At 59.3% G+C, this 136,720-nt stretch overlaps 6 protein-coding genes across 6 annotated transcripts; 5 read left to right on the forward strand and 1 right to left on the reverse strand.

Annotated features, from left to right (window-relative positions):
- The first annotated feature begins 10,539 nt into the window (after positions 1 to 10,539).
- USP43 (ubiquitin specific peptidase 43) lies at positions 10,540 to 22,131 on the forward strand. The gene is made up of 15 exons (XM_058039101.1): positions 10,540 to 10,908; positions 11,909 to 12,049; positions 13,909 to 14,009; positions 17,732 to 17,824; positions 17,993 to 18,128; positions 18,399 to 18,522; positions 18,995 to 19,157; positions 19,445 to 19,556; positions 19,709 to 19,812; positions 20,096 to 20,173; positions 20,249 to 20,378; positions 20,477 to 20,825; positions 21,081 to 21,221; positions 21,501 to 21,611; positions 21,683 to 22,131. The coding sequence occupies exons 1-15, from the start codon at positions 10,540 to 10,542 to the stop codon at positions 22,129 to 22,131; spliced, it is 2,601 nt and encodes an 866-aa protein (XP_057895084.1).
- Positions 22,132 to 22,558: 427 nt separating this feature from the next.
- ARHGAP44 (Rho GTPase activating protein 44) lies at positions 22,559 to 45,152 on the reverse strand. The gene is made up of 21 exons (XM_058038971.1): positions 45,036 to 45,152; positions 35,716 to 35,755; positions 35,053 to 35,157; positions 34,877 to 34,953; positions 34,684 to 34,795; positions 34,371 to 34,447; positions 33,586 to 33,703; positions 32,918 to 32,986; positions 32,757 to 32,838; positions 31,860 to 31,987; positions 31,137 to 31,248; positions 30,575 to 30,656; positions 30,180 to 30,260; positions 29,984 to 30,097; positions 29,501 to 29,592; positions 29,117 to 29,297; positions 28,357 to 28,374; positions 27,812 to 28,033; positions 25,622 to 25,689; positions 25,249 to 25,536; positions 22,559 to 23,911 (listed from the first exon to the last, which is right to left on the reverse strand). Exons 1-21 carry the CDS (start codon positions 45,086 to 45,088, stop codon positions 23,766 to 23,768), a joined length of 2,265 nt encoding a protein of 754 aa, XP_057894954.1. The 5' UTR covers positions 45,089 to 45,152; the 3' UTR covers positions 22,559 to 23,765.
- Positions 45,153 to 45,287: 135 nt separating this feature from the next.
- Positions 45,288 to 57,835, forward strand: LOC131092423 (cytochrome P450 2C5-like). Its single transcript, XM_058039102.1, has 11 exons — positions 45,288 to 45,772; positions 51,574 to 51,675; positions 52,308 to 52,497; positions 53,548 to 53,710; positions 54,041 to 54,190; positions 55,272 to 55,432; positions 55,665 to 55,841; positions 55,927 to 56,068; positions 56,449 to 56,636; positions 57,299 to 57,440; positions 57,642 to 57,835. The coding sequence occupies exons 1-11, from the start codon at positions 45,288 to 45,290 to the stop codon at positions 57,833 to 57,835; spliced, it is 2,094 nt and encodes a 697-aa protein (XP_057895085.1).
- Positions 57,836 to 60,934: 3,099 nt separating this feature from the next.
- On the forward strand, positions 60,935 to 69,093 carry LOC131092425 (F-box/WD repeat-containing protein 10-like). Its single transcript, XM_058039103.1, has 11 exons — positions 60,935 to 61,028; positions 61,120 to 61,247; positions 62,124 to 62,252; positions 62,702 to 62,814; positions 63,200 to 63,397; positions 63,958 to 64,079; positions 64,684 to 64,832; positions 65,172 to 65,314; positions 66,111 to 66,269; positions 67,147 to 67,355; positions 68,249 to 69,093. The coding sequence occupies exons 1-11, from the start codon at positions 60,935 to 60,937 to the stop codon at positions 69,091 to 69,093; spliced, it is 2,289 nt and encodes a 762-aa protein (XP_057895086.1).
- Positions 69,094 to 71,100: 2,007 nt separating this feature from the next.
- Positions 71,101 to 76,472, forward strand: TVP23C (trans-golgi network vesicle protein 23 homolog C). Its single transcript, XM_058038677.1, has 7 exons — positions 71,101 to 71,144; positions 72,772 to 72,854; positions 73,021 to 73,165; positions 73,592 to 73,681; positions 74,234 to 74,365; positions 74,446 to 74,574; positions 75,230 to 76,472. The coding sequence occupies exons 1-7, from the start codon at positions 71,142 to 71,144 to the stop codon at positions 75,260 to 75,262; spliced, it is 615 nt and encodes a 204-aa protein (XP_057894660.1). The 5' UTR covers positions 71,101 to 71,141; the 3' UTR covers positions 75,263 to 76,472.
- Positions 76,473 to 124,105: 47,633 nt separating this feature from the next.
- Positions 124,106 to 130,543, forward strand: TEKT3 (tektin 3). The gene is made up of 7 exons (XM_058038961.1): positions 124,106 to 124,681; positions 125,199 to 125,282; positions 126,476 to 126,546; positions 126,737 to 126,880; positions 128,209 to 128,431; positions 128,935 to 129,089; positions 130,312 to 130,543. The coding sequence occupies exons 1-7, from the start codon at positions 124,106 to 124,108 to the stop codon at positions 130,541 to 130,543; spliced, it is 1,485 nt and encodes a 494-aa protein (XP_057894944.1).
- The last annotated feature ends 6,177 nt before the right edge of the window (positions 130,544 to 136,720 follow it).

Here is a 136,720-nt window from a genome sequence, read left to right on the forward strand (position 1 = left end):
TGCAGCTTCCAGAGCCTTGAAACAGGAAATCCACAGGCCTTCCTGTCCTTGCAGCTGGGGGGAAGGTCCTGGTGTGTTTTTATCCCCCACCACTGTCAGATCCATTTGCATCCTTCCCATTTTCCTCTCCCAGCCCCATGCAGTGATTCCCCTCCCGTCCCACCCACCTGCTGCTCACACCAACAATTCCCTGTCGCTGCAGTGCCACCAGCTCCTTGTGAAACCACGTTTAATGTCCCAAGGCAGAAATTTCCAGCTGGAGCAGAGCCTTCAGTGCCACAGGAGGGGTTTTACAGATGTTTTCTTGCAGTCAAACCCACAGCATTTATCAAAACAAACATGTTCCCATCCCTGTTTCCACACAATTTAGTCCCTGGAATGGCTAACCCTGGGCCAAGGGCTGGTTTTGTTTCCCCCCTGCAGAGCTGGGTGATTCCTCAAGGCATCTCTGGACTTTTCCTTGGAAATGCAGCAGGTACTGGGAATGGAAAATCCCCCTGTGGTGCCTGCAGAGCAGAGCTGCCCTGGGCTCAGCGGGGTCTGGGGATGGACACTGCCCTCCCAAGGGGGAATTTCCCTCCCTGGAGGGCAGCTGGGCCTGCAGCCCCACCCAGGGACTGTCCCTCCCTCCCTGGGGGATTGTTTTCAGCACTTTGTTGTAATTTTTCTGAAAAATACAATCCCAGAATGGTTTGAGCTGGAGGGGACCTCAAAGCTTATCCAGTGCCACCCCTGCCATGGCAGGGACACCTTCTCTGTCCCAGGGACACCTTCCCTTGTCCCAGGCTGCTCCCAGCCCCAGTGTCCACCCTGCCAGGGATGGGGCATTCCATGATGCATTTTAGTGAGCAAACATCACCCTTTATCCCCAAAACCTTGTTCCCACTGGGAATTATGGGCCCCTGGCTCCCCACGAAACTCCAAACCTGGAATGCACAGTCCCCCACCCCACGGGGAGTTTATCTCTAAAGAAAGGGTTTAGATCTGCTGGGGGAGGGAAAGATGTTTATTGAAAATAAAGTCGGGTCAACCTTAAAGGAACTCTGCCTTCAGATAGAGGAGAACGTGTTTATTCCCTCGGGCTGATCTGAAGATTCCTTTGTTTGTGTTTTGAGAAGGAGCGGCAGAACCCTTCAGTGGGTGTTGATGATGCTCCTTGTTTTCCACCTACGTGGGATTATCTGTACGTGCATTTCTGTGAGCTCTATAAATGCTGGGATAAACAGCAGGATTGGTTTTGGTCCCCATTTCTGTGAGCTCTATAAATGCTGGGATAAACAGCAGGATTGGGTTTGGTCCCCATTTCTGTGAGCTCCATAAATACTGGGGTAAACAGCAGGATTGGTTTTGGCCACCATCACAGCTGAGCAGCTCTCAGGCTGCCGAGGCAAAGGGGGATGCAGCCCTGAAATGCATTTCCAGAAAGGGCTGGTTTGCACTCAAAGAAAATTCAGAGATGTATTTAAAGGAGGTGAGCTGGAAGGGTTCACAGGAGAGCAGAGCAGGACAAAGAGCAAATATTCCTGCAGGGGAAGGGTGGGCAGGCGGGGCTCCTGATGGTGTTTGTATTTATAATCACACTTCAAAGCAGCGGGTTCTTGCTGCAAGGAGTAAATAATGAATGGAGATATTTTTAACCTCCTACACAGCCTCTGGGTTTCATCCACGAGAGGATGGCAGCAGACAGAGCCCTGGTGGGGCTGCCTGGCTGCTGGGGACACCAGAGCCACCCAAAGGTCCCCGTTTGCTCCGGGGGACCCAGAGCACAGCCTGGGCAGGACAGAGGGACAATGATGGGGTTAAAGTGGAAATCAAACCCTGGGGAGCTTGGAGGAGAGCTGGGGGTGCTCACCTGGAGGAGAGAAGGTCCAGGGAGAGATCAGAGCCCCTGGAAGGGCCCGAAAGGGCTCCAGGAGGCACTTGGGAAACAGAGGGGACACAGGGGACAGAGGGGACACAGGGAATGGAGGGGACACAGGAAACACAGGGGACATGGAACACAGGGGACACAGGGAATGCAGGGAACAGAGGCAACAAAGGGGACAGAGGGGACACAAGGAATGCAGGGAACACGGGGTACACAGGGGACACAGGGATCACAGGAAACCATCTTCCCCCTGCCCTGCTCCCAGTTTAGTTCTGCTCTCCTGCACTCAGGGCTGTGTCCAGGTGCCTCCCCCAGAACCCTGGCAGGTTCCTCTGCAGCCAGCGCCGGGCTCTCGGGGTGCCTCTCGTGTGCCATCTCCTCGGGCTCCCATGTGCCACTCGTGTGCCATCTCATGTGCCACTCGTGTGCCATCTCATGTGCCACTCGTGTGCCATCTCCTCAGGAGCTCCCCAGGGAGCCGTGCCATCACCGTGGGCATTGCCTGCAGCTCACTCCATGGATTTGCTGTGTCTCTTTTCCTTACCCTGGGTTAGGGATGCTGGTTCAGAGCCCTTTGAAGGCCCTTTGTGCTCCTGGCCCAATTTCTGGGCACAGCTCCCCAGGAGCTGCTGCTGCAGGCCCTGAACTCTGCTGGGCACCGACTCTGCTTCAGCTGAAAAGGAGCAATTGTCCCAATTCCTGCAGTGATTGTCCCAATTCCTGCAGTGATTGTCCCACCTGCCGAAATCAAAGGGACATCTGAGTGCTCCCTGCCTGTGGGGAAAGCAGGAACAGGCTCAGGCAGAGCAGGGAAGGTTTAGATGAGAAATTAGGAGGAAATAGTTCACTCCAGGGCTGAGGAGGCCCCGCTACAGAGAGGCTGTGGACTGGACACCCCTGTGAATGTCCCAGGCCAGGCTGGACAGGGCTGGGAGCAGCCTGGGACACTGCAAGGTATCCCTGCCGTGGCAGGGGTGGCCCTGGGTGAGCTCTAAGGTAATTTCCAGCCCAAACCATTGTGGGATTCTCAGATTCCAGGTGCTGCCAGCCTGGTCTGGAATTCCCCAGGTTTGCACAAGCAGCTGGAGCAGGAGCTGTGGGGCTGCTGCTTCCTCAGCCTCTCAGGAGATCCTTTTCCTTACAGCTGAGGCAACTTTAAAGCACTTGTACAATTAGAGGAGAGTCCATTTTTGTACTTCCTGTCCTGCATTTACCAGATCCCCCCAAGAGCCCCACAGCACTGAACAAATGGGTCTGACTGCTTCAGGGGGAGCAGGGGCTTGTGTTCCTTTCAGATTGGTGTGAAGGGTTCCCTGCTTCTGAGAATCACCTTGGGACACAGGGAACACAGCTTGGCTGCTGTTCAACACTTCCCTGCTGTCACTGCCACCTTTCCCAGGGGCTCCTGGCACAGCCTGGCTGGGATCTGCTCCCTTTTGCAGGATCTGCTCCCTTTGGAGGCTCTGCTCCCTGCTTGAGGATCTGCTCCCTGTTTGAGGATCTGCTCCCTGTTTGAGGCTCTGCTCCCTTTTGGAGGCTCTGCTCCCTGTTTGAGGATCTGTTCCCTGTTTGAGGATCTGTTCTATTTTGCAGGATCTGTTCTATTTTGCAGGATCTGTTCTCTGTTTGAGGATCTGCTCCCTTTTGGAGGCTCTGCTCCCTGTTTGAGGATCTGCTCCCTTTTGGAGGGTCTGTTCTATTTTGCAGGATCTGCTCCCTGTTTCAGGACCTGCTCCCTTTTGGGGGATCTGCTCCTGTTGGATGATATCTCGCTTTCACTCCCTCTCTCTTCCACTCCCTCTCTTTTCCCTCCCCCCTCCTGCCCTGCCTTTAATGAATGACTTGTTGTGTAAATTCAGTCTTCTGTGTTTATTTTAATTTGTCTGCTCCTGATTAAGGAAAAAATTCAGCTCCAACTCCTGGCATTCACTGGGAAGCTCTTTCGAGCCAAGATTTTAACCCCACGTTCTCAAAGACACTCGGGGATGCTGGGGCTGTTCCTTTGCCGTGTCCAGTTTAAAGCTCTGTTCAGAGACCTTGTTCTAGGAGTGCAGCCACTGCTGAAATGCCTGGGTGTTTCCAGCCTGGCACGCTTGGCCTGATTCCTCAAACAGGCTCCAAATTTGCACAGCAGAAGTGCTTATTACTAACTCAGTATCGCATCTAGGATTAAAAGCAGCAGCTCTCGAGTGCTGTTTGTGTAAAGATCAGTGCCTGGGAAGTGATGCAAGGGAAGGATTTCTCTTGCAGGCATTGGAGACCTGGGAGAATTCTGTCATCAGCTAGAATGCAGCAGAACAGAACGCTGCAGCCCTTAATGCTGAGGATCTCAGATGTTTCAGTTAATGGAGATGATTTATCTCCAACCTGCACTGACAGCTCTGGAAGGCACTGGGGACTGGCATTTAGAGGTGTCATTGCTTGGTTTTCCTCACGTGTCACTGACAGCATTTCCTGCTCACAGCACAGCACAGGGGGATCCTCTCAGCCTGTGCCCCTCTGCTGTCCATCAAACCCTGAGCAAATCCTCTCCCTTCTGCCTGAAACCCCTGCTCTCACTAAGGGAGCCTCCAGCCCAGGAATCCAGTCAGAATCCTCTCCTCCTCTGGAGCCCCTGGTGCTGTGAGCCACAAACCCTCCAGCAGGTTCCACAGGCTCTGCAGCAGTGCTGGGGATCCGGGGCCAGCCCTGGAATGTGGGACAGGCTGGAAAACCTCTGTGCCTGTGTGGGGGAAAGAGCAGGGGCCTGTGAGCCACCCAGGGGTGCCAGGAGCTGTGGCACTGCAGCTCCCCTGGGGCAGAGTGTGGAGAAGGGTCAGGTGTGGAGATCAGGGCTCTGTTCTACCTCAGCAGCGCCAGGCTGTCCCCATGGGTCACCCAAACCTGTCACTGCAGCAGGGGGAGAACCACTGTAGAGCCAGAGTCCTGTGTTGGTGTGGCTGCTCCCAGAGCCACATTCCTACAGGAAACAGAGGCCATTCCCTCCCAGGCTGCTGCTCTGGGTGCCTCTGTCACCTTTCAGGCTTGTGCTCAGCTTGGCAGGACCTGTTCCCCTGTCCCTCCCATAATATCCCTGTTCCTCCCATCATATCCCTGTCCCATCTGGCACATCCCTGCGGGCACACCCCTGTCCCTCCTGGCACATCCCTGTGGGCACACCCCTGTCCCTCCCAGCACACCCCTGTCCCTCCTGGCACATCCCTGTCCCTGCGGGCACACCCCTGTCCCTCCTGGCACATCCCTGTCCCTCCTGCACACCCCTGTCCCTGCGGGCACACCCCTGTCCCTGCGGGCACACCCCTGTCCCTCCTGGCACATCCCTGTGGGCACACCCCTGTCCCTCCTGGCACACCCCTGTCCCTCCTGACACATCCCTGTCCCTCCTGGCACATCCCTGTCCCTCCTGACACATCCCTGTCCCTCCTGGCACATCCCTGTCCCTGTGGGCACATCCCTGTCCCTGCGGGCACACCCCTGTCCCTGCGGGCACATCCCTGTCCCTCCTGGCACATCCCTGTCCCTCCTGCACACCCCTGTCCCTCCTGGCACACCCCTGTCCCTGCGGGCACATCCCTGTGGGCACACCCCTGTCCCTCCCAGCACATCCCTGTGGGCACACCCCTGTCCCTCCTGGCACATCCCTGTCCCTGCGGGCACTCCCCTGTCCCTGAGGGCACATCCCTGTCCCTGCGGGCACACCCCTGTCCCTCCTGGCACATCCCTGTCCCTCCTGGCACACCCCTGTCCCTGTGGGCACACCCCTGTCCCTGAGGGCACACCCCTGTCCCTGAGGGCACACCCCTGTCCCTCCTGGCACACCCCTGTCCCTGTGGGCACACCCCTGTCCCTCCTGGCACACCCCTGTCCCTCCTGCACATCCCTGTCCCTGAGGGCACACCCCTGTCCCTGAGGGCACACCCCTGTCCCTGAGGGCACACCCCTGTCCCCCTGGCACATCCCTGTCCCTGTGGGCACACCCCTGTCCCTCCTGGCACAGCCCTGTCCCTGAGGGCACATCCCTGTCCCTGTGGGCACACCCCTGTCCCTGAGGGCACACCCCTGTCCCTCCCAGCACCCCTCCCACCGCTCTCACCTCCGCACGGTGCTCATTTACCCCTGGGACACCCCGGGTGAGGTTTCCGAGCTGCCCCAGCCCCGCTGAGCCCCACAGAGCCCGGGGCAGTGTCCAGGCACAGTCCCCGCTCGGTGCTGCTGGATCCCAGCTCGGCTCCTGCTGCGGGATCACAGTCCCGGCTCACACGGTAATGGGAGGAAAGAGCCTGGAGACACCTGCTCAGTGAAGCACCAGCGATGGAGCAGATGCACCAAAGCCGAGGGGAATCGCTGTGAACAAAGGGCAGGAGCTCCTGCAGCCCGGGGTGATGTGCTGCTTTCTTTGGGAACCGGCGGAGCGTGGCCAGCTCCATCCATCAGCCTGAGCCCCGCACAAGCGGCATCTCCCTGCCTCGGGGCCGTCCCTCCTCAGAGACTCCCAAAACAGGCAGGCCCCATGCATCTTTCATGGGGCACGAATAACTCACTCTGCTATCTATAATTCAGTCCCAGCTGCAGAGGCTGGGGAGGGAGGTGGTCCAGGGGGGAGATTTCTCTGCCTTGGCCCAAAACCAGCTGCAGGCAGGGAGGGGCAGGGAGGGGCAGGGATGGGGCAGGGAGGGGCAGGGATGGGCAGGGATGTGCAGGGATGGGCAGGGAGGGGCAGGGATGGGCTGGGATGGGAAGGGATGGGCAGGGAGGGGCAGGGATGGGAAGGGATGGGCAGGGAGGGGCAGGGATGGGAAGGGATGGGCAGGGAGGGGCGGGGAGGGGCAGGGATGGGGCAGGGAGGGGCAGGGATGGGCAGGGAGGGGCAGGGATGGGAAGGGAGGGGCAGGGATGGGAAGGGAGGGGAAGGGATGGGAAGGGATGGGAAGGGATGGGCAGGGAGGGGAAGGGATGGGCAGGGATGGGCAGGGATGGGCACGGAGGGGCAGGGATGGGCAGGGAGGGGCAGGGAGGGGCAGGGATGGGCAGGGATGGGCAGGGAGGGGCAGGGAGGGGCAGGGATGGGCAGGGAGGGGCAGGGAGGGGCAGGGAGGGGCAGGGATGGGAAGGGATGGGGCAGGGAGGGGCAGGGAGGGGCAGGGAGGGGCAGGGAGCGGCAGGGATGGGCAGGGATGGGCACGGAGGGGGCAGTGCCAGCCCGGGCCGCTCCCCCAGCCCCTCCCGGGCTCCCCCAGCTGCCCCCAGGCTCGGAGGGGACAGGGCTGTTGAAAGCACATTTCCACTCCACAGCACAGATGTTCCCAGCCCGTGCCAAGAGAGCGGGAGAGGCTCAAAGAAAGCAAACATTGTCCCAGGGCAGAGCACAGCGAGCAGGGAGGAAGATTTCTCTTTTTTTTTGTTGTTATTATTATCACAATGATTTGGCAGCATGGAAATGGATTTCTCTGGGGCCTGAGTCAATCCAGCTCACATCTATTCGGGATTTTATCCTGAAATCCAAGTGCCTCCCTGGCACAGGGACTCCTGTCCATGCCCAGGGCTGTCCTGTCCCCGTGTCTCCCTAATCCAACCCAACCCCTCCGTGTTTTCATACCCATCCTGGCTGTCTGCTGTCCCGGGCAGTTCATGCCATAACAACAAGGAATTTTCCAGCACAGGGACCAAGCGTTTCCATCCTTTCCTGGTGTTTGACACTCGGATTTTGCCCACCCCACATTTGCTCTGCAGCCGAAGCAGGAAATGGCAGCTTGAGAGGCAGGAGCTGGAGAGAGGCAGGAGATCCCAAAAAAGGCATTTTAGGGAGAAAGTGCTGACGCAACCCAGCAGGGCCGGATGCTGCAGCGTTGATAAATATTTGATTCAGCCTGAATAGGAAGGCATCACGTTCAGAATGACCTGAAAAAGAGGGAAGATGACAAGTACAGTGCCACTGAAAGACAGATTCACACGGTGAGCATTCCTGAGGCTCACTCCGGTGTGCAAACTGCTTTGAATTGGAATGCACTGGAGTTACCTGTGGGAAAGGCACCTCTGCCTGCTCCAGGCTGGGGGGGAGGCACTGACATGCAGGGGATGCCTCTGCCTGTGCTTGGAAAGGCCCTGATTCAGTTTTCAGTCGTTGGCTGACGTGTCCTGTCAGAATTCCTGCGCTGACATCACAGGTGGCAGCTGGGGGGGCTGAGAGGACCCCAGGAAAAATGCTTTCACTGCCCAAACTTCCTAATCCTGGCAGGACCGGGGTTTTGTGCATGACTGAGTTCACTCTCTCATTTTAAAGCCATTTCCCTTGGCTGTGCTTGTCAGCTCTCCCTTCCCATCCATCCCACCCTAACAAACACCAGGTTCTGACCCAGCCTGAGTTCAGCTCCTGCCTCTGGACTCTCCCCTCCCCTTGCTCTCCTTTAGGCTTTCCCTCACCTTCCTTGAGGAGTTGCTTTTTGTTTCTGGCTGCCTTGAGCTGGGCAGGAGCCCTGCCCGGGCTGCCTCTCCTCCCTGGCTCGCGTGGGATGCTCGGGGCTCCAGTGTGCAGCCAAAAGCGGCCAGAGAGAAACAACAAGTGCTTTTCTCCTCAGTGAGCCGGGAGCTGCTCTAGATAAACCCATTCTTCCCACGCTGCATGAGGCACAACCGGCCCTTGTTAGAGAATTCAGCCAGGAAAGGCCCCGCAGCCCCACACGAGTGCTCTGGCAGATCCCAGCTCCCATCTTCTGGGTCTCCAGTGGGGTTTGCACTGGGGCGTGCTGCAGCAGGGCCAGAAGCCTGCCAGGCGTCCCAGGGAACACTCTGTGTGTGGATTGACACCTTCGGATAGGAGCAGGGAGGAACATTTTATCCTTTGGCTTTGTAATGATGGATTTCACAGCTCTGGCCAGGAGGATGCTGAGAAATGAGCTCCAGCAGTGGATGCAGAGTCAGCCCAGGAGTCAAACCTTTGAGCCTGGGGGCTTCGTAGATGGAATTTCAGCTCAGCCCAGAGTGCGTGGGCCGGCGAGAGCCCCGGCAGTGCCAGCAGCTTTCCTCGGGCGGGCTGGGAGCCCCCACGGTGCTGCAGGGGCTGCGCTGAGCCCCTGCCCTGCATCCCCAGCCCAGAGCAGCTCCCCGGGCACAGGGACCACCCCCGGCAGGGCCCATCCATCCCCATTCCCATCTGCCCCGAGGAAAGGCTGAAAGGATGGCCCCGGGTGGGAGCCACAGTCCCCACAAGGCGGCTGCTCCCTCGGGGGGCTGTGAGGGGCAGCGCTGACCCCAGCCGGGCTGTGAGGGGCAGGGCTGACCCCAGCCGGGCTCTCAGATGGCAGGGCTGACCCCAGCCGGGCTCTCAGATGGCAGGGCTGATCCCAGCCGGGCTCTCAGGGGCAGGAGTGACCCCAGCCGGGCTCTCAGGGGCAGGGCTGACCCCAGCCGGGCTCTCAGGGACATCCCGTGCCAACCAGGGCTGGCTGCGGGCGGGAGGAAGCTCCGGCCGGACTCAATCCTCTCTCCTGTCTGGATCAGCAGCTCCTGAGCCCGGCGCCACTCGCGGCAGAGCCGTCCCTGGGGATCCACGCGCGGCTGATCCCGCTCCATCTGCTCAGCATCGGCAGCTGCATTTAGCCCGAGCTCACTCCAGGGCCAGCACACGGCCCTGTGCCCGATCCGTGTGCACCACACCGCTGCTGCCAGCCTGGCATGCCCCCGGGGAGGTCACTGTCCTGTCACCACCCCGAGCTCACAGCCCGGCCCAGGGACACTGCTCTGCGGGAGGAGGGACCGTGACACCCAGCAGCACCGCCTGACCCTTCCTCTGCTACCCTGCCGCACCTCCCGAACCCCAAACCGACACCAGGGTGTGGTGCCAGACAGTGAAGGGTGGCAGGAGGCGGCCAAAGGCTCTGGGCTCTGCCAGCCCTGGGTTGGAAACCCCCGTTTTGTGACTCCTCTGTGCACAGGAACTGTCGCTATGTCCCCAAGGCTCAGTGTGGAGGGTGCGGAGGTGACCATGGTGCCACTATCAGCTCAGAGCGCCCAGCGGGAGCAGAACTGGGGCATCCCCGAGCGCCGCTGTGACACCCGGAGGCGATGCTCAGGGCAGCAGGGACGGGACTGCCGGGAAAGGGGACAGAGGGACGGCTCACTCGGCTGGCACCGGGCTGTGCCGGGGTGACGCTGGGGACACCGGGGCGGGGGGGGCACGGCCGCCCGTGCCGCCGGCGGCACCTCCCCGCTCCCCCCGCCTCCGCTCCGCTCCCTCTTCCTCCTCCTCCTCCTCCTCCTCCTCCTCCTGCCGTCTCCCTCTCCCGAGCCAGCCCGGCCGGGGGAGGAGCCGGCCGCGCACAAAACCTCCCGCCCGGCCCCTCCGGGCCCCGCAGCGGCTCCGGCACCGGCGGCGCCCAGCGCCCAGCGCCCAGCGCCCAGCGCCCGCCCGGGGCCATGCGCGCCGCGGCGGGGCCGGGGCCGGCGGGGCCGGGGCAGGGGCAGGGGCAGGGGCAGGGCGGCCGCCCGGGGCCATGAGCGCGGCGGGGCCGGGGCCGGGGCCGGGGCCGGGGCAGGGCTGCGGCCCCGGGCGGCGGCGGCGGGCGGGGGGCGGCGGGGCGAGCCCGGCGGGGCGGCCGCGGGCGGGGGCCGGGCGGCGGCGGCGGGCGCTGCGCTCGCTGGGCTGCCTGGCGGGGCGGCTGCTCCGCACCTGGGCCATGCGCCTGGCCGGGGGCCGCGGGGGCCGCCGCGCCGCCCCCGAGGATGACGAGGGCGGGTTCCGGGGGGGCTCGCGGCGGCGGCTCGGCGGGGCGGCCCCGGCGGCGGCCCCGGGGGGCGAGGCGGGAGCGGGCGAGGCGGGAGCGGGCGGCGCGGAGCGGCCGCCGGGCGCGCAGGGGCTGCGGAACCACGGCAACACCTGCTTCATGAACGCCGTGGTGCAGTGCCTGAGCAACACGGCGCCGCTGGCCGAGCGCCTGGCGCTGGGCCGGTACCGCGCCCGCGGAGAGGTCACGCACCGGCTGGCGGCCCTGGTCCGGGCGCTCTGGACCCGCGAGTACACCCCGCAGCTCTCCGCCGAGTTCAAGGTACCGAGCAGCCCCCGCCCCGCGGCCCCGGCTCACCCCGGCCCCAGCGGCATCCCCAGCGGCACCGGCACGGCCGCTCACAGCACCGGCGCGGCCGCTCACTGCTTCCTCCAGCCCCCCGAATCCACTGACACCATTTCTAACCCCCTGAACCCCCTGACACCCTTTCCAGTCCCCCGAACCCACTGACACCCTTCCTAACCACCCCCCAAACCCCTGCCACCCCTCCCAGCTCACATCAGCTGCTCCCCCGCCTCACCCTCCCGCTGGACCCTGCCTTGCCGGACACCCCCGGCCCTGTTGCTGTCACCTCCCTCTGGCCTGGCCCCTGTCCCCGGAGCCTCCGGGGTGGGCGAGCTGCCAGCCCGGCCGTGCCCAGAGCCCTGAGGCTGAGCTGGAGCCGGCTGGGATCACGGGGAAGGCAGGATGTTGTCCTAGGAGCCAAATTCAGTGGCCTCGGGCTCTGTCCCTGGGTGTGTCACACCTCTGCCAGTGTGCCAGGGGACAGGGTGTCAGGGGCATCCAGGGGACAGGGTGCCACGGGCACCGCAGCCCGGCCAGCCTGGCATCACAGCTCCCCGCGCTCAGGGACACGTGTCCCCTGCCCGAGTGACATTTCCTCCGTGCTGCCAAGAAACTGAACTTTGCAAAGTGCCCGGGGGAGCTCCCGGGCAGCCGAGCCCCGCCCTGGCATGGGCTACTCGGGCTTGGTGCCATCGGAGCGCTCGTGGCAGGTGGGACCCGAGGGTCCCCATGGCTGGACCTGCCCATCTGGGCCTCATTGCGGTTTTCCCTGTGTCCCCTCCTGGCCGCTGGAAGCTGGGGCACCACAGAGCCTCTGTCTCTGTCCCCCCTACTCTGCTGGCCCCGGGGTGGCCGAGATGTCCCTGCAGAGACAGGACAGGGCAGCGGCTGTTGCGGGGATGGAGCAGGGGTGGTTTTGGGGTGGGTGCTGAGCATGGACCCGTTGACCAGCGCCCGCCCCACCCATGTCGTGCAGAACATCGTCTCCAAGCACAGCTCGCAGTTCCGGGGCAATGCTCAGCACGACGCGCTCGAGTTCCTGCTCTGGCTGCTGGACCGAATGCACGAGGACCTGGGCGCCGCCTCCCCGGCCCAGCAGAGCCGCGGCCCCGCGCAGGTGGGTGCCCCCGGCTCGGGAGGGGCGTTCTGGACCCTGGGGACACCGGGATGCGGTGCCAGGCGGCGGATGGAGCTGGGCCCCGCCCCGGAGGGGACAGGGATGCTGTGGTTCGAGGTGGGAGCCGAGACTGGCAGGGGTTGGAGTGCTGGGAGAATGGAGGATGTCGGCAGGAGCCATCCAGCTGAGCATCCCGGCTCTGGGAGCATCCTGGTCCTTGGATGAGGAGGAGATGCAGCCCCCCCGTCTCTCCCTGCCTCCAGCTAAGCCCGCTGTAATTACAGCTCGGCGGCTTTGCTGCTGGCAAAATGAGTAATTAAGTCTTCCTCAATCCATCTGCGCTCAGGCATTGCCCTGGCCCTGGCCCTGGCCCTCCCTGCCTCCTCCTGCCGCCTCCTTCCCACTCCTTCCCTGCTCCTTCCCAGCTCCTTCCCCGCCTGCTGCTGCCCGCCGGGCGCCGCCTGTTGCAGGAGATGGATTTGAGCTGTTGCTGTTTGACCCGTGAGCTCAGCCCAGCACTGAGCTCTCCCTGCTTTGGGGTGACACCTGGCCCAGCACTGAGCTGTCCCCACTCTGGGGGTGACACCCGGCCCAGCACTGAGCTCTCCCTGCTTTGGGGGTGACACCTGGCCCAGGACTGAGCTGCCCCTCCTCTGGGGGTGACCCCCAACCCAGCACTGAGCTGTCCCCACTTTGGGGTGACCCCCAACCCAGCACTGAGCTGTCCCCACTTTGGGGTGACCCCCAGCCCAGCACTGAGCTCTCCCTGCTTTGGGGTGACCCCCAGCCCAGCACTGAGCTGTCCCTGCTCTGGGGGTGACTCCTGGCCCAGCAGTGAGCTGTCCCTGCTTTGGGGTGACCCCCAGCCCAGCACTGAGCTGTCCCCACTTTGGGGTGACCCCCAGCCCAGCCTCCAGCCCAGCTCTGTAGCTCAGGGACAGCCTGGCTGTGGTGCCCATCTCCAGCGTCTCTGGAGAGCCTTCACTGCCTGGCCAGGGCCCTGCAACCATCCCTGCCCTGACCTGAGCTGCCCTCAGCCCTGCCACCTTCCCTGGCACATTTGGACACCTCAGGCTTTTTGGGAAAGCCTGGCAGCTCCCGTTAAATGTCAGGTGCCCACGTGTGCCATGAGCTGTGGTGTGACACCGGCTGTGCCACCTGGAGGCTGTGCCACCTGGAGGCTGTGCCACCTGGCTCTCGGGAGGGGACCCTTGGTGTGTCCCTCAGCACCTGTGGTTTTGCCTGCCATCCCCCAGTTTTGGCTCCTTTTGGTGATGCCAGCCGAGTGTCACCCACATGCCCCTGTCCTTGGGGAGGGATGCCTGGCAGGGGTGGGACCCCCAATAAGTGTCTGGGGTGAGGGGGGACCAAAGTGGGCACCAAGGCTTGGCTGCCAGGAAGGCAGGAGGAGGAGGCACCCCTTGGGTTTTTGGGGAATTCTGGGGGCCCTGTAGGGCACAGACACCATCCAGGTCCCCTCTCAGCCACACCAGATGGACCCCAGTGCCAGGCAGACCGTCAGGACACGTCAGCCTCAGCAGGACCTGATGCCAGCAGATGGCATTGAGGAAAATCCACCTCTCAGCCAAAATCCTCAGTGATTTTCAGTCTTACTCATTGAGACACCAGAAAGTCACTGTCTTACCCCAGAACAGCCCAGGGTTTTTACTGACACTGCCTGGAGGGTGCAGCAGTGCCAGGCAGGCAGGTGCCAGAGTCTCTTTGGCATCACCTTGAGCCCATCCTCGTGCCATAGGGACACCAAAGCTGGGCTTGGTTCCCTAGGACGTGTCCCTGAGCCCTGAAGGACATGCCCTCACCCTGTCACCTCACTCATCACTTGTCTCTTGCCCCTGCAGCCTGGCAAGGACGGAAGCAGTTGTGCCAGCAGGTCCCCCCCTGGCACCCAGCACCCCCGTGGGCAGAGCTTCGTGCAGAGCCACTTCCAGGCCCAGTACAGGTCAGTGGGGCACAGATCCTGCCACAGGAGGCTTTGCCCTTCTGTGAGCCCTGGGTGGGCACTGTGAGCCCAGGGAAGGCATGAAATGGGGAGGATCTCCATCCATCCATCCATCCATCCATCCATCCATCCATCCATCCATCCATCCATCCATCCCCATCCATCCATCCATCCATCCATCCATCCATCCAACATCCATCCATCCATCCATCCATCCATCCATCCATCCATCCATCCATCATCCATCATCCATCCATCCATCCATCCAACATCCATCCCTCCATCCATCCATCATCCATTCATCCATCCATCATCCATCCATCATCCATCCATCATCCATCCATCCATCCCCATCCATCCATCCATCCATCCATCCATCCAACATCCATCCATCCATCCATCCATCCATCCATCCATCCATCCATCATCCATCCATCCATCCATCCATCCATCCATCCAACATCCATCCATCCATCCATCCATCCATCCATCCATCCATCCATCCATCCATCCATCATCCATCATCCATCCATCCATCCATCCAACATCCATCCCTCCATCCATCCATCATCCATTCATCCATCCATCATCCATCCATCATCCATCCATCATCCATCCATCCATCCATCCATCCATCCATCCATCCATCCATCCCCCATCCATCCATCATCCATCCATCCATCCATCCATCCAACATCCATCCCTCCATCCATCCATCCATCCATCCATCCATCCATCCATCCATCATCCATCCATCCATCCATCCATCCATCCATCCATCCATCCATCATTCCATCATCCATCCATCCATCCATCCATCTTCCATCCATCCATCCATCCATCCATCCATCCATCCATCTTCCATCCATCATCCATCCATCCATCCATCATCCATCCATCCATCCATCCATCCATCCATCCATCCATCCATCCATCATCCATCCATCCATCCATCATCCATCCATCTTCCATCCATCCATCCATCCATCCATCCATCCATCCATCCATCCATCATCCATCCATCCATCCATCCATCCATCCATCCATCCGTCCATCCGTCCATCATCCATCCATCCATCCATCATCCATCCATCCATCCATCCATCCATCCATCCATCATCCATCCATCCATCCATCCATCCATCCATCCATCCATCCATCATTCCATCATCCATCCATCCATCCATCATCCATCCATCCATCCATCCATCATCCATCCATCATCCATCCATCCATCCATCATCCATCCATCATCCATCCATCCATCCATCCATCCATCCATCCATCCATCCATCCATCATCCATCCATCCATCCATCCATCCATCCATCCATCCGTCCATCCGTCCATCATCCATCCATCCATCCATCATCCATCCATCCATCCATCCATCCATCCATCCATCCATCCATCATCCATCCATCCATCATCCATCCATCCATCCATCCATCCATCCATCCATCCATCCATCCATCCATCTTCCATCCATCCATCCATCCATCCATCCATCCATCCATCCATCCATCATCCATCCATCATCCATCCATCCATCATCCATCCATCCATCCATCATTCCATCATCCATCCATCCATCCATCATCCATCCATCCATCCATCCATCATCCATCCATCATCCATCCATCCATCATCCATCCATCCATCCATCCATCCATCCATCCATCCATCCATCCATCCATCCATCCATCCATCCATCATCCATCCATCCATCCATCCATCCATCCATCCATCCATCCATCCATCCATCATCCATCCATCCATCCATCCATCCATCCATCCATCCATCCATCCATCCATCCATCATCCATCCATCCATCCATCCTTCCATCCCACCCACCCCAGCCAGGGCAGCTTCTTCCCCTACAAGCAGGTGAAAGTGTCCATGGCCATGTTGGACAGGGCTGGAGTGACCTGCTCCGATGGCAGTGTCGCTGCCCATGGTGCTGTCCCTGCCCATGGTGGTGTCCCTGCCCACAGCTGCGCCTCTGCCACAGGACTCGGGATTACCCCAGAGCCCCAGCACGAGGGTGCCCCGCTATGGGACACCCCACACCTTCACCAGCCTGGCACTCGTGGGATGCTCAGGCCACCCTGTCCCCAAGCCACGACACCGCAGGCAGCAGGGCACACATCTGGCATCACAAGCCCTCCTCCTCTCTCAATTAATCCCTCGTCCTATATATGCAAAAGGCACTTTAATTATCCCCGTTCCACGTGCCAGAGCCGTCTGTGCGCTAAAGGATTATTAATTCCTGTGGCTGTTTCCCAGGAGCTCAGTGGCTTTTCAAGGTGACAAATAAAGAGGACTTGGGATTTTGCTTTGGATTTTAATTCATTTTTCCCCTTTCTGTTGAACAAAAAGGCAGGGGGAAAAAAGAAATTAGAAACAAACAAACAAAACAACCCCCCCAAAAATAAAACCAAACCAAACAAAAAACAACAAAACAAACAAATTAAGAAGAATCAGTAGTAGGTGGTTGTTGGTACCAGGGATGATGGATGTGGTGTGTGGTACCTGGGATGATGGATTTGGGGTGTGGTTCCTGGGCTGGTGGATTTGGGCTGTGGTTGCTGGGCTGGTGGATTTGGGGTGTGGTTGCTGGGATGATGGATTTGGGGTGTGGTACCAGGGATGATGGATTTGGGGTGTGGTACCTGGGATGATGGATTTGGGCTGTGGTTCCTGGGATGATGGATTTGGGGTGTGGTACCTGGGATGGTGGATTTGGGGTGTGGTACCTGGGACGATGGATTTGGGGTGTGGTTGCTGGGATGGAGGATTTGGGGTGTGGTTCCTGGGCTGGTGGATTTGGGGTGTGGTACCAGGGATGATGGATTTGGGGTGTGGTACCTGGGATGGTGGATTTGGGGTGTGGTAGCTGGGATGATGGATTTGGGGTGTGGTTGCTGGGCTGGTGGATTTGGGCTGTGGTACCTGGGACGATGGATTTGGGGTGTGGTACCTGGGATGGTGGATTTGGGGTGTGGTACCAGGGATGGTGGATTTGGGGTGTGGTACCTGGGATGGTGGATTTGGGGTGTGGTTGCTGGGATGATGGATTTGGGGTGTGGTACCTGGGATGATGGATTTGGGGTGTGGTACCTGGGATGGTGGATTTGGGGTGTGGTTGCTGGGATGATGGATTTGGGGTGTGGTACCTGGGATGATGGATTTGGGGTGTGGTGCCTGGGATGGAGGATTTGAGGTGTGGTACCAGGGATGGTGGATTTGGGGTGTGGTACCTGGGATGGTGGATTTGGGGTGTGGTACCTGGGATGGTGGATTTGGGCTGTGGTACTTGGGCTGGTGGATTTGGGGTGTGGTACCTGGGATGATGGATTTGGGGTGTGGTACTTGGGCTGGTGGATTTGGGGTGTGGTACCTGAGATGGTGGATTTGGGTGTGGTACCAGGGATGGTGGATTTGGGGTGTGGTTGCTGGGATGGTGGATTTGGGGTGTGGTTGCTGGGATGATGGATTTGGGGTGTGGTGCCTGGGATGGAGGATTTGGGGTGTGGTACCAGGGATGGTGGATTTGGGGTGTGGTACCAGGGATGGTGGATTTGGGGTGTGGTACCTGATATGATGGATTTGGGGTGTGGTACCTGGGGTGGTGGATTTGGGCTGTGGTACCTGGGATCAGCCCCAGGGTGGGCTCTCGGGGGCCGTGCCCGCTGTGCTGACGCTGCCCATCCATCTGCCAGGTCCTCCCTGACGTGCCCTCACTGCCTGAAGCAGAGCAACACCTTCGACCCCTTCCTGTGCATCTCGCTGCCCATCCCGCTGCGCCAGACCAGGTGAGCCCGCAGGACGGCTGTTCCGAGCACAGCAATTTGCATTTTTGGGGGTAAATAACGAACGCGGAGGCGGCGGCAGCCCCGGGGCAGGCGGCAGCGGTGCCCGGTGGGTGTGTGCCATGCGGGGCTGCCAGGCGGTGCTGAGCCGTGTCCCCGCCGTGTCCCCAGGGCTCTGAACGTCACGCTGGTGCTGCAGTGCGAGCGCTGGCGCTTCGTGCGGGTGGGCCTGGCCGTGCCGCTGCTGGGCACCGTGGCCGACCTGCGGGAGATGGTGGCGCGGGAGGGCCGCGTCCCCGCCGAGCAGGTAACGGGCGGGGAGCGGGGTCCGGGGAGCGGAGCGGGGAACGGGGAGCGGAGCGGGGCGGGGAGGGGAGCGCGGAGCGGGGAGGGGAGCGGAGCGCGGGGAGCAGCGCGGGGAGCAGAGCGGGGAACGGGGAGCGGAGCGGAGCGGAGAGCGGAGCGGATCGGGGAGGAGGAAGCGGGGCGGGGAGCGCGGAGGCGGGGAGTGGGGAGGGGAGCGAGGAGCGGGGCTTGGGGCCGGCCCGGGCGGTGCTGCTGAACGCCCGTCCCGCAGGTGATCCTGGCCGAGGTGTCCCCGCGGGGCCTCCTGCGCTCGCTGTCCGACCCCGAGGCGCTGCGGGCGGCCGGCGAGGCCGCGCCCGTCTACGCCTTCCAGCCGCCGCCCGCCCGCCGCGCAGGTACCGCCGCGCGCTGCCATTGGCTGCGGCTGCCGGCCCGACCCGCGCCCATTGGCTGGGAGCTCCCGGGCTGTGCTAGGATTGGCGCTGGGCGGGGGGCGGGAACGACCCTGTGATTGGCGGGAGGCCGTGGATCCCTCACTGTGATTGGTGGGAGGGAGTGGATCCCTCACTGTGATTGGTGGGAGGGAGTGGATCCCTCACTGTGATTGGTGGGAGGTGATGGATCCCCTCATTGGCATTGGTGGGGCAGTGGATCCTCCCTGCTGTGATTGGTCAGAGGCAGCTGCGCCCCATCGGGAATAGGGGAGGCAGTTTCTGTCAGAATTAGTGGGAAATGGATCTCTTTGGCTGGGATTGGTGGGAGCTGTGTCCTCTCTGCTGGGATTGGTGTGAACGGCGGTGCTAGGCAGGGCTGTGGCAATAATTAACCCACTGCTAACAAGAGCCCCTCGTTTCCCTCATTCCGCAGGGTGTCCACGCAGCCTCCCCACGTCCCCCGCGGTGCCACGGCCGGAGGGGCCGCGCTTGCTGTCCAGCGCTGCCCGCTCCTCCGACTGCCTGCACCGCGCGCCCGGCGGCCGCATCCTGCTGCTGCTCTGCAACACAGCGGGCACGGGGCCACAGCTCGCCAGGTACCCCCACCTGCCTGCCACCCACCTGCCCCCTGCCTGCCACCTGCCTGCCACCCACCTGCCCCCTGCCTGCCACCTGCTTGTCACCCTGTCCTGCCACCTCCCTGCCACCTGCCTGCCACCCTGTCCTGCCACCTGCCTGCTACCCACCTGCCCCCTGCCTGCCACCTGCCTGCCACACTGTCCTGCCACCTGCCTGCTACCCACCTGTCACCCGCCTGCCACCCTGTCCCACCCCCTCCTCACCCATGTGACACCCAGCCCGTGTCCCTGCTGCCTGTGCCCAGGTTCGGGCCGCCGCTGGTGCTGCGGGAGGAGCGCGGCGTCTCCTGGGAGCAGCTGCAGCAGAACATCCTGGCCCAGCTGAGGGGGGTCCTGCGGGGAGATGTCCGGCCACAGGTGAGCCCAGGGAACAGCCCTGTGCCCTCAAAGCCATCCAAATTCGGGGGCTGTGTTTGCCCCGTGTGCCAAGGCCTGGCTTGGCCAGGTGCTGCTGCTGGGCAAGGGATCCCTGTCCCCTGGTGGCCCCACAGCCCCCTCTCCCCTCACAGGGCACAGGAGCCCTTTTCCGGATCCGCCTGGCCGGGGGCTCGGCCCCCTGCACCTACCTGTCCCCTCAGGATCCTCATCCTCTCTGCCACCCTGCCATCGACAGGTAAGGGGCGACAGGGACAGGACTGTCCCCAGGATGTCCCCTCAACCCCTGGGGGTGGTTAGTGGCATCACCATGAGTGGGCCATCAGAGGGTCCCTGTGCATGGCTGTGTTGTCACCATGGGTGCCCAGTGGTGACACTTTGGGTGGCCACAGTGTGGTCACTCTGCTGCCCCAGCACTGGGTCCCCAGCCCAGTGTTCCCAGTGTGGGAGGTGCTGGCTGTCCCTGCCTGCCACCATGGGGACAGGGGTTCTGGGGACATCTCACCCTGTCCTCCCCTCAGGGCCCTGCAGCTGTGCGGGGCCGGGGGCCCTCCCCACGTCAGGCTGACGGTGGAGTGGGACATGAGCACCAAAGAGCGGTAAGTCCCCTGTGCCCGGGCTGAGGGGACACCCTGGCATTGGAGTCACCCTCAGTGGTGACGTGTCCCCCCCAGGCTGTTTGGGAGCATCCAGGAGGAGGTGGTGCAGGATGCAGAGAGCGTGAGACGGCAGCAGCAGGTGCATGGGCAGCAGCACAGCTGCACCCTGGATGAATGCTTCCAGCTCTACACCAAGGAGGAGCAGGTACGGGCACCTCCAGCACAGGGGCTGCAGTGCTGGGGGTGGCTGTGGAGCTGCCGGGGGTGACAGGGAGGGAGGTGGCCATGACGTGGTGTCCCCAGCTGGCCCCGGACGATGCCTGGCGCTGCCCGCACTGCAAGGTGCCCCAGCAGGGCACGGTGAAGCTCAGCCTGTGGACGCTGCCCGACATCCTCATCATCCACCTGAAGCGCTTCCGGCAGGTGGCCGAGCAGCGGCACAAGCTCACCACGCTGGTGAGGTTCCCGCTGCGGGGGCTGGACATGGCCCCGCACGTGGCACAGCGGGGCCAGCCCGGGGGGCAGCTCCTGGGGCGCTGGGTGCCCTGGCAGCCCACCCTGTGCCTGCCCCCGGGCTGCCCCCGCGACCACCTGTACGACCTGTACGCCGTCTGCAACCACCATGGCAGCATGCAGGGCGGCCACTACACCGGTGAGCGGGGACGCGGGGACAGGGGTGTAATGGGGGTGCCATGGGGCAGGGCAGAGGGGAACCGGGGGGCAGGGGACATTCAGGATGGCATTCCAGCCACCTCATGGCACCGGCATGTGTCCCCCAGCATGGTGCATGGTCACCCTTGGTGTGTCCCTGCACCATAGGGCTCCTGGTCCCCTCTGCACCCTGGGGCTGGGGGCATCCAGGGACAGAGCCCCTGTCCCCGCTCACCCCGTGTCCCCTCGCCCCCAGCGTTCTGCTGCAACGCCCTGGACGGGCGCTGGTACAGCTACGACGACAGCCGGGTGGAGTGGGTGCGCGAGGCCGAGGTGAGCACCCGCAGCGCCTACATCCTGTTCTACCAGCGCCGCCGCGCCGCCGGCTCCGGCTCGGGTGAGCCCCAGATCCCTGCTCCCACACCCTGGCACTGCTGCGTGCTCACACACAGCCCCACGTGTGACCCACACCCGGGTGCACACGCCTGCCTCTGCCCCCTGCACACGTTTGCACACAGACCTGCTGCGCCATCCCTTCGCGTGTGAGCACCCTCAGCCCACCCTGTCCCATCCCCGGTTCACCCCCAGCCCATCCTGTGCTACCCCGGCCCACGCCCCGCTCCCCGCGCTGGGTCCCCCCGCTCGGTGCCCCCGGCCCACGCCCCGCTCCCCGCAGGCTCCGCCGCCGCCGCGGGGCACTGGGTGTTCCGCCTGGCCGCCTCCGAGCCCCGCGCCGACCCCCGCACCGACCCCGACCCTTCGGGCTCCGTCGCCGCCCCGGAGAACGGTGAGACTCAGGATGCCGGCCCCCGGTGCCCGCCGCGCCCCCCGCCCGCCCTGACCGTGCTTTCCCCGCAGGCGGGTTCGAGGCGCGGCCCTCGGTGCGGGGCCTGCAGGGGCTGCACGGTCGCAGCCTCAGCGTCCGGACCGTCCCCGCCGGACCCGCGGGACAGGGGGAGCCGGGCGCCCCCCGCGCCCCCCGCCGGCTCCGCCGGGCCGCCAGCGCCGAGGGGACCCCGCGCCGGCCGCCGCCGGGAGCCGGCAGCAGCCCCGGGGCCGCGGGGCCGCGGGGGGACGCGGCTGTGCCCCCGGGCCGCTGCCCCCCCGGCCCCTCGGCGCTGGGGCGGTCGCGGAGCTCGGCCAGCCTGCCCCCCCGGGCCGAGGGGGCGCTGCGCAGATCCGCCTCGCTGGGCAGGGCCGCGGCGGGGCCGCCCCTGGCCCGCGCTCCCCCCGGGGCCACCCTGCAGCGGGGCCGGCAGCCCCCTGGGCCCCTGCGGCCCTCGGCCGTGCCCGAGTCCAGCTTCTGAGCCAGGGATGGGAGCACCACCCCAGCAGATGTACAGCAGGTCCTGAACGGATCGGGGAGCTCCCCAACAGGGGTGTCTCACCACAAGGGTGCCTGAACCAGGGATCCAAAACCAGGAACGTCCTGACTGGGGTTGTCCCGACCTGGGGGCTCCCAGCCCAGGGACTTCTGAGCTGGGGGAAAACCAAACCAGGGTACCCTGACCCAGAGGTTCCCAAATGGAATCCTGACATGGGGGCTCCTGCCTGACCCAGGGCACCCCGGGTCCCGATCCAGAAGCATTCCAAACCAGGACCATCCCTAGCTGGGGGTTTCAGACCTGGGTTCATCCCCAAGTGGCGGCTCTGAACCCAGGGGTCTCCCAGCTCCGGGCCATCCCAAACAGGGCAGGCGGGTGCATGGTCCCCAGCTCTGCAGCACCAGAGTATTTATTGTACCAGGAGAGTTTTATTGAGAGACGCTTTTTGTTTTCTAAAAGGCGACTATTTGAGGGTGGGGGGTCCCCCACACCTCGGTCTATGCAATCCCCGATTCCTGCAGCCAGCTTTTGTACGGGGCTCTGCCCCACCGCCGGCGGTTTCTATTAAAGACACGTGAAACAAACCCAGTGTCCATCCCAGGGGAAAAGGGCTCTGAGTCCCTTAGGGCTGGTCCTGGTCCTGCAGTGGGGATCAGCCCGGGATCAGGGGTCACTCCGGCTGGACCCTGCCATGTGGGGTGGCTGTTTCTGGGGGAGGGGGACCCTGCCCCATCCCATGGCACCAGACCCGTAAAGTTCCCTATAAAACACCAAACCACCATTTTATCCCCCAAACGCTCTCCACCTCCCAGTCCTCCCCCAAGGCGGGGGCAGGAAGGAAGGGCCAGCGCCGCAGGGCGGTTCTCAGCGAGTGGCACACGGATTTATTGGATTTATTGATTGCTTTGGGGTGCTGGTGCCCCCCGGTGCCCACCTGGGGCGGGGGGCACGGCGCGAGCGGGGCGGGGGCGAAGCGCTGCCATTTCCATCCTCCCTCTCGCCCCGGCCGGGCGGGAATGGCTCCACATAAAACAAATCTCTCTATAGTTTCTCTCTCTCTATACAAATATAGAATATATATATATCTCTGCCGATATATATATACAGCTCTTCTCTCTCTGGAAAGGATAAAGGTTAATTTGTCTGTGCATGCACGACCAAAGCCACCAAGCCCCGGGGACAGCGGGTGCCGAGGGACATGCGCCTCCCCCGCCAGCACTCCGAGAGCCGGCGGGGCACATCCTGCATCCCCAGGTTATTGCTGGTCAGGTCCCATCCTGCTCCCAAACAAGCAGGGGGGGAAGAAGCCGAAGAAAGGAGATGCCACTGCAAAGCGCCGGCGAGCTCCTTGTCACCTGGCCAGCACCCAGTGGCACCCGCCTCGGGGCATGGGGGACGTGGTGGCACCGCCCCAGGGTCGTGGGTGCTGCGGGGCAGGGGGGCAGGCACCCGGTTCCAAGGCAAAGTCTGGATAAGGCGAACAAAAATGAAATAAAGAACGGCGGCCGCCCCCAAACCGGGCGCTTTGCCACCCAAAATGGCCCCGTGGCCCTGGGTGCCGGTGGCCGGGGCTGGCCCTGGGTGCCGCACGGATGAGCTCGGGGACGGGGACACTGTCATAGGGCTGTGCTCTCCGATTCCTCCTCCTCCTGCCGCGGGGTCACGCTCGGCCCCGAGAGTCTCTGAGCTGCCTCGGGCGGGTCCCGGCACAGGGCGGCGTCCGGGGACACGTGGAGGGAGGGGACCTCAAAACGGAGCAGACCTGCGGGAGGGCACAGAGATGGGGACACCCACCGGGCTGGCACCGTGTCACTGTCACCACCGGGGGTGGCACCACCGCCCTCTGCTCTGTGGATCCCACCCGAGTCAGGGCAGTGACACCGCTGTCCCCACACACTGCCCGTGTCCCGTGAAGCGCAGGTGACACCGCTGTCCCCACACACTGCCCGTGTCTCCTGAAGCCCTGTCCCACTGAGGGCAGGTGACACCAGCTGTCCCCACACACTGCCCATGTCGCACCGAGCGCAGGTGACACCTCTGTCCCCTCTCCCAGGTGACCCGCAGGGTGAGGCTGCACGTGTGAAGTGACAGGGTGACCATAGCCACAGCAGGCAGTGTCACCGTGTCCCTTGCTGAGAGCAGAGCAACCCCCTCAGACAGAAGAAGCACCTCTGCCACCCCTGCCCAGCTCAAGGACTTTGCTCAGGGACATTTCTCAGAGATGTTGCTCAGGGACATTGCCCAGGGACATTATACAAGGGACATTTCTTAGGGACATTGCCCAGGGACATTTTTCAGGGATATTTCTCAGGGATGTGGCTCAGGGATCTTGTCCCACAATGGCACAGGGGAGCTGCACCTGAGCCAGGGGTGATGCCAGGGGTGATGCCAGGTGTGATGTCAGGGCTGCATCCATGCCAGGGTGCCCTGCCAGGCCCACAGCAATGCGTTGGCAGAGCCACACCGGTGCCAGTGCCACCCAAAGGCAGGTGGCAGCCCCTGGGGACAGAGTGACCGCTCCCTCTCCGCCACTCGTGCCTGCCCACCCCTCACAGGCAGGGCAGGCACGCGGGGACAGAGCCCTGAGTCCTGCCAGACCCCACAGAAGGGACACTGGGACACTTCCCCGGCCTCTGTGTCCTCTGTAGTCCCCAATGCCACCTGCACTTCCCAAGCACGCCCCTGGCTGTCCCCCGCAGCAGCGCAGGGACCCCGGGGGGACACGGCACCACCAGGGCCCAGGGAGAGCAGTAGGGACAGCAGCACAGCTCCGGGGATGCCACATTCCTGGTGACGCTGCCACCTCCCAGGGGACACTGCCAGCTTCCCGATCCCTTGGCACCTCCCTGGGCTCATCACCACCGTCTTGGGGACAGTTCTGCCTTTCCAGGGACATTGTCACCTTCCTGGGGAACCCCGCCACCTTCCCGGGCACATTTCTGCCTTTCCAGTTCCACCTCTCCAGTTCCACCTCTGCGGGGAGGGCGCCACCTCCCAGGGGACACGCGCACCTTCCAGGGCACACCGCTGCCTCCTCAGGGCCACCGTCCCCGTGCCGGGGGTCTCCGCCCCCCTCCCGGGACCCTCCCCCGGGGTTACCTGTGACGGCGCCGTCCCCGGGCGCCGCGCTGTCCGTGCGGGGCGGCTCCGGGGGCTGGGGGGGCGCGGGGGCGGCCGGGGGCGGCTGCGGCGGGGGGGGCAGCGCGGGGCGCGGCCGCGCCTTGGGGGCGGCCCGGGCGCGGGGGGCGGCGGCGGCGGCGGGGGACGGCAGCAGCGGGGGCGGCCCCGCGCCCGGGGGGGCTCCGGGGGGGCCGTACGGGGACGGGGTGCTGGGGGGCGTCGGGGACAGGCTGGCCGGGGACGGGATGGGCGCCAGCTTCTTGGCCCCTGCGGGACAGACACGGCGACAGCGGCGGGTCAGGGCCGCGCCGCCGCGGGCACCCCCGCTCCCCCCGGCCCGCTCCGGTCCTACCTTTGCGCAGCGAGTGCGGGCTCTGCTCGGGGGGCGGCCCCGGGGACAGCTCCGGGGGCCTGAAAGTGCTGGGGCGGGCACGGGGCACGGAACGGGCACGGGGGAGAGACAGAACGGGAAAGAACGGCCAAAAGACAGATGGACAGAAAACGGGGGAAAAAACAGAGAAAAAAAAAAAAAACTCGCGAAATGGGAAAAAGGAAAGAGGGAAAGGGAAAGAAAAGGGGGGGGGGGGGAAAGAAATGGAAGGAAAAGGAAGAAAAAGGGGGGAAAAAACCTCAAAAAAGGAAGAAGGAAAGGAAAGGAAAGGAAAGGGAAGGGGAAGGGGAAGGGGAAGGGGAAGGGGAAGGGGAAGGGGAAGGGAAGGGAAGGGAAGGGAAGGGAAGGGAAGGGAAGGGAAGGGAAGGGAAGGGAAGGGAAGGGAAGGGAAGGGAAGGGAAGGGAAGGGAAGGGAAGGGAAGGGAAGGAAAGGAAAGGAAAGGAAAGGAAAGGAAAGGAAAGGAAAGGAAAGGAAAGGAAAGGAAAGGAAAGGAAAGGAAAGGAAAGGAAAGGAAAGGAAAGGAAAGGAAAGGAAAGGAAAGGAAAGGAAAGGAAAGGAAAGGAAAGGAAAGGAAAGGAAAGGAAAGGAAAGGAAAGGAAAGGAAAGGAAAGGAAAGGAAAGGAAAGGAAAGGAAAGGAAAGGAAAGGAAAGGTTTCAAGCAGATAAAGGCAAAGAATAAAAAGTAAAAGTAAAGTTGAAAAATTAAATAAAATAAAAATAAATGAAAAGTAGAATTAAAACAATGGAAAACAAAGATTAAACATTGGAAATAAAATTAAAACCAGAAAATACAAGAGAATTAAATTATAAAGTTAAGCAGGAAAATTAACAAAGTAAAGAAAACTCAAAAATCATGAAAATATTATTAAAAAATAAAAATAAAACAAAAATCAATGAAAGGAAAACGCAAAAGATGAGCCATACGAATAAAACAGAAAATTGAAAACAAACAGTGGAAGAACAAGAAGAAGAAGAAGAAGAAGAGGGAGAGCCATGAGCTCCTTCCCGCACCCAGCACTCCGCACCCGCTGTCCCCCTCCCGCCCCCCGGGTTCCTCAGCCCCCGGCGCTTGTGTCCCCTCCCCACCAGACCCAGGGTCCCCCCGGGCGGCGGCGACACCCCCAGCCCCCGCAGCCCCCCCAGGGCCCCACGGTTACCTCGGGGGGCCGGCTCCGGCGGCGGGGGCGGGCGGGCGGCTGCCCCGGGGCAGGGGGGGGCGCGGGGTGCGGGCAGAGCCGCGGGGCCGGGGTGGGACAGGGCCAGGGGGACAGGGGGGCACAGGGCCAGGGGGACAGCGGGGGACAGCGCAGGGAGCAGAGCGGGGCGGGCGCGGGGGGGCTGCGGCCACAGCCCGGCCCCAGCGGCGGCGCCCAGGGGGGACAGCGAGCCCGGGGGCTCGGGGAGTCCCCAAGCCGGGGGTCCCCGGGGCCGCCGCTGCGCCAGGCGGCCGCTGGGTCAGCCCTGCTGCAAAGGTACAGAAGCACCATAAAAACTGGCAGAAGTGACACCAAAGCGAGGGGAAATTCGTCAAAGAGCAGAAACCTTGGTGGGCGCGGGCAGCGGCGCGGGAGCCCTCGTGGTGCCGAGTCCCCCCGCTCGTCCCACGGCACGACCCTCCCGGGGCTGCCCCTCCCCAGGTGTGAGCACCCCGGCCCAGCTCTGCTTCACTTTTGGGGCAGAAAAGTGCGATTTAGGAGCTTTCTCCCATGTGGGCTGTGCAGATTGAACTCGGGCTCAGACCCTGGGCACACGAAGGTCTCAGAGGGCTCTGGGTTTCCCAAGGGCTTTCTCTGCACCTTCCTGCAGCAACTCCAGCCCGAAATCCACTAGAGCCCAGTGACACCCGGGCAAGGGGCCCTCAGGAATATCCCTGAAGGCAGCACGGTTCTCATGGGAGTGGCAGGGTGGAGTTGTGCTGGTGGCTGTGGGGATACTGAGCATCCCGTCCTGCTGCCTCGGGACTCTGTTCCTCACTGGGCATGCTGTGCTGTCCTGCTGTCCTGCTGCCCTGGGTCTCTGCTGCTCTCCGGGGATGCAGAGCACCCTCCCCTGCTGAGGTTGTTGCTTGCTGTTTCCTGCTGGCCTCACTCGTGGGGACGGTGCCCGGCTCGGGGACAGGAGGAGCTGCCGCTGTCCTCAGGTGTCCTTACCTTGTCCGCTCGGCTGCCGGGGGGAAGCCGAAGCTGGTGGGAGGTGGAGAGGGCACTGCTGAAATCTCCGGGGGCTGCTCGGGAATGGGCGAGTGGGGCGTGGGGGGCAGCTCGGCGGGCGGCGCCGGGGGCTGCGCGGCCGGGGGTGCCGAGCTCGCCTTGCGCCCCGCGGAGGTGCCGCGGCGAGCCACCCACGACGTGTCCATCACCCTGACGCCCATGCTGGGGACACAGACACGGGGGTCAGCACCTGCCTGGCGGGAGGGCACGGTCAGCACACCCCCGCCACTCCTTTGGGGTCCCTAAAAACACTTCTTCCACCGGGAAACTGCTGGGAATGAAACTACAGGGCAATGGGGCAGGGGAGGGCAGAGTGGGATGGGTTTGTGTCACCCCCAGCGACCTCTCCCTTCCCTGAGAATCAGCACCCACCAGCACCCTCCCAGCACCCTCCCAGCACTCATCCAGCACCCTCCCAGCACCCTCCCAGCACCCTCCCAGCTCCCTGCCAGCACCCTGCCAGCAGCCTGCAGAGGATATGGTACCTTTGGATTTTCCTAAGGCTGCATGGGCAGAAACAAACGATTATTATTGTGAAAACCCTCTAAAACTGCAGAGTGCACAGGGACTGAGGTCACTGCCGGGCAAAGGGGCTGTGAGAGAGGGGGGCTGAGCAGGGACCAGGCTGTGCCAGTGGTGGGACAGCTGGGGGTACCCCCTGGAAATGGAGACATTTTGGGATGGGCAGAGTCCTGGGGTGTTTTCTGGAGCCCACTCAACTCTTTGAGGTTCCTGTGAGGTGTGATGGAGGGGGGACATGCACAGGCTGGGAATGGGCAGCAAATGCTGCAGGCCTTGAGGACAGCAGGACACCTGTCTCTGCCATGGAACAGCCCCAGTGTCACCCCATGTGCCACCCCACTCCCATCTGCAGTGGGCTGGAGGCAGGCATGGAGCCCTGGGTTCACCTGAGCCCCCCCAAGAGCCTGGCATGGAAATCAGGGGCTTCCTGCACCCTGGGACCACCCAACCTCCACCAGCTCAGTGCCACCCACCCCAAAGTGATGCTGAGCATCCTCCCCTGCTGCCCCTGGGGTGGTGTCAGAGCTGCCCCATCCTGTCCCCAGTGCCCCTACCCATCCTTCTTGCACAACCCCAGTGTCCTGCTGTCTGTCCTACCCGTCCTCCCGGCAGAACCCCAGTGTCCTGCTGTCTGTCCTACCCGTCCTTCCTGCAGAGCCCCAGCGTCCTGCTGTCTGTCCTACCCATCCTTACAGAACCCCAGTGTCCTGCTGTCTGTCCTACCCGTCCTTCTTGCAGAACTCCAGCATCATGTTGTCCGTGGCCACGCTGAGCGGGCGCCGCGCTGTCTCGTGCTGCCGGCGCTCGCCGTGCTCCATGTCGGGCGAGGGCATGGAGCTGTAGTTGGCGTTGTGGTTCACGTGCAGGGGGCTGCCGTAGTTGCCCGTCACGTTGAACTCGATCTCTGGGGGGCACAGAGGATGATGGGAGGGGCATGCTTAGGGAGGGGAGGGACTGGGGGTGCTGCCACTGCAGGGATGGGCTCGGTGCTGTGCCAGAGCCCTGCCTGAGCTCCAGCAGCAGAGGGGGCTGGCAAACCAAACCTGGGGGCTCTGAGCCTCTCCCCTGGAGTGCCAGGAGGGCCAGCTGTGCCCAGGCACGCCCTACCTCCCGGGAAGAACCAGTCTGCGTGCTGGATGAGCGGCTCGATGATGCCCACGATCTGCAGCGACAGCGTCGTCATCATCTCCGTCATGTTCCTGGGGTGTGGGGCAGCAGCTCAGCAACTTCCCCAGGCCAGCAGTGTTCCCAGCAGTGTTCCCAGCAGGATCCCCAGCAGTTTTCCCAGTAGGATTCCCAGCGGGATCTGCCCCTCACCCCTTCCCCAGCAGTTTTCCCAGCAGGATTCCCAGCAGGATTCCCAGCAGGATTCCCAGCAGGATTCCCAGCAGGGTTCTCAGCAGGGCTCCCAGCAGGATTCCCAGCAGTTTTCCCATCAGGATTCTCAGCAGGATTCCCAGCAGTTTTCCCAGCAGGATTCCCAGCAGGATTCCCAGCAGGGCTCCCAGAAGGGCTCCCAGTGGGATTCCCAGCAGTTTTCCCAGCAGGATTCTCAGCAGGACTTGCCCCCATCCCTCCCCCAGCACTCACCCCTCGGCCTGTGGCCACAGCAGGTTGGGTCCCAGCACGATGGCCACGTTGCTCGGGGTCATTTTGTTGATATCCTGGTACTCGGTCAGCTTGGCCAGGAATTTAATCACGTACCTGGAGAGCAGATCCCAAAGGGATCAGTGCATGGGCCTCACCCCCTGTGTCCCCTCCGCGTGTCCTTCTGGCCCAGGCTCACCTGATGTTGTTGTAGTTGGCTTTGGGCAGCTTCTCGCAGGCGTTCCAGAGAGCCTGCAGCCGTTTCTCCTGCTCTGGGATGCTGCAGGGAGGGGAGAGGGTGTTATTCCCCATCCCCACCCTGCCCTGGGGCTGAGGACCCTGCCAGCCCCACCCCTGGCGACCCTGTGAGACCCTCAGGCTGCCACCAACATTATGGAAGTAAATAAAGTCCCAAAACCTGTCCCAAGGGGAAAGAATCCCTTTGGATTTCCTCTCAGCACTTCATGGCTCTCAGAGCCCAGAGGAAAGATCCCAAATGCTGTGAACTGTGCCAGGAAAAGCCCAGAGCATCCCTGGGGACTCAGACGGTCCCTGCCCATGCCACTGAGGAATGGGGGGACAGCCCAGACTCACTTGGAGGCCTGGATCCACTCCTCGTACAGCTCGAAGGTCATCAGGGGCTCGGGCAGCTCCCGCAGGTAGGACTTGAGGGCTCCTGTGGCACACAGGGGACACAGCATTGGCACTGCAGGTGGCACTGGCTGTTGGGCACCAAGTGGTTTTCCTCCTGGGCATTTGGACCCATGTCCCCCCAGCCTTCCCTCCACCACCCCCTGAGCACCCCCTGAGCACCCACTGGTGTCCCCATCTTGGAGCAGCCTGTGGCACCCCCAACCCAGTGCCCACCTTGGCACCCTGCAGCCCCTCTGAGCACCTTCCCTCTGCATGGCAGCACCTCTCTGGGGCAGCCACTGTCCTAGTTTGTGTCACCTGCCTGCTCGCTGAGCGGACACCCTGGCCCATTAGACAGGCCATTAATTAATGACAAGATTAATTGAACAAAATCAGAGCCAGCGTCAACCCCTGGACGGCACCACTGGTTCCTGGTCTCCAGCTGGACTTGGTGCCACCGATCCCCCACTGGGTGCCCTTGGGGGGGTGCCTGGAGGGGTCCCCCCACCCCGAGGAGCCCCACCTGCGATGGCGTGGGGGTCAGCTGAGTACTCCTGCACGTCCACCACGCAGCAGTCCAGGGCAGCCTTGAGCTTCTTCAGCTTGGAGGCCGAGGGAGCCACTCGGAAGAGACCCTGGCCAGAGGAGAGAGTTGGGGACACCTGGGACCCCATCCATCGTGCCCAGCAAGGGTTGGGCATGGGACCCACCTCCTCCTGCACCCCCCAATTCCATCAGGGACCCGTCTCCTCCTGCATCACCATCCCAGCAGCACCCACCTCCTCCTGCATGCCCATCCCAGCAGTGCCCACCTCCTCCTGCATGCCCATCCCAGCAGTGCCCACCTCCTCCTGCATGCCCATCCCAGCAGCACCCACCTCCTCCTGCCTCCCCATCCCAGCAGTGCCCACCTCCTCCTGCATGCCCATCCCAGCAGTGCCCACCTCCTCCTGCATCTCCATCCCAGCAGTGCCCACCTCCTCCTGCATCTCCATCCCAGCAGTGCCCACCTCCTCCTGCCTCCCCATCCCACAGGGACCCACCTCCTCCTGCATCTCCCAAACCCAGCAGCACCCACCTCCTCCTGCATGCCCATCCCAGCAGCGCCCACCTCCTCCTGCATCCCCATCCCACAGGGACCCACCTCCTCCTGCACCCCCCAATTCCATCAGGGACCCGTCTCCTCCTGCATCCCCATCCCACAGGAACCCACCTCCTCCTGCATGCCCATCCCAGCAGTGCCCACCTCCTCCTGCATGCCACATTCCAGCAGCATGGTGACACAGGCCTCCACGGGGAAGGCGATCTCCCTCCCGCTGACAGCCAGGTGCTCCTCCAGGGGCTTCCCAAAGGAGGGCTTCTCCACCCACGCCTCTGTGACGGGCAGAGGGGGCAGAGGAGAGGGAGGGTGGTGCCAGATCCAGCAGCCCCTCCCCAAAAGGCCCTTGGGGTGGGCTGGGATGGGATAATGGGATAATGGGATAATGGGATGGGATGGGATGGGATGGAATCCATGGGATGGGATGGGATGGGATGGGATAGGGAAGGGGATGGGGATGGGGATGGGGATGGGGATGGGGATGGGGAAGGGGATGGGATGGGGATGGGATGGGGATGGGATGGGATGGGATGGGGATGGGATGGGATGGGATGGGATGGGATGGGGAAGGGGATGGGATGGGAAGGGAAGGGGATGGGATGGGATGGGATGTGATGGGATAGGGAAGGGGATGGGGATGGGGATGGGGATGGGGATGGGGATGGGGATGGGGATGGGGATGGGGATGGGGATGGGGAAGGGGATGGGATGGGGATGGGATGGGATGGGGATGGGAGGGGATGGGATGGGATGGGATGGGATGGGATGGGATGAGATGGGATGGGATGGGATGGGATGGGATGGGATGGGATGGGATGGGATGGGATGGGATGGGATGGGATGGGATGGGATGGGGAAGGGGATGGGATGGGGATGGGGAAGGGAAGGGAAGGGAAGGGGATGGGATGGGATGGGATGGGATCCCCTCCCAGCTCTGGGGCAGGTGGGATGCAGGCAGGACAAGCAAAGGGAGGGTGCTCAGCTGTCCCTGTACAGTCACAGCCCCTCGGTGCCACAGGCAGGGACAGACCTGTGGGCACTCACCCTGCTGGGCTTTGATCTGTGGCAGGAAGTTCTGCAGGAGCGCCAGGGATTTGCGGTGGTACTCGGCCTGCACCTCGATCAGCTGTGGGGACACAGCACCAGGGTCACTGTACTGCTGGGACAGGAACAGGGACAGGGACAGCCCGGGGCTTGGCACTTACAGTTTGAAAATAGTTTGCATAGTCGACTTCTTTGGCCACAAAATTGTACATGTCAGCGGAGAGCTGGTCCTGCGGGGGCAGAGGTTATGTCACTGTCACTGTCCCTGCCCTGCAGCCCTGGTGCCACCAGCAGGGCCCTTCCCCAGCCACCAGCAGGGAGCAGCTCGGTCCAGTGGGAGCCAGGGTGGCACAGGGTTAAGGCTGGTGTGGCAGGGGAGCTCAGGGGAGCTCAGGGGAGCTCAGCTCCCCCACTGCAGCCTGAGCAGGGCCCAGCTCCCCACAAAGTGCACAAAGAGGGGAGATTGGACTCCCTGTTATGCCAGGGAAGGGGGGAAAGTCCCTCTGAGTGCTTGAAAATGGCAGAAATCAATGACCCAGCACAGAGAAGGTGGAGAAATGTCTCTGCCAAGGTTGGATGAACCCAGTGCTGAGCTCTGCCAGGGAATGGGAGCCCCTCCAGCTCCGGGATGTGGAGGATGGGCATGGAGCAGTGGGGATGTCCTGCCTGGCTGGGGAGCATCACCCCCAGCCTCTGAGGTGTGTTTGGGGCCCAGAAGAGAGGCAGCACAGGCAGGGGAAGGAAGGTGCAGAGTGGGCTGGGAGGAGAGGCTGCAGCTTTCCCCAGGGTCTGGGAGCCCGCAGACCCCTCGGCCAGGGGCACCCCCTACCCTGCAGATCTCCACTCTGTTGGCCGCCTCCTCCATCTCCTCCCTGAGAGCGTCGGCTTTGGCCCCCGAGGGCTGCAGGTTGCTGGCCAGACCCGAGGACTTCACCGACTGCTGCCACCTGTGGGAGGGACAGCGACAGTCGGGGCCTGACCGTGTCCCAGGGCCCTGCAGGGTCATCACGGTCCCCAGGGCTGAGCAGCACGGAGACAATCCCAGTCCAGCTGGGACTGAGCCCCACTCCCAACCCCAGCCCCACAGCACTGCACACAGCAGGGAGGGAATTCCCTTCAGCAGGACAAGGAGACACATCCAGGCGGCAAGAGAGGAGAAAGGCATGGGAGAGCCTAGGCATGATGCTGGGGACTGTGGACAGCTCTCAGATCTCTCCCAGGACACTCTGGAGTGAGTGTTTGGACGACTCAGGGGTGCCATGGGACAATCCTGAGTCATCCCTACTCCTCTCGGTGTCACTGCAGGGACAGGAGCACCCGGCTCTGCATCAGAACTCACCAAGACAAGGTAAAAAATACAAAATAACCCTTTCTGCCAGAAAAAAAAATACACTTCTGCTGCAGAGAACAGGCAAGGAAAAGGAATCCATGGGTTCTGCAGACAGGAGCAGAAATGGTGGCTCCTTGCAGAGCTGGGCTCAAGCCCCCAGAGGCACAGCCAGGGCTCCCTGTCCCAGGGGAGCTGCGATGCCAGGGCTCGAGAGCTGCTCTCCTGGAGCCACCCATGCCTTGGCAAGGTTTATTTCTCATAAAACCCTTGAAGGCACTTCTTACCTCGTCCTGGAGGAGTCCATGTCCAGCACGAGCTTGGCCAAGTGCTTCCTCTGCTTTTGGATATTTGGGATTTCCACCTGTGGCAGCACAAGGGAACAGGAGGAGGTGACAGCCCTGGAGAGGTGTCCAGGGCTGGGTGGGTGAGGATGCACCTCCCTAATGTCACATCCTCAGGGACAGGGCGGGCACCCCAGGCTCACCTCAGCCAGCACAAAGGGCACCCCAGGATCCCCAGGCTCACCTCAGCCAGCACAAAAGGCACCCCAGGCTCACCTCAGTCAGCACGAAGGGCACTCCAGAACCCACAGCTCACCTCAGCCAGCACGAAGAGCGGCTCGATGACGTCCCGCTCCACCTGCAGCTCAAAGTGGATCAGCTCCTGTGCCAGCTTGTCCTCAGCCTCCCCGCACAGCCGCAGCATCTTCCTGCAGGGACAGGCATGGCTGGGGACACTCCCAGCACATCCCAGGGCAGTGCAGACCCATTGCAGCCCCAGCCCCCCTTACCCCAGCAGGGAGTCATCCCCCAGCACGGCCGATCCCTCCATCAGACACTGCGCCAGCGTCGTCAGCGGCAGCTTCTTCTGCAGAGAGAGACGGGCTGTGTTCCCCCTGGATACCCCAGATTCCTGGATCCCCCCAGTTCCCCACGTCCCCAGATCCCTGGATCCTGCTGCCCTAACCGAGCGCTTGTCGGCGTCCAGGCCCTGCTGGCCCTGCAGACAGGCCGTCAGCTTCTTGTGGGTGCTGTGGGACACCTGCTTCACCAGCTCCAGCCGCTTCTCCACCTGTGGGAGTGACAGAGCCCATCACTGGGGATCTCATCACCGGGGATCCCATCACCCAGGGATCCCATCACCGGGGATCCCATCACCCAGGGATCCCATCACTGGGGATCCCATCACTGGGGATCCCATCACCGGGGATCCCATCACTGGGGATCCCATCACCCGGGGATTCCATCACCCAGGGATCCCATCACCGGGGATCCCATCACTGGGGATCCCATCACCGGGGATCCCATCACTGGGGATTCCATCATCCAGGATCCCATCACCCGGGGATTCCATCACCCAGGGATCCCATCACTGGGGATCCCATCACCAGGGATCCCATCACCCAGGGATTCCATCACCCAGGATCCCATCACTGGAGTATCCCATCACCCATTACCAGGGAACCCATAACCCCAGGATCTCATCACCCCAGAATCCCATCACCTGAGATCCCACCCCTGGAGTGGCTGGGATGCTGTGGCACCACCAGGGAGCTGCTGATGAGTGCAGCCCCCCGAGAGGTGCCCAGGCTCCCATGGGCACCGAGGGATGGCTCAGAGGGAGCCTCACCTGCAGCAGATCCTCGCTCAACACCTCGGTCTTCTCGGCTCTGCAGGACAAAAGAGGACAGGAGTCATTGGTGAAGGGTGTGGGACACACAGCAGCAGCCCCTGCACACCACGGAGCCCGGGATGTGCTTTTCCTCTGGGATGCAGGGGGGATTCAAGGCTCTCTGCTCCCACCAGCCATGCCTCATCCCCTAAGGAAGGAAACGATGGAGCATCTCCACGGTCACTGCCAGGCACCACACCACTCCAGGGCCTGCTGCCCATCTCTGCCTTGTTTTCCCGCTATTGCCAGGAAAGCAGGGATGCAGATTCCCAGAAGGAAGCGGGCAGTGCTCCCAGAGAGGCGCTGTGGCTGCGGCTCCCCGGGCTCCCCGCATGGCTGAGCCTCCTTGCACGGGGGCAGCCATGGGATGGAGGTGGCAGCTGCTGCCCGGGCCCCGCCAGACCCTTTGCTGCTCACTGCAGACGGATTTACCGCTCCAGAGCCGCTGCCTTCCCGAGGGAGCAGCGCCGGGATGCAGGAGACACAAACCCGCCGTCCTCGGCCCCCAGACCCGCAGCAACCAGAGCCCGGGACCCTGCACCACAGCTGCTCAGGCTCAGTTAAACCATCACATCCGGATCATTTGTTCTGTTTCCCAGGGTTTTTAACAACTTCAGTGCATCCTTTCACTTGGAAAAATGATCTCTGTCAGTTTGAGCTGGGGCAGAGCTGTCACTCAGCCAATCGGTCCCTAAAGGTTCCTCAGGGGATAGAGAGAGTTTGGTGCTGCCATCCTGCAAACAGCACCTTCATTTCCTGAGCCTGGGCCCTTCCTGCCCTCCGAGCTGGATTCTCAGCTTGGAGACAGGGAGGGAAATGTTGGAGCAGTGGAAATAAGGAGCAAACACAGAGAAAGGGTCAGACAGTGAGCACAACATGGGAGAGGCTCACACACAAGTCCATCTCAGCCAAAGCCTTGCAAAAAGTGCAAATCACAGAATCATAGAGTGGTCTGGGTTGGAAGGGACCTTAAAGTCCATCCAGTGCCACCCTTGCCATGGCAAGGACTTGTCCCACTGTCCCAGGGACACCTCCCACTGTCCCAGGCTGCTCCAGCCCCAGTGTCCAGCCTGGCCTTGGGCACTGCAGGGATCCAGGGGCAGCCCCAGCTGCTCTGGGCACCTGTGCCAGGGCTGCCCAAATCAACTGCATTAAATCTGCCTTGGCCATGAAAGATGTCCCAGCACCTGATTTAAGGTGGTTTAAAAATAAATTAAATTAAATTGAATCCTGTTTATGTTAATTTTAAAGATTAGTTGTTGAAATGAACAGATTAGATCCTCTCTAAGGAGCACTGCCCACCTGGGAGCAAGAGCTGAGCAGCTTCTCCTCCTCCTCTGGGAATCACCTTCACTTTCATTTAGACAGGATTGGAAGTGACACAGAATTAGCACAAACAGGGAAAAAAGCAGCAAATATCCACGGGCACAGCCACACGTCTGTCCCAGCTTGGGATATTTTTAGCCTCCTGAAGGAGTGGGAGGTGGCAGGGAGTGAGGCACCACTGGCACGTCCCTGCTGCTCACTCCCCAGGAATCACTTCCTCACTTGAGCAGAAGAAGGGATTTTTTCCTGTTTTCTCCTCTCCCAGGCAGGAGGTGGGTGGGATTTGCACATCCCAGGTCCCACGGGCAGCTCTCTCTCCCAGCAGCCACATCCCAGCCCAGGCTATGCCCTGAGGTGTGTTTGGGCAGCAGAAAACAACATTTCAAAGAGAATAACAAAACATGGCCTTGATGTGTTTTAAAGGACATTCTCAGTGTGAGAAACCCCTGTGGAGAGCATCCCCCGTGCCAGCCCTGCACAGACAGCCCTGCTCCCTGCCAGGGAGGAACTGGGCTTGGAAGAGGGGGAACAGCCAGGCTGCAGCGTTTTATGGATTGGGATAAGTAAAGGGGCTCCAATCAATCCCATTCAAGGATGGGTGATGGTCCCTCTGCCTCCCAAGAGAGAGGGCAGGGACCCCCCCAGTTTCCCTGTCTGGTCCCTAATTCCCTAAAACTTCGTTCCATATGAGTTACAATCATCCTGAAGGAGCACCCCTTGGGGACACAGCCAGCATCCCCAACTCCCAACTTTTCCTCTTTCCTTTTGGCAAATAAAATCCTGCTCCTCCCCCTCCACCCGAGCCATTTTCCCCAGCACAACCCCGGGCCCTGTCCCTGCAGGTAGCTGGGAAAAGGGACAGTGACCATGGGGAGCCAAAGCCAACGAGAGGCGACACAGCCATGGCATGCTTGGGCTTTGCTGCTGCACAAGTTCACTGCTGCCAGCAGAAATCAACCCCAATCAAGCAAATTCTGTTGATTCCCAAATAAATACATGAGTTTCCAAAGCCTTGGCCTGGGGAGGTGCAGCAGAGCCGCTGCTTCCCTGGAGCATCTCCTGGTGCCAGCCAACTCTCCTGGCTGGACCACCCAGCACTGTCCCCTGCCACCGTCCCACTCTGGTGCCTCAGCCACCCACAACAGGGAGCTGCCGGCCTTGGACTTGACCCTGAGCCTGCAGAACTCCAAGGATTTCATGGCAATTAATCCCTGAAAGATAAAGCATTACCCCCGGTGTGGGGACAGCAGGAGCAGGGATGAATCTGCAGCAGGGGCAGGGATGAACCATCCCCATTGTCAGAGCATGTCCATGGTGCCCCACAAAGCCCCTCACCTCCATCTCCTGCCCAAACACCCCTTTGGCCCTCGCTGCAGCCTGCTCAGAAATATTTAATCACTATTTAATTACCAGTGCTCATTCCCTGATTTCTCTTTGCTTTAGCCTAAAAATAGCTCCACCAGTGGAGAGGAGGCACAAACACCCAGCCGAGGCAGTGCCGTGCTGATTCCCGGGGCTGGGTGTGTCACATATCCTGCCCGAACACAGGGACAGGCCTGGCTCCATCCCCTCCTGTCCCACATGGACACAGGGACAGGCCTGGCTCCATCCCCTCCTGTCCCACACGGACACAGGGACAGACCTGGCTCCATCCCCTCCTGTCCCACACGGACACAGGGACAGATCTGGCTCCATCCCCTCCTGTCCCACACGGACACACGGACAGGCCCGGCTCCATCCTCAGCTCCATCCCCTCCTGTCCCACACGGACACAGGGACAGATCTGGCTCCATCCCCTCCTGTCCCACACGGACACGGACACAGGGACAGGCCCGGCTCCATCCCCTCCTGTCCCCTCCTGTCCCACATGGACAGGGGGACAGACCTGGCTCCATCCCCTCTTGTCCCACATGGTCACAGGGACAGGCCCGGCTCCATCCCCTCCTGTCCCACATGGACACCGGGACAGGCCCAGCTCCATCCCCAGCTCCATCTCCTCCTGTCCCACATCCCAGACATGAGGACAGGCCCGGCTCCATCCCCTCCTGTCCCACAGCCCACATGGACACAGGGACAGGCCTGGCTCCATCCCCGGCTCCATCCCCTCCTGTCCCACAGCCCACATGGACACAGGGACAGGCCTGGCTCCATCCCCGGCTCCATCCCCTCCTGTCCCACATGGACACAGGGACAGGCCCGGTTCCATCCCCTCCTGTCCCATATGGACACATGGACAGGCCCGGCTCCATCCCCAGCTCCATCCCCTCCTGTCCCACATGGACACAGGGACAGGCCCGGCTCCATCCCCAGCTCCATCCCCTCCTGTCCCACATCCCAGACATGAGGACAGGCCCGGCTCCATGCCCTCCTGCGAGAACATTCCAGGCGCTGGAGTCCCCAGAACCCAGAGGGGAGGCTGGGCAGTGAGGTTCATCCCCAGCCCCTGGGGAAAGCACTGGGCATCCTCTGCGTTTGCCAGAGGGAGGAGGGAGCCCTCCCTCGGTGTCAGCACCAGCCCTGGAAGTGCCGGGCTCCGCATCCACGCTGGATCTGCCCCAAGGCCGTGCTGTCCCCATCTTCTGCCGCCCCCTGAGCTCTCGTGGCCACTGCCTCCCTGGGGACACAGATCATGGCTCAACCCGGCACCCGCCGAGCCCCGCCGAGCCGCCGGTTTTTCCCAGCGTCTTTTCAGCAGGCAAGAAGCAAAACATCAAATATTGATATCCTCAAATCGCTGCTCAGCTCCCCCGGGAAACGACTCTGACTGCAACATCCAGCGCCACGCAGGGACGCGACCCGGCTGGCGCTTCTCGGGTGCGGGTGACATGGTGCGACAGCCTGGGGACACAGTGGGGGGATCACAGCCCCGTGATCACAGCCCGGGGGCACAGCCCGGGGACACAGCCCGGGGGCACAGCCTGGTGATCACAGCCCGGTGATTCACAGCCCGGGGGGCACAGCCAGGGGGCACAGCCTGGGGGACAGAGCCTGGTGATCACAGCCCGGGGGCACAGCCCAGGGACACAGCTGGGGGGCACAGCCCGGGGACACAGTCCAGTGATCACAGCCTGGGGACACAGCCAGGGGACACAGCCCAGTGATCACAGCCCGGGGGCACAGCCAGGGGACACAGCCCAGTGATCACAGCCCGGGGACACAGCGCCGTGATCACAGCCCGGTGATTCACAGCCCGGGGGGCACAGCTTGGGGACACAGCCTGGGGGACAGAGCCCGAGGGGCACAGCCTGGGGGCACAGCCCGGTGATCACAGCTTGGAGGGCACAGCCGGTGATCACAGCCGGGGGACACAGCCTGGGTACACAGCCCGGTGATCAAAGCCCGGGGGCACAGCCCGGGGAGCGTTGCCCACCCGGGGCCAGGGCTGGCTCTGCCAGGCTGCAGCAGCAGCAGGAGCAGGCAGGGAGGGCTGCAGCTGCTTCCCTCCATCCTGCCCACAGCTGGGCAAAGCGAGGGAAGCAAAGCAAAATGGGAGACAGAGTCTGCAAGGCAGAAAAGCCTCCTGTCCTCATTTCCCGCTGCCTTCCCGCGGCCAGCTCGGTGCTGGCATCACTTTGGCACGGGATGCTCGGGGCCCTCTGCTCCCGGCGCTTCCCTCCCTGGGGCCGCATCCCCAGCTCGCTTCCATCCCGATTTAGCAGCCCTGGAGGAGCCCCTGCAGGGCGCAGAGCCCTGAGGCAGCTGGAGCAGGGACAGAACCCTCAGCCCGCTCGCTCCATGAATATTCCAGGCTGCCAGCGCTGTCTCTTTGCGAGGAGGATAAAAATATCCCCGGGGCTGCCGAGATCCGCCGGCTCCGGAGCCGAAAGCCCCGGGGGTTCTGCTGGCAGCAGTCATGGGCACCCCGAGGTGCAGATGGGGAGCCCGGCTATTTACAGGGTGCTGTTCCCTCCTGCAAACCCCGCTGGGAAAATCCCAGGCGGTGCTTTTATTCCATCTGCCCTTATTCCGTGCAAGCAGGAAATGTCCTTCCTTCTTGCCGGGCATTCCTGCAGCACCAGGAATAAACCCGCGGTGTTTAAAGGCTTTGTCTGGAGGAGCGGCCGTCCTGGGGCTTGGAGAAGCATCTCCCTGTGAGCCAGCGAGGTGACATCCAGCCCCAAAGGCCACCACTGCCCCCGGGATGGCGGACCCAGCGTGAGATGCTCAGAAAAGTCGAGGAGGAAAAACCCATTCCCGGTGAGCGGCATCCCCTCGGTGCCGCTGGGGAGCCCGAAGTGCCATCCTGCACATGCTCGATTTAATCCCCATGGGAAAAAATCCCCACGGAGCCCATCCTGGGAAATTCCCAGGGCTGCCGGAGTGACTGAGGTGACATCCTGGTGCCACTGTCCCGATGGGACGGACAAACACAAATAGAGGTAAAAGCACTTTGCAGGAAACATCCTCAGAATGATCTACAGTCACTCTTTGGCTTCTCCTCCTTCTTCCACCTCACGGAGATAAATATCCCTGCCCCTCACAGACTGGCACAGGAATTCTTCCCAAGGTTGGGTACCAGGTCTGGGCTGGGCTGAGCATCCCCAGTTCTTTCTGTCAAGTGAAATGACAAAAAAATCCACCCAAACCCAAAGTAAATTAAATAAATAAATACAAACCAAAATACAGTAAAATAAACGCCATGCTCAGGGCCCAGCAGAGGTTCCAGTCTCCTCCTCCAGCTCCTGTGGAGCTGCAGCTCTCCCCAGTGGGAACAGGGGCTCCGTGCTGGCTCCCAGCATCCAAGTGGAGCCGGGACACGGAGCAGCGAGTCCTGGAACAGCCTCCCCCTGGCGCTCGCCACCGGAGGCACTGCCGGGCTCCCGGCGCTCCCGCACCACGGTCCCACAGCACGATCCCAGCGCCACGTTCCCTGTGCCACGTTCCCAGTGCCACGTTCCCTGTGCCACACTCCCTGTGCCACACTCCCAGTGCCACATTCCCTGTGCCACATTCCCAGTGCCACACTCCCAGTGACACATTCCCTGTGCCACACTCCCAGCGCCACATTCCCAGTGACACATTCCCTGTGCCACACTCCCAGCGCCACATTCCCTGTGCCACACTCCCAGTGCCACGTTCCCTGCGCCACATTCCCAGTGCCACGTTCCCTGTGCCACATTCCCTGTGCCATACTCCCAGTGCCACATTCCCTGTGCCACATTCCCTGTGCCACACTCCCAGTGACACATTCCCTGTGCCACACTCCCTGTGCCACCTTCCCAGTGCCACGCTCCTTGTGCCACATTCCCAGTGCCACGCTCCCTGTGCCACACTCCCAGTGCCACATTCCCAGTGCCACATTCCCTGTGCCACATTCCCAGTGCCATGTTCCCTGTGCCATGTTCCCTGTGCCATGTTCCCAGTGCCACGCTCCCAGTGCCACAATCCCAGTGCCACATTCCCTGTGCCACATTCCCTGTGCCACGCTCCTTGTTCCACATTCCCAGTGCCACATTCCCGCTCCACATTCCCACTGTACATTCCCACACTGCCCCTGCACAGCACTCCCACACCACTCCCATGCCCGCACTCCCTTCAGACCCTGGAACTGTCCGGCACTGCTGTACCTGCCTGCACTGCTGCACCTGCCTGCACTGCTGTACCTGCACTGCTGTACCTGCCTGCACTGCTGCACCTGCCTGCACTCTCGTACCTGCCTGCACTGCTGCACCTGCCTGCACTCTCGTACCTGCCTGCACTGCTGTACCTGCCTGGCACTGCTGCACCTGCCTGCACTCCCATACCTGCCTGCACTGCTGCACCTGCCCCGTGCTCCCTGCCCAGCACTGCTGTACCTGCCTGCACTGCTGTACCTGCCTGCACTGCTGCACCTGCCTGCACTGCTGTACCTACACTACTGTATCTGCCTGCACTCCCACACCTGCCTGCACTGCTGTACCTGCCTGCACTGCTGTACCTGCCTGCACTGCTGTACCTACACTACTGTATCTGCCTGCACTCCCGCACCTGCCTGCACTGCTGTACCTGCCTGCACTCCCATACCTGCCTGCACTCCCGTACCTGCCTGCACTGCTGTACCTGCCTGCACTGCTGTACCTACACTGCTGTACCTGCCTGTACTGCTGTACCTACACTGCTGTACCTGCCCCGTGCTCCCTGCCTGCACTCCTGCGCCTGCCTGCACTGCTGTACCTGCCTGCACTGCTGCACCTGCCTGCACTGCTGTACCTGCCTGCACTGCTGCACCTGCCTGCACTCCCGTACCTGCCTGCACTGCTGCACCTGCCTGCACTGCTGCACCTGCCTGCACTCCCGTACCTGCCTGCACTGCTGTACCTGCCTGCACTGCTGGACCTGCCTGGCACTGCTGTACCTGCCTGCACTGCTGCACCTGCCTGGCACTCCCGCACCTGCCCCGTGCTCCCTGCCCGGCACTGCTGTACCTGCCCACATTCCCACTCCTCCCGGCGCTCCCGCAGCCGCTGCCAGCCGGGCCGTGGCTGCTCAGGGCCGCGGGGCAGCGCCGCCGGTGTCGGGGGCACACGGGGGCATGGGCGGTGCCAGCCAGAGCCCTGGCGATGCCGCGGGGCACACAGGGGTATGAGCGGTGCCAGCCGGAGCCCTGGCGATGCCGCGGGGCACACGGGGGCACGGGCGGTGCCAGCCGGAGCCCTGGCGATGCCGTGGGGCACATGGGGGCACGGGCAGTGCCAGCCGGAGCCCTGGCGATGCCGCGGGGCTACGGAGCCACCGCTCCATCTGTGCCAGTGCCCCAGTGCCGCCACGGGAAGGGAAATAAATAAATCCTCTTCCCGCCCCCCCGCCCTCCGGTACAAAATCTCCAGGAATTACACAACAGCCACTGCCAAACCCAGGCCTGGCCATGCATGGCACACACGGCATTCCCGTGGGCATTCCCGTGGGCACGGCTCCGGCTCCAGAGCCCCAGAGTGCTCCCAGCCCCTCGGCCAGCAGGGCCATCCTGGGGTGCTGGGGGGGCAGGGCAGTGGGGCACCCCACAGCATCGGAGCTGTGTCCCCACAGCCCTGGGACAGATGGGATGGCAGGACAGGGGGACAGGCAGGGAGCAGTGGGTAAAGGGGACAAGGAGTGGGGCAGGGCAGGTGTAGGCGGGCAGGCAGGGGTTAACTGGCAGGGAATGGGCAAGAGGGATGTAAGGGGTGGGTACGGGGGCAGTGGGGCAGGCAGAGAACAGACAGAGGGACAGGCAGAGGGGCAGGGAGCAGGGCCAGGGCAGGGAGTGGGGCACAGTGAGGACAGAGGGTGTCGGACAGGGAGCAGGGCAAGGGGCACACAGAGAGCAGGAGGGCTGTGGGGCAGGCAGGGAGCAGGTAGGGAGTGGGATTGGGGCCAGTGGGGCAAGCAGGACCCAGGCACGGAGCAGGAGCAGTGGGGCAGGCAGTGCGGCAGTGGCACAGGTACAGCATCAGGGCACTGGGGCAGGAAGGGAGGAGGGGCAGGCAGGGAGTGGGATGAGTGTGGGATGAGGGCAGTGAGGCTGCCAGAGAGCAGACAGGGAGTAGGAAGAGTGGGGCAGGCAGCGAGGGGGCAGAATCAGGTTAGTGGAGCAGGCAGGACGCGGGGAGGGGGCAGAATCAGGGCACTGGGGCAGGCAGGATACATGGGATCGGGGCGGTGGGGCCGGCACGGAGCGGGCAGGGAGCTGGGAACGGGCAGGTGCGGGTGCGGCGGGGCGGGCGGGAGCAGGCAGGGCGCGGGATGGGGCTGTGGGCAGGGCTGGGTCCGTCCCCATCCCATCCCCATCCCATTCCATCCCATTCCATGGATCCCATCCCATCGCACCCCATCCCATTCCATGGATCCCATCCCATCCCATCGCACCCCATCCCATTCCATGGATCCCATCCCATCCCATCCCATCCCACCCCATCCCATTCCATGGATCCCATCCCATCCCACCCCATCCCATTCCATGGATCCCATCCCATCCCACCCCATCCCGTCCCCACCTGCCCACGGTCTGGTTGGCGAGCTGGCGCATGCGGTTGAATTGCTTCTTCATGGTGGCGGCGGTGCGGGCGGGCAGCGGGGCCGGGGGCAGCGGGCCGCCCCTCCCGCATCCCCGCCCGGCGCCGAGCCGGGCCGGGCCGAGCCGAGCCGAGCCGGGCCGAGCGGGCCCCGCCGCCCCTGCGCCTCTCCGCGCCTCCGCCTGCGCTCCGCGCCCCCCGCGCCGCCCCGCACCGCCCCCGGCCGCGGCGGACATGGGAAATGTAGTCCGGGGCCGCCCGCCCCGCCGGGCTCTCCGGGCCGGGGGAGGGTCTCGGAGCGAGCCCCGAGCCGGGCATCCCCCCCGGCACCCCCCGACTTCCCCCCGGCATCCCTGGGCGTGGCCCGGCATCCCCCCGGCATCCCTCAGCCTCCCCCGACATGGCCTCGGCCTCACCTGGCGTGGCCCCGGCATCCCCCTGGCACGCCCAGCGTCACCTGGCATCCCCTCGGGTCCCGTGACGCGGCCCCAGCGCCGCTCCGGCATCCCCCGCATCCGCCCGACATCACCTCGGTGTCCCTCGGCACGGCCCCGCATCCCCGGCATCCCCCGGCACGTCCCGGGGCAGCTCCCCGAGCTCCCGCAGCCCTTGCAGCCCCCGGCATCTCCGGGCATCTCCTGGGACAGCCCCCGCTCCCACCCCGCACCCCCATCCCCGCTGTCCAGCCCCTGGGGCTCGCCCCCCCGGCACTGGGGCAGGTTTGGAGAGCCCGGACAGAGCAGCCCGGGAGCCCCGGGCAGGGCAGCAGGAGCCGGTCACAGCCGGGACACCCCTCTGCACAGGGATGGCGCTGACGGAGCCGGGCTCCTGCTGCAGGAACCCGAAGCCTCTGCTGGTGCCCAGTGTGGGCCCTTCCCTCCCTGGGATGCTGCTGCTGCCCCGCACGGCTCTCTCAGGATCTGGGAATGTTTGAGAGCCAGGCACTCCTGGCATCTCCCCTGGCACCAGCTGCTGCAGGCTCAGCACTCCTCTCCCCGATTTTCCATTCTAAATTGCACCATGACTGCGGGATGGAAAAGGCAGATATTTTATGGTGTCCGGGGGTGGGAAGAGAGTTCTGGCTGCTTTGAAGAGGGACGGGGAGCAGCGCGGCTCGGAGCCGTGGTTCCCAGCACGGTGCCCCCAAGATGTTCCTTCCAGGGGCACAGGAAGGGTGACACTGGCGGACAGCACCGAGCAAATCCCCGTAGCACACAGGGACACAGAAACGCTGCCCAGCTCCCCCCGGCCCAGAGGCAGCTCCAAATCCCCATCAGGGCGGGTCCTCTCCGCCCTCAGCAGCGCCGCGCTGCCAACAAGGTCAGGCCGAGAGCCTCTGGCTCCCTCGCACGGCGACAGAGCTGTCCCCTCCCGTCCATCCCAGCACCTCGGGGCCGCTGAACCTCCAAGATGCGATCGCGGCGGCCCAGATGGGTCAAAGCCAATTAACGTCAGGGCAGCGAATTTCAGCGCAAAGCGTGTGACAGAGCAGCGCCGGCGGGAGCAGCGCTGGCCCAGCCGCGGGGATAGAGCAGGCTCCTCCTGCCCGCACCATGCCTCCAGCCCCGCTCCCTCCCTCCTGCTCCTCCTGCTCCCTCCTGCCCGCACCGTCCCTCCTGCCCCTCCTGCCCTGCATTCCCCCCTCCTGTCCAGCACCATCCATCACTCCTGCCCTCACCCTCCCTCCTGCCCTCACCCTCCCTCCTGCCCTCACCCTCCCTCTTGTCCTCACCCTCCTGTCCTCACCCTCCTGTCCTCACCCTCCCTCCTGTCCCGCACCCTCCCTCTTGTCCTCACCCTCCCTCTTGTCCTCACCCTCCCTCCAGCCCCGCACCCTCCCTCCTGCCCCTCCTGCTCCCCGGACACGCCACCAGCTGCTGTCCCAGCCCCCCGGCCTCTCCTCAGGCTGGGCACCGTGGGGTGCAGGCAGCAGGAGCCTCAGCCCGGCCGTGCTGCTGCCACCCCAGCAGCCCAGGGTGCTCTCCCAGCACAAGGGAGCTCATGGCCTTCCACAGGCTGATAAGCTCCCTGAGAGAGGCTTTAATCACATTTCCCTGTTTGCTGCTCCAGGAGACAGAGATAATGAAGGGTGGGATGGAAGCGGTGTCTGTGCAATCCCTGCAGCAGGAAAATGGGGAAAGGGAGGAGGGGAGCAGGGGGTGCAGCTGGGGAGCTGCTCCCACCCCTTATCCCTAGTGGGGAACAAGAGACCACCAGCAAACCCCTGCTCTGTCCTGGCTGAGCTGTGCTGGAGCACGAGCCTTCAACCTCTGCAGGATCCCATCCCATCCCATCCCATCCCATCCCATCCCATCCCATCCCATCCCATCCCATCCCATCCCATCCCATCCCATCCCATCCCATCCCATCCCATCCCATCCCATCCCAGGGGGCACCAGGCTGTGCACTCCGTGTTTCAGTCCCTGTGCACTGTGAGTTACCCCGCAGCAGGCAGGAGTCAATTCCCTGGCAGCGCGGCTCTCTGCCCGTGCCGCAGCATCCCCTGCTCCCCTCTCCCGGCTGGAGCTGCCATCTGCCACCTGGCCCAGCCGTGCCCGTGGCACCGGTGACAGATGGCACCGGAGCTGCCCCGCTCGGCCCGGGGCTGTGCCTGCTCCCTGCCTGCCCCAAGGCTCCCTGCCTGCCCCAGGGCTCCCTGCCCTGTCCCCAAAGCTCCCTGCCCTGTCCCCAGGGGCTCCATCTCTGGGAGGGCGGACCCGGCCCGTGAGAGGAGCGGCAGAGCCGGCAGAGCCTCTCGTCCCCCCGCCGTCCTGTGAGCGGTTTGTGGGGTCGCACAGGGCACACCGAGCCCCCCTGAAGTCCTACAGGTTTGTAGGGTCGCACACCGAGCCTCACCCTGCCCGCCGGGGCTCCCGGCCCAGCCCCCAGAGCTGGCACTGGACACAGAAATGAGGAAGGTTCTGGCATTCCCGGCCCTGGAGCAGCTCCCGGTGCCACCGGCAGGGACGCGGGGCCATGCCCGATGCCCAGCCCCGTGCCCAGCCCGGTGCCCAGCCCCGTGCCCAGCCCAGTGCCCAGCCCGGTGCCCAGCCCGGTGCCCAGCCCCGTGCCCAGCCCAGTGCCCAGCCCAGTGCCCAGCCTGGCGCCCAGCCCAGTGCCCGGCCCGGTGCCCAGCCCAGTGCCTAGCCCGGTGCCCAGCCCCGTGCCCAGCCCAGTGCCCAGCCCGGTGCCCAGCCCTGTGTCCAGCCTGGTGCCCAGCCCCGTGCCCAGCCCAGTGCCCAGCCCGGTGCCCAGCCTGGTGTCCAGCCTGGTGCCCAGCCCGGTGCCCAGCCCGGTGCCCAGCCCGGTGCCCAGCCTGGTGTCCAGCCCGGTGCCCAGCCCCGTGCCCAGCCCAGTGCCCAGCCCGGTGCCCAGCCCGGTGCCCAGCCCCGTGCCCAGCCCAGTGCCCAGCCCGGTGCCCAGCCCGGTGCCCAGCCCCGTGCCCAGCCCAGTGCCCGGCCCGGTGCCCGGCCCGGTGCCCAGCCCGGTGCCCAGCCTGGTGCCCAGCCCCGTGTCCAGCCCAGTGCCTAGCCCGGTGCCCAGCCCGGTGCCCAGCCCGGTGCCCAGCCCGGTGCCCAGCCTGGTGTCCAGCCCAGTGCCCAGCCCGGTGCCCAGCCCAGTGCCCAGCCCAGTGCCCAGCTCGGTGCCCAGCCCCGTGCCCAGCCCGGTGCCCAGCCCCGTGCCCAGCCCAGTGCCCAGCCCGGTGCCCAGCCCGGTGCCCAGCCCAGTGCCCAGCCCGGTGCCCAGCCCGGTGCCCAGCCCCGTGCCCAGCCCAGTGCCCAGCCCAGTGCCCAGCCTGGCGCCCAGCCCCGTGCCCGGCCCGGTGCCCAGCCCAGTGCCTAGCCCGGTGCCCAGCCCCGTGCCCAGCCCAGTGCCCAGCCCGGTGCCCAGCCTGGTGTCCAGCCTGGTGCCCAGCCCGGTGCCCAGCCCGGTGCCCAGCCTGGTGTCCAGCCCGGTGCCCAGCCCCGTGCCCAGCCCAGTGCCCAGCCCAGTGCCCAGCCCGGTGCCCAGCCCGGTGCCCAGCCCCGTGCCCAGCCCAGTGCCCAGCCCGGTGCCCGGCCCGGTGCCCAGCCCGGTGCCCAGCCCGGTGCCCAGCCCCGTGTCCAGCCCAGTGCCTAGCCCGGTGCCCAGCCCGGTGCCCAGCCCGGTGCCCAGCCCGGTGCCCAGCCTGGTGTCCAGCCCAGTGCCCAGCCCGGTGCCCAGCCCAGTGCCCAGCCTAGTGCCCAGCTCGGTGCCCAGCCCCGTGCCCAGCCCGGTTCCCAGCCCGGTGCCCAGCCCGGTGCCCAGCTCGGTGCCCAGCTCGGTGCCCAGCCCGGTGCCCAGCCTGGTGTCCAGCCCGGTGCCCAGCCCCGTGCCCAGCCCAGTGCCCAGCCCAGTGCCCAGCCCGGTGCCCAGCCCGGTGCCCAGCCCGGTGCCCAGCCCAGTGCCCAGCCCGGTGCCCAGCCCGGTTCCCAGCCCGGTGCCCAGCCCAGTGCCCAGCCCGGTGCCCAGCCCGGTTCCCAGCCCTGTGCCCAGCCCGGTGCCCAGCCCGGCTCCCCCGGTGCTGCCCCTCTCTCCGGAGCTGATGGGGAGGGTGTGAGCATCACCCCCACCAGCGTGGAGCGCTGATTTGCCCTCATTGAATGGACGCATTTCAATGAGGTTTATGGATGTGATAAATACACAAACGGGGAGCAGAGGAGCCCCGCGTCCGGGTAAGGGCCTGGGCTTTTGGCCAGTCATCAGAGGAGAAGGGGGCATTTCTTCTGCTCTCTGTAATTATTGCAGGAAGGTGAGCAGCAGGACAGGAAGGTTTCAGGGCAGGGCAGCTGCTCCAAGGAATCCCTTGTATTCCACATCCTTGGGTGATTTCCCGGCAGCTCCCTGACATTGTCTGGGATCCATCCCACCCCCAGGGACACGGGAGTGTGGCAAGGCTCGGCTCATTTCCATGAGCACAGGGCAAAGTTTGCCCTCTCCAAACACAGCTTAGGAATAGAGCTGTGTTTATGGAGAGGTGGGAGCAGGGCCCGGGTCCTGTGAGGGCTCAGGGAGAGCTGCAGGCTCCTTTCCTGGAATTGCACCCATAATCCAGACCCACCACAAGCCCCTGCTGCAGCCAGCCTTGCTCTCCGGGCAATTACAGCAGGGATAAATGAATGAATGCTGGCTAATTAAGCAATTAATTACTGCAGGCTCTATGGGCAGTGCCTGGTGCAGCTGCAAAGCTCCCAGAGCCACCCTTCCCTCCTCACACCCGTGACCCCTCAGATGGGCAGCAGGGGAAGCAGGGGGGGTCGGAAATTGAAATGCTGTCGGCAAGTTTAATTATCTCTTCATCATTTGTCACCCCGGGCACTGGGGATGGATCGCTCCCTGCCCTGGATTTCTGGATTTCTGCCTGGGGGCAGAGGGGCTGTGCCCGCGGGCATGACCCGCTCCAGCGGGGCATTTCTGAATGTGAGCACATCCCTGGCATCCCGCTGGCCTCGCACCGGGTCAGTGACCCCGGGCATCCTGCCTTGGTGGGCACGGCTCCGGGGGGGAGGGATCCTGGCTGCCTGTCCCTGATTAACCATCACCCTTCCCATGCCTGTTCCCAATGCCAGGATCGTGCTCTGCTGTGCTGTGCCACCCCTGTACACATCACTGCTGCTGCTGCTCCATCACAATTAAAACCAGCAGCCGGTGTGTGATGATATTTATTGAGGGAAAGTGAGGATTGCTTCATCTTCCTCTTGAATTACGTCTTCCTGCTTGGGAAGAGCGGACACAGAATGTCCTGGCTGCCTCACACCCACAGGACATCCCACCCCTGGTGTCCCACAGGGCTCCCAGAGACCCCTGAGATGTTTCATGAACCCGGAGAAATGTGCTGGTTTAGCTGGGATGTGGAGCTGGAGGAAGGAAGGGACAGCGCTCCTGTGCTGAGCCCCAGAGGGTGCAAGGCTGGACCCACAGAGCCCAGAGCCCCACTCAGTGCCCAGGGCTGTCACCAGAGCTGGGACATCAGTGGGATGACAGCCCCAGGGCTGTGACAGGGGCGCTGGCATCACGCTGCCCTGCAGCTCCCTGGCAGCCAGCAGGGTGACACTGATGACAAATGACACTGGGCCTGCAATTACAGCCAGGCTGTGCTCAGCCAGCGCTGCTGCATTATTGAGAGCAACCAAAAATACTCCCAGCTCAGCCATTAAGGGGTCTGGGCCTCATGGCGAGCGGCTGCCAGGGCTGCCTCAGCCTGGGCTGGCAGAGGGGACAGCCTGGATTGTGCTGGAGGTGTTCACACATCCTCCACCCCAACAGGGATGGGGCCCTGGGGGAGCAGAGCACCTCGGAGGGTTTGGGATGCCCTTGGGAAAGTGGCACTAGGACAGCATCCCTTGCCTTGGTGTCATTGCCACCCCTGAGCCTGGCTGCTCCAGGGGAGTGCCCCAGGTCAGGCTCCTCTCTGCCAGCACCACAGAATTCCCTCTGCTGAGGGGCTCCTTCCTCCGCAGGGACCAGCATGGACCTGAACCTCCTCCCTGTTCTCCCCCAGGAGGAATGCCATCCCTTCCTGGGAGCTGCCCTGTGCCCAGCTCGCTCAGCCCAGCCGTGGGGTGGCTGTGCCTGTGCCTGATGTGCTCATGTGCAGCCAGATGTGCAGCTGCTTAGAGCAAGATGCACAGGGAGGCGTTAACCCACACCTCCGATAACCACATCACCTTGGGCTGATGTTCCTCCAAAGCCCGAGAGGAGCCCTAAAAGACACCAGAAAAAAAAATGTTTTTTTCTATTTTCTGATCCATTTTCCACCAGGAAGGAGTTCGATGGAACACTGTAAGCCCACAGGCGTGTGGCCAGGCACAATGTCCCCTCTGCCAGAACAGCCTCTCCTGGGTCATTGCCCTGGTGAGCAGGGCAGTGACCCACAGGGCAGCGACAGCGGGACATGAAAGGCTGGGCCGGGACAGTGACAGTGCCATCTTCTCCTGCCGCGTGCCGCAGCACGGGAGCAGCGGCCAAAGGTGACTCAGCGGCACGGGCAGGGACAGTCCTGCCGCCCCAGGGCTCCGCGGGGTCACCGAGCTCCCGGTGCCCAGGAGGGCTCCGAGCCCCTGTCCCAGCTCGGCGGGGCCACAGCAGCGCCTCTGGTCCCCGAGCAGCCCCGAGTCCCCGGAGCTCTGCACGGCCGTGCTGCACAGAGCAGGGAGGGCACACACGGCCGCCTCTGCTCCGCTCTCCGTGCACTTTCCCCCCCGGAATTCCTTCGTTTCTTTCCCCGCTCGGCAGCGCGGTGAGGATGGACGCTGAGCTGCTCGCCACTCCGCTCTTCCTCCTCCTCCTCCTCTCCGTCCTGTGGCTCCTGGTCTGGCGGAGTGACCCCAGGAGGAGCCAGCTGCCTCCTGGCCCAGCCCCGTGGCCCATCCTGGGCAACCTGTGGCAGAAGGATGTGCTGCCCCTCTACAGGCACTATGAGAAGGTAAGGGACAAGGGACAAGGGACGAGTGGCCGTGCTGGACCCATCTGCAGGACAGACAGCGGGAAAGTCCCGTGCCAAAATAAAAGGGGAGTCCCACGAGTGACTCTTCCTACCTTTCTTTTCTCTTCTTCCCTCCCTCATCTCCTGCTCTACCAGAATTGCCTAAATCCCTTCTGCTGGGGCAGAATCAGCCCTGTTATTGAAGCCTTTCTCGTGTAAGGCACCCACATGGTGACAATGCCCCTCGAGGGCTGCAGTGCTGCTCCTGTCCAGAGCTGATCCTGGAGGTGATGCTCTGAATCCCCAAAGGGGCACTGGGATAAAACCCACAGGGACAGGACAGGGAGAGGGAGAGGGAGAGGGAGAGGGAGAGGGAGAGGGACAGGGACAGGGCTGGGACAGGGACAGGGACAGGGACAGGGACAGGGACTGGGACAGGGACAGGGACAGGGACAGGGACAGGGACAGGGACAGGGATAGGGACAGGGACAGGGATAGGGACAGGGACAGGGACAGGGACAAGGACAGGGATAGGGACAGGGACAGGGACAGGGACTGGGACAGGGACAGGGACTGGGACAGGGATAGGGACAGGGACTGGGACTGGGACTGGGACTGGGACAGGGACAGGGATAGGGATAGGGACAGGGACAAGGACAGGGATAGGGAAGGGCTGGGACAGGGACAGGGACAGGGACAGGGACAGGGATAGGGATGGGCTGGGACAGGGACAGGGACAGGGACAGGGACAGGGACAGGGACAGGGACGGGGACAGGGATAGGGATGGGCTGGGACAGGGACAGGGACAGGGATAGGGAAGGGCTGGGACAGGGACAGGGACACGGACAGGGACGGGGACAAGGATAGGGACAGGGATAGGGACAGGACAAGGACAGGGATGGGCTGGGAGTGGGATAAAGTCATGTCTTTGAGGGAGGCGTTTCCCCTCCCTGCTGGGCATTCACCTGTGCTGTGGGCTCCAGTCCCGGTCTGAAATGAAGTCAATGAACTGGTGTGGGACCCTGGCTGACAGAGCTGCCCATCCCCAGCTCAGCAGCACCTACGGCCCCATCTTCACCGTGTGGCTGGGGCTGAAGCCGGTGGTGGTGCTCTGCGGGTACGAGGTGGTGAAGGACGCCCTGGTGGGACACTCTGAGGAGTTTGGGGGCAGACCCTCCATCCCCCTCCTGATGCAGCTCTCCAAAAACTATGGTGAGTGCCTGGGCCTCTCCTGGATCCATCTGGGTGAGCAGATGGCCACACCTCTAGCCCAGGGAAGGGCTCAGCACCCAAGAGCTCAAACACCTATTTCCTGCTCCACAAGACCCTTAAATTCCTATGACAAGGGCAAGGACAATATTAACTCCAGCTAGGCAGTTCCAGCTCTGTTCTGAGCTGCTGCAGAGGTCCTCATCCTTTCATGGACACTGTGCACAGCCGTATCATCCCCTGGCTCATTGCTCTGCTGCTCCTCAGAGCAGGGTTCCCACTCCTGGGGAGCAGCAGGGAGGCCAGGGGCTGATCTCCTCCCTGTCCCTCCAGGATTTGTCTCTGACGATGACAAGAAGTGGCGGGAGCTGCGGAGGTTCACGCTCAGCACCCTGCGGGACTTTGGCATGGGGAAGAGCTCCATGTCCCAGAAGGTGCAGCAGGAGGCTCAGCACCTGGTGGAGCTGCTGGCAAAGCTCAAAGGTGACGTGGTTCCTGGCCCTGCTGGCCCTGTGGCAGGCAGAGGACACACTAGAGCCCCGTGGGACATGTGGGGCCCCAAGCTTTTTGCAGGGTCTGGCGTGGGTGATCCATGAAGGGAAGGGCTGAGATCCAGCCCCACCCCACACAGGAACTGCAGGGATGTGCTACAGGCACGGCTGAGGGGCCAGGAGGGAGATCCTGCTCTGAACCAGTGCAGGGAGGGCCCAAACCGAGGAGCATTCCCTGCTGGAAGAGCAGGAATGGGGAACAGACCTGTGTGGACTGGGAACACCCAGCTGGGACACTGCCCTCGGGCTTATCAGGGTGATTTCCTCCTCTCCAGCAACACCCAGCTCCTGTCAACACATCTCCTGGGGCTTCCTGCAGGGGCCTGTGCCTCCCTCAGTCCAAGCTCTGGCAGGGGAGGTGGGTGGGTGGATGGATGGATGGATGGATGGATGGATGGATGGATGGATGGATGGATGGATGGATGATGGATGGATGGATGGATGGATGGATGGATGGATGGATGGATGGATGATGGATGGATGGATGGATGGACGGATGGATGGATGATGGATGGATGGATGGATGGATGGATGGATGGATGGATGGATGGATGGACGGGCGGATGGATGGATGGACGGACGGATGGATGGATGGATGGATGGATGGATGATGGATGGATGGATGGATGGATGGATGGATGGATGGATGGATGGATGATGGATGGATGGATGGATGGACGGATGGATGGATGGATGGATGGATGGATGGATGGATGATGGATGGATGGATGATGGGTGGATGATGGATGATGGATGATGGATGATGGATGGATGGATGGATGGACGGATGGATGGATGGATGGATGGATGGCTGGATGGATGGATGGATGGATGGATGGAGGAGCCCCCAGCTCAGGAGGGCTCTTTGCTGCGCCTGCCAGGCCCCACAGATCAGCCAGGGTTCAAAACAGGGGCTCGGAGCGGGGGGAAGGGGTGTTTTCTGTCTTGAAGGAGATGACTTTTGGTGCCTTTCTGGTGACTTTTGGTGCTTTTCTCACCCCTGGTGGCTGCAGGCAATGCCTTTGAGCCCATGACCATGTTCAGACACGCCGTGTCCAACGTGATCTGCTCCGTGGTGTTTGGGAGCCGCTACAGCTACAGCGACGCGGCGTTCCTGGAGCTGCTCAACGCCGTGGGGAACTACGTCAGCTTCTTCCTGTCCCCTGTGGCCAAGGTGGGAGCCTGCTGTGCTCAGCAGCCCCTGCCTGCTGCCCCAGGGGCTGAGGGTGATCCCTGCCTTTGGGGGGCAGCATGGCTGTGAGGGATGGGTGGGGAACGTGTGTCCCCTCCCTGTGCCACAGGTGTACAACACCTTCCCCAGCATCATGGACCTTTGGGGGGGCAGCGTGGCTGTGAGGGATGGGTGGGGAACCTGAGCCGTGCTGTGCCCCCTCCCTGTGCCACAGGTGTACAACACCTTCCCCAGCATCATGGACCGGCTGCCGGGGCCACACAAGAAGGTTCTGGCTGACTGCCAGAAGCTGAAGGACCACATCCAGGAGAAGGTGCAGTTCCACCAGCTGACTCTGGACTCCAGCTGCCCCCGGGACTACATTGACTGTTTCCTGATCAGAGCAGAGAAGGTAGAGGGGGGGCTGCCCTCCAGCCTGGCTGCACCCTGCAGGATCACCCAGACAACCCTGAGCCCCTCCCCACCACACCTTGCAGGAGAAGGGCAGCCCAGAGACCATGTACAGCCACGAAGACCTGATCATGTCAGTGTTCAACCTCTTCGGGGCCGGGACGGTGACAACCAGCAACACCTTGGTGTTCTTCCTGCTGATGCTGGCAAAGCACCCCCACATCCAAGGTACAGCAGCAAACACAGCTGCTCCTGTGCCCGGGGTGCTTGTGAGGCAGAGGGTCCCAGCCCTGGATGGTCCTGTTTGGGGCAGACCCGAATCATCCTGTGGATCACCCGAGGGTGGGAGCTGTTAGACACAGACTCCCACAGGCCAGGGGATCCTGGTGCTCCTCCTGCGCTCCATCCCTGCCCGTGCAGATGGCCCTGGACCATGTGGGAGATGCTCTGAGCTTGCCTGGTGCAGGGAGGGATGAGGGCAGAGACTGTTCTGGGCTTTACAAGGGATTAGGGCAGGCTGCTCCCCCTCTAGCCCACCCCTGCGTTTAGGAGGCCAGTAAGAAACTGGGGAGGTTGCAGAGCAGGCACCCACCCCCTGCTGTCCCCAGCCAAGGTCCAGGAGGAGATCGATGCCGTGGTGGGCTCTGGCCGTGCCCCCAGCACGGAGGACAAGCTGAGGATGCCCTACACCAACGCCGTGATCCACGAGCTGCAGCGCTTCCACAAGACCCGCATCGAGAACTTCCCGCGCATGGCGACGCAGGACGTGCTGTTCAGGGGCTACACCATCCCCAAGGTACCGGGCTGGCCCTGGGGAGAGGGGCCAGGGGGTTTCAAGGCCATTTGCCTTTGTCCTTGCACTGTTTGCTCACGTCTGGGGGCCCTGGGTGTTTCCCAATCCCGGTAGCAATGACCTCTCAGAGGGGAGTAGAGGCACATGAGTGTCTGCCTGTCCTGCCCACTGCCCGGGGCCCTTCCTTGCCCATCCTGGAACACAGCTCTTCCCCCCGTGGAGCCGTGCAGGGCTGCGGGGCTGGAGCAGGAGCCCAGCCTGGGGTGGGGTCAGGCCAGAGCCCCCAGCCCTCGGCAGAGGTGGGGACGGCCACCCCTCCTGTCTGACCACGAGCACTGTGCACAAAACCCACCCTGAGGGAACAGCTCCTGCCTTCGGGTTTGGGGCAGTGTGAGAGGCTTTAACAGAAATCCACAGGAATAACTCAACAATTTGTGTCCCATGAGCTGCACAGAGGCTGGCAGGACCATGGGGACCATGGGAACACCAGAGCCCCATGTCATTTGTCCCAGTGGCACAGAGCCACCAATGGGAACCTGCTTGGGTACTGGGGTGCACACCCAGCCTCCCCCGTGTTCCCTGGATGCTCCCCCCTGACTAAACCACCCCAGCAGAGCCCAGGCAGGGCACTGATGTCCCATCCCTGCCCCATCCCTCTCCCACAGGGCACTCCTGTCATTCCGGTCCTTTCCTCTGTGCATTCGGACCCAACCCAGTGGGAGAACCCCAAGAAAGTGGACCCCACACACTTCCTGGATGAGAAGGGCGAGTTCAGGAAGCGCGAGGCCTTCATGGCATTCTCAGCAGGTCAGCACTGCCCCACCCTGCCAGCTCCATGCCCAGGAGTGCCAGCATGGGCACCGAGTGGCACCACAGTCCCCATGGGTGCCTGCCCACCCTGCTGTCCCCTCACTCCCCATGGGTGCCTGCCCACCCTGCTGTCCCCTGGTACCCCCGGGCTGCCTGCCCACCCTGCTGTCCCCTTGTTTCCCCCTCTCTCGTGCCCAGGGAAGAGGATGTGCCCGGGGGAGGCGCTGGCCCGCATTGAGCTCTTCCTGTTCCTCACCACGCTGCTGCAGAGCTTCACCTTCCAGCTGGCCACGGAGCACAGGGAGCTGGATCTGTTCTCCCTGTGGCTCGAGATCGAGAGGAGGGCGATCCCCGGCAAGTTCTTCGCTCTGCCACGCCCAGTGTCCCCCTAAGCTGGGAGAGCAGGACCAGGGAAGGCTCTCCAGGTGCCTCCACCCCTGCCCCGCAGCGAGCCCTGTGGCCACGAGGGCACAGCCACCACAGCAGGGACACTTTGGGCTCAGAGCTTCTCCTCTGAGAACTGTCGGGCGCCTGTGCCACCAGCTCCATGAGAGGCCTGCTCCCAGCCCTTCCCTCCCCATGCCAGGAACATGAGGAAGGTGGCACTGCTTCTCCTCCCCATCCCATCCCATCCCATCCCATCCCATCCCATCCCATCCCATCCCATCCCATCCCATCCCATCCCATCCCATCCCATCCCATCCCATCCCCATCCCATCCCATCCCATCCCATCCCATCCCATCCCATCCCATCCCATCCCATCCCATCCCATCCCATCCCATCCCATCCCATCCCATCCCATCCCATCCCATCCCATTATCCCATCCCATCCCATCCCATCCCCTGTCTGAGCTCCTCGTGGCAGGGCTGTCTGGGGCTCCTGGCCAGGCAGGGGCTCCCTCAGTTTGGTGAAGGATTCAGAGCAATAAAAATCACCATCACAACAGGATGCTGGTGTTTACAAGAACACTTGTGGTGCCTCTTGCATCTGGTTCTTCCCAGCACAAGCCTCCCAGATGCAGGATTTCAGCTCCATGGCTCTTCCTGGGGTGCCTTCACCTTTCCCAGAACAGCTCGAGCCAGAAAATCACCCAGGCATCAATCCAATGTCCCTGCCATGGCAGGGACACGTCCCACTGTCCCAGGGACACCTCCCACTGTCCCAGGCTGCTCCAGCCCCAGTGTCCAGCCTGGCCTTGGGCACTGCCAAGGATCCAGGGGCAGCCCCAGCTGCTCTGGGCACCCTCACAGAGAAATTTCTGCCAAGTGTCCCATCTAACCCTGCCCTGTAGCAGTTGGAAGTCACTCCCTTTGACCTGTCACTTCAGTTCTTTGTCCCAAGTCCCTCTCAGCTCTCTTGGAGCCCCTTGAGGTTCTGGAGAGGGCTATAAGGTCTCCCTGGAGTCTCTTCTCCAGGCTGAACAATTCCAGTTCTCTCACCTTCCAAAAACACAGCCTTGCTATCTCGTTGCTGGGCTGTGCTTCTCTGATTCCTGCACACCAATATTTAACTGCAGGAATTGCCCTCAGGAGCCAGCCCAGCTCCGTGTGCAGCTCTGGGTCACCCTGGGGGTCCTGAGGGGAGCAGGCAGGGTGGGCTGTGCTCCCAGCCTGCGGTGAGGGTGCTGAGGGTTGTTGTGTCAGCACTGGGGCTTGGGGACCCTGCAAAGCCTGGGATTTCAGGGTATGGGGGAAATTGGGGTTCCCAGGGGTCTCAGAGCTGGTTTTGGTGGAATTTGCCTTGCTGGGGTGCTCCTGCAAGCATGGAGAGGGGACAGCAGGGACCCTGCCCTGGGTGGGGTGGCTGTGCCCTGCTGCAGGGAGGTGGCATCAGGACCCAGTTAATTCTGGGGTGCCTTGTCCCAAATGATGCATGAGCCAGCCTTTACTCTGACTCTGAGTGCATTTGTGACCTTTGCATGACTAAATCAGCTCTTTTATTAATCTGGGGAAGCTCAGGCAGGCAGAGCTCAGGTGTGTGACCAAAGCCTTTGCTCAGCCTCTGCTGGAGCCCTGGGTCAGCACTGTGCTGTGAGCTGGGTGACCTCTGGGCCCCTGTGTGTAAAGCCAAACTCGGGTTTGGAACCAAACAGGCGTCCAAAGGCCACCCGTGCTCTGCTTCCCGGGGCGTTCCAAGCCACTCGTGCCACTGCCCGGCCCAGCAGTGCTCGGGGCTGGCACGGTGCCCGGGGCTGGCATGGTGCCCTGCTCTCAGCGCAGGTGCCCATGCCGGGGGGCTGCTGGCATCCCCTGGCACTCTGACATCCCCCAACATCCCCTGGAACTCCAATATCCCCTGGCACCCCAATATTCCCTGGCACTTGCCTTCACCCTGACGTCCCCCATCACCCCGACATCCCCTGGCACCCCAGCATCCCTCGCCATGCCCCGTCCCCGCCCGTGCCCGGCTGTGCCCGCTGCGGGGCTGTGCCCGCGGCTCCCGGCAGCCTCACGGGGCGGTTGGAGGGTCCGGTAACTGCCGCGGCGGGGCCGGGGCCGGCGGAGGGGAGCCCCGGGCAGGCGAGGGTGAGGAGGGTGAGGAATCCCCTCCTTTCCTTCTGAATGTCACAGCTCCGGCCGTACTCGTGCTGCTGGAAATGGAGCGGCTGAAGGCAGGAGCTTCCCCCGGCTCTCAGCAAAGCGGTGCCATGTCCTTGGCACGAGTGGCCCTGCTGTGTCCCCTGGGGCTGTCACCTTCCCTGTCCATCCCCTGGGGCTGTCACCTCCCGTGCTGATCCCTGGGGCTGTCACCTCCCATGCTGTTGTTCCCCTGGGGCTGTCACCTCCTGTGCTGATCCTGGGGCTGTCACCTCCCGTGCTCATCCCTGGGGCTGTCACCTCCTGTGCTGATCCTGGGGCTGTCACCTCCCGTGCTCATCCCTGGGGCTGTCACCTCCCGTGCCATCCCCTGGGGCTGTCACCTCCCGTGCTGTTTCCTGGGGGCTGTCACCTCCCGTGTCCATCCCCTGGGGCTGTCACCTTCCCTGTCTATCCCCTGGGGCTGTCACCTCCCGTGCTGTTTCCTGGGGGCTGTCACCTCCCGTGTCCATCCCCTGGGGCTGTCACCTTCCCTGTCTATCCCCTGGGGCTGTCACCTCCTGTGCCCATCCCCTGGGGCTGTCACCTTCCCTGTCCATCCCCTGGGGCTGTCACCTCCCGTGCTGATCCCCTGGGGCTGTCACCTCCCGTGTCCATCCCCTGGGGGCTGCCTCTGTCCTGTCCTGCTGAGCAGGAGCGCTCCCAGCGCTTTCCTGTCGCTTGCACAGAGCCAAAGTGAGGAGTTTCAAACCACGCAGCCCTCCCAGGGCGCTGCTGGCAGCGGTGCTGTCCGTGGCACCAAAACTGGAGCTCTTCAGCACTGTAAATTCCCTGTTTTCCAGTGGCCGAGCACCAGAACGTGCCTTTGGCCCCAAGGCACTGAGTGCCCTGCCAGGAAGGTCCTGACGCAGGGGCCAGCTCACCTTTGTCCCCAGCTGGTGCAGATGTCACCATGGCTCCCGCGTCGCTCCCGCCAGGCTCTGATGGCAGCCAGCCCAAGGACTTCACCCGTGCCCTGCCATTCCAGCTGTCCATGGCCATCCTGGGTAAAGCTGCTCTGATTGTCCAGGGCTTTCCCCTAAGGGGAAGGAAAGGTTTCCAGAGGGGATCAGCCAACCTGTCCCTTGAACTTGCCAGGGCTTTTGGATCAGAAATCCCTGGATGCCTGCTCTGCTGTGAATGATCACTGGGCGTTCCTGGTCAGGCGGGTCCGGGAGGACAAGGCGTGTCAGAACACGGTCCCGAAGAACCTCCTGCAGATGCAGGTGGGACACCTGGGCTCCTGCCATCATTATGCACTTTAAAACCAGGGGGTTGGGTGCTGCCCAAGCTGTTAAATGGGAACTCCTGTACCAGAGGCTGCAACCCAACTCTGCCCTGGCCCTTCCACCTCCAGAGCAAAGCCAGGTGACATTTCACACTGTCACAAGAATAGCTTTTAGTCTCCTTTAGAGAGCCTGAGACTCTAAAAATGCATCCAAGCATTCTTCAGGACAGCAGATTTGGTCACAATGAAAATTTCCAGAGGTGGGGGAGGTTGGGCAGAGCTACAACAGCTCCCAGGGCAGCTCAGGAATGAGCTCCACGTGCTCCACACAGGGCAAGGGAAATGCAAGGGGTCTGTGAGGAGCTGGGGGCCATGGCTGGAACACAGCAGTGCAGAACTCTGGGACAGGCCTGGCCTGGCCAGCAGGACCTGCCACAGAGTGAGGTGTGAAGGAGCCTCCCCCAAGAGACAGTCTGGACTCAGCTCTGTGCTGACCTTCACAAAAGGCTTCAGGGAAGGTTTCACAGGCTAAAAACGAATCTTGAGTGTTGACTGAGGTGTTTTGAGAGCCTCCCATCTCAGTGGGTTTGGATTCTGAATCAACCGAGTGCCTGCCAAAGATGAGATGAGCTCAAAATTTTGCTGCTTATTAAAAGCTTAAGACTAGAGTGTGGAAAAAAATGATAAAAAGCAATTATTTTTCACCAGAAGTTAAACTTGAGGTGGATAGAGTGCTCAATGTAAGCCAGGTCTCAATGAGAAGGCAGAGTGTGCAGCTCAGCCTTGCAGGGAGCCCCAGCATCCGAGGGGAGCAGCAGCACACCCTGCCAGCGTGGGCTCTGCAGTGACTCCCGCCTCTCTTGGTTTATTCCAGGAGTTGTGTCCTAGAAAAACCATGCCAAACTATGCTAAAAGAGTCGAGGTGCAAATTCCCCAGCTAAACGATGAGGGTGAGGTCACTGAAGTGAAGGACAAGGAGCAGAAGAAGAGGCGTAAATCCAAGGTTTGTTGGATGCTGCATGTCAGTGTTTGGGGAGGAGAGAGACAGCTCGTGGGAGACAGCACAGGGAATTTGGAATTGCTTTGTTCTTTCCCACTCCTGCCTTTGGATTTCCCCATCCTGAACAGTTCATAGGGACCAGGGCTTGCTCAGCACCTTCCCACAAGGGAGGGAGTTGGGGAGACATTCCCAAACTTCTGCCTCATCCCCGTGTGTCCCCAGCCATCCTGGGGCCAGGGCTCTCTTCCCTCAGAATAAAGGGTGCAGCTCTTGGGGCTTCCATTTATGCCACAGAACACAGCCTGGGAACAACCCTGGACTAAGCAGGGTCTTGCTGCACTCTGGTTTTCCTTACTCTGGGCTCATCCCTAGAGCTGCTAGGTTCGATACTATGGAATAATGCTGCATTCTTGCCTCTCTGAGTTACTTTTCCTTATTTCTCTTGCCATCAGACAGAGGATTTGGGTCTGCAGGAAGCCTATCGGGAACTGAAAACTGACAAGATCGAGCTGGAAGAGAGGAATGTCTTCTGTGGCCCCTACAAGACCCGTGTCCTCATGGAGCAGTGAGTAGAGTGCCCAGCTGCAGGGCCAAGAGCAGCTCTAGGAAAGCTGTTCCATTCCCTGTGATCCTCCTCCTGGATGGTTGAAGGGTCCCTCAGCATCAGTATTAAGAAATCTCCATTTTTTAAATAAAGATACCAAGATAAGCTGTTTCTAAAGGAATAAGGGTTGGTGATCCATGGTGTATCCCAAGGGATGTGGGGCTGGGAGGAGCCCTCCCCGCTCTGCCCACCCTGATACAAAGGGGGATGTGCAGATTTAGGGGCTGTGGTGGTGCCCTGCAAAGGATTCACCAGCAGAGCTCTGCCCACATGCCCAGCTGAAGGCAGGGCAGTACTGAGCCAGGCCTGCAGCTGGCTAAACTCACCCAGGCATTGTCCCTGGCAGGTGTGACAGGACAAGGACAGCCCACTACAGCGGCGGGCACTGGGTGGCTGCTGGCAGCAGGAGGCTGAGGCTGCTCCGAGTGCCGGCAGGAAAGGAGGAGCTGCTGCTGCCCGGCCACGCCGGGCTCATCAGAGCCCTGTGCCTGCGTGAGGACAGAGGGATCCTGCTCAGCAGTGCCAGCCTGGAGCTCAGCATCAGGTGAGCTGGGACAGAGGGATCCTGCTCAGCAGCACCAGCCTGGAGCTCAGCATCAGGTGAGCAGGGACAAAGGGATCCTGCCCAGCAGCGCCAGCCTGGAGCTCAGCATCAGGTGAGCTGGGACAGAGGGATCCTGCCCAGCAGCGCCAGCCTGGAGCTCAGCATCAGGTGAGCTGGGACAGAGGGATCCTGCTCAGCAGCACCAGCCTGGAGCTCAGCATCAGGTGAGCTGGGACAGAGGGATCCTGCTGAGCAGCGCCAGCCTGGAGCTCAGCATCAGGTGAGCTGGGACAGAGGGATCCTGCTGAGCAGCGCCAGCCTGGAGCTCAGCATCAGGTGAGCTGGGACTGTGCCAGGACACCCAGCCTGCCACAGTGATGGGAGAGGGAAGGACAGGGGCAAACGTTAATGCTGAGCCTGACCTGACCGCTGCAAGTGCTCTGACACCTCAGTGGAACAGCTCCTGATTTTAACCTGGTGTGGGGAGCAGAGTTGGGCACGTTAAATAGGAAATAATAATGGAACCACATGGAAGGAACCTAAAGTTCTCCTCTCTGCAGGTGCTGGAATATTCACAGTGGGGCCTGTGTGAGAACCTTCACGGGTCACTATGCGACCATCAGCTGCCTGCATTCCCACCAGGAGTACCTGGTGTCAGGAGCTGGGGATGGCATGGTGAAAGGTGAGAGAGGGGAGCACTGGGAGCTGGGGATGGCATGGGGAAAGGTGAGGGACAGGAGCTGGGGATGGCATGGGGAAAGGAGAACTGGGAGCTGGGGATGGCAATGGTGAAAGGTGAGGGACAGGAGCACTGGGAGCTGGGGATGGCAATGGTGAAAGGGGAGGGACAGGAGCACTGGGAGCCCCCAGCCAGAGGGAATCACTGCAGAACCATGGGCAGGGGGCTGGGGACAGTGGCACACTGGGGACACTGCACACACAGTCTCTGATTGTGTCAGGGACTAAATTCTCATTATTTCTGCTTTTATTCAGAATTAATGGCTTTGTGGCTGTAATGCCATCCCAACTCTTGGGCAAGTGGCATCACCTTTCAGCTTGGCCAGATGTTTCCTTATAGAATAAAGGTGGAAAAGATGTGCTTTTTCTGGACTTCATATTTAAATTGTTTGCCATGCAATTATGGTTTTTAAGCCAACACTCAGCTCCTCACAGAGCTGCAGGTACAAGGTGTGACTGTAATCCAATAGTATTTTTAATGCATGTTGTACTCCCAAAACTCATCACTGGCACAGATACATTTTTAATTCTCCTTGCTGCCCCAGCAGTGTGGAGCCTGGAGAGTGGGAAATGCCTCAGGACCCTGATGCACAGCAGCCCTGTGGGGGCAGTGAGGATGGACGGGACCCACGTGGTCAGTGGGGGCCACCGAGGGCTGGTGAAGGTCTGGAGTGCTGAGACAGGGGCTCTGATCAAGGTGAGTTTCCTCTGGGGTGGATAATTCTGTGCTAAATGGTCACAACTCTCTGCTAGTTCATCACAGGTTTTTGCATTTGCCAAAGACTTTCTAAAAAAGAAAATAATCCCATGTAATAAAGATGGGAAAGGGATGTAATTCCACGGCAGGAGCTCAGCAGCAGCACCAAGCCCAGAACATTTCAGTGACTATAAAACAATCACAGTTATCCATGGTGGGCACTGGTACAATACCACCATAAAACCATGTCAGGCTGGTGTCCTGAAAGCCATGGGACACCTCAGACAGATTTACATCCCCATTACTGATTGTGTTGCACCTTCTGTTTTTACTTTGCAGACATTAGAGAGGCACCAAGGCCCAGTTCTCTGCTTGTCCTTTGACCAGTGGCACCTCGTCACAGGGGGCAGTGATGGATATGCCCTGGGATGGAGCATGTTGGGAAAATTCAAGAGATGCCTGATGGCTTTCTTCCATCCCAAGTAGGAATCAGATGTGTTTCAAGCTGTATTCAACAGTGGACTGAAATTATAAAGAAAAAGCACCCCTTACAGGACCAGAAAATGCCTTAATTACCATTCTGAGGATTTGAAATATCCCCACTTGCACCAATCTTTATCTCAAAGGCTCTGTCAGGCACCCTGTGGTCACAAGTAGCATTTTCAGTTAAGACCTGGAACAAGCTGAAATGCAGACCCACAACCCTTTATCACAACCAGGCATGGCTAAAGGCAGACAGAGCACGGTCCAGTATTGCAAGGATCCCTCGCTGTGTGCCACAGGGTGTCACATCACCTGGGCAGGAATAGAGGTGGCCCAGTTTCATGCTGACCAACTGCGTGTTACGCCATCCTCTCAGACTTGAATTGTATCTAGAACTGTGAAAACTGGAGAGTTGTATGGTTTCATTGATTTTCCTGGACATAAAACTGAAATTTCAAATGCAGCAGATGGCCACGGCCATATGGTTGCTATGGGGAGCATGGAATCACAGAATCCCAGGATGGTTTGGGTTGGAAGGGACCTTAAAGACCACCTCATTCCAACCCCCTGCCATGGCAGGGACACCTTCCAGTGGGGGATGCACTGGGCTGTTGGTTTGGACATGGAGTGATCCGGGAGGTCTCTGTCAGACCTTTGCAATGCCCTGATCAGCTCCTCAGCGCAGGCTGACGCTGCAGCCAGAGCTCTGCTTCCCCTGCAGGCTGAAGGAGCTCGCTGACCATTTCTCCCTGTGCAAGCACCATGGAAGTGCCAACTGGCCTGGTGTGTTTTCAGGGAAGTGCTGTCCCTGGAGTTCCTGTACCTCCGAGTGCTCAGTGGCTGTGCTGATGGATGCATTCGGATATTCAGCTTCCTGACTGGCACCTGCCTCCGCGTGCTGGAGCCCGGCGGCAGCGGGGACCCCGTGTCTGCTCTCTGTGTCACAGGAAACAGGTGGGTGACAGCCGCTGCCAGCAGGCTCTGGCCCAGATTTTATGGATTACACTGAAATTTAAGGAACTGTGTGTTTTTCCTTCTCGCAAATAACTTTTAAAGGGCTCCACTATTTAACTGCTTCAATAACCTGCTTTAGTTCACAGTGGCTGAAAAGATTTCCTTAGTCTCTTCAGCAATGTACAATTTCCTGTTTCTCTACTGAAAATACAGACCAGCTGAAGATACAGACCAACTGTAAAGCTGAATTCAGAAATTCTCAGGAGGTTGTAGAATCAAGCCAATACCTGACAGTCCCTGCCTGTTCCCTGACCTACAGCCTTTTTGTAAAGGCCAATAATGAGAAATCCTTCCAGGTTCATTCACTTTTGCACCTCTAACTAAAGGTGGCTCCCAGTTACTGCGGAAGCAATGGGTAAAACATTGCTGTGGTTTGAGTGCTGGGTTGGCCACGCTCTAAAACACAGCAATAAATGGGCAGCTATGAAGAAATTAATGCCATCCCAACCAGACCAGCACAGCCCTTCCATCCTCACTTAGACGTCCCTGACAATATGGTATTCATAGTTAGGTACTTCCATCCTTCAGCACTACTCTGATCTGGCTCTGTCCACTGCTGGAAATTTTCATCCCAATTATTTTAAAATTAATTTTGCCATGGAGCTGAATGAAAAGAGCACCAGAGACTCACACAGAGCACAAGTTAAACTGTGCAGTGTCTGATTGATGGGGTCAATTGCTGCTGCTCTTTCCAGGACAGATGCTGATCTCGGATCTGCTGGAGGCCCTGGGGTTTGTCTTGTACAGGAGCCCCTCAGGCAGGACCTGCTGTGTCTGTGATTGCTGTGCTTTCAGGGCTCTCCCCTCCCTCCTGCAGGGTGGTGACCAACTCCCCCAGCAGGCTGCTGCTGCTCCAGTTCGAGGAGGTGGTGTGGGACTATTCCCTGCCCGCTGACAGAGAGGTGCCGAAGCAGGACAGGAGGTCCCAGAAGGGGAAGCGCCAGGGAACCAGTGCAGAGTCGCAGCGAGCTCCAGACAAGTCCCCAAAATCTCGCCAGAGACCAAAGAGCCATGGAAGACCCAAAAGTATCACACTGAGCTTCTTCTTCTCTGGCTTTTCTAAACTGAGTTACAAACCAAGAAGCCACTGCCTCCAGCCCAGGCAATATTCAGACCCTCTGCTGTTGTCAAGAGCAGATGTGCTGTTCCATTTCAATGGTTCTGTCATTTTCTAGGCTTCCGTGGAACCTTTCTGCCTTTTTACAAGGGTTTGGTGTAACTTCAACACATTTTTCAAGACAGGCACTGTCATTTTCCAACTGAGTAAGACAGAAATCAGTAGTAGTATTCATATTCGCACAGCTGGTGGGCTTGGAAACACGCTGCTGATTCAGGGCTTGAATTATTCATTGCAAACACCCGGGAAAGTGAGAGAACACCTACATTCAGGGTCTGCCATCACTGGGAAAGGCAACTGCCCAGAAACAGGCACCTTTTCAATTGTAACACAGTGATGTTGTTTTTAGTCAGAGCTATTCAATGCAGTGTGATGACAAATCCTCCAGCCACAAACTGAGTATTGCAGATGAAGTGATGGGCTGGGAAAAGGTTCCTGCTGTCCAGGCCAGCAGATGCCAACTGATGCTCTGCTTGGTAAAAGACAGGACCCAGGGAATGGTGGAGCTGGGCCAGGGAGGGTCAGGCTGAGATCAGGAAAGGTTCTTCCCCAGAGGGTGCTGGCACTGCCCAGGCTCCCCAGGGAATGGGCACGGCCCCGAGGCTGCCAGAGCTGCAGGGGCCTTTGCACAGCGCTGCCGGGGATGCCCAGGGTGGGATTGCTGGGCAGGGCCAGGGGCTGCACTGGATGATCCCAGTGGGTCCCTCCCAACTCAGTTATTCTGTGATTCTCTGACTCTGTGCTCTGCAGTGTGTGGGAACGCCTCTCAACCCCACATGTGTTGCTTTGTTTCTGGCTACAGGTGGTGAAGCTGAACATGGCTCTGCTTCCCCTGCAGCTGAGGAGGCAGAGGCCACTGTGGAGTGCGAGCTGCCCCAGAGAGACCCAAGGAGTCCCATGTCCCCCGACAAGTTCCTGCTGACCATCGGCACGCTGCAGAGCTCCCGCAGGGCCGGCGCTGGCAGCCGCAGCCCCAGCCTGCTCTCTGCCAGGGCCAGGGCGGCCCAGCAGCAGCAGCAGCGCCCCGGGCAGCTGCCGGTGCCCAGGACGGCCCTGCAGCACCAGGAGGAGCGGGCAGCCCAGCTCCGGCGTGCCAGGCTGCACAGCCATTCGCTGGCTGTGACAAAAACCTCAACTCCCTTTGAAACCAAACTGCTGCGGCTCAGGCTGGAGAACTCTCTGCACAGCCCCGCTGTGAAATCCTCCATCCCTGCTCCCCGTGTTGTACGTTCCAAGCTCTGTGGCTCGCTGGGAAAAAGGAGAACTCCCAGTGGCCGTGGGAAAGACACTCCTGGTCCCAAAGACAGGCATCAGCTCATCAATCTCTGCGCAGCTTCTTCAGAGCTGATCCAACCAACGCCTGGCACGGCTGCAGAGATGAGGAATGGAGGTCCCGGGAGAATAAAGCCCTCCTGTACCCACACTTCCCGCAGGGACAGTGGGCTCAGGCTCCTGACAGCAGAGCAGGAGCTGCACGAGGCAGCTGTGGCAGCTCAGCAGCAGGCACAGCAGGCAAAGCCCACGGAACACAAAGACAGAGCCAGAAGGAAAGCCTGGCTGAGGAAAATTAAAGGCCTACCTGTGGATTCTTTTACTGGGGAGAGGAAAACACCTGCTCCAGAACTTGGGCATAACACATTTATCTGAGGTGATCCCCAGGTCCAGTCAACAGCCACGACCTGGGGTTCTGGGGTCCAGCTGAGTCTGCCATGTGGCTTTAAGTATAAAATACAGATATATTCATTTATATACATTTAAGTATGTTTAGTTTATTTAAGTATACTCTCTGTGGTTTTAAAAACCAGTATAAAACATTTCCCCACTGTAAGTTTTTCTAAGAAATACTGTTGGTATATTCAGCCATTCGTCAAGGCAGTAAATGGACTGAGCCCTCTCCTGGATTTAACTCCCTAAACCTGCTGTCGTTACCAACATGGCACTGTCTGACACCAACACAGCTCAGGATGGGCTCAATCCTGTGAGAACAATAATAAAAACTTCTTATCAAAACTTTTGTGGATTGATTACGGTGTAGAAGCCGAAGATATGTGGACTGAAATCCAATGGATCAGTGGCACGAAGTCTGCTTAGCAGGCCGGTAACTGGGGTTGATGCTGGGTCTGATTTTGTTTAACATCATCATTAATTAATGCCCCAGGCCATGGGCAGGGTGCCCTGAGGTGTCTGTCACTGACCCCAGAGAGGTGCTGCCATCCCGAGGGACCCGGCCAGGCTGGACAGAGCTGAGGGAACCCTGGGGAGGTTCAGCAGGGAAGCTCCAGTGCTGCCCTGGGGAGGAACAGCTGCTGTGGAAAGCAGCTTAGACTTTATGTCTATGAAATGCAAAATGGGGTAAGGGGGTCAATCTCCCCATTTCTGCAGATAAATGCCTACATGTACTTGATTGCGGAAGGTTTCCTGTCCATGGCAGGGGGATGGAACTGGATAGTCTTTAGGGTTTCTTCCAACCCCAACTACTCTGTCATTTTGTGGTTTCCAATAATGCTGAGAACTTAATAGGACGACAAAGCCTTTCTAGTATTTGAAAAACGCTATTTATCTAGCTTTGAGTGGCTGGGCGTACCAAAAATCTGTTGTATCAGAGATTTGAGAGAGGCCAGTTCTGCCCATGGTCATGCCAAGGGGCTTTCAGCAGCTGTTCTGGTTTGAAATTAAACTCTCTGAAACTGTCCCCACAGTGGGGCTGTGATTAGCGTTGGTTTGTTTAATTCAATGCCACCTCGGACTCGCAGACGCTGGGATGAAGCCAGCGAAAGTGACCGCGGGGAGGCTGCAGCTGGCGCGGCACAGGGACCGAGCCGCGGGGCGGCCGTGCCGGGCAGGATGGAGAGATGGATGATGGCAGTTCCTCCCAGGGAACGGGGATAAACCCACCCTGCCGCGGCACAGGGACCGAGCCGCGGGGCAGCCGTGCCGGGCAGGATGGAGAGATGGATGATGGCAGTTCCGCCACACGATGGCAGTTCCTCCCAAGGAACGAGGATAAATCCACCCTGCCGCGGCCATGGAACCGTGCCACGGGGCAGCCGTGCCGGCAGGACGGAGCGATGGATGATGGCAGCTCCTCCCAGGGAATGAGGATAAATCTACCCGGCTGCGGCCAAGGAACCGCGCCACAGCCCGCGGGAAACGCGTCCCTCAATAAAGGCCGCTGAAAAAACACCATGGAAGGGCTGGTTCCTTTTTGGCCATGACGACGTGAGGAGGATCACAGGGCTGTGTTCAGCTGGGAGTCCGTACATCAGCACCTCCCTGCAGCTGTAGGCGCTCAGGCGCTAGCACCCCGGATTCCCCCGGGACCTTCCGGCGGTGCCGGTTCCCCGGGATCTCCCCACTCCCTTCAGGCCGTGCCGGTTCTCCGGGATCCCTTCAGGATCCCCCGGATCCCTTCAGCCGGTGCCGGTCCCTCAGGGTCCCCCCGGCCCCCTCAGGTGGTGCCGGTGCCGGATCCCGGGATGCCCCCGCTCCCCTGAGGGCCCCTCAGGGTCCCCCCGGGCCCCCCCGCTGCCCTCAGGGCCGTTGGCGGGAGCGGGACCCGCCCCAGCCACGTCTCGGGCCCGGCTCCCGCTAGCGCGCACGCGCAGGGGGCGGAGCGGCCGAGCGGGGTCACGGGACGCGCCGCGATTGGTCCGCGGCCGTGACGTAGCGGCGGGGCGGAAGTGGCGGCTCCGACCATGGTACGGGAGCGGGACAGGGACAGGGACGGGGGGCTCGGCCGTGGGACCCGGGACCGGGAGCGGCATTCGGGCTGGGACCGGGGGCTCGGCCGTGGGACCCGGGACCGGGAGCGGCATTCGGGCTGGGACCGGGGGCTCGGCCATGGGACACGGGACCGGGAGCGGCATTCGGGCTGGGACCGGGGGCTTGGCCGGGGGACACGGGACCGGGAGCGGCATTCGGGCTGGGACCGGGGGCTCGGCCGTGGGACCCGGGACCGGGAGCGGCATTCGGGCTGGGACCGGGGGCTCGGCCATGGGACACTGGACCGAGACCGGGACCGGAGCAGGGGCCGGAGCATGGATCATAGGATCATAGGATCGCGGAGCGGGACTCCCTTTCCCACAGGCCCCGGGCGAGCTGCGGGGCTCGTAGGCGCTTTCTGCCCTGACCGTACCAAGGGCCCCGCGGGCTCCACGGCCGTACCCGGCGGTGTGTGACACGGCGGTGTGTGACACGGACGGTGTGTGACAGGGACAGTGTGTGACACGGACGGTGTGTGAAATGGACGGTGTGTGACAGGGACAGTGTGTGACATGGACGGTGTGTGACACGGACGGTGTGTGACAGGGACGGTGTGTGACACGGCGGTGTGTGACATGGACGGTGTGTGACATGGACGGTGTGTGACACGGACGGTGTGTGACACGGCTGTGTGACACGGACGGTGTGTGACAAGGACAGTGTGTGACACGGACGGTGTGTGACACGGCCGTGCCTGGCACTGTGTGACATGGACGGTGTGTGACACGGACGGTGTGTGACACGGCCGTGCCCGGCACTGTGTGACACGGCGGTGTATGACACGGACGGTGTGTGACACGGACGGTGTGTGACACGGCGGTGTGTGACACGGACGGTGTGTGACACGGCGGTGTGTGACACGGACAGTGTGTGACACGGCGGTGTGTGACACGGACTGAGCTGCTGGCACATGTGCTGGTGTTCACAGGGGTCCCCGGACGAGGGAAGAGATGAGAATCTTGACTACGTGTTTCAGAAGGCTGATTTATTATTTTATGAGAAGAAAATTATATATTCAAACTATACTAAAAGAACAGAATAAAGGATTTTATCAGAAGGCTAGCAAGGAAAAGAAAGGAAAGGAATGATAATAAAATCTTGTGACTGCTCACAGCCTCGACACAGGTGGCTGTCATTGGTCATCAAGTAAAAACAATTCACATGCTGGGTAAACAATTCTCCAAATCACATTCCAAAGCAGCAAAACATGGGGAAGCTGAAGCTTCTCAGCTGGTGTTACTGGGCCAGGAGAGCACATGTCAGGGCCAGGTGTGCCAGGGACAGGTGTGCCAGAGCCAGGTGCTCCTTGCACACCTGGGAACAGCAGGGTGTGTGATCAGCTTAGGGGCTCAGCCCAGCTGCAGCTTACCAACTTGAGCCCTGATGATCATTTCTGAGATCACACTGTAGGCTTGTTTGTGGTTAATCTTCACCTTCTTCCCAAATGAATTCTGATCCTGTGGTGCTTCTGTGGTTTTCTGGGTGATGAACACTGTCCCAGGCTGATGTTGAAAAGTGTTTCATTTTTCTCCTGTAACCCTTTGCCTCTGCTCCCCACCTCAGGACGGCAGTGATGATATCGAAGATGTGTCTCTCTTTGACGCAGATGATGATGCATCCAGGAGATCCAAAAAGTCAAAAATAAGGTTGGTGGTGACAGAGGGAGTTTCTGGAATGTCTCTGCCTTGTGTCAGCTCCCAGGCAGTTATTTCATGTATTTTCAGAACACTGGGTTTGTGTTACAATGCTGACCCTTACCCTGGCAATGTCACTTGTCTGCAGGAGCTGTGACTGTCCTGTCCTTCATTCCAGGCACCCAGTGGCATCATTTTTCCACCTGTTCTTCCGAGTCAGTGCCATCGTTGTTTACCTGCTCTGTGAGCTCCTAACCAGCAGCTTCATTGCCTGCATGGTGACCATCATCCTCCTCCTGTCCTGTGACTTCTGGGCTGTAAAGGTGAGTTCCCCTTGTGCTTTTTGTTGTCTTTGTCTTGCTGTGTAAAAATAACTGACAGCGATGCTCGTGTCTCAGAAAAGTCATTTATTTGTGCCTCTCCCACAAAATGATACCTCAAAATACTCTCAAGTGCTGGGGGGATTGCAGAGCTTTATGAAATAAACTCTGACATCTCTGTGCACTTGGCTCCTTTGGAAGGTCCAGTGGAGAGCATTTGTGAGGCTCCCTTCTGAGGCAGCACAGGCTTTGTTACTAGCTCAGAAGCACCACAGACCTGCTGGATCTCTGAGGAAGGGCTTGCTGTGGCTCTCATTCTCCCCGTGTGAGGCAGACAGGCACTGTGGAAAGCAGCAGCCCAGCCCTGAGCTGTGGCAGAAGGGTTCTCTGGCAGAGCACCCAGAGCTCACAGGTTCTGCTCTCTTCCAGAATGTCACAGGGCGGCTCATGGTTGGCCTTCGCTGGTGGAACCAGGTGGATGATGATGGCAGAAGTCACTGGGTGTTTGAGGCCAGGAAGGTTGGTGATTTGGCTCTGACCTTGTACTCCTGTCTGCTTTATGAGCCCCTGGTATTGGGTGTGCAGCTGGAGAGGGGAGATTGCACAGGGAACTTCTGCTGGCAGCCACTGATCTGTGCAGGCTGCTTTGGGGGGAATGAGCTTTTTCATTGTTGAGTTATTAAAAAGTTCTCATGATGTACTGATGTGGTTTAATATGTACTGTAAGTCTGTAGTTTTGGAGGTAGGAAATGACTCCTTTGGCTGTTTCTAAGCTTTGTAACTGAACCTTGCAGGAAATGTCATTTTTCCCAAATTACCCTTCTAGCCCCGAGCATTCCAAGAGTTTTGATGCTGCTGCCTCCAGTGATTCTGAGAGAAAACTCAGAAAAGATTCTCTTAAGTAGAAACACTTCCTATTGCAGAGTGTGATGTGGAAATCAGTCCTGGAAGCACCCAGTGCTGCTGTGTGGAGGGAAATCCCAGGGGGTGTGGGGATTCTGCCCTGGTTTTAAGGACATGGGATCTGTGGGGTGGAGCAGCCTGGTCACTGCCAGTTCCTTTCTGTTTCAGGTGCCAGCACAAGGGGGTAAGACCTCATCTGAAGCAGAGTCCCGAATTTTCTGGCTGGGCCTGATCACCTGCCCCATGATCTGGGTGATCTTTGCCTTCAGTGCTCTGTTCTCCTTCAAAGTGAAGTGGTTGGTGAGTGCCCCTGAGCTGCACGCTGGCTCTGCCCTGTCTGAGCCAGGGGCTGCCAGCTGCTGATGCTTTTCCTGTCACAGGCAGTGGTGGTGATGGGGGTGGTGCTGCAGGGAGCCAACCTCTATGGCTACATCAGGTGTAAAGTTGGCAGCAGGAAGAACCTGACCAGCATGGCCACCAGCTACCTGGGCAAGCAGTTCCTGCGGCAGGTGAGGCCCCCAGGGCTCTGGGATCCCTGGGGAAAGCACGAGGGGCTCCTTGGTGTTCTGAGCTGTGCACTGGGACCCTGAGCCCCGTTAATTAAGGCTCAGAGCACTGCTAATTGCTGTCACCCAGTGCTGGGGTACTGGCTGGTGCCGTGGGTCCATGCCATGGGAGTTACTGGAATGTGTCTGCTGTGCTGGGAGTAACACCAGGCTGAAAGGGCTGCCCCTGCCCTCTGTGCTCTCTCCCACCCCCACCAGGCTCTTCAGCAGCTCCTGTTCTCCCCCAGCTCTGGGTTTGCTCCTTGCAGGAAAGGGAACAAATGTTCCAGCAGGAGCAGCCACCCCAGTTCACCCCACTGCTGCCTTTTGTGGCTGTGTTGATGACCCTGGCAGAGGTGTTTTGGCTGCCACAGGTTCACAGATATTTGCTGTAATTGCTGCCATCAGTGTGGTCAGAAGCTCAAACACTGATGACCTCTCTTGGCACTCTGTGCTGGGCCCATCCCCTTCTTGGTTTCTCCTGAATTCCTGTGCCCTGGCAGGGGTTACCCCGGTGCCCAGGCCAGTCTCAGGCTCTGGCAGAAATGAATGTTTGGCCCCAGAATCCCAGTAGTGGCTCACAGAGTTCTCCTGCCCTCTTTGATCTTGCCTCCTGCAGACCATGGCTACAGAGGACCAGGCAGCATCCTGAGTGTGGTGGGAGCCTCCAGCCAGGCTGCATTCCCAGCAGTGACCAGCAGAGAACTTGCTCTGACCAATTTGGGAGCTGCACACGAGGTGTGAATCAAAAGAAGTAAATAAATTGTGCAAGACTTGAGGTTAACACTCCTGGCAACTTATATTCCCTTTTCCACTAGCAGTTTGTGTTTAGGTCTTCTCTTTAGTTTGATTAACAAGAATTAATTTGCTTAAACTTTAAATCAAAAGATAACCTGAGTGGGTTTCATAGAGGTTTAGAGCTACTGGATGAGTTAAAAAAAATTTGCTGGAGATTCTTCAGAAAAGCCATGTACAAGCCAAGCCTTGGGAGCTCTCCTGCTCCTTCAGCACTTGGTGCCTGGGTGCTTTCAGCTGTGGGCTCTCAGCTTTGGCTCTTGGAGGTTGTTGCTACAGTTTAAGTTGTGAATTTTTGGCCCTGCATCCCTCACTGTGTGACTGGAATGGCTCTGAGTGGCTGCAGTGAGGGGCATCTGAAGGAAATGGAGCTGCTGGAAGATCCCTGAGGTCCCATGGCAGCTGCAGAAGGTGACCTGTGAGCTGGCCCTGGTTTCTGAAGCCTTCACAGACCTGGAGAACATTCCAAATCCCTGGATCTGGGGGATCCCTGCAGGGCTGGGCCTGTCTGGAGAGAGTGGAAGAGCAGAAGCAGTTTCCAGAGAAGGCTGCAGGGCTGTGAGAGCAGCCTTGTGTGCCTGGCCTGTCACACTGAGGCCATGGCCTGTCCTGGAGGGGACCCTGGGGCCATGGGGCTGCTCCTCAGGCCAGCAGGGTGTGGGGATGGGGCTTCTTGGCACAGGGTGGCACTGGCAAGGTGTGCTGCCCCTGAGCTGGGGAGGGCCCTGGCTGGGGGCAGTGCTCACAGGGGTGGCACTGCTGTGGCACTGAGCTCATCCCTGCACTGGGACCAGCTCAGCTCCCTCTCTGGGCTCTGCCCTGGAGCCTGTGCTTCCACAGCAGCAGGTGCTGAATGTTCTGGGTCAGGATTGTGAGCGAAGAATTTACATGATGGTTTCTCTCTGACTCCTGTGTGCTGTGCATTGTGGGGTGGCATTGCCCTGGTTCCTGTCCCTGTGCTCTGCAGTACTGGCAGCTGTACATTTGTTTAATTCTGATTGATACCTTCCTTTTGTAAATATGTATTTATAAAATCTTGAAAATAAAATGCTGCTTTGTTTAACCAGCCCAGACCTCCCTCCTGTGGTTCATTTCTGCCCCGTGTCCTTGTCAGGCCCCTCTAGCAGGAGTTTATTGTCCATTTAAACTGTTCCTGCAGCTCTGGCACAGTTCTGTCAGCCAGGGCTCTGCAGTTTTCCCTGGGCAAACTCTGCCCAGCACACAGAGCTGCAGTCGTTGTGTCCCCAGGGCTCCTCTCCTTTGGAGGGCACTCAGAGGTGCCCCTTGCTCAGTCCCGCACACACAGAGGAGCTCCAGTGCCCATTTCCATCCAAGGGATCAGGCATTTCTGGGGAATCACTGTGAGGAGGCCAAATTCAATCCAACCCCCAAGTGGAGACCCTTCAGCAGGTCCTGCAGGGAGGAGTGGGAATCCTCCTTGCTCCAGCCCAGCCAGCCCCTGTTTGCTGCTGGCACAGCTCCAGCCACGAGCTGCTGTTTCTAAATTGTGTTAAAAGCTTTGTACCCGGTGTTTATTCACCTGCTGCCAAAGCTCGCCCCAGACTCCTGGAAAACAGGGCTTTTCTGGAAGTTGCAGTTTATTTAACCAAGGACAGAGGCATTTCTTAGTAGGTGCCTTTAAACAGAGCCTTGTTTGGGTTATTTTTAGCTCTTGACAAACATTCAGGCTTTTGGCTTCTGAGAAACTGGCAGTTCATTGCATTCCTGTCATGGATCAGAACCAAATTTCTTATCTCTGCTGCAGCTGGGTGTGAGTCTGGTTCGATTCTCACTCACTGAGTGCTGGGGTTTCCTGGGGAGCAGGAAGTGGGAGTTGCCTTGGAGCAGAGAAATTCTCTGAATGTGCTTTTTGCCACAAGCCCCAGGACTCCACACCGAGGGAGCCAGCATCTGGAGCATCAGCTGGGTGATTAATGCTGGCCCCACCTCAGACCTGGGTTTGGAGAGCAGAAATACTCCAGTAGTAGTAGTAGTAGTAGTAAAATAATAGTAATAGTAACAATAGTAATACTAATACTAATACTAATACTAATAATAATAATAAGAAGAAGAAGAAGAAGAAGTAGTAAATAAAAATAACAATAATAATAATAAAGTCCTCTTTGCTCTGAAATAGTGAAATCTGGCTGGGGTGATGCAAGCACAGCTGGAAGCTGTGATACTCCCCAGAATATTTGCCACAGCCATGCTGAGGCTCTTCAGCTGACTGTTCTCTCCCTGAAACCTGCTCTGTACAAATCCCAACACTTTGCTCACATGGGAGTTGCACTTTCTGCTTTGTTGTTCCTCACATTCCTCCAAGAATCCTCAAAAACCACCAGGACCACACTTGCCTCGTCCCACCCATCTGGGACTGGAGGAACCATCAGTCTGGGGATTATTTGCTCCCTGAGTTCATCCCTGAGCCCTCTGGACTCCTGGAGATCCCCAGAGCTCATGGAGTCGTTCCTCTGGGTTATCCCTCTCTGTGTCACCACGCTCCTTCCCTTTAGTTCACTTTGGGTGAGCTCTGTAGTTTTCTCCTCCTTTTTTCCTCAGTCCCGAGCCCTGTGTAAACAGCTCCATGGTGAGCCCGGAGCCTGAGTCACCCAGCTGTTCTGTGTGAGCCAGGGCAGGGGCGGGCTCAGCTCTGACTCACCCATCCCTCCCGAGGGCAGCCCTGCTGGCCCGGCCCTGTTTTATGGCTGGTGTCACTTCTGTCTATGTTCTATGGCTTGTGACCTTCTGTGTGTGTCACCTGTGCCCTCTCCTCCAAAGTTTAACTTGCCTCGGTTTCTTCCACCAGTACCTGGATTATGTTTTGTTTTTGTTGGAGTCCTCCCTCACACCCAGACCCTGCTGTGGAAGGAATTTGGGTCACCTCTGCTCTTGGGAACTCCACACCTCCTTCCCAGCACCTGAGAGTCCTCTGGTCCAGCTGTGGGCAGAGGTCCCAACCCAAACCCTCATCTAAAATCTCCTTGGATGAGGAAAAAACGATTCCCTGGCCTTTTGTGGGCCCTTCATTTCTCATGTTTGAAGTTGCAGAGTGTGGTTTAGTTAGGACTGGATTGGACGGAGATGGGGCAAGGACTTTGCCTGGGTCCTGCTCCATCCTGGTGGGAGCTAGGGCAAGGCTGGGTGCAGGTGGAGTTCTGGGATGGGGAGCCTCCCCAGGCACCCCCTGGCACCTGTGGGCATCAGCCCGACCTCCCCCTGCCCCTGGGCAGCTGCGACACCCGGGACAGCCCCGATCCCCAGCACGGTGACAAAGGGCAGGATCTGGAACAGCCTGGGGGATTTTCCTCTGGTTTGCAGCAGGATGGGGAGGGCAGCACCCCCTGGGCAGTGACCCGGCTGGGCAGCCGCAGGGGACATCGGGGACATCAGGGACATCAGGGACATCAGGGCAATCAGGGACATCAGGGCCGTTTGGGGGACATCAAGGCAATCAGGGACATCGGGGACATCAGGGCCATTTGGGGGACATCAGGGACATCGGGACAATTTGGGGGACATCAGGGACATCAGGGACATCAGGGCCATTTGGAGGATATCAGGGCCCTGCTGTCAGGGCAGCAGCAGCAGCAGCGAACATCTGGAGCCTCACAGTGAACATCTGGAGCCCCCTGGGCTCGGACCCTGATCTCCCCAGCCCTCTCCTGTCCAGACCCGCACGGCAGCAGAGGGAGCCCTTAGGCTGTGCTTTAAAGAACAATTAAATAAATAATCATTTAAAACCGAGCCGAGAACGTTTCCAGGTCGGGCTCGTTGGGAATGAGTCCCGGGATCAATCCTGAGCCCTGAGCGGTGCCAGAGCCACCTGCGGGCCTGGCACTGCCCTGGGCACGGTGCCACCTCCCCGGTGCCACCGCGGCCATGCAGAGGGGCGACAAACAGGGGTGACAGAGAGGGGGACGGGCACCAGGGCCGGGGCCGGGCAGGGCCCGAGAGGGATGTGAGGGATATAACGGGAACATGATTCACCGCTCTGCTCACAGGGCTGGGAGCAGCACTGCAGCTGGAAAAAGGCAGCACAAAGTGAATTTGCTGCCAGCCCTGTGTGTGTGGGATCGACTGCCTGGGCTGGCTGCTCAAACAGCCCTCGGGCCCACCCTGATCTGGGGGAATAAGCTGTGATTTAATAAATGCTCCCTGGGAAAGGATTCGGCCCAGGGCCTCAGGTGGAAATTAAAAATCAGAGTCCAAATGGCCAAAGGAGGATTTGCCATCTGCATCCAAGTCTGCAAGCAAATACAGGCATTTGCAGGAAGAGCTGTCATCCTGCAAGGATTTCTGCAAAAAAAGAGAAAGTCCAGGCAGGGAATGACAAATGGGAGTGGGTGGGAATGGGCAGATCCATGGGCTGATCCATGGGCTGATCCCTGGGATGATCCCTGGGATGATCCATGAGCTGGTCCATGGGCTGATCCATGAGCTCACCCTGGGCTGATCCATGGGCTGATCCATGGGCTCACCCTGGGCTGATCCATGGGCTGGTCCATGGGATGATCCCTGGCATGATCCATGGGCTGATCCATGGGCTGACTTGGGATGGATTACATGCATTTTTGAATTTCAGTGCCTGCCTAACTTAGGCTCAACACCACCCAGGGTGTGGAAGCAGTGGGAGCCTTGCAATTCCCTCAGGGAATAACTCCCAGCCCTGCCTCCTGAGCATCCTCCTCTGCCAGGAGCATGCTCAGCCCCAGATGTGAGCCCACAGCTCAGGTCTCTCCTGCTCTAAATATGTACCAGGAGGAAATTCCAGCCCTGGCCCCTCTTGGCAGAGCTCTTGGCTCTGCTCTCATGGTTTGAGCCGCAGGATCTCTGACTTCCAGCTGCAAAAGTCCTGCAGTTACACAAGAGGAAGCAGCGCAGCTCATGTGCACAGGAATTGTCCCGTGTGCCGGGGCTGGACGCCATCTGTGTAACCCTTGCCGGGGTCAGAGGGGAGACATTCCGTCTTCCCTGTGTCATTCCGAGTAGAAAGCCAAACTCTGGCTGCAGCTCGCAGCCCTGGCAGGCGCTGGGCCCGCGGGGACGCTCGGAGCTGTTTTCCTAAAATGTGATTGAGCAACGCCCAACGCGTCCAGCGGGAGCCACCGGGGATGAGCCGGGGCCTTCAAGGAAAGGGAATAAAAAACGAGCCCAGCTCCAGGGCTGGGACCTTGGAAGTGTGCAGGAGTCACAGCTGCGAGGGGGAACGGTGACAGTCTCACAGTCTGGAGGGAATTGGAAGCATGGACAGGGATCCAAGCTGTGGGAGCACTGCCGGGACACTGTGAGATGTGCAATTTATGGAAATTCATTGCCACTCCTGACCTGTATTTGCTGGGAGCTGAACAGTGTCACTCACCGACGTTCTGGGAGGGACACACAGGGAAATGCCTGTGGGGCCACCTCCGAGTCATTCCTTGCCCGGGATCACATCCAAGAGGTCCCACCAGAGTCCCAAAATTCCCTTTCCATGCAGTATGACACACACATTCCTCCTCCTGTGCCTGGTGAGGGGACCCTCAGGGCTGGGCTGAGCTCTGGGGGGGTGCCCAGGGTTCTTGGGTGGGATTGCTCAGCCATGCCCAGCTCCATGTGGCCTTTCCTTGTCACCCCGATTTTTTAAGGTTTTCTAAGCCTTCTGATGTTTATGTTCCTGTAACAAACTTTCTCACACACTTTCTGTAAATAACTCATTGTTTTGCACTCTTTTATGGAGGAGGAGAAAATTGATGGACTGTTGGTTTGTCCGGTGTCATGGAGAGGTGGCACTGTCACCCTCCAATCCACTGTCACTTTTGGAGAACTATAAATGCTGGAGTCAGAAATTAGGCTTCCTTTTTTTCTTCACCTTGAGAGCAGCGGTGTGTGCTTGTGTTCTCTCGTGTCCTACAGTGACATTTCCTGGCAGGACAGCCGAGCTGGGGCACAGACCTGCCCTGACCCCAGCCCCAGCCCTCCCTGGGCTGTCCCTGCTCAAGTGGGATGCACAGTGGGATGCACAGGACAGCCCAGCACGCTGGGACGGGCAGAGGGCAGGAGGAGATAAGAGAGATAAGAGCATCTCCGGGAAATCTGAGTCACCCCGGAGCGGTGGGAGCTGTCCCGGGGCTCCACTCTCCCTGCACATCCCAGAGGCACCTGGAAAGGAGCCCAGCTGGGGAGGGCCATGCTGAGTGTCCGGCTCTGCAGGGACTGGGGCTTGGTGGAAGTGACACAGAGCTTGGCCCAGCCCGGCCGGATTCCTGTCACACCAGGAGTGCCCTTGGCTCCCTGTCCTGCAAGGCTCTTCCCAGGGCAGGGGGCTCCCAGAGGAAGGGATTATTCATTTCCAGGAATGTTTGATGCACTGGGAGCTCCTGGAATGCTCCTCACTGCTGGATGTGTTTCATATTGGGGCTGCTGGGGCCAGGGCTGATTCCATGAGTGCAGGTACCTCATTCCCATGGAAATCTCCCCCAGCTCCTGGAATGCTCCTCAGTGCTGGATGTGTTTCTCTTTGGGGCTGTTGGAGCCAGGGCTGTTTCCCTGGGTGCAGGTACCTCTTGCCCATGGAAGCCTCTTCTCTGAGGTGTTTCCCATTGGGGCTGTTGGAGCCAGGGCTGTTTCCCTGGGTGCAGGTACCTCATCCCCATGGAAATCTCCTCCCTGAGGTGTTTCCCATTGGGGCTGTTGGAGCCAGGGCTGTTTCCCTGGGTGCAGGTACCTCATCCCCATGGAAGCCTTTTCCCCAAGCTCCCTGACAAGCACAGGACCTGCGCCCAGCCTGTCACAGAGAAACCACAAACCAAACCTCTCCTTTTGCTTGTTCTGAACCTGCAGCCCCTGCTCTCATCAGCACAGCCTTGGGGGCTCTGTGGGACTTTGGGAGCTGCTCCCCTCAGCCCCTGCTGCTCTCATCCCCCTGGGCTGGCCCAGCAGCATCCCCCGAGCAGGAATCCTGCAGTTTTCCAGGGGGATAACCTCCGCCCCGCTCTGATCCCTTTTCTGCCCTTGTCCCCAAGCTGGGGGAGCTGGCTGCACCTTCAGCCCTCGTTCCCAGCTCCAGCTCCGGGCGGGGACGCGCTGGGGCCGGGACAGGAGTGAGCTCAGCCCGAGCTGCTGCCCGGCAGGAGCGGGAGCCAAAGCTGCTTCATCCGCGGGGCTCTGTGCCGGCTGACACCGAGCAGGGGCTCTGTCCAGGAGCATCCCTGGGAAGAGGGATGGAGGTGCCAGGAGCCGCCAGGGATGGGGATGGAGATGGTGGCAGCTCGTGTGACCCCCAGCCCTGCCCACCCGTGCGGGGCTGCCCTGGGCACGGATCAGCCCCGCTCCCGGGGCCGCTTTGGGTGGAGCTCCTCGGCTCGATTCCATCTGTCGGTTTCTCCCGCCGCCTTTTCGGGAGCATCCTCCCATGCTGTCCCACCTCGGCCCATTGCAGCTCCACCCTCTGCCCCGGCCCCTCCTGCTCTCTGACTGCAGCGCTCAGGATTGCGATTGTGAAAATCCGCCCCCAAATCCGATGAAGATGTGCTGTGCCTCCTCCGTGTGCGGCTCCGCCTCCCCTCCTGGGGACACGGCGGGGTCACAGCCTGTCCCCGCGGGGTGACACCGCTCTGGGCACTGCCAGCGCTGTGTCCGGGCTCGAAGGTCACCGGGGCTGGGCAGTGACACCGCTCTGGGCAGTGACACCGCTTTGGCACTGCCAGCGCTGTGTCTGGGCTCAGAGGTCACCTCCTGTCACCTCCCGTCCCCACGGGGTGAGCAGTGACACCTCTCTGGGCACTGACACCACTTTGGCACTGCCAGAGCTGTGCCCTGGGCTGGCAGGTTATCTTCTGTCCCCGGGGGTGAGCAGTGACACTGCTTTGGGCACTGCCAGCGCTGTCCCCGGGCTCGCAACAGGGCAGGCATGTCTGGGTGGTCTGGCCGTCCCTCCCGGCCCGGGCACTCCCGAGGGAGGCTCCCGTGGCACACACAGGCCCCATGGCACACTGCCCAGGCTCCCGTGGCACACACACTCCATGGCACACTGCCCAGGCTGCCGTGGCACACACAGGCCCCATGGCACACTGCCCAGGCTGCCGTGGCACACACAGGCCCCATGGCACACACAGGCCCCATTACACACTGCCCAGGCTCCCGTGGCACACACACCCCATTACACACTGCCCAGGCTCCCATGGCACACACAGGCCCCATGGCACACTGCCCAGGCTGCCATGGCACACACAGGCTCCATGGCACACACAGGCCCCATTACACACTGCCCAGGCTCCCGTGGCACACACACCCCATTACACACTGCCCAGGCTCCCATGGCACACACAGGCCCCATGGCACACTGCCCAGGCTGCCATGGCACACACAGGCCCCATGGCACACACAGGCCCCATGGCACACTGCCAGAGATGTTACTCAATGCAGACACCGCCGGCAGCCAAATCCCATCCGAGCGGAGCAGGAATTTCACCCGGGCCCGCGGGGAGCTTTCGGCACCTGCTGCAGGTGAAATTCTGCTCCTGCCACAAGGGTTTCGGTGGGAAAACCTCTGTCCTGTGCCTGCAGGGATGGCACAGATGGGGCTGCGGGGAGAGCTGGTGCACTGCTGTCCCCTCCTGTCCCCTCGTGTGCCCCACGCAGGCACCAGCAGGGCGAGCACGGCACCCCGGGCAGAGCACCCCGAGCCCTGCAGAGGGAGGATCAGGGACAGGATGGAATCCCCGGAATTCCCTGGTGACCGGGCTCCTCCTGCCACTTGAGCGAACTGGGAGCTCTGGGAGGGATCACAAGCTCCAGTTTTTCTTGTAAAGAGCAAACTGGAAGCTCTGAGAAGGATCACAAGCTCCAGTGTGTTGTAAAAAGCAAACTGGAAGCTCTGGGAGGGATCACGAGCTCCCCAAGGCTTTGTGCAGAAAGGCTCCATGAGGTAACCCCGTTCCTGCTCTTCCAAAGCCTCGCCCCCTGTGGATCTTCTGTGCAGGGCGGGATCTGCCCTGAATCCAGCTGCAGCTCCTGGGGCTGGGCTGGAGGCTTTTACAACACAAGGAGATAAAAGCAGAATGTTCACAAGGGCCTGTGAGGTGACACAGCAGCACTGACCAGGGCCGTGCCCGTGCCAGGGCTGCTCTGCCCCCTCTGCAGGGACAGAAGCCCGGGCACGGGCTCAGAGCCAGGCCAGCAGCAGCACCTGGGCTGTTATTCCATGGTTAGGACCAGGGAGCAGCTTTTATAGGACCCAGGACACGGTACCCACACTGGGGATTCCTGTAGGGTTTGTGTCAGCTGCACATCCTGGTGGAGAGGGACAGACACACTTGGACAGACAGAGGAGGCTGTACCGGGGCTGTGCGCAGGACAGCAGAGACAGCCAGGCTGATTTTCGGCTGGTTTCCCAAGGAAATGAGCGGGCAGCACCGAGTGCCCGTGCCCTGGGAGCCTCCAGAGCACCTGGCTGACCCAGCTGGAGCCCAGCAAAGGAGACCAACACCTTAGAAACCCTTTTAGGGTGTGCGGGGGTGTCTGGGGCCGAGCCCAGCTGGTGGCACGGACTGAGGGGTGGCTCTGGGGGATAAGAGCGGCTGGGCTGGGCGTGCCCTCCCCCTGTAACGGGGCCGGGGCTCTTTGTGCTGTCACCGGCGCCCGGCACCGGCCGCGTTTCTGGGCGTGTCCCGGGCCTGGCTTCCAGCGGCCGCTGCCCTGCCCCGTGCTCGGCTGCGGCATCCAGGTACCGGGGGAGATGGGGGCTGGCACAGGCTGGCATCCGGAGACTGGAGCGGGCAGCTGAGCCGGGGGAGCTGAGACCGGGCAGAGACACAGAGGGCATGAGAAGGGAGCCCCAGGGAGTGCCTGCAGCCCGGCCTGTGGCCCCTGCCCGGCTCCCAGCCCAGCTGTCCCCGGGTCCAGCAGCATCCCACACCCCACTGCAGCCAGGCTGGGTGCGACTGTGGCTCCCAGCACGGCTCCTGACTGCACAGACTGGGAATTTCCCTTCACAGCCTGGGTTTAAGGAGGATGGGGCTGAAATATCCATCACCAGCCCCAACCCTGGCTTTTCTTTAGAGAGGTGACTTTGCCACCTGGCTGTGCTTTCCAGAGCCCTGAGCTCTGTGTGCAACATCCAATACCCACGGGAGGCTCCAGGGCTTTCCTGGGGCTCAGCTGCACTCCCAAGCCAGGCAGGCGAGTGACAGAACACGGCTGGTGCTGCTTCTGTACTGCTCCAGGGGTCTTTGGGAGAAATGGGCCCTTGGTGTCTCTGGTGTCCCTGGGACAGGTCCTGGTGTCCCTGCTGGCCTCACTGCCAGGGCTGGTAACAAACCCAGCGAGTTTGACCCTCTGAACTCCAGGGGAAGGGACAGAAGGGTCCGTGCAAAGGCACTGCACATCCCGGGCAGCCTGGGCTCCCCGCATTTGGGGGAGCTGTTCACAGGTGTCCAGGGGGGATGTGGGGAGGGCAGTTTAGGAGGGCTGCACCTTCCCAGAGCCGAGGGGAACAGAAGAGGGCGACACAAGGCTGGGAACTGGGGATAAAAGGAGGCTGCACCCCCAAAAACTCGGGGAGACCTCACAGGTTGGGGCCCAGTGGACTCTCCCTTAAATCCAGTAAAGCTGCACGCTCCATCTCCTCTATGGACATTGCCCCTTCGTGGCGACTCTTCACACACTGCTGACCTGTCCCGAAGGGAAAAACCTCGTGGCCGCACAGCCCAACGCTGACTCGTCTGTTTTGTGCCCCCCTGCAGATTCCGTGAGACACATGGCGAGCTTTTTAAAGAAAATCCTGGAGCCGTCCGAGGAGGATGCGTTTGACCACTTGACGTGGATGGAAAAGCCTCGGCTCAGCATCTTCGAGGGGCTGAAGCCAGGTGAGGGTAGCGATGGGCACGGGAGATGGGCAGGGTGGCAGCAGAGCATCCCCCAGCCTGGGCATTGTCCTGTCGCTGCTTCCCTGCTAAACTTCGGGGCGTTTTTACTGATAATGCTGAATCTCAGCTCCTGGCTGAAGCTCCGCTCCTGGCTGCAGGTGGAGATGGTTTGTGCCGTGCCAGGCTGAGGGGTCGGTGTTTCCCTCGGTTCTGCTGCCCTGCGTGTCTCCAGCCCCGCGGGAAGCTCTCGGGTCGGTGATTCCGCGGCTCCCAGGGCAGTCAGGGTTTTGGTGAATGTGGGATGTATTCCCTGGAATATCGGGAAGCACTCGGATTTCGTTTCAGGCAGCGCACCACTAAAGCAATCCTCATTTCTAAGTTCCTGTGGCAGTTCGCTGCCCCAGGTGTAACTTTCCCCTCCCTGATTGCGGGTAATTGATGTTAATTAGTGCCTAATTGCAGCCGTTAGCGCCTCGTTTGTCTCGGCTGCTCGGGCAGGGAGTCTGTGCTCGCACCGGGTGAACCCGAAATGATTTCCGGGGTGTTTCAGTGGCGAACATTGAATTTGGCGTGTGGAACATCCTCTGCAGGGTGTGCGGTGCCTTCCCTCGCGTGGGAAGCGACTCCGTGGCACAGTGAAGCGATCACGGAATCTGTGATTTAATCCGGGGCAGTTTGATTTTCCCTGCACGTGGATGTCCCTGTGAGGTTTGAGCTGTTCCCAGCCCTGTGTGTGACCCTGCTGGGCTGTACCTGTGGGGTTTGGGCTGTACCTGTGAGGTTTGAGTTGTTCCCAGTCCCAGGTGCCCGGGCTGAGCTGTACCTGTGGGTTTTGAGCTCTACCTGTGGGGTTTGAGCTGTTCCCAGCCCCTAGTGGCCCTGCTGGGCTGTACCTGTGGGGTTTGTGCTGTTCTCAGCCCTGCTGGGCTGTGTCTGTGGGGTTTGAGCTGTTCCCAGCCCTGTGTGACCCTGCTGGTCTGTACCTGTGGGGTTTGGGCTGTACCTGTGGGGTTTGGGCTGTACCTGTGGGGTTTGGGCTGTACCTGTGGGGTTTGGGCTGTGACTGTGGGGTTTGGGCTGTTCCCAGCCCTGTGTGTGACCCTGCTGGGCTGTACCTGTGGGGTCTGAGCTGTACCTGTGGGGTTTGAGCTGTTCCCAGCCCCTAGTGGCCCTGCTGGGCTGTGTCTGTGGGGTTTGAGCTGTTCCCAGCCCTGTGTGACCCTGCTGAGCTGTACCTGTGGGGATTGGGCTGTGTCTGTGGGGTTTGAGCTGTTTGGGCTGTACCTGTGGGGTTTGGGCTGTGCCTGTGGGGTTTGAGCTGTTTGGGCCGTACCTGTGGGGCTGAGCTGTTCCCAGCCCCATGGCAGGGTCCCTGCTGCTCACAGCAGCTGTTCTGCCCCCTCAGGTGTCCCAGGGCATGGGGTGTGTGTCCCTCAGGGAGCTGCTCCGTGCCCCCTCCCAGGTTTGCGGGTCCGTGGGGAGACAGAGGTGCTGGAGCAGACAGAGGGCCCTGCTGTGTACAGACAGACAGACAGACAGACAGCAGCGTGCTGCGTGCACCTGGAGCACAGCCAGGGGAACATGGAAAGCAGATGTTGGGCTGGGACCTGCTGGAGAAGCCCTGGCCCCTCGCTTCCTCCTGTGCCTCTGTGGCCAGGGCTGGGGCCGGGGGCTCAGTGTGGCCTTGGTGAGAGGAGAATGTGTGCTCTGGTGGTTCTGTGCAGCCAGGATTGAGGGGAATGTCTTCTCTCTGCTCTGGTGGGTTCCGTGCAGCCCTGGCCAAGGGGAATGTCAGCTCTCTGCATTCACAGAGCACAAGAACAGCCAGGAGTGCCGTGACACAGGGGCTGAGGCCGAGGGCAATGCCTGCTCTCTGCTCTTGGTGCAGCCCTGGCTGAGAGGAATGTCTATTTTCTGCTCTGGTGGTGTTCACAGAGCACGGGAACAGCCAGGAGTGCCGTGACACAGGGGCTGAGGCCGAGGCAATGCCTGCTCTCTGCTCTCATGGCACTCACAGAGCACAGGAACAGCCAGGAGGTGCCATTACACAGGGGCTGAGGCACCATCAGGAGCTGAGGTGCTCCCACTGCCATTCCCTGCTCCTAGGGCAGCCTAGAGCTGCTCTGGATTCCCCTAGGTGGCCACTGCAGGCAGGTGGGTGTGGGACCCCCCAGAGTCCCCCCTGCCCACCCAGAGCAGCCCTGCTCCTTCTCTGGGGCAGCGTTGGGGATCTGGGCCCTTCCCCATGGGTTTGGGCCAGATCCTCGCATCCCTTCCCAAAGAAAGACCCTGATGGGCTTCACAAACCTCCCTGATTGCCCCAGCCAGGGAATGGGAATGCTCCTGCTTCTTCTTTGCCCTTTCTGTGTCACCTCATGCTTGGTGTATCTGCCCCATGGAAAGGGATCCCAATTCAAGGCTCTGCAGACACTCCTGCTCCTGCCAGCCCTGGCTCCTGCAGCTGGGATGTGGCAGAGGAGCAGCTCCTGCAGCACAGGAGGCGGCTGGGGGAGCTGGAAGCCTTTCTGCAGCTTGGGCTTTCTCTGCTCTCAGCAGCACAAAAACCAGAACATCAGGAATTTTATAGGAATTTTATTCTGTCTCGCCCATAGGCTCTGCTTGAGGGTTTGCAAAGGGGTTTGGTGGTTCAGGGCTGGGAGAGCAGACAGAGGTTGCTGCAGGGAGGAGGGATCACTTGTGCTGAGCAGGAAAACTTCAGTGGGGTGATTTTTCTCTTGGAGAGAGGAGCAGCACTATTGGGAAATCCAGGCTGGAGAGGATGTTCTGAGGGACTTGTGCTTCTCCTGCTCCAGGCCATGTGCGCAGCTGGAGCAGCCCCAGCCCTGGCTGGCTTTCAGGGCAGATTGGGGAAACTAATTGGATCCAAATGCCCTGATCTGGCTCCCCTGGCTGTGGAGTATCTGGGACCCAATGGGTGATTTGGGGTGTTAAATGGCTCTTGTGTGGGGCAGTCCCACAGGTGAGGGCCTGGCTGTGCCTGATGGCTCGGGCAGGACTTTCCTCTGCAAAAGAAAACCAGTATTTGGAGGGGATTAACCTTTTGCTGGGGAAACTTCTGCCAAGGGTGTGTCGCTGTTGGCAGGAACAATCTCTGGATGCTCTTGGACGTAGTGGTCTGTGCTTTCATTTGAGGGTGCCTCTGTTTTTGGGATCCTTTATGGAATCTTTATGGAGTGTTAATCCGAGACATCCCTTTCCTGCAGCTCAGGGAAGGGCAGGGGGGGCACTCAGTGTGACTGTGCTTGAACTTTGCCTTCCTTGCCCCTGGGAAGATCGTTCTGATTCCCACTTCATGTCCTGTGCAAGGGAGAAAAGGCTGAGCTGGGGAGAGCAGAGGAGAGCTGAGCTGTTTTCCAGGCAGGGATTTCCTTGGGCACAGTTCAGGAAAGGAGGACAGTGCTGGGATTGTCCTGGGGAGGACACTGGACAGTGCTGTGGTGACTGTCCCGTGGAGGACACTCCTGCTCCTGGGACCCCTGTGCTCCTGTGCCCAGGCTCCTCTGGTATCAGTGTCTCCTGGAAATCCCATCCAATTTCCGTGCAGGAACGTGTGAGGGATGCAGCAAAGGGCAAGCACAGCTCTTGTAGAGGAGCAGAGTGTGGGTTTCACTGTGGGTGGCTGACCTGAGGGTCTCCATGTGCCATCCATGCCCTGCTGCCCCTCTGTCCCCAGCAGCTCCTGGTGTGCCCAGGGCTGATGGAGCAGCCTGTGCACAGCCTCTCCTCTGGGCAGGAGGGAGAACAGCTCCACAGAAATCACCACAAAGCTCCTCTGGGTGTGCTGCAGGACCCTGGCAGTGCTGGTTCCCCTTCTGGTGAGCCGTGGGGTGAAATGGGGAGAGTTTCCTGTGCTCAGTGAGGCTGGGGCTGACAAAAAGCTGCTGCTGGTGGCAAATACAGAAAGGGTCACAGAGTGGTGACACAAGTGGTGTCAGAGTGCTCTGAGTGCTGCCTGATGACAGAGCTGTTCACAGAGCCCTCCAGCTGGGGATGGCAGGGCAGAGGCTGGGCCAGGGCAGGGCTGCTCAGGCACAGAGCCCAGCTGCCCTGGGACAGGGCTCCTGCAGCCTCCAGGCCAGGGCTCTGCTGCCTCTGGGACGTTCCCAAAGCAATCCAGGCATGCCCTTCCCTCTCTGACATGAATGGATGGGCCAGGACAGGGCTCTGCTGCCTCTGGGACGTTCCCAAAGCAATCCAGGCCTGCCCTTCCCTCTCTGACATGAATGGATGGGTCTGGGGTGTGTGACACCCACAGGGACAGGGAGTAGGAAAGTGATGTCATCCCGACCTCGGATCACTCAGGTCGTTCAGGGAGGCTCCCAAAACCACACAGCCCCCACCAGAACTCAGCAACCACAACTCCTGCAGGGAATTTCTTCCCTGGATGTGCAAGTTTTATTTTTATCCTTCTGTGCAGCTGCTGTACATGAGGATAAAAATAATTTTTTACAAAAAATTCACTGTAAATTTTATTTTTACAAAAATTTTTTTTGTAAATTTTATATTTATCCTCATGGCAGCTGCTGCTCTGGACAGCCCAGGTCTGTGGGGGGGATCTGTGCAGTGGGGCAGGGGGGAATCACAACAGAAGGGAGGGACTGGTGCAGCTGCAGCACTGCAGAAGAGCGTTTAATGAAACCATGAATGTGACAGCCCCAGGGATAGCCCGTGTGCAGGCCAGGCTCTGTGCCCCAGCCCTGCCTGGGTTCTATTTGGTGGGTCTGGGCAGGGTTTCCTTTCCTGCCCTGGTGTTTGCTGCACAGGAATGACGGGCTGGGCAGGGGGAGGCTCCTGGCCGGGGAAGGGGAATTGCACAAACAGAGCCGGAGCTGGTTGGACACTGAATGTTCCTGTCTCACATTTCTGGCATGGCAGGGAGGTGTCCCAGCCCTGCAGCATCTCCCTGCTCAGAGCAGCTGCTGTCCCTGCCCTGCCCGAGGTGTCTGGGACAGTTTGTGTCCAGGGGCCCCTCCTGGGAACGTGGGGTGGGGCAGGGCTGGGTGCTGGGCACGGCCCTGTGCCCCCTCTCTGCCCCATGAACAAGGGCTGGGTGCTGGGCACGGCCCTGTGCCCCCTCTCTGCCCCATGGACACGGGCTGGGTGCTGGGCACGGCCCTGTGCCCCCTCTCTGCCCCATGGACAGGGGCTGGGTGCTGGGCACGGCCCTGTGCCCCCTCTCTGCCCCATGGACACGGGCTGGGTGCTGGGCACGGCCCTGTGCCCCCTCTCTGCCCCATGGACAGGGGCTGGGTGCTGGGCACGGCCCTGTGCCCCCTCTCTGCCCCATGGACACGGGCTGGGTGCTGGGCACGGCCCTGTGCCCCCTCTGTGCCCCATGAACAGCCTGCCCAGGCCAGCTGTGTCCCCATCCCTCTGGTTTAGAAGCTCTGGATGTGACACTTGGGGACAGGGCGTGGGGGTGGCCTTGGCAGTGCTGAGGGAGCGGCTGGACCTGGTGATCTTGGGGCTTTTCCAGCTGAATTCCATGGATCTTTGATTTCAGAGGGTCAGGGCTGGGGTTTGAAACACTAAGTGCAGCAAAATCAGGAGCCTGGAGCTGCCTGGGGCAGGGAATTGTGCCCTGGGGCAGGGAATTGTGCTCTGGAGCTGGGAATTGTGCCCTGGGGCAGGGAATTGTGCCCTGGAGCTGGGAATTGTGCCCTGGAGCTGGGAATTGTGCTCTGGAGCGATGCTGCTGGCCCAGAGCTCAGGAGATGTTTGGGCAGTGACATCTCCCGGCTGCAGGGGCCAGGCTGAGAGCGTGTGGGGCCGGGATGAGCAGGAACAGCCCAGCCCTGTGCCTGGAATGTCCTGGTGTCGCTTGTCCTGTCCCTGCTCCTCTCACCCACGTGCTGCAGGCGCTGCCTGGCAATGGTTCCCGTGCTGAGGGGGATTTCGTGGCAGGGTGAAAACAAACAGGGCGAGTTTTCCATCTGGAGGGATTGTTTTCACTGAAAAGTGAGATTTTCTGTTCTCTTGCCTGAACACGTTTTTGATGCAGAGTGGATGTTTTCCAGTTTCTCATCTTGTCAGAAAGTCAGCAGCTCTCAGAAGTAGATTTATTCCAGCAATATCCTTTCAGGCTGGAGCTTTTTCTCCCCAGCTCCTTTTCAGCCAGCTCCACTCATTGTAGCTGTTGGGGTTGGATGTCTCCTCATGAGTGCCTTCACACAGAAATCCTTTTCCCATTTTAGAGAGCAGGATTTTAGTGAAAGCAGGAAAAACCATAAAGCAGAAGAGTCTCCATTTTGTTATTGAAAATCTGCTGGGCACTGCAGGGAATGGGCACAGCCCCAGAGCTCCAGGAGCCTTTGGACAGCCAGGGATGGACAGGGTGGGGTTGTTGGGGTCTGGGCAGGGTCAGGGGCTGCACTGGGTCATGCTGGGGGTCCCTGGCTGTGGTTGCCAGCCTTTGGACAGCCAGGGATGGACAGGGGGAATCGCTGGGGCTGGGCTGGGTGATCCTGGGGGCGCCTCCAGCTCAGCCCATTCCCTGGCTGTGGTTGCCAGCCTTTGGACAGCCAGGGATGGCCAGGGTGAGATTGTTGGGGGTCTGGGCAGGGCCAGGGGCTGCACTGGGTGATCCTGGCTGTGGTTTCCAGCCTTTGGACACTCTGGGATGGATGGGGGTATTGTTGGGGTCTGTGCAGGGCCAGGGGCTGCACTGGCTGATCCTGGGGGTCCCTGGCTGTGGTTCCCAGCAGAGCCCCTGCCCTGGGGGGGCCGAGGCTGCTCCCCCTGCCATGGGGAGCCCCGTTGGGCTGGGCCCGGCTGCTTTCCAGATGTTTCCATCAGATGGAGCTGTGGATGTGCTCTGGGCTCCCCGGCCTCCCCAGAGCGCCACTGTTCTCATGGGGGGACATTCCCGTGCTGCCCTCGCTGCCCGGAGGGGCGGGTGGGGGGACAGCTCGGGGGGGACAGCGGGGCTCTGTGTCTCCCCTCTGTGTCCCCTTTGTGTCCTGGGTCAGCAGTCCTGGCACCAGGGCTGGCCTGAGCTGCCCTCCTGCCCCTGGAGTGGGGCTGGGGCTCCAGGAGAAGGGAAAGGAAATTCCAGGAAATGAAATTAAATTCCAGGAAAGGAAAGGAAAGGCGCTGCTGTTTGTCCCCTGGTGCTGAGGAGGGGAAACCTCTGTACAGAGCCACAGCAGCCTTGGCTTTGGGGGACCTGGATCCTCTGAGCTCCTTCGGGAGGGAATCCTGCCCTGAGGATGGGCATCCCTGGCAGTTTGCTGCCCCACAGGGCTCAGGCCAGCCCAGAAACAGCTCCGGGGCAGGTGCCCCCAGCCCTGCTGGAGCAGCAGCACAGCCGGGGCCCTGCTGGGACAGGAGGGGCTGAGGGCGGTGTCACCCCTGGGGGCAGCTGGGGACCTCGGGAGGAGCAGGCCCAGCCCTCTGCAGCACCAGCAGCGCTGGGTGCAGGCTGGAGCTGCTGTCCTTTGCAAAGGGCTCCTGTCCCTGGGGCTCAGCATGGTCTCCCTGCAGCATCTCCAGCTCTGCGAGCCCTGGGGCACCCCCAGGCTCTGCCCTGAGCCTGCTGGAGCCCTGAGGCTTTGGGGGGCAGGATTCTGGGTGGCAGGAGGCGGATGTGGAGCCACTTCTGAGCATCTTGCCCTTTGCATCCTGCCTCATCTGCATTGGAGTGCAGGGCACTGTGTCTCCCCGGGGGAAAAATGCCCAGAAATTCCACAAACCCTTCAATATGGTTTCTGTTTTACAGCCAGACAAAAAGGGGCCCTTTGTGTGAGGGCTGAAAGGAACAGCCCAGTCCCACAGCCTCCCCAAAAGCTTAATGTCAACTATTTGCCTCCTTGTGCTTTCACATAAACAAGCACTTTCTCTGGGGTTTCTGGGCTCTGGTGGCTCCTCCAGCCCGTGACTCCTGGGGGATGGACACAGCCCTGGTGCCCATCTCCCAGCCAGGGAGTCCAGGGAAGGTGACCAAAGCTGGGCTTGGGGAACAGGGTTTAATTCCAGGCTCTGCTGCTTGTCTGCCAGCAGGGACGAGCTCTTGCTCCCAGATCTGGGCTGACTGAAGCAGCAGAGCCTGGTGAATGCCCCTGCTCACACCAGCCTGGCCCAGGGGCTGCCTCTGCTCCAGCTGGGGCATCCCTGGGTGCCTGCCCCGGGCATCCCCATCCTGCCCTGGGCATCCCCCACACTGCCCCGGGCTCCCCCTGCCCTGGCGCCTGCCCAAGGAGCAGCAGCAGCAGCTGAGGGGCTGCCCTTGCCCTCCTGGGGGTGTTTGTGGGGTGATGGAGCATTTGGGGTGTAGCACCAGGGATCTGTGTCCTGAGCCCACCTTCCCGGTGTGGGTGTGTGGGATCTCTTGCTCTCTGTGAAAGGAACAGGGCAGAAGAGCAGACAGGGCTGATGGTGTCTGCAGGGAGCAGAGCTGGGCTGACAGCAGGGGCAGCAGCACTGCTGGGTGGGGTTGTTGCTCAGGGCTATTGCACTGGTGTGGGTATTGATCAGGGCTATTGCACTGCTGTGGGTATTGATCAGGGCTATTGCACTGCTGTGGGTATTGATCAGGGCTGAAAGCAGCAGCACTGCTATGGGTGTTGCTCAGGGGCTGACAGGAGAGCCAGCAGCACTGCTGTGGGTATTGATCAGGGCTATTGCACTGCTGTGGGTATTGCTCAGGGTTATTGCACTGCTGTGGGTATTGATCAGGAGCTGACAGCAGAGGCAGCAGCACTGCTGTGGGTATTGATCAGGAGCTGACAGCAGAGGCAGCAGCACTGCTGTGGGTATTGATCAGGGCTATTGCACTGCTGTGGGTATTGATCAGGGTTATTGCACTGCTGTGGGTATTGATCAGGGCTGACAGCAGAGGCAGCAGCACTGCCGTGGGTATTGCTCAGGTTCCCAGCTGTGCCCTGGCTGCTGCCTGTCCCAGCAGTGTCCCAGCAAGCTGGGGATGCTCTGCTGCCTCTTCTGCTGCTGGGGGATCCCCCACACTCGTTCCTCCTCCTCCCAGCACTTTCCAGCCTTGGGGCTGTTTTTGGGGGTGCTCCCACGATCTGAACACGGCTCCTGGGCTGGGTGAGGGCAGTGCTGCCCTGGAGGAGTGAGGGGGCTGTGATCCCCAGGGATTCATTCCCACCTCAGACCCTGCTGGGAAGTGTTTGGGAGTGTGGTGCCCTGGCCTGGGTGGGACTGTGGCCAATCATCCCCCCAGGGAGCCCCTGGCTCGGTGCCCAGTGCATGCAAAGCTCCCTGAGGGCCCTGGATGGGCCCTTGTCCACTCCCCTGGTGCTGGATCAAGCCTGCCCTGGGATAAGCAGGAACAGAATACTTGTTGAGCTATTTGTTCCTCTGTTGGCTTTTCACTGCAGCCCCAGCACCTAGACGAGGTTTTTCACCTTCCCTGGAATCTGTCACAGGATCCTGACTTCCCAGATCTGCCCTGCTGCCTCTTGTGTGGCTGTGTTCCTGCTCCTCCCCTTTCAGAGCCTTCATCCTCTCTTTCCATCTCCCTCACACACAGGGAGGAGCTTGGCTCGGAGCTGCTCATGGACAGCTTCAAACAGCACAACCAGATGAATGAATAAAGGGGATTTTTGTTGCTCTTATCCTTTCATCAGCTTGATTTGGTTCCCAGCAGTTGATTTTGTAATTGCTGTTCCATCTTTGTGCTGAGGGTCAAATTAAAATCCTGCTGGAGATGGGAGCAGAGTGCTGTGGGGTTGTACAGGACAAGGAAGGGCTGAATTCTGGCAGAGGAGCACTTGGTTCTGCTCATTTTGCTGTACTCAGAGGCTGGAGAACCCTTGGATGGAGCTTGGGTGGCAGGAAGTCTGTGCTGAGGCTCAGCAGGTGAAATGCAGCATGAGGATGCTCCCAAAGTGCCTTCCTGGCCCCCAGGCTTTGGGGCAGGGAGACTTCAGCTGGTGCTTCCTCACAGGGTGCTCCAGGGTTTCTGTGCTTCTGCTTGCTTGTTTGACATGTTTCAGTGTCAATGAAAACCCTGAGTCAGTGGGAGATTGTAGGGTCATTAGTGCTGGAAAGGCCTTTAGGGCTGGCTCCAGCCACGGATCCCACAGTGCCACCTCCACCCCAGGGCTCGTGAGTGCTGGGATCTGTACCCCAGGCAGGACCTTGGGCCTGGAGGGGCTGCAGGGACCCTGTCCCTGGGTCTGGGGGGGCTGCAGGGACCTGTGAGTGCCCAGGCTGCTCCTGCCCCCCTGGCCATGGGGAGCCCCAGGGGAATCCCCTGCCCAGCCCTGGATGTGTCAGCTCCTGCAGGCCAGGCCACCCCAGCCAGGAATGTGGGAAGCTGAGGGCCTGACGGCAGGGGCTGCCCTAAAAACAAATGAAGGAACCGAGGGAGGAATATTTGTAATGATTGTGAACTTTAGGAACAGAAAATAAAAGCCTATTCTTTGCAGAGGTCCCTCTGCAGGCTGTAATTTCATTTCCCCCATTTGCTTTCACTGCTTGCCCTGGCCCTGTCAGAGCCCCCTGATTTACAGGCGACAGCTCTGGCTGTTTGTCAGGCAGGGCTCTCTAAATATAAGGGTGTGAAACCTGTCCCAGTGCCAGCAGCTCTGAGGGCTGAGCCCCTGGGCTGCAGCAGGAGCACAGGGCTGGGTGAGGCACAGGGCTGGTGGGTGCTCTGTGCTCTCAGCAAAGCCTCCCTCCTTCCCTGGGCAGACATTTCCCCTGCCCTGCCCAGGGTGATGGCAGCAGGGCAGCCTCTGTGCTCTCCAAGCCCTGCTCAGCACCACCAGGCACAGCTTTACTGAGCCAGGTTCAGCCCAGGGCTTGGGCTCAGGTTTTGTTTTATTCCCCTTGTGAAAAGGCAGAGCAAATGAGCCAGGTGAAGCCTCACGCAATGGCAGGGATGCAGCATGGCCTGCTGATGGAGTGAATGGATAATTATGTCTGGAAGCTGAGGGAGATCTCAGCGTGTGTTTTAAGCTCTGGCTGATTAGGAGGAGCTGTGCTCCCTGTGTGATGATGTTTCTGTGTGCTCCTGTCTTCGGTGGTGCCTTTTTGGATGGTGTTAAAATAGTGGGGACTCTGCCTGTCAATGACTTGTAGCAGCATTAATTTGGATTTGAAGTGGCCACGTGTGTCCCCACTCTCCCACAAACCATAATTCCATCACAAGCTATAAAACGTTGGGTTTGCCCATTCTCAGCATCACAAAAGGGGTGTTGTTTGAGCAGGGGCTCCTCACACCCTGCCCTGCAAAGGGGCTCCAGTGGATCCCCCCAGCCTGGGGCTGATTTACAGCCTGGCTGGGCTGAGCCTGGGCTGCTGTGCCAGAGCAGGGGGAGCAGCCTGGGGAGGGCTGGCTCTTCTCTGAGCACAGCTGGATGCAGGGGGCAGCACAAAGGAGCCTTTTTGCTTCAGGTTTGGCTGGGGCAGAGAATCTCAGACTGGTTCGGGTTGGAAGGGACCTTAAAGCTCACCCTGTCCACCCCTGCCGTGGCAGGGACTCTCTCTGTAGGGGCGTCAGGGGCAGCACGGTTGGGACGCAGACAAGAGATCTCTGCAGCCAGGTCAGGAGCTTGGGGTTTATTGCAAAGGGCCTGGGGGCAGGGCCCTGCTGGGAGCTGCCAAACACAGCTCAGAGCAGGCCCGAGAGAAGAGAGGGGGAGAGAGGATGAGAGAGTAAAAGCATAAGAGAGTAAAAGGAGTAAGAGAGTGAAATTCCCATTACAATACAATAAATCTTCTTCTGTGCTGAGTATTCTAATTCTCACTAATCAATCTAGCACAAGATACAAATCCTATAGCATTTCCATACAGCCTATAAGAATCATTACATTACCACACTGTGTTACATTTCAAACCCTAAAAACTCCTCTTTGGGCCCCTTCTGTCAAGCTGGCAGGGTCTGCTCTGACCCTTGGGCCTGTCTGCAAGCAGAGGGTGTTGTTCCATCAAAAGGGGATCACCTTCAGCTGGCCACACCATTGTTTTCCAGTTGTTCAGTAACTGAGGGATCTCAAAACTTGCTTTCATTTCAATCTCGCTTATAGTTTCTATATTCTCAAAATCTTTTGCCAGGCAATCATATTGATAAGGCTTTCCTGTTTCATCGTCCACAACAGGACAGCTCCTGATCCCTGATCCCTGGTGTGGGCAGCTCCAGGAGAGCCCCGGGCAGGGCAGGGCCAGCTCTGGCTGGTAGGTGCTGCAGGGAGAGCAGCTCGTGCTCAGAGAATTCCCAGGGATGTCCTGGAGCCCTTTTTCCCCGGCCTCTGGAGTCACTTCCAGGCCAGTAGCCAAGCACAGGCTGTAAATAACCGAGTGTGGCTGATGAGCCCAGCTCACTCTGCTCTGGGATGTTGTCAGCTCTGGGCTTTCCCCTGGCATCCTCTCTGCAGTGCTTTGCATTCCCGTCCTTGCTCCCAGGGCTCTCCTGTCATGCTCAGGGTGTGAAGGAATCACTTCTGTGGGGCTTCCCCAGGATGTGACACAGGGAGAGCTGCTGGACCCGTCCCTGCAGGCAGGGAATGTCTGTGTGTCCTCCCCTGTCGCTCCTTCAGCATTTCTGCTTTGGGAAGGGTTAGAGGGAAGGTCACAGGAGAAATGTCTGGGATTTGCATCTGCCTCTGTCTCAGGTCTCCAGCATGGGAACATTGGGAGATCTTGTGACCTTGTCTGGGTTCTTAGCACCCACAACCACACAGGAAAATTCAGCTGCTGGTATACAAACTTTCCCCTACACCAAAATTCCCACACCATCAAAAACCCAGCCTGGGGATGTTCTCCATCATTGGTTTATTACCATTTAGGAAAGTGTACAACCCCTTTATTGCCCTGTGAGGTGATGCTGTGGCAGTTGGGCTCTGCAGCTGAGCCTGAGGCCCTCTGGAAACTTCGGGAATGTCCGTGAGTGGCAATGTTTATCCAGGATTAAATAGCACAGCAGCCTGTCCTGCTGTCCTGGACATGTCCTGCTGTCCTGGATGTGTGAGCCCAGCCAGCCTCCTCACCTGGAGCTGGGATGCCCAGCAGCCCTTTCTTCCGTGGATCATTTGGCTCTCCATGTTGCTGTCCCTCGGTGCTGTCCCTTGGCCACAGCAAAGCCACCCCTGCAGGTCCCTGGTGCCACCAAGGGCTCCTGGGTGCCCCTGCCGGGGTGGGCAGTGCCGGGCAGTGCTCTCAGGCGGTGTTTTTGGGTTCTTCCCGCAGAGGATGTGCTGCCCTCGCCCAACGTGGGGCTGCCCAGCGCTCTGATCCCCCGGGAGCCGCCCGGGCCCGCCTACGTGACCCACACGGGCCCGCTGGTGCGGTGGCTGCGGCAGCAGGACGGGCCGGGCCGGGCTGCCCCGGAGCTGCACCCGCACCCGGCCCCGCACCCGGCCCCGCACCGGTACCGGCCCCGCTCCGAGCCCAGACCCGCTCCCGGCCCTGCTCCGGCCCTGAAGCGTCCCCCGGCACCGCCCCGGCACCGGCGCGCCCCGGCACCGCCCGCGCCCTGCCACACCATCATCTTCGCCAGGAGACCTGCACAGGATCAGCTTTGCCAGGACACCTCCCATGGTCATCCTTGCCAGAAAACCAACACAGGATCAGCTTTGCCAGGAAACCTCCAATGATCATCCTTGCCAGAAAACCAACACATGACCATCCTTGCCAGAAAACCGCCACATGATCCTCTTCGCCAGAAAACCAACACATGATATCTCTGACAGAAAACTTCCCATGATCATTTATCTAGAAAACCTGCACATGATCCTCTTTGCCAGAAAATCCCCACAGGATCAGCTTTGCCCGGAAACCTCCCATGATCATCCTTGCCAGAAAACCTCCCCATGACCATCTCTGCCAGAAAACCACCACAGGATCACCTTTGCCAGGAAATCTCCCATGGTCATCCTTGCCAGTAAACCGCCACATGATCATCTTCACCAGAAAACCTGCACAGCATCATCTCTGCCAGAAAACCCCCACAGGATCAGCTTTGCCAGGAAACCTCCCATGATCATCCTTGCCAGAAAACCAAAACCACCACATGATCATCTTTGCCAGGAAATCTACACAGGATCCTCTTTGCCAGGAACTCTCCAAATGATCATCTTTGCCAGAAAACCACCACATGGCCATCCTTGCCAGGAAATCTCCAAATGATCATCTCTGACAGAAAACCTCCACATCGCCATCTTTGCCAGAAAACCTCCCCATGACCATCTCTGCCAGAAAACCAACACATGATCCTCTTTGCCAGAAAACCGCCACACGATCATCTCTGCCAGGAAACCTCCACAGGATCATTTTTGCCAGAAAACTGTCACAGGATCATCTGTGCCAGAAAACCTCCCCGGAGCATCCTGCCCCCGAGCAGCCCTGCCTGCCCCAGCCACAGGGAGTGATCCTGAGGCCGAGGAGAGGAGGAAGATGCTCCTGAGTTTATGACTTTGCTCCTGAGCACTCTCCAGACTCATTAAACCTCCCTGCAAGCAGCACTGAGCTTTTGGAGTCTTTTCCTAAAAGGTTGATTGGAATCGAAGCAGAAGGGGGTGGAAATGCATGCTGGTCTCTGCTCCTGCCTGGAGCAAACCACAGCTCTGCATTTGAAATAAAATATTTAAGTTATGATGGTGGGAAAAAAAAATGATCCTTTTCTTGCTATCAAAATTATATTTGCTTGAGGAAGCCGTTTGTCCTGGAAAACTCTGCTGGAGTTATAAACAACTTCTCTGAGAGTCTTGAGTATTTTCTGCTGCATCCAGTGTGTGGTTCCTGCTGTGCAGCTCCTGGGAGTTTGGCTGCTGTGGGACCGGTGCCACTTGGCTGCTGAGGGCTTTGGGAAAGGGTGTTTGGTTTCTGCAGGGAAAGAATGTGAAGAATGAGAAAATGTGGCAAAAAAAAAAAAAAAAAAAAAAAAAAAAGAGAGAGAGAGAGAAACTACCACTTTCTGGACTGGATAAATAAATTTGTTCCTTGTCCTATTTTGAGCCGGGTTCCTCTCACTGTGCCTGCAGCACGTCACGAGCCCCGTGCTCAGGAGAGGCCCTCAGGGCTGGTCACGAGCCACGGAGCTGGGGACAAATAAAAGCAAATAAATACGTAAATAAATAAATGGAGCTCCCTTTCCAACCCTTCCCTGGGGCTTTGTCTGGGGGGTCATGGAAAGGGACGTGGCCAAATGCTGCCTCCCTGCTAAGGGCTGGGACAGAGCCAGGGGGGCCCAGGGGCTGTGTCTGCCTGTGACAGGGTCACTGTCACCCCTGGGGACAGGGCTGGGGCTGAGGCACCACTGAGCCCCAAGGTGTGCCAGGTGATGGGATGGAGCCCCTGGCCAGGGCTCTGGGTTTGGCTGCTCCATGCCCCATACCAAGGGAGCAGGAAGGCCCCCATTTCCCAAATTCCCCAATTCCCATTTCTGTATTTTCTCAATTCCCCAAATTCCCCAATTCCCCATTGTCCCCAGGGTGCTGCCAGCCCTCCCTGCCCGTGCAGAGGCTGCTGGAGCAGCTGGGAGCAGTTTGTGCTTGCTGAGGGATGGGGGAAGGCAAACAGCCCCCCTCCTGCCCTGGCCTGACTGCACAGAGCCTTTTCCAAGGTCTGCTTTAGTGGTGTTAAACCATTCCCACACTGCTCCTCCTCAGCCTCAGGTGGATGGCCAGAGCTATTCACAGACACTTCTGTGGCAGGAAACGGTGGAGGAAGAGGTTGGGATCATCCCTGGAGAGCCAGGAACGGCAGCTGAGGTGGCTGAGAGAACATTCCCGTTTTTCTTGGGTTTGCACACATGCTGGGCTCTGGGGGAAGGTGTCCAGGACATCTCTGTGGGAAGGGGTCCCAGGACACCTGCGACAGTTCCCTGCAGGTGGGGAGCCCTGTCCTGGCCAGCTCCAGGGTGATGGAGGTGCCATGGGCTGCTCCTTGCTCTCCTCTTCCTCCCAGGAGCAGATTTTGGTCTTGTTTTCCCTGCAGCACGGTCAGCTGTGTGCAGCTGGATCATCCCTGCAGCTCAGGAGTCCTGCAGCCACCTTGGCAATGTTCTGGCAGTGCAGCTGCCTGCAGGAACAGCCAGGGCTCTGCAGGATCCCAGGCAGGGAGTGATTTTATCATTAAAAAGCAGTTGGAAATGCATTATGTCCTTAGTGGAGGCTGAAGCTTTGCTTCTCCAGGACAAATCAGAGTAAAATGGAAACAGGCGGAACCAAGTGTTCTGGAAAGCACTTGTGGGAACAAAGGGGGAAAACCCACAATGAAGGCAAAAGAGAGAAAAACCCAAACCCCCAACAAACCCCAGACTTGCTGGCTTTGGCCGTTCCCAAAATGAGTTTTTCAGTGACTCCACTTTATGGGAAATGTTGGCTGTTCTGCTGTCGCTGAGGGTAAAAGGGGCCTCCCCAGAGGTGCAGATGGCAGCGTGGTGATTGTGTCACTCGTGCCCTTGCACACCAGTGCAGTGCTCTGGGGCTCTGCTCTGGAACATTCCCTTGCATTGCAGAACCCTGAACTGGGGCTGGGGGGCTCTGGGGGTGCCATGGGGCTCCTCGCACAGCTGAGCTCTGTGTTCCAGGCAGGCTGAGCCCCCAAAATACCCCAGAGGTGTCCTCGGGGCCCAGCTGGACAGGGAGGGTTATTGGGGCACAGAACCCAGGGGCAGCAGGGGCTGGGGCACCACCTGGGGCTGGGCTGGGATTGTCCCCAGCCCTGGCAGCAGCAGCTCCAGGCTGAAGCATCCCTGCCCTGCTGCCAGCAGTGCCAGGACAGGTGCCAGGGCTGCTGCAGAGGGGCTGTGCCAAGCACAGGGCAGGATCAGCCCCAGCTCCCCCTCCCAGGAGGGACGGGCTGGGATGGAGCTGCTGCTGCTGCTGCTCTGCCATCCCTGCAGCCCTCCCAAAGCTGTGCCCGTGCTGGGGGTCCCTGCTGCTCAGACTCCCTGGCCCCACAGACACGGGGTCCTGTCCCAGCTTGGGGGGCTTTGGGGCGGGTGGAATTGGGATTGTCCCACAGACAGGGGGTCCTGGCTTTGGGGTGCGTGGAACTGAGGATATTGTCCCACAGATGGGGGTCCCGTCCCACAGGCAGCTCAGGGGCTTTGGGGTGGGTGGAATGGAGGGGATTGTCCCACAGACAGGGGATCCTGTCCTAGCTCAGGGGCTTTGGGGTTTTGGGGAATTGAGGGGAATTGTCCCACAGACAAGGGGTTAAGGGGGTCCTGTCCTCAGGCAGCTTTGGGGGCTCTGGGGTGGGTGGAATTGAGGGGGGATTGTCCCACAGACAGGGGGTTAAGGGGGTCCTGTCTAGAGGAGCTCAGCTTTGGGTGGGTGGAATTGGGGAGATAGTCCCTGCCCATCACAGGGGGCTGGAGCCCAAACATTGCCACGATTCTGCTGGAGAAAACCCATTCATGTCTGGCTCTGGGGCTGACCCACGGTGCTGGGGTTGAGCTCTGGGGTTCAGCCAGGGTGCTGGGGTTCAGCTCTGGGGCTGACCCACGGTGCTGGGGTTCAGCCAGGGTGCTGAGGTTGAGCTCTGGGGCTGACCCACGGTGCTGGAAGCCTCCTGGAGGAGCCCTGGCCCTCAGCAGAGCCAGGGCAGGGCTGGGCCAGCCCGGGCTGGGCTGTGCTGAGTCACTGGTGTGGCATCACAGGGCAGGGAGAAGCTGCCATTCCTGCAGGAGCTCTAAACTCGGCCATTCCTGCCCTCGCCAGGCCCTGCTCCATCCCCCAGCACACAAAGGTGCTTTCTGCCTGTCCCAGCTCCGTGCTGGGAGCTGCTGGGCTGCTCCAGCTCTCCCAGTGACTTGGCCCCTGTAGGAGCTTGGTATGATGTCAATGTTTTGAGTGGGTGAAGCAGAGGAGGCAAAAATAGACATTTAGACATTTTTCCAGTTATGCCTTTTCAAAAATGAATATTTATAGCTCGGTGCCTGAACACAGGCCCTCTTTGTGAATCTGCTTCCAATTGCAGCCCAGCACATGGCCCTGGACCCTCGGGGGGTGTGCAGGCAGCTCTGGGCCCTGGATCAGGGAGGGGGAGCCTCTGCAGGGTCTGCTGCAGGGCCCAGGCAGGTGGGGATCTTACAGGGACCCGGCACACAGTGCCCTGCCCATCCCAGGGCAGGAGGGATCCCACAGGGACCCGGCACACAGTGCCCTGCTCATGCCAGGGCAGGAGGGATCCCACAGGGACCTGGCACACAGTGCCCTGCTCATCCCAGGGCAGGTTGCAGCACCCTGGGGTCTGACCCTGCATTTCTGGGTCTCTGGAGCATGATAAGGGTGCTGGTGAGGAAGGTCTCTGATGATGAGGAGGGTGGTGAGGAAGGTCTCTGATGATGAGGAGGGTGGTGGTGAGGAAGGTCTCTGATGATGAAGAGGGTGGTGAGGAAGGTCTCTGATGATGATGATGGTGGTGAGGAAGGTCTCTGATGATGAGGAGGGTGGTGAGGAGGGTCTCTGATGATGAGGGTGCTGGTGAGGAAGGTCTCTGATGATGAGGAGGGTGGTGGTGAGGAAGGTCTCTGATGATGAGGAGGGTGGTGAGGAAGGTCTCTGATGATGAGGGTGCTGGTGAGGAAGGTCTCTGATGATGATGATGGTGGTGAGGAAGGTCTCTGATGACGATGGTGGTGAGGAAGGTCTCTGATGATGAGGAGGGTGGTGAGGAAGGTCTCTGATGACGATGGTGGTGAGGAAGGTCTCTGATGATGATGATGGTGGTGAGGAAGGTCTCTGATGATGAGGAGGGTGCTGGTGAGGAAGGTCTCCGATGATGAGGAGGGTGGTGGTGAGGAAGGTCTCTGATGATGAGGAGGGTGGTGAGGAAGGTCTCCGATGATGAGGAGGGTGGTGGTGAGGAAGGTCTCTGATGATGAGGAGGGTGGTGAGGAAGGTCTCTGATGATGAGGAGGGTGGTGGTGAGGAAGGTCTCTGATGATGAGGAGGGTGGTGAGGAAGGTCTCTGATGATGAGGAGGGTGGTGAGGAAGGTCTCTGATGACGATGGTGGTGAGGAAGGTCTCTGATGATGAGGAGGGTGGTGAGGAAGGTCTCCTCAGGTCACTCCTTGCTGGCTGTGGAAGGCCCAAGTCACTGCATTTCGCTGTGGGATTTGGGTGAAGGCTTCAGCACAGTTCTGAGGCGCTGGAGCCTCTCTCAGGGTGTTGTTTCACCCCGGCCACCCCTCAGGCTCTGGTCCTGCTCGCCAGCAGCTCTGGGGCTGCTCTCTCCAGCTGGAGCTCTCCAGGTGCTGCTCTCCCTGCAGTAGGAAGGGGAGCTCAGGTGCGGGTGCAGGTGAGGAGGTTCCAAAGGTCGGGGCTGGCTCTGCAAAGCCCTGGGAGCTGTTCCCAGGCAGGTGAGGGGGTTCCAAAGGTCAGGGTGGCTCTGCAGAGCCTTGGGGGAGCTGTGGGGTCTGTTGTCTCATGGGGCTGTGCTGCTGCCCTTGGCCAGGGCTGCTGCCTGGGTCTGGCACTGCTCTGGTGCCCCTGTGGGGCTGGGGCTGCCTTGGGAACCTGGCTTTGGGGTTTTGGGGCACCTCGAATAGCAGCTAACACAGGGGTGACCCTGACTCGTGTGGGGGCAAAGCTCCCCAGCTTTTTTGAAGGGCAAAGCTCCCAAGGCTTTTCCCTTCTCAACTCAGCTGGATGTGGTGGGAAAGCCCTGTGGGCAGAAGGGTGAGGCTGATAATGCTGCAAGGCTCTGCAGGGGGCTCAGGCCGTGCAGGGTCACTGTTCTGGGATCCAGGGGGATTTGACTCTTGCACCTTAAAGACAGGGAGAATAACCCTGGTGAGCAGTGGGTCACAGCCTGGCTCTGAGGGGCAGCCTCCACAGCGTGCTCAGAACTCTCCATCTCTGCCCAAAGCGCTTTTCCCCGAGCCCTGGGCTGACCCCTGGCCTGTTCCCAGGCTGCTGGAGCAGGACAATGCCCGCACAGTGCCCAGCTCCGTGCCAGCCCTCAGCTCAGCTCCCCACGCTGCCCGGGCTCCAGCCCTGCCTGCTGCCCCCCTGCCCGCTCCACAGCCCCTGCTGCCTCAGCACTGGCATTTGGGTCCTCCCCTGCACTGGCAGCAGCCACAAAGGGCGAGCTCAGGAACAATGGCACTGAGAAGCAGCGACTCTTCCTCTGGCAGCATCGATTCCAGCCCCTGCCGTGGCAGGGACACCTCCCACTGTCCCAGTGTGCAGCCTGGCCTTGGGCACTGTCAGGGATCCAGGGGCAGCCCCAGCTGTGCCAGGGCCTGCCCACCCTGCCAGGGACAATTCCTCATTCCCAAGATCCCATCCAGCCCTGCCCTGGGTCAGTCTGAAGCCATTCCCCGGGTCCTGTCCCCAGCCCCTGACAATTCTCTCTCTCCACATTTCCTGTAGACCCTTTCAGGTCCTGAAAGATCACACTAAGCTCACCCCAAAGCTCCTCCTGTCCAGGTGGGCAATCCCAGCTGTGCCAGCTGTGCCAGCCTCTCCTCCCAGCAGAGCTGCTCCATCCCTGGCATCATCCTGGAGCTTCCCTGGGCTCTGCAGCAGCTCCAGCTCCGGCCTGTGCTGGGGCAGCTCTGCAGGTGGGTCAGTACAGGTGGGGTCAGTGCAGGTGGGTCAGTGCAGGTGGGGTCAGTACAGGTGGGTCAGTGCAGGTGGGGTCTGTACAGGTGGGGTCTGTGCAGGTGGGTCAGTACAGGTGGGTCAGTACAGGTGGGTCAGTACAGGTGGGGTCTGTGCAGGTGGGTCTGTACAGGTGGGGTCTGTGCAGGTGGGGTCAGTACAGGTGGGTCAGTACAGGTGGGGTCTGTGCAGGTGGGTCTGTACAGGTGGGTCAGTGCAGGTGAGGGTCTCTCTCTGCAGGTGGGGTCAGTGCAGGTGGGCTCTGGGCAGGTGGGTCAGTGCAGGTGAGGGTCTCTCTCTGCAGGTGAGGTGGGCTCTGTGCAGGTGGGTCTGTGCAGGTGAGGTCTCACCTGAGCTCAGGGGCACAGGGGCACCATCCCCTCCTCAGTCTCCCGCCCACTCTTTCTTTCTCCTCCAGGAGTTTGTGCGTGGCTTTGGGGGCTCCGCACGGGATGGCAGCCACGGCCTGCCCTGCCCTGGTGCCCGCAGGTCCCTGCTGTGCCTTTTCTCTGCCCATGCGTGCCTGCAGCAGCCCCAGCAAATTTCCTGGAAGATGCTGCAGCGATTAAATCAGCATCGATCCCTGGAGCTGGGAGTGGCTGAGCCGAGAGCTGGGGCTGCGGGAGCTCTCGGGGAGCTGCAAACCTGGGGCAGAACCCGGGCAGCAGGAGCTCCCGATGGCTCAGAACCCGGGCGGCTCTGGCACCTGGCCAGGCTCCCTGGGCTGCAATAATGTCAAAGTCCAGCCCAGGAGCTCCGGTCCTCCGCAGCGGGAGCTGATGGCAGCCAGCTGGCCCCAGAGCTGTGATTCACCCTCGGGGGATGCTCTGCCCCTGCTGTGCCCCTGCTCTGTGCCAGGGTGGGTGCCAGAGCTGTGATTCACCCCTGGGGGTGCTCTGCCCCTGCCCTGCCCTGCCCGGCGGCCGTGGGGCTCCGCACACCCGAGTCAGTGCTGCCAGCGGGGCTCTCCTCCCTGCAGAGCCCCGGGCTGGGGAATGACGGGCGGGGCTGTAACTCTGGGCAGGAGCTGTGGGAGCCCGGGTGCCCTGGCTGTGCCCAGGCTGTGCCCTTAGCTGTGCCCTGCTTGTGCCCTGGCAGAGCCCTGGCTGTGCTCTGGCTGTGCCCTGGCTGTGCCCTGGCTGTGCTCTGGCTGTGCCCTGGCTGTGCCCAGGCTGTGCCCAGGTGTGCCCTGACTGTGCATTGGCTGTGCCCAGGTGTGCCCAGCTGTGCTCTGGCAGAGCCCTGGCTGTGCCCTGGCTGTGCCCAGGCTGTGCCCTGGCTGTGCCAGGACTGAGCAGAGGCTCCTGCTGCTCCTCCAGACTGAGGTGACATTTCCAAGGAGTCAGAGTGAGACTTCCCCCAGAACTGAACTTCACTGCAGATTCTGGCCAGGCCCTTTGCTTCCAGCGCTGCAAATGAGGCAGATCAGTTCTGGTGAAACAGAAAGTGGAAATGGCTTTCCTGGCTGCCCTGGCGTTGTTCCAGGCTCTCAGTTTGCTGGCAAACATTCCAGCTGATGTGCTCCACGCAGAGACTCCTCTGGGAGCAGAGGCATCCCAGGGCTGGTTTCCATGCAGATACCTCCAGCCCACCCCAGCCCTGCCCAGAGTTGTGTTTGTGTTCCTGGGGGGCTGCAGGAGCTGGGGACAGCCTGGGAGCAGCCTGGGACAGCTCTGAGCTGTGCCATGTGCTGTGCTGTGTGTGCTGTGTGTGTCTGTGCTGTGCTGTGTGTGCTGTGCTGTGTGTGCTGTGTGTGCTGTGTGTGCTGTGCTGTGCTGTGTGTGCTGTGTGTGCTGTGTGTGCTGTGTGTGCTGTGTGTGTGTGTGCTGTGTGTGCTGTGTGTGCTGTGTGTGCTGTGTGTGCTGTGCTGTGCTGGGCTGTGCCGTGCTGTGCTGGGCTGTGCTGTGCTGTGTGTGCTGTGCTGTGTGTGCTGTGTGTGCTGTGTGTGCTGTGCTGTGTGTGTGTGCTGTGCTGTGTGTGCTGTGTGTGCTGTGCTGTGTGTGCTGTGCTGTGTGTGCTGTGTGTGCTGTGTGTGCTGTGCTGTGCTGTGTGTGCTGTGCTGTGTGTGCTGTGTGTGCTGTGCTGTGTGTGCTGTGCTGTGCTGTGTGTGCTGTGTGTGCTGTGCTGTGTGTGCTGTGTGTGCTGTGTGTGCTGTGCTGTGCTGTGTGTGCTGTGCTGTGTGTGCTGTGCTGTGTGTGTTGTGCTGTGTGTGCTGTGTGTGCTGTGTGTGCTGTGTGTGCTGTGCTGTGCTGTGTGTGCTGTGTGTGCTGTGCTGTGTGTGCTGTGTGTGCTGTGCTGTGTGTGCTGTGCTGGGCTGTGCTGTGCTGTGCTGTGTGTGCTGTGTGTGCTGTGTGTGCTGTGCTGTGCTGTGCTGTGTGTGCTGTGTGTGCTGTGTGTGCTGTGTGTGCTGTGTGTGCTGTGCTGTGTGTGCTGTGCTGTGTGTGCTGTGCTGGGCTGTGCTGTGTGTGCTGTGTGTGCTGTGCTGTGTGTGCTGTGCTGTGTGTGCTGTGTGTGCTGTGCTGTGCTGTGCTGTGTGTGCTGTGTGTGCTGTGTGTGCTGTGCTGTGTGTGCTGTGCTGTGTGTGCTGTGCTGGGCTGTGCTGTGTGTGCTGTGTGTGCTGTGTGCTGTGTGCTGTGTGTGCTGTGCTGTGTGTGCTGTGCTGGGCTGTGCTGTGTGTGCTGTGTGTGCTGTGTGCTGTGTGCTGTGCTGTGCTGTGCTGTGCTGTGCTGTGCTGGGCTGTGCTGTGCTGTGCGGTGCTGTGTGTGCTGTGTGTGCTGTGTGTGCTGTGTGTGCTGTGTGTGCTGTGTGTGCTGTGCTGTGTGTTCTGTGTGTGCTGTGTGTGCTGTGCTGTGTGTGCTGTGCTGTGTGTGCTGTGTGTGCTGTGTGTGCTGTGCTGTGCTGTGCTGTGTGTGCTGTGCTGTGTGTGCTGTGTGTCTGTGTGTGTGTGCTGTGTGTGTGTGCTGTGTGTGCTGTGCTGTGTGTGCTGTGCTGTGTGTGCTGTGTGTGCTGTGTGTGCTGTGCTGTGTGTGTGCTGTGTGTGCTGTGCTGTGCTGTGCTGTGTGTGCTGTGTGTGCTGTGCTGTGTGTGCTGTGCTGTGCTGTGCTGTGTGTGCTGTGTGTGCTGTGTGTGCTGTGCTGTGTGTGCTGTGCTGTGTGTGCTGTGTGTGCTATGCTGTGTGTGCTGTGTGTGCTGTGTGTGCTGTGCTGTGCTGTGTGTGCTGTGTGTGCTGTGTGTGCTATGCTGTGTGTGCTGTGTGTGCTGTGCTGTGTGTGCTGTGTGTGCTGTGCTGTGTGTGCTGTGCTGTGTGTGCTGTGTGTGCTGTGCTGTGTGTGCTGTCTGTGCTGTGCTGTGTGTGCTGTGCTGGGCTGTGCTGTGCTCCCTGGTCTCCCATGACAGGGACTGGAGGAAGAGACTTTCCCTACCTGCACAGACCTCACCTCAGCTTCTTTTCCTGCAGCTGCCCGGGCTGGGACTGGTGCAGGTTTTCTATGAAGAAGCAGAGCCAAGAGTGAGCCCTGCCTGGGGAGACATTCCCAAGCGAGCCTCTGCCCTGCTCCCAGCTCCTGCAGGGAGGAGAAACCTTTCCCAGGGTTATTTCACAGGAGGGATGTGCTGAAGAGAGGCTTCACTTCTTCAAACAGCCACGTTTTGGACAGAGTAGTTCTGGTGATGAATAATCACTTTTGCCCTGGAAAACTCTCCCTCCCCCCTCCCTGGAGCAGCACAGCTCCCCAGTCCCAAGGGCCACACTGCCTGAATGCCGGGTGTGCCACCTCCCCTCCTGTCCCCTCCCCATCCCTCCCTCCGTGGCACAGCTCTGGGGGTCTCCTGGGGGCTCTGGGACCCTCTGCCAGCTCCACACCATCCCCTCAGTGGGGCTGTCCCTGTGCTCCTGGGGCTGGTGACAGCCTGGGGTCACCGAGTGCAGCTTCTCCCATCACCTGGCTGAGGGGTTACACGGGGCTGTGTCAGCTGCTCCTTTCCCTTGGGACGAACCAGGGCTGTCCTGATGGTCACTGAGGCTCGGGGTGGCTCAGGATTCCCTGGGGCTCCAGACACATCCCAGAGGGCCCGTGGGTGGCCGGAGGTGCTGCTGCAGTCAGGCTCCACTCAGCCCTCGCTGCTTTTCCTGTTTCCCTTTGCACTTTGGGCAGGATTTGGGAACGAGCACTCTGGAAAGGGAGGGAGGGCCAGGTGGGCTGCACACACATCCCTGGAGCCCCCGCTGCAGCCCCTCAGCATTGCCATTCTCAGCTGCTCCCAGACAGCTCAGAGAATCCATCCAGTTCCTTTCTCACTTTGGGTTTTGCTCTTGAGCCTCCACAGTTTTCTTGCAGATTCCAACCAACTTGGATAAATCTTTTTTCCAAGCTTTTTTCCCCCCGAAGTTTCCTCGCATCGAGGGGAACCTGGGGTCTGAATCTGGGGTCTGAATTCTTTCCTTGCCCAAACAATCAGTTTGATATTGACTCAAGCACAAATATGCTCTCTGCAATCCAAGGTAAAGAGCCACGGAGCCAAGAGCTCCTTCCAAGAGCTTTGTGGTGTGGAAATGAAGGAGCAGCCCCGAGCCCTGCCTGGCACTCGGGAGCAGCCACTCCATGGCCTGCCCTGCCCTGCTGCCCACCAGACCTGGGCACGGGGCTCCTGGTGAGCAGCGCGTGAACGGGCTGACCCTCACTGCTCTCAGGTTGCTGTTGATGATTGCTGCCCCAAGATGTGCAGGATGTCTCTGCTTCAGCCTACACAACTGAAGAACGAGTCTGGAGTCTTCACGTTTTGGTCTTGAGGTTGTTTATTAATTCTTATCTATAAAATTTTCTTTCTGCCCAGCCAAGATCTGCTCAGCAGGGCAGCCACAGGCACTCTGACCGCCCCCGAGGTGGTGTTGTCCTTTTATACTAAAAACTACCTAGAACATATTTACACTTAATTCCCAATACCTATCACCTGTGTTAGACAGTGCACTTCTGCTCTAAACCAATCCCAGAGTGCCAGCATCACAGCAGAAAATGGAGACCAAGAAGAAAAAGAATAAAGGCTGGACATGCCCAAGTTCCTCCATCTTGTCCCCATAACCCCCATATCAAAAATCCTAAAATCTACATTTTCACTCTGTGATTATTTTGTTATTACACTCTTCAAACTTCTGTGACTTTCAGATCCTCATACAAGGTTGGCATCTTGCTTCAGGGGTCAAAATAAAATCCCCAGGTGTTCTGGGCTGCCTGCTAGGGTCTCCGAGCCCACTGGCAACTCTGGACAGCTGGAGGGATGCACTGAGTTCTGACACACTGGCACCTGAACGGGGCTGACCCTCCCTGGCACAGAGAGGAGGCATCAGTGGGAGCCCCAGTCCTTCCCTGGGGCCATGGCTCTGTGTCCCCAGGGCTGCTGGCACCGTGTCCCCAGTGTCACCGTGGCTGGTGGCAGGGCCGTGTTTCCATGCTCGGTGTCACCGTGGTTGGTGGCAGGGCCGTGTTTCCGTGCTCAGTGTCACCGTGGCTGGTGGCAGGGCCGTGTTTCCATGCTCGGTGTCACCGTGGCTGGTGGCAGGGCCGTGTTTCCGTGCTCGGTGTCACCATGGTTGGTGGCAGGGCTGTGTTTCCATGCTCAGTGTCACCATGGTTGGTGGAAGGGCCGTGTTTCCGTGCTCGGTGTCACCATGGTTGGTGGCAGGGCCGTGTTTCCGTGCCCGGTGTCACTGTGCCTGGTGGCAGGGCTGTGTTTCCGTGCTCGGTGTCACCGTGCCTGGTGGCAGGGCTGTGTTTCTGTGCTCGGTGTCACCATGGCTGGTGGCAGGGCCGTGTTTCCGTGCCCGGTGTCACCGTGCCTGGTGGCAGGGCCGTGTTTCCGTGCTCGGTGTCACCGTGCCTGGTGGCAGGGCTGTGTTTCCGTGCTCGGTGTCACCGTGCCTGGTGGCAGGGCCGTGTTTCCGTGCTCGGTGTCACCGTGCCTGGTGGCAGGGCTGTGTTTCCATGCTCGGTGTCACCGTGGTTGGTGGCAGGGCTGTGTTTCCGTGCTCGGTGTCACTGTGGTTGGTGGCAGAGCTGTGTTTCCGTGCCCGGTGTCACCGTGGTTGGTGGCAGGGCTGTGTTTCCGTGCTCGGCTGCTCTCGGTGGCAGCGTTTGCTGTGGCCCTGGCAGCCTCAGCGCGACCTTCTCGCGTTACAGAGCTCCGTGTGCCTGGAGCTATAAACAGCCCCGGTGGAACTGCAGCCCGCACAGCCCCGGTTGGAACTGCAGCCGGGAGATGCTCCGGCTCCTGCCGAGGGGAGGGAAGCACGGGCAGGGGGTGTGTGTGACACTGCAGGGAGTCTGGTTGTGCCACCGTGTGTGCCCCTGGTTCTGTGTGTGCCCCTGGCTCTGGGTGTGCCACCGTGTGTGACACTGCAGGGACTGTGTGTGTGGCACTGGCTCTGGATGTGCCATGGGCTCGGTGTGTGTCACCGCGTGGGTGGCACACAGTGAGCTTTGAGGGTGGGCTTTGAGGTCCCTCCCAACCCAAACCAGGCTGGAATTCCAGGATCTCCTGCGCTCCTGCCCTGCAGCACCAGGGCTGGGGATGACGGGGACAGGGGTGTCACTGCACTGGGAATGTCACTGTCACTGCATCAGGGGTGTCACTGCACTGGGAATGTCACTGTCACTGCACCGAGGGTGTCACTACACCCAGAATGTCACCGCGCCAGGCGTGTCACCATGCAGGGAGTGTCACCGCACTGGGAGTGTCACCGCACTGGGAGTGTCACCATCCAGCAGCACTGTCCTGGTGACACAGGAGGGGCTGGGACTCGTGCCCAGACTCTGGCTGCAATTATCCCTCTCAATCACTTTTGCAAGGCTGATAACAACAGATAAGACTGCAATTGCTGCTCCCCGTTCTGTCTGGGAGAGTTCTCCTGGCTTTGGGGCACTGGTCCCGTGGGTGGTGTGTGCTGGGAGGGTGACACTGCCACAGTTTGATTCAGCTATTCAGAATAACATTGTTAATTGCGGGAAAATCAGAGCTAGTTAAATGTGGCTATTATTCCATTAGAAAGTGTTTTAATGAAAATTGTTTGGAGGCAGGTGACGCACAGTCAAGTCAGAAGAAAGCTCACAATTTTTACTTTATCTCTGTAGGGTTTTTTTCCCTGCTCATTTACCTGTGGGTTTTTTTTAAGCTGTTTCCAGAGTGTTGCATAAAGGCCCCACCAGAACACCCCAGTGCCAACAGCTGAAATCCCAATTTAATCATGAGGAGAAGCAAAAGGGGAAGGAATTGGTCTGAACCTTTTTTTGTGCAAATTTCAGGAATAAGAAGTTGGAAAAACACGGCCTCAGTTTCTGTCATTGCTGCTTACCTGTGGCAAAGCATTTTAGCTCAGCACATACAAGATGGGTGGGGGTGTTGTGGGGATGAGTAGATGGGAGTATCTCAGATATTAAAGCCACTAAAAAATTATTCTCAGGATAACTTTCCGTATGAACCAGCAGGTTAATTGAACCTGAGCCATGCAGTAGAAATGTGCTGAGTTCAACAACATTTTACAGCAGCAGAAAAAAAAAAAAAAAGTGGAAATATTTTGTTTGGACAGTATAGAAGCTCCAGCAGAAGCAGAATGTTTCTGTTCTGTCATTAAATTAATTTCATGTCATGTAAAACGTGAATTTTCATGTTTTTGTCTTTCTAGATGGGGTCACTCCTGCCCATTCAGGAAAGCTCAGCAGGGACAGGATCGTGGACAGAGAGCAGTGACACCCTGGCACGGCCCTGAGCTGCTGCTGCTGCTGCAGGAAATGTTCTGCCTTGGCAAGCACGAGCATCCCAGCCCTCGGTGCAGAGTCAGAGTCAGAGTCAATGTCTCCCTTCGAGGCAGGGTTTCCTCGGCAGGGGAAGCGGCTCCCAGCCGGGATGGGATGCTGTTAATCATTCCTTGGAGTCTGATGGAGCAGGAGATAACTGAGGGAAGCTGGAAAACGCCCCTGCCCTGAGCCATTCACACCCTGAGCTCCTCCCAGGGCTGGGCTGGTTGTGATCCCTGCTCCAGGAGCATCATGAGAACTGCTCTGGTCATTCCATGAAAATGCCATGAGAACTTCTCTGGTCATTGCATGACACCACCACGAGAACTACTCTGATTATTCCATGAAAATGCCATGAGAATTTCTCTGATCATTCCATGACACCGCCATGAGAACTGCTCTGATCATTCCATGACAAACTTGTGTTCACCTTGATAAAAACAGCAGCAGCAGCAGCACCTTCCCAAAAAGCTTTCAAGGAGGAAAACAACTTTCTGTTTCTAATAAGGGCCTCCAGCATCAGCTGAGCAGGCCTTATTTTCATTTTTCTTCTCCACAAAAGTTTCCATTGTGTCCAAAAGCCATTTTCTGTCAGAAAGGGTTTTGATGGAAAATATTTTACTAAATCTGTTTGCAACTGATTCAGAGCTGTGCCAAGACAGAGGGAAGGAGTGAAGCCCCTGAAGCTGCTCCTGGGCACATTAAAGGGAATATCCCAGGCTCCCAGGGCCCCTGGAGGGTGTTTGGGTGGTCCTGGAGGGGCTGGGCTCATCCCAGCCCCGGGTAAATGTTAAACCAACAAATAAATGTGCTTGGCTCAGCAGCCAGGGCTGAGCCTCAAGCTGGGGCGAAGCTTTTAAAAATCATCAGGAGTATTTTCTTTAAAGGAAGGAAGGATCTTAATTCCAGCATTCCAACCCAAAATAGACATCCCTAAGAATAGCCCTTCCCCATGGCAGGGCAGGATGCTGCCAGCAGGAAAAGGGGTCGGGGGAAACCAGGGGTGCTGGCCCTGGACTGGCTGGGACTGGGAAGGGATGGGGTTCATTTGGGGGACTGGAGGTGGCTCAGAGCTGCTCCTTGGGTCAGGGAAAGCCAGGGGTGTTGTCCCTGAGCAGGGTGGGATTGGGAAGGGATGGGGTTCTGGCACTGGGAAGGGATGGGGTTCAGCTTTGCCTCGGGGGGTTGGAGCATCCAGCCCCACAGGGACAGCTCAGAGCTGCTCCTTGGGCTGGGGGCTGCTGGGCAGGGGCAGTGGGGCCGTGCTGCAGGCAGGGAGGGCATGCCCCAGCCAGGCTCCCTGTGCCCATGGAGGGAGGCAAAGGCACCCCTGGGAGTGGTGGGGCTGGACAACGTGACCCTGCTTGCAGGGGGAGTTATCCCAGATCAGGAGCTGCCAGAGGGATTGCTCTGGCCAGGGAAGGCTCTCATTGCCACTCTCATTGCCACTCTCATTCCCACTCCCATTGCCACTCTCATTCCCAGTCTCATTCCCATCTCTTGCAGCCTGAAAGGCCCAGTGCTGGAGCAGCCCAGTGCTGGAATAGCCCGGTGCTGGAGCAGCCCAGTGCTGGAATAGCCCAGTGCTGGAATAGCCCAGTGCTGGAATAGCCCAGTGCTGGAGCAGCCCAGGCTCCACAGAGTTCCACAAGAGACCAGAGGGATGGGGTTTGCATTCCCACCCCCATTCCCTACAAAGTGCAGTTTTGCAGCATTTGAACATTTTCACTCACATGTTCCCCTTCATGGGTCACTTTTTGTGCAGGTGGGAGCTTCAGAGAGGAGTCCTGCTTTGAGAGATGAGTTTCTCAAACAGCTTCATGGCCTCCAAGTTGTGGCTTTAATAAAACCCCAAATTTCCATGGCAGTGCAATGGAACAATAAAACCTGATAGCACAGGCAGCTCCTTCACCCCATTTCCTTCCTGGCAGTGCAACTGCAATTTCCCAAGTTATAAACACCCTCAGAAGCCAAGCCCAGCATCTCCTGCAGGTTCCACTGCACCTCCCCAGCTCCTGCAGCTTGTACCTGCTCCTGGGACATCCCTCCCAGAGCCTTTGGGGGCTTTTCTGTGCAGCTTCAGTGTCCCACTGCCTGGAGCTTCCCCACAAATCCCTGCCTGCGCTCTGGTGGTGCTCAGCACTCAGTAACACCAACCCAAGGTTTGCATGAGCGTGTGCCAGACCTCAAATATCCTGACTTTGGCTTTACCAGATTGCATCTTTAGGTTGAGAACAGCATTTTGAGGGTGGCATTTGTCCCAGTTCATGTCTGCAGGGAAAGTTTCCCCATGGGAACTGCTTGTGATGATTCCCTCAGCTCTCAGGGGGCAGAAAGAGGAAATTTGGGGGCAGAATCACCCTTTGCCATGATGATATTAAATGTATAAGCAAGCAAATGAGCTGGCTCTGTTTTATAGCCCAGCTTTACAGCTGAGGTGATTTATATATCAGGTGGGATGAAAGATGTTGGTGTAAAACCAGGCAAAACCCGCTGGGTTTGGCCAATTACTCACTTGGTTCTTTGGGGCCTCTCAAATAAATATCCAGATGGGTGTAATGAAACCACAATCCCCAAATCTGAAAGAGGGCTCACCCAACCCCTGTGCAGCTGAATCTCACACTCTGGAAAGAGGGGAAACAATCAGGTGGGAAAATGTGAGCTCCACCAGGCTGCAAACCCGAAACCTTCTGGGGTTTGTTTGTTTGCGGCAGGGAGGGCAGGGCTGTGGGAAGGGCTGGCTCCTTCTGCCTCTGGCCCTTTCTGAGGGATGAACCCTCCTCAGAAACAAGAGGAAAAACCTTTCCCATGGGATAAGGACCCAAACACAGCTCTGTGAGTGCTGAGCCCTTCCAGGGCCCAAAGGGGCTCCAGGAGAGCTGCAGAGGGACTGGGGACAAGGATGGAGGGACAGGACACAGGGAATGGCTTCAGAATGACACAGGGCAGGACTGGATGGGACATTGGGAATTGTTCCCTGGCAGGGTGGGCAGCCCCGGCACAGCTGTGGCTGCCCCTGGATTCCTGGCAGTGCCCAAGGCCAGGCTGGACACTGGGGCTGGGAGCCCCTGGGACAGTGGGAGGTGTCCCTGGGACAGGGGAAGGTGTCCCTGACATGGGGGGGGGGGGCACTGGATGGGCTTTCAGGTCCCTTCCAAACCATTCCATGATTCCAGAACTGTTGGTGATTGCAGATGAGCAGGACAGGCAGATAATGAAATAATTTCTCTGAGAAGTGTGGGGAAATGCAGATTTCCTGGAGTGCTTTTCCTGCTTTTGTGATATATTGCAAATGTCTTCTGGTCATTATTTGCTGCGCTGTCTTTATCTGCTTTTATCTGCTCTCATTGTTCCAAGGTGCAGCCAGGGTGGTTGTTTTGCTCTGTCCAGCTGATGGCTGAAGGTGCACACCATGTTCCAGGCCCCCTCCCACCCTGGCTCCTCAGGGTGAGGAATTTTGGGATGCAGGACCCTCCTTGCCCAGCCTGGAGCTTCTCACCCCCTGTGTCACAGCCTGGAGCAGGTGTCTGTGCCTGGATTACCAATGTGTGAGGCCAGACTTGGGAAGGAACCATGGGAGATAGAGGAGAACTGAGAGCCTGGCTGTTGGGGATGCAGGTGAGAATCCCAGCTCAAACATTGGAATTGGAGCAAAGCTCCGTGCAGGAGAGCCCTGAGTGATTTCCATCCTTTCCTGCCAGTCTGAGTGACATCCATCTCTCCAGAACAAGCCAGAATTCACCTTCTCCTGCAGGCAGCTCGGGATACAACCACAAAACACCATTTGCTGAAACTCCTTGACAATAATTGTCACTTCCAGGGGAAGGAGCCCATGGCCTCACCCTGCTTGCCATTCCATGGGCAGCACCGTGTGCTCAGCCTGGCCGAGTGGACACGGGCTCCAGGGATAGAAATGTCGTGTAACATGAGAGAAAGCATCAGCAGAATATTTATGTAATGAAATGTGAACGATCCCTGCTGGGGCAGGGCAGGGCAGAGAGGATCTCTGCTCCTGTGCAGTGCCACAGGGAGGGACAAGGCACAGAACAGCCCTGGCAGGGGCAGGAAAGGGCCTTTATTGGGAAATGTGATCTGCCTTCTAGCAAAACCCCGACAGAGGACACCAAGGCATCTGCAGGATCTCATCTGAGGGCAGCTGTCTGAATTACTTTTCAGCTGGGCATGGAATGGTTCCCTTTGTTTGGAGGATAAACATCCGTGCTGGAGCTCAGGGCTGGGCCGGGCAGCAGAGCCAGCCCCGTTTCCCCACTCCATGGAGGATCCAGCCCTGGGAAGGGCTGCAGGGACCATTCTGGGCTGCAGGGACCATCCTGGGCCGCAGTGCTCTCAGGGCTATCTGGAGCTGCTGGGGTTGATTTGGGATTGTCACAGCTCCTGTATCCATGATCCCACAGGCCAGGAGTCAGGGGCACTCCTGCAGCAAAGGCTCCTCTCTGCTCACGTCCTGAGTGGCACCAGAAGGACGTGGGACACCCCCAGCCTGGGGACACCCCCAGCCTGGGGACACGCCCGTTTGTGCCAGGGGACAGAGCAGGGCACAGCCCCCTCTCCCTCCCTGCCTGGGGAAGGGTGTTGGGATGGGGGCAGCACCTTGGCAGTGCTCAGGGGGAGCTGAAAAGTGAGGAGAGACATTTGGGGTTGGGACTAGAGGATTTTCCCCTTTCAACCCAAACCATTCTGTGATTTTTATTTATTTAATTTTTTAAAGCAATTTCCATGAATGCTGGTTTGTTTTCCTCCCAGCTGAGCTTTCTGGGCCCTTCCACACCAGGGCTGTGTTCAGCCCTCGCTGTTTCCTGAGAGCAGGAGCTGAGGCTGCTCCTGTCAGCTCTGCAGATATTTTGATCCTTTTGCTGTCTGTGGAGTCACAGCCTGAGTACGATGACAGGCAAAAAAAAAAATACAGTGACTCTGCCTCCCCTTTCCAATGCAAGCCCTTTGCCAGAGCAATAAAAAACTTTAAACAATGGCCAGTCATGACATAAACCAGCCCTGGAGCTGTCTGCCAAAATTCACCTCAAGAAAAGAGGGCCAGAAATAAACAGTAACCTATAAAAAGCCCCACAGACCTAGAGAGAGTCCTCTCAGTGTGTTAATTGCTTTCACATCTGGCTCTGAAAGGAGGAGTGTGTAAGGCAAGGAGAGGCCACCAATAACTCACTGCAGCTGAGCACTAAAGCATGTGTGGAGCATCAATCACCAGAGCCATCCACTTCTACAGAGCCCTCAGATGTGGGGCTCACGTTTAAATTCTGTGTTTAAACTGCCCTGAAATAATGGGGCTGATGTTAATAAACAGCACATGGCTAAGCACTTTCACAGGTGGGATATTTCAAGGTAAATGGAGAGAGACTGGGTTCATTTCCCTTTCCCCCTCCATCAGTTTTTGGAGCAGTTTGTGCCTGCCCCTCTTGGGCAGGAGTCAGCCCCAGGGTGGGGGCAAGGTGTGACAGCCCAGGGCTGCAGCGAGGTGGGGAGCACCAAGGACAGAGCTGGGGATGGTTTCAGGATGGTTTCTGAGTGCCAAGGGGTGAGCCCAGGCTGTGACCTTGGAGAGCTCCTGTGGGATGGGGACAGAGCTTTGGTGGATCCCTGCACCCCCTGCTCGGGCTCCTTTCCCCTCTCAGGCCCCTTGTGTGCCTCAGGGGGCTCCTCCTCCCCCAGACCTGCTGGATGGGGCAGCTGGGGGGCTCTGGGCTGTGAGAGCCCTGTTCCCTGCTGGGGCTGTGAGGGCCCCATGCCCTGCTGGGGCTGGGGGGTTCTGGGAGGTTTTGGGCTCTGAGAGCCCCGTGCCCTGCTGGGGCAGTGCAGGGCACACCATCCCCACTGCCCTGGCCTTGGCAGTGCCCCCAGGGCAGGCAGCAAAGCCAGAGCTCCCCCAGCCCAGAGGCACTGACAGGCTGCAGGGAGGCTCTCCCTGAACCCAGTGTTTGATTTCTGGTGGCTCCTGGGCACTGCTGAGAGCGTCACCAGTAAACGATGACATTTTCTGAGGTCACCACTGCTGTAATTACAGGAGTGATCCCAGACTTAACCTTGGGGATGAGCAGAGCCTGCCCTGAGCATCTGTGGTTTGGTGGTTGTGACTCACCACGAGAGCTCGGGAAGGGATTTGTGATGATTTATTCATGCCACTTTTATTGTTTGGAAAGCTCACTCAAATGCTGCTTTGGTTAGACTGAATAATTCAGCTGCCTGTCTACTCTTGGTTCAGTTTTGATCTCTTTATTTCTTTCACTCTAAGAGCCTCGTGTCCAAAGGTGAAAATCATCTCAGGGAATCGTGGAATGGTTTGGGCTGGGAGGAGACCTAAGGCCCATCTCACCCCGCCCTGCCGTGGGCAGGGACACCCCCTGTCCCAGGCTGCTCCAGCCCCATCCATCCCAGGCCACGCTGGGTTCTGGGGTTCTGGGAATGAGCAGCTGATCCCTTTCAGGCAGGTGCAGCACTCCTGGGAGCCAGGGGAGTATTCCAATGTGAGTGAAAGGAGCCAGGGGAATATTCCAGTGAGTGAAGGGAGCCAGGGGATTATTCCAATGTGAGTGAAGGAGTGCCTGGGCTCTGCTGGGTACGTGCAGGCTCACAGGGCTGTACAAAGCATCTGCAGCTGGGTATTTTCAGCAGGGCAGCTTCTGACCCAGTGTAATGCTGTATTAATAGACAGCAGAATGCAGAGCTGTGACACAAGGACTGACAGCTCTTGGCAGCAGATTTTGTACTCAGGTACCTAAACGTGTCCCTTGAAATTCCAGTTTGGCCAGCCTGGGCTGCCGTGCTGAGAACTGGCACCTCTGCTTCCCATCAGCTTCCTGGGCTCAGCCTGGTTTTGTTCTTTCATTCTGAGCTAAACTGGTCGAGGCTTCAGCACGAGCTGTGTCCTCATGTGTCCACCCAGACTGGATGTGCCCCAGCACAACTGGGTGGGGACAGTGTGTAATTTTAGTGATGTTGCAGCTGTAGTCAGAATCAAGGAACAAGGTTTAATTACTCAAATAAATGGCGGTGGTGTAAACAGCCTGTCCAATTCCCTGGGGTACTCAGAGATCTGGGATTCTGGGATCACAGACTGTGCACTTGGCAGCTGTTTGAGAGTCACTGTGGTATTTGTCTGTGTTACCTGTGCCAATTCTTCTTTTTGCAGCTTTTAGTATGCACACATCCTTTTGGATACTAGGAACAGGTTCCTCCCCAGAGATGCTGGCACTACCCAGGGAATGGGCACGGCCCTGGGGCTGCCAGAGCTCAGGCTTGGACAGGCTGGGATGCCCAGGGGGGATTGTTGGGGGTCTGGGCAGGGCCAGGGGTCCCCAGGGATCCTTGTGGGTCCCTCCCAGCTCAGGGCATTCTGTGATTCTGTGGGACCAAGTTTGTCCCCCCATGATGTCCCCACTGTCCCTGTGCTGGCCCAGACGGTCCTGCCCAGCTGCACAGAGCACCCCTGGGCCATTTACAACGTTATCAAATGATTATCGCCTAATTTAGCAAATGCTTCCAGAGCCCTGGGGTTGCCTCCCACATCAGTGGTGTCCCTGGCCGGACAGTGATTCATCTGAACAGAATTAGCATGGGCAGGGCGTGAGAGCCGGGCTGAGCTGGGAGCGTGCAGGGAGCAGAGCTGGGCTGATCCAGGCTGGGTGTCCTGCTGGAGACAGGCTTGGCAGGCCTTCACTGCCATCATTTATCTGCTCAGGCTGCAGAAAAGCCAGCTGATGGGCTGAATGGTTTGTTTCAGGTTGATGGTGCTGATTCCTGCCCCGGCTGAGGCAGGACGTGTGTTTGGAGTGGAATGAAGATGTGCTGCACTTTATGTCCACCAAGCACTCTGTGTTCCATTTTCTGTCACTCTTTGGCCAGAGGCAGAGCTGCCACAGGGAGCCAGCTCAGGAGGGTGGCCTGGAGTCACCAGGACCTGGGAAACCCTCAGTGCAGTCCCAGTCTGCAGCTGCAGGAGTTGGGGCAATCAGGAGAAACTGAGGCTGTGAGAGGGCAGAAACACCAGCCCGGGTCCTCGATGAGCCGTGGACACAGCAGGGCAATGAAGAAGATGAAGATGAAGATATCCCTGTGGGGAAGGTGAGATGTGGAAGCTGCCACAGCAGAGCTGGTGCTCCCAGAGGCTGGGCAGAGAGCCCTGGGTGAGCTGGGGTGCCTGGGCTCGCCCAGCGCCCATCCCAGCCCCTCTTGTCCCTGCTCCAGGCCAAGCCAGCCTGTGCAGGGCGGGTCAATGGCCAGGACGGGTCACAGAGCCTGGCCAGCGTCACAAAGCCATCCAGAACCCAGCCTGGGCACGGAACCCCATCCATGGCAACGGGCACACAGAGGCGGGCAGTGCCAGCGCCACCCCAGAGCCAGAGATGAGCAGCAGCCCCCCTGGGCACCCCCAGGCCTGAGGGGGAGCTGTGCTCGCCGAGGGAGGCCCCGCACAGCCGGTACTGACCCCAGCCCAAACCCAGCCCTGTGCCCGTGCCCAGGGGCGCTGGCAGCTCCCATCGCAGCCTGGCTCATCCCCAGGGGTGTGCAAGGGCGTTCATTCCAGCTGGAAATGCTAGGAAAGAAATCCAGCCCATTCCCAAGGCTTTTCCCCTCTCAAACACGTGTCTGTCGGTGTCTGAAGGGGAAGGATTTGGTGGCAGGGTGGGAGCCAGGGAAAGCATCCCCCAGTGTCCAAAACCTGCTCCCCGGGTAAATAAGGCAGGGAATGGCAGTGGCCTGTCTGCAGCAGGGACAAAGGGCTGCAGGGACTCGTTTGTGGGAGCAGCACATGCAGGGGCTTTGCTGGAGCTCAGCACAGACCTCTCCTCCTCGGTTCTGCAGAGGTGACTCAGAGCCAGTCACACCTGGAAAGCTTTTGTGCTCAATTTGGGGGTGTGAGTGTCCCACTGCCCATCCCAGAGCCTTTGGCCAGGCTGGATCCTGGGATGAGACTCACTGGCCTGGGTTGGAAGGGACCATCCCTGCCATGGCAGGGACACCTTCCACTGTCCCAGGGACACCTCCCACTGTCCCAGGGACACCTCCCACTGTCCCAGGTGCTCCCAGCCCCCGTGTCCAGCCTGGCCTTGGGCACTGCCAGGGATCCAGGGGCAGCCACAGCTGCTCTGGGCACCTTGTGCCAGGGCGTGCCCACCCTGCCAGGGGAGGTCATTAGATTGACAGGGAAAATGAAGGAGTAATGGGAAATAAGGAATTAAGGAGGAAGGAAAACAAAGGTATAAATTTGTCATCCTCCTAAGCAGCCATGATTTCTCTCTCTCCTCATTTCAAGACCTGACACGAGATACCAACAACAAAGTTGGTCTCAAATCCCTCCCTATCCAGATTCCTGGGATGCTGTCAGAGGGGATTTGCGTTCAGGAGATTTAGGGGCTGTGTGGGTGCCCTGGGCAGGGCTGGTCCCATCACCCATTGGGTGTTGCTGTAAGAGGTACCACGAGCACAGGAACTTTCTGAGCGAGATTTTCCTCTGCCCCCTTTGTGCAGGACCCGCACCAGCAGCATTCCAGGATGGAACTCTACGGCTATCCCTTGAAAGCCAAGTTTAACCAGCCACGGCCACCCCCTCCCAAGGTCCTGCCAGCGACCCACACGGCCGCTGGCTACAAGAACCGCATTCCCTTCAACCCCTCCGAGAGCTTCAACATGCCATGGATGCCCAACTCCTACTACAAAGCAGCTGCCCTCAACCCCACCCTGTCTCCCCTCACCGAGAGCTTCCCGGGGCTGCCCCCCACCAAGATGATTCCTTTCATTTCCGAGAGACCCAGCGGGGTCTTCACCCGGCACACGCTGGACGACTGGCACAGGTCCAACATGACCAACTACAAGGAGTCGGAGACGACGCGGCACAACGCGGAGCGCCTGCGCGCCGACCTCACGCGCACCATCAAGGACGTGTACCAGCAGGCCAAGAGGACGCAGGGGGAGAGCACCAAGAACCTGGGTGAGCGCATCAATGACATCGAGTACTGGAAGTCTGAGCTCTGCATCGAGCTGGATGCCATGATCAGGGAGACCAACTCCCTGATGGACATGCAGAAACGGCTGGAGAGAGCCCTGGCCGACACCGAGGGCCCCTTCCAGGTAGGGACCCTGCATCCCCAGCCCACACATCTGCAGCCACTCAAACCTCTCATAAAGCCCATCCCAGCCCTGTAACTTTGGAAAGGTTTCAAGAAGAGCCCATTAGCTGAGTCAGTGATAAACAAATCCCCTGCATCTGCTGCATCCTCCTCCAGCACATGCTGAGCACATCACTGCAGTGTTTGTTTTAGCAGATATTTCTGTATCCCAAATCCTGGCTTGGGACACAAAAGCCTGTCTTACTACAAGGCTCTGGGGAGGTCCACACCGGGCCTGATAGGGGTCCCTGAACTTGCTGTGGTGGCTGGGGACACGAGGGCTCCATCCCTTTGGTTCCCTGCTGATGTGGCACTTGGCTGCTGCTGTCAGCTAACCCTGCTGCCTCGGCAGCTTTCTGCAGGCTGCCATCCTGTGCCCACCTGCACTTTCCCTTCCTGCATCCCCTGCCATGAGCACAGTCCCTGCAGGGAGCCCTGTGCCTGCAGCCAGCGCTGATGTCACTCCTTGTCCCCACCAGGTCGCTCACAAGTGTTTGCTCAACCGGGAGAAGAGGATGGGCATCGACCTGGTCAATGACGACGTGGAGAAACAGCTTGTCACGGTGAGTGTGGCACACTCAGCCTGTGACACAGCTGGTTCTACCCAAACTCCTCTGAACAAGTCTGGCAGCCCTGTCCCCTCACTGGCTCTTCAGCACTGCTGAGGTGCTGAATTCTTCAACCCCCAAACCGGCTGGGCAGGGGCTGGTGCTCCCACCCAGCAGCGTGGCCCCGGGACAGGAAGGAAGAGCTGGAAAGGAGCGGGGTTTGGTTCATCAGGGTCCTCTGACCCTCTTTGGGGAGCCCGTGAGATGGCTCTGCCTTTCTGAGCCCTGCCTGCACAGACCTCGATTAGTTTGTGTGATCTGTGTCTGCAGCACATTCTGTGTATTGCACACACACGGAGAGGGCAGGGTGTGCCCGACAGCGTGTCTGCTTTCCCCAGCTATATTCCTTGGGCTAATAAAAGATATTAACTGCACTAGCCCAGCTCTGCTTTGCTCAAGGCAGAGTGGCTGCGTGCTCGGGCAATGGATTTAATAGAAATCATAAAAACCTGCACTCCTGCCTGCCTTTATCTAAGCTGCTTTAAATAATGAATTAAAAGCAAGCATGGCACAGCAAATGGGACCCTAATGCAGGGTACAGTGAAATATAATCACTGCAAAAGCCTCACGGAACTGGGAAGGAAATTGCAGCCCCTGGGCCTGTGAAGCCACTGGTCTCTTAAAAGATATTTTGTTATGAGTCAGGCCCTGAAAAATTAAAAGATTAGTTTGAAGGTCACAAGGGTTTAGGAAAATTATCAGAGCTGGTATCTCCAAAATGCCATTTGGGTTCTTTAATGTTTGGGATGCATTTAGGCTGTGCTTTCAGCTGGCTTCTGCAGACAGGAGGGATTGAAAACCCCTGGGTTTGGAGCACTGATCACCTGTCTGGAAACCCTTATGGGTACAACAGGCTTGTGCTGGACCAAGGGAGCTCAGAGCAGCACCAGCCTTCCCCCGGGGGAGCTGAACCCTGCCTAGAACTGAAACCGGGTTGACACCAAAGTTCTCTTGTCCCCTCTGGATGGGATTTCTTGTGAGGAGGAAAATGCCCCGGGACTGGGGATGGGGATGTGCGGCACCACTGGCCCAGGGCACTGGCCCGTGCTTGCTGTGCGGGAAGGGGAATTCCTGCTGTGTGCCCCCAGGGCAGGAGTGCCCAGGGTGTCTGAGCACGATGCTGATGGGGCTGTTCTGCCTTTGCCCAGGAAATCAAGATCATCAGGTCCTGCCGGGAGCGGCTGCAGAAGTGCCTGGACACGGTGAATGCCCAGATCATGTAAGGAGGGCTGGGCCCTTGCTGCAGGGCTGGTGTGTGTTTGCAGCTGTGCCCCAGCGGGTTCAGTCCCTGCAGGCTCTGGAGGAGGCTCTGGGATGCTTTGGGAGCACAGAGGGGCTGAGGGCACAGGATGGGCACAGAACCCTCCCACGGCTCCATCCCCACTGAGGCTGCTGTTGGTGGGCTCCAGGTGCAACAAGGAGGCCCGGCAGGAGCTGGAGAAGGACCTGGCTGACAAGCAGCTGGGCCACCACATCGACAACAAGTGCTACCAGCTGAAGAACACCTCCAGAGGCATCCACTTCTTCAAGGGCGTGGAGAGGATCGATGCCACGTGAGCTCTGGGGCCCAGCAGGGGCAGAGCAGGAGCTGGGGCTGCCCAGCCCTCTCTGGGGGCACATCCATCCCTCCTGGAGACACCGCCCCGAGGGGAGCTTGCCCTCTGGGCTCTCCATGGGAGAGGAACCCTCTGCTCTCAGCTGGACACCCAACACCCGGCAGGCAAAAGCGAGCCCAACCTAATTAAACATTAGATCAGGGCCCAGAGCTCAGCCTGCAAATGAATTCAGCCCACCACCTCTGCACAGCTCATTAAGTTTGTGCATGTTTTCAGAGATGTCTCAGTGCTTGCCTGAGTGCTCCTCACTGATGAGAAGTCTGGGAGCTCAGCCCTGTATGGAGAGGGCCTGGCAGGGAGCTGAAATGACCCAGAAAATCAAGAAATGAGAACATGGTCCTGGGACAGGGTTCTGCTGCTTTTGGGTGCCAGGAATTCAGCTTTGGCTTTGCAGTAAATGAACAGTGACCTAACCCAGCACTCACAGAGAGATGCCCAAGTGGCAAAGGGCTGAGAGAATAAATCTGCTCACACAAACCCATGAAGTTTATGGAGAGGCACAGATTGAGACAATTTTTCTAGTAGTTTGAATAATTATTCACAGTAGAGCTCAGACATATTTAGACAGGCAAATGGATCGCAGAGGATCGAGGCTGAAATTCAGAGCGGGGTAAAATGTGCTGAGAATCAGCAGGTTTTAAATGGAGATTATGTGGTATTTAAGTCTTTTGTTGATCTTGTTCTGGACTACTGCACAGGCAGGAACTTCATCCTAAATGCACAGAGAGGGAATGGAGTGGGATCTAAAGATCGTTTGGTTTAGTGGGAGACTGAGATGTGCTGTGAGCAAAAGGAATTGACTGAACTGTGATCTGTGTGTCCTTGTGAGGCTGGGAATTCCCTGGCACTCAATGCCTTGAAGGTGCAAACAGAGCATCGATTGGAATCTCTGTTTTTTATGGGAGAATCTTTTGTTTGTCTAAACTTTTACAAGTTATCTTTTTGAGCATTTCATAAATATCATCAAACAAGCGGGGTCCAGCCATGATTTGATAAATATCATCAAACAAGTGGGGTTTAGATCTCAATTGATAAATATCACCGAATGAACAGGGTCCAGCCCTCATTTGATAAATATCATCAAACAAACAGGGTCCAGCCCTCATTCGATAAATATCATCAAATGAAAGGAGTCCAGCCCTCAATTGATAAATGTCATCAAACGGATGGGGTCCAGGTGTTTCAGTTCCCCATAATTTAGTTCACAGCACAGGCTTCCCTGCCTCAGTGTGCAGTGTGTTCCAAGGGCTGTGCTCTCCCCGCAGGGTCTCGGTGCCCGAGACGTGGGCCAGGTTCACGGACAACAACATCTTCCGCTCGCAGAGCGCGCGCGCGGCCTCGGCCAAGCTGCGCGCCAGCACCGAGAGCCTCCTGATGGGCACGGCCGACGAGATGTGGCGCCAGTTCAGCAAGGTCAACGACGCCTTCACCAGCCGCATCACCGAGATCGCCAACGCCAAGAGCAAGATCCAGACACACCTGGCCAAGGTACCGGCCCCGCCCTTCCCGGGGACGGCGGCTGTCCCTGCGCTCCCTGCCCTGCTCTGCCACTGGCAGGGGGACAGCAGTGATGGGCCCTGGCTCGGAGCTGTGGGACTTGTGGGAAGCTTCCTGGGAAGGGCTCAGACCTGTGAAGTTCCAGCACTAGAGGCTGATGGCATGTCCTTAAATGAGGAGCCATTAAAACCTTTCCCTGATGGATGATCCGTTCTTATGAGCAGCAAATTTGGGAAGCTGGTAATTCAATAGATCCATCACCACTCCTAAACCTCTTCTGCTCCTTACTCTCCTCTGATGTGGCAGTGAGAGCAAAGAGATTTTCCCTGAAAACTCTACTGGATCTGGGCCTCGATGAGGCAGAGCAACAGAGGCCTGAGCCCAGGGGCTGTTTATTGAACTTGGGTTTTTTCCTGCACCAGCAGGAGAGAAGGGAATGATGTGATCACTTGAGAAGATATCTTTTCACTGATTCCTGTATTTGTTTCACCCAGACACGGCAGGAAATCTTCCAGCTCGAGACCAAGATCCAAGTAATCCAGAAGACCATAAGGGACAAAGAGGTCCAGCTGAAGGTGGCCCAGACCCGGCTGGATGAGCGCTCGAGGAGACCCAATGTGGAGCTGTGCCGGGACGCCGCCCAGATCCGGTGAGGCCGGGTGCCAGGGCCCGGGGGCACTCAGGAGCATCGCTGCAATGCAAAATGGCTGTTTTCCCTAAATGTTCCTTCCATAAGTGCCCTGGTCAAACCTAAAGCACTGAGCAGGTGTCCCAGCCCTCGGGTTCATCTTCTCTCCTGCCTCACCCAGTTGGCTGCTTGTGCTCAGTTTTGGAGGATAAACCTCTTGCTCTCCCTGCTGTGCCCCCCCAGCACCCGAAGGGGGCTTAGGAGAAGGAGGGAGAGGGGCTTTTATACAGGCAGAGAGTGACAGGGCAAGGGGCAGTGGCTTTAAACGCAGAGATGGCAGGGACAGATGGGATATTGGGAAAGCATTTCTCTCTGGGAGGGTGGGCAGGCCCTGGCACAGGGTTCCCAGACAGCTGGGGCTGCCCCTGGATCCCTGGCAGCACCCGAGGCCGGGCTGGACACTGGGGCTGGAGCAGCCTGGGACAGAGGGAGCTGTCCCTGCCATGGCAGGGGTGGCACTGGATGGGCTTTAATGTCCCTTCCAACCTAAACCATCTGGGATTCTGGTCTATGATTCTGTGATTCTGCTCTCTGACAGGCTGAGATTGAGGGCACAGAGCCCCTTCCTTTTGGGTAGCTCCAAGGATGGGTGCACATGCGGAGCTGTCCCCCCCTCAGTGGGCACACTGGAAATCCTTTCAAGGACTTTGGGATTGTGCCTCAGGGAGTGCCCAGTAGCAGCTCTGGGAAGCACCCAAAGCTCACAGCTCCTTCTGGGAGCCCTCTGAGCACAGTTCCCTTTTCAAAGTGATTTAAACCCAGCCCCGGAATTGGTTCAGCATCTCACACACTGCTGGTTTTCCCATCCTCCACTTGTTCCATGGTCCCTTTTACCTCTGCTAGTGTCCTGTCCTGCTGAGTGTGTCTCCTGTGCAGAACCCCTGCACAGGGAAATCCAGGAGGGTGAGCCAACAAAGCCACAAGCCCAGAGAAATAGGAAACCAGAGCTGCTCGTCCCTGTTCTGGTGGCACAAGCTGCGCTCTGGCACACATGGCTGAGCATATCCAGAGCTTTGGAACAAACTTCTCCTCTCCTCCCCATGGAGGTTGGGAGGAGCTCTCCCATAGCAGGGCACGAGGGTGGGAATCACCTGAGTGTGCTGATGGAGAACCCTGTGCCCAGAGGGCCCATCTGGGTGGGCACCACCCCACGGGGGCTCTGATGGGTCCCGCTGTTCTCCAGCCTTGTCCAGGAGGTGAACGAGATCAACGAGACGCTGCGGAACCTGCACCAGTGCCTGCGTGCCTCCGAGGACATGCTGCAGATGCTGGTGCGCTCCAAGGGGGTCCTGGAGCACGACCTGGTGGTCAAGAACAACTCTCTGTTCATCGACCAGGAGCGCTGCATGGGCATGCGCAAGAGCTACCCCAGCACCGTGCAGATCCTGGGCTACGTCTCAGCCGGGCTCACCTGAGCGCCCGGCACCCACGGCACAACGCGTCCCCCCTTTCCCCCTGCTGCTTTGCAAATATATTGTTGCAATTTCACAACTTTGGTAGCGTTTCATTTCCTGCTGTAAACTCCGCATGGAAATTGAACGGGTGTTTTGTTTGTTGGGTTACCAGGATGATTCTTTTTTCCTTTGTGTTTTCTCTTTCACCGCGTGCCAGGAAGGAGCTGAAAATATCCTGTATGTCACCAAAGCCACCCACGGGGATCCATCCCTACCCTTCCAGGCTGTGCTTTCAGGAGAAAAACTGTCGCGTCTTCCTCCTTTTGAGTGTGTGTGATGTGGAGAAGGCACAAGGGGAAGTAAAGACACTTGTCAGAATAATGAGCTGCTGACATCCAGGATGGATTTTTAATGGTGCAGCAGAAGAAACACAAACTGTCCCGGAAAGAGTTGCAGTTTGTGCTGTTCCTAAAATAGAAAAATGTGCATTTTAAGCTGATTTCTAATGATAATTGTTTTGCTTTTGAAAAATGTTAAATGCCATAAAATATGTCAGTGTTGGGGTTTTAAAAAGAGGAAGTAGATTTGACTTGGAGAAAGTTCATTGAAGAAAATGCTGTGGGTTTAATTTTGGGTTCCTGGTTTAACCTCTCACTTGTAGTTCTTTGGAGGGAGCACCAAAGCACTTTGAAGATAAAGAGATTAATGGGTGTTTAAGCCCCTGTGGCTGCATGGAGCCTTTTCTCCTGCTGTAAATCCTGATTTACCAAGTACTGGAATCTCCAGAGGGATAAGTCTTCAATCAGTCTGAGGCTGAGTGTGAAAGTCACGTTGCACTTTCTCTCCTTAGGCTATCACAGCTCTTGAGTCTTTTAACCTCAGCTGTTGAGCTCAGCCTAAACCCCGTGGGCACCAGGAATCCCAAGGGGGCCAAATCTCGAGTCCCTCCCTCCCTCGGGAATCCAGGGCAGGGAGCCCAGCCCAGCGTGGGCTCGCAGGAGCTGGGAGCCCTTTCCCTGTGTGCCACCCCGATGGCTCCTCCTCACCCCATGGACCCTCTGCCCTGCCCAGCCTCCCCATCCTGGCAGGATCTCCCTCCCAGCACCAGCCCTAAACAGGAAGCAATTGTCTTTCCAACCTTTTTTTTTCTTCACTAGCACTTTTGTCAAGACTAAAAATAGATTTCCTCTACTTTGTGTGTGTCCTGGGGCCGGAGTCTGTCGGAGGCAGCAGTCACCCTTCCAAAGGAAAGAGACAGCCTGAGCAGGAGAGACTGCCCAGCTGACCTCACCCTCCCTGTCTGCACTTCCCTGGGTCCCAAAGGAGCCAGGGCCAGCTGAGCTCAGGTTTTGCCAGCACCCTCAGTGGCCTCAGGCTGCCCCGTGCTGTTCCCTGCCTGTGCTCCTGTCCCCAGCCCCGCTGACCTTGGCTGCTCCCCTCGTCTGCAGACCCACTCTAGAGGTTCCCAGGCAGAGCTGCCATGCTTTGGGCCCCAGGAGTGTGTCCCAGCTGAGTGTGGGGCAGCAGAGGCACCCACAGCCCTTTCCTGGAAGGCTCCAGCCTTGGAGCACCTGGAGCCAAGCCCTGGCACCGGCCACAGCTTTGCCTTCACTTCACTTCCACCTCTGCTTTGAGTCATGTCAGAAATATCTGGGCTCTGTGTTATGGTGAGGGCACACCAGGATCAGTCTCCGCTTTTCCCCAAGTTTGCTCTCAGAGCTCCCCAAACATTGATCTTTCCCATGGCCAGCTCCTTTAGAGCTTTCTTCTAATTGCCAGCAATTATGTGGTGCTGCGATTACCCAACTCCATTTTCTCTTGCTGTCCTGGCCTCTCGATGCTCCTTTCCACAGCACTGCCAAAGAGTTTCTTTCCTCTGTTCGAGCCATGACCAGAGGAATTTCAGCTTCAGCTCGTCTAATTTCTTTCACAAATACTTTCCACTTTCCTGCAGCAGTTTCCCAGACGTTAGAGAATTCCCAGGTCCCTCTGGGGTTGTGTTCTCTCCACGCCAGTTTTCCATAAGTTGACAGAACTGATGTTACTTCTTCTGGCAGCTGATATCCCCCAGCCCCCCTGACAGGTTGGTCAGGGCATTCTGCGTGTGCTTCAGTGTGAGTTTCAGGGTGAATCCTCTCCTTGCCCCGAGGGAGCCTGCCCTGGCACACAGCCCTGCCGGAGGGGTCTCCAGGGAGGGGTCTGGGTGCAGTTCCAGTCAACACCAGGCTCTCCTGCACAGGGAGGGTTTGCTTTCCATGACAGAGCTGCTGCTGAGGGAAGCTGCTCCATGTAATCCCTGCAGGGCTGGCTTTGGGATTTGAGCCGCCTTTGATGTGCTGGGGAGATGAAACAACTGCCCTGCCTCCTCCTGCTGATGGCTGAGCTGCCTTTGCTGCCGTGCCATTAAATGATTTCCTTTCAGAGATCATTTCTAAATCACGGCCCAGGCCCATCATCTGCCTTTCTGTACTGAGGGGATGGCTCCTTTCTCCACCAGAACGACGTGTCTGCTTTTATTGCTATTTATTGCTGGTTTATTACTGCCTCTATCAGCCAAGTGCTGAGAAAGTTACTCTGTGGAAATTCCTTTGCATCTTACAGCCATATTCCCACCCTTCTGCATCATTCCATTTGCATCACTGCTGCAGAGCTGGGTGTGTAAATTAATTGCTTACTGACTGGAGGAGAGACAATAAATTAATAAACCCAGGACACCGTTGCTTTGTGTCAGTCCAGGATCCAGGTGAACACTCCAGGCAGGGCTAGCAAGAAACTTCTCAGAAAGCAGATTTTGTTGTTTAAGAAAACAAAAATCACTGAATGTCCTGGAAGGGTCTGATATGAATTTGGGTGAAATCAAAGCTTGCCAAAAACCATGTTAACAACGTATTGCATAACTAGTGCAGATTATTGAGCTCAAGGGAGAGAGAATTCCCCAAACAGCATCAGCAGTCAGAAAAAAAAACCAACCCTAAACTCATTGCTATTATGGACAAAAAGGGCGAAAACTTTGGCCAAATGCTAAAGGAAAATTTGGGCAGTGTAGGATCACAGAAATGCTTGTGCTGGCTCAGAGCACAGCGCAGCCTCTGGTGCAGCCCCTGCCAGAGCCAACAGGAGATGCTGAGATAAAAGCAGCAGAAGGCAGCAAGAGCTCTGTGAGATTCTCCCAGCCCACTTTCCCAGCTTCCAGCAATCCCAAGGACTTCCTGAGCCACCAGGGCTGTCCTTGGGTTTAATATCCCCCCATGGATTTATTTCACATGCTCTGGTCCCAGTTCTCTGGGAGCTCGCACAGCTTCTGCTGTGTGCCTCAGCAGGGATGCCCAGGGCAGCCACGGCCCCTCTAGGGACCCTGCAGGGCACACAGAAGGAGCCACCCCTGGCACTGCTGGGGCCAAAGGTGTGAAACTCAGCGCTCTGGGCAAAGGTGAGGCTCGAAGCTGGGTTAGACCTGGGCCCTCTGTAGGGTCTGCTCTGTTCTATTTGTAAAATACTTTATATTTTATAAATATGCAGGAGAGGAGCACGAGGCAGCAGCTCAGAAAGTGCCTGAAGATGTTCCCAGTCCCAGCTGGGGAGCTCACGTGATTTTTTGAGGGTTTTGGGGTCAGTGGATAAATGTTGGTATCCTTTAAGTCAGTGAGATTTTTCTCCTGTGAATTCAGCCTGGCTCTATCAGTGCTGACACTGGCTTGGAGTGGAAAGCAAAAAGGTGGATGAAGTTGGTTTGGGGGCATGAATGCAGACATGACTAAAGTATTTTATAAATTCTTCTTGAATTGGTAGAAAAAAAATCGGGAAAAATAAGTCAGTGCCTCCAAGATACATTAGACATCCTTTGTAATTGAAGTTTGCTGAATATAAAGTCTCCCTCTATGTTTTTTTCTGGTTGAAATATTTTTTGCCAATACCCATTCCACCTGTGTAAATGTATTTATATTTACATATATGTATATGTAAATATAAATATATTTATATGTTTGTATATACATTATTTATATATTATACACAATATTTGTATATTATACACAATATATGTATATTATACACACACATATATATGTGTGTATATACATATACATATACATATACATATACATATACATATACATATACATGTCTGCATGTGTGTTCTTTGAGGGAGCACCATAGATCTTGCCCAAAGTGTAGCCAAACCATATCTTGCTCTCCTCCTTTTCCTGGTGGCACAGTCGTTTGAAAACAGGATTTTCCCCGCCCCGTTCCCTCCCCAGCCCCCGGGAGGGGATTGCTGATGGCAGCGCAGATTTGGCCCCTGCCCTTTGCATTTCAAACCCTCCTCGGAATGGTCGGAATCACCAGGGTAGGGAACAGGAAGCAAGTCCCTAAAATTGTGATGAGAGAGCAAAATGTGGGGTTAAACGAGTTCATCCTCACAAGGACATGCAGAGGAAATGTTGCCTTTTTGTGTAGCTGGAAACGGTTTGTCTTAAGAGGGGTTTCAGTTTGTCTTAAGAGGAGTTTCTTTCACCTGGCCCGAGGAAAGGGATGAGCAGAGCCCTGAAGTGCTGGGTCAGTGCATGTCACAGCTAAATGAGCATTAGATCCCTTTCAGCCCATCCCTGCCTGGTCAGAGCAGCATCTGAGTGCCATAAAGGGGTAGAAACCCCACTTTTCCTCATGGGTTCTCATAGTTTTATCCTGGAATTTCAAGCCGAAGCATCACAATGAAAGTAGTCCCATGGAAGAGATTCCAAGTGAGAAATCCACATTTTTAACCCCGAGTTTATACAACTCGTCAATCTTCCAGTATTCCCAGCACAACCAGTGGTGGTGAATCCTGGCTGTACACAAAACATTTTTCCAATTCAATTTTCCTCACTGCCCCGTGACCACCCTCACTGCCCCTCACTGCTCTGTGACTACCCTCCACCCTCATTGCCCCTCACTGCTCTGTGACCATCCTCACTGCTCTGGGACCATCCTCAGTGCCCCTCACTGCTCTGTGACCATCCTCAGTGCTCTGTGACCATCCTCACTGTCCCTCACTGCTCTGTGACCATCCTCACTGCCCCAAGGGCTCTGTGACCATCCTCACTGCCCTGTGACCATCCTCACTGCCCCAAGGGCTCTGTGACCATCCTCACTGTCCCTCACTGCCCTGTGACCACCCTCCACCCTCATTGCCCCTCACTACCCTGTGAACATCCTCACTGCCCTGTGACCATCCTCACTGTCCCTCACTGCCCTGTGACCATCCTCAGTGCCCCAAGGGCTCTGTGACCATCCTCAGTGCCCCTCACTGCTCTGTGACCATCCTCAGTGCTCTGTGACCATCCTCACTGTCCCTCACTGCTCTGTGACCATCCTCACTGCCCCAAGGGCTCTGTGACCATCCTCACTGTCCCTCACTGCCCTGTGACCATCCTCAGTGCTCCAAGGGCTCTGTGACCATCCTCAGTGCCCCTCACTGCTCTGGGACCATCCTCACTGCCCCGAGGGCTCCACTAACCATCCTCACTGTCCCTCACTGCCCTGTGACCATCCTCAGTGCCCCTCACTGCTCTGGGACCATCCTCACTGCCCCGAGGGCTCCACTAACCATCCTCACTGTCCCTCACTGCCCTGTGACCACCCTCCACCCTCATTGCCCCTCACTGCCCTGTGACCATCCTCACTGCTCTGGGACCATCCTCAGTGCCCCTCACTGCTCTGTGACCGTCCTCACTGCTCTGTGACCATCCTCACTGTCCCTCACTGTTCTGTGACCATCCTCACTGCCCTGTGACCATCCTCACTGCCCTGTGACCATCCTCACTGTCCCTCACTGCCCTGTGACCATCCTCACTGCCCTGTGACCATCCTCAGTGCCCCTCACTACCCTGTGACCATCCTCACTGTTCTGTGACCATCCTCACTGTCCCTCACTGCCCTGTGACCATCCTCACTGTCCCTCACTGCCCTGTGACCATCCTCACTGCCCCGAGGGCTCCACTAACCATCCTCACTGCCCTGTGACCATCCTCACTGTCCCTCACTGCCCTGTGACCATCCTCAGTGCCCCTCACTACCCTGTGACCATCCTCACTGCCCTGTGACCATCCTCACTGTCCCTCACTGCCCTGTGACCATCCTCACTGCCCTGTGACCATCCTCAGTGCCCCTCACTACCCTGTGACCATCCTCACTGTTCTGTGACCATCCTCACTGTCCCTC

Source organism: Melospiza georgiana, chromosome 21 (genome assembly GCF_028018845.1).
Source record: "Melospiza georgiana isolate bMelGeo1 chromosome 21, bMelGeo1.pri, whole genome shotgun sequence".
NCBI lineage: Eukaryota > Metazoa > Chordata > Aves > Passeriformes > Passerellidae > Melospiza > Melospiza georgiana.

Bases quoted from the DNA above. Each gene is read 5' to 3' on its own strand.
- LOC131092423 (XM_058039102.1), top strand. From the start codon at position 45,288: ATGGGAAATGTAGTCCGGGGCCGCCCGCCCCGCCGGGCTCTCCGGGCC. The intron at 54,191-55,271 runs GTGACGTGGTTC...TGGTGGCTGCAG, and splicing joins GCTGCTGGCAAAGCTCAAAG to GCAATGCCTTTGAGCCCATG. The intron at 55,433-55,664 runs GTGGGAGCCTGC...CCTGTGCCACAG, and splicing joins TCCTGTCCCCTGTGGCCAAG to GTGTACAACACCTTCCCCAG.
- ARHGAP44 (XM_058038971.1), bottom strand. From the start codon at position 45,088: ATGAAGAAGCAATTCAACCGCATGCGCCAGCTCGCCAACCAGACCGTG. The intron at 34,796-34,876 runs GTAAGGGGGGCT...CTGTCCCTGCAG, and splicing joins GGGGATGACTCCCTGCTGGG to GAAGATGCTGCGGCTGTGCG. The intron at 32,839-32,917 runs GTAAGTGCCAAG...GTGTCCCCACAG, and splicing joins ATGCAAACTATTTTCAAACT to CTGATCGAGGTGCAGGCCGA.
- USP43 (XM_058039101.1), top strand. From the start codon at position 10,540: ATGCGCCTGGCCGGGGGCCGCGGGGGCCGCCGCGCCGCCCCCGAGGAT. The intron at 10,909-11,908 runs GTACCGAGCAGC...CATGTCGTGCAG, and splicing joins AGCTCTCCGCCGAGTTCAAG to AACATCGTCTCCAAGCACAG. The intron at 18,129-18,398 runs GTAACGGGCGGG...CCCGTCCCGCAG, and splicing joins GCCGCGTCCCCGCCGAGCAG to GTGATCCTGGCCGAGGTGTC.
- LOC131092425 (XM_058039103.1), top strand. From the start codon at position 60,935: ATGGCTCCCGCGTCGCTCCCGCCAGGCTCTGATGGCAGCCAGCCCAAG. The intron at 61,248-62,123 runs GTGGGACACCTG...GGTTTATTCCAG, and splicing joins AGAACCTCCTGCAGATGCAG to GAGTTGTGTCCTAGAAAAAC. The intron at 62,815-63,199 runs GTGAGTAGAGTG...TGTCCCTGGCAG, and splicing joins ACCCGTGTCCTCATGGAGCA to GTGTGACAGGACAAGGACAG.
- TEKT3 (XM_058038961.1), top strand. From the start codon at position 124,106: ATGGAACTCTACGGCTATCCCTTGAAAGCCAAGTTTAACCAGCCACGG. The intron at 125,283-126,475 runs GTGAGTGTGGCA...GCCTTTGCCCAG, and splicing joins TGGAGAAACAGCTTGTCACG to GAAATCAAGATCATCAGGTC. The intron at 126,547-126,736 runs GTAAGGAGGGCT...GGTGGGCTCCAG, and splicing joins ACGGTGAATGCCCAGATCAT to GTGCAACAAGGAGGCCCGGC.
- TVP23C (XM_058038677.1), top strand. The intron at 74,366-74,445 runs GTGAGTGCCCCT...TTCCTGTCACAG, and splicing joins CCTTCAAAGTGAAGTGGTTG to GCAGTGGTGGTGATGGGGGT. The intron at 74,575-75,229 runs GTGAGGCCCCCA...TGCCTCCTGCAG, and splicing joins GCAAGCAGTTCCTGCGGCAG to ACCATGGCTACAGAGGACCA.